The sequence below is a fragment of the Lissotriton vulgaris genome, chromosome 3_1 (genome assembly GCF_964263255.1).
Source record: "Lissotriton vulgaris chromosome 3_1, aLisVul1.2, whole genome shotgun sequence".
Lineage (NCBI taxonomy): Eukaryota > Metazoa > Chordata > Amphibia > Caudata > Salamandridae > Lissotriton > Lissotriton vulgaris.
The window spans coordinates 1,048,713,411-1,048,857,589 of record NC_141689.1 but is presented as its reverse complement, the minus strand read 5'-3'; positions in this window follow the sequence as shown (position 1 = coordinate 1,048,857,589).

Genomic DNA, 144,179 nt, shown 5'->3' with positions numbered 1-144,179 from the left:
AGTCTGACTGATTGCTTGAAATAATTCGTTAAAATTGACTACATTTTAGATTTAGTCCTGCTCGAGTTAAAAAACATTAAAGACTATACCCCAGATGCATCAAGCATCCGTTTTGCGATTCCTTATTAGCGAAAAATAAGGATTCGCTAATAAGGAATCGCAAAATGCTATGCATGAAGAAATCACAAAAAAATAGCGATTTCTTAAAATTCCTTAATTGCGACTCGCAAATTGCGGGTCGCAATCAAGGAATACCTCCCCATTCATTCCAATGGGCCTAAAGGGCCCATAGGAATGAATGGGAAGATAATCTCAATTTGCGATTCTCAATTAGAGAATCGCAAAGTGAGATTGCAATTTCTAGGGGGCCAGGGTATCAAAAAGGACACCTTGTTGCACCCCTGAAATCTGCATATGGGTACATCTTGCACACACACATGCCCTAAGGGCATGTTTGTGTGTAAAATGGAACTATGAAAAATGCACTTTAGTGCATTTTTCAAAGTTTTTGCAAATTACCATGAAGTTCAACTTCATGGTAATTTGCGACCCCCATTAGCGAAATCGCTAATTTTTTTAACTGTAATGCATTGCATTTAAGGAATCTCAATTTGAGATTCCTTAAATGCAAGAGCAATTTGAGTAATCGCAATTTTGCGATTTCTTAAATTGCAATTTTTGCATTTGGGATGATGCATCCCAAATGCAAAAATACTGGTCGCAAAGGGGCAGATTCTGAGAATCGGTCCCTTTGCGAGCATTTTTTAGCTTATGCATCTGGGCCTGTAAGTTAGGGCAACCGTCAATGTGAACTGATGTTAAAGTGGCTGACATGCCACCCAGGCAAGGGTTCCTGTTGGCAGAATCAGCTGAGGATTCGCTAGCAGGAGAACCTTCAGGTTGCCAGGACCTATATGTTGTGATCTACGAACTCATGCTTCTTTTTAAAAGTGGAATGAAAAAATATTCTTTTTTTTTGTCTACAACCCTCTTTGACCTCTTAATAATACTCTGCATTTTATACCGGAATTGACTACAGAATGAAATGAAGCTAGCTACAAAACATACAACACCATATTTTCTTGGGGGTACAATTCATTGTTTGGAAGGGCTGTGGTAGCTCAGGACGGTGTACTTGGGGGGCGGGGGGTGGGGCAAATTGCTTGAGGTCCATGTGCATGACTGTGACCGAGAGGAGGGGGGGTTTTGATATTGCAAAGTGACTGTTGATTAGGTGTTACTTGTGGAGCACGACCTTCTGAAGTGAAGGATGGAAGAAATCTGGCACATTTCCACTGAGGTAGCATTCCAAAAGCTTGGGGAACAGAACGACTGTCCCGACCTCTTGTTTTCTCTGTCTAGCATCCCCTGGTCTTTCAGGGCCAGATGTACGACCTCTGAAAATTGCGACTCGTAATTTACGTAAAATTGCAACTCGCAAAATGGAACCTACGAAAGGAAGACAACACATGATTTTAAGTCGCTAATGACTCGTAACGCAATTTTGGCTCCCGTCTATTTGCGAGTCGCAAAAAGAACGTAAATAGCGAACTCCACTTAAAATCACTTTTTGCATATGCAAATTGCTGAGTGCGGCTGAAATAGGCCAAAATCTCACTCGCAAAATGCGAGTTTGAAAAAATACATGGAATGCACTTCCTGGTTGAGCTGAAGGACACCAAAAACAGGAAGTGGTGTCCAAGTATACTCCTGAGCAAAATCCTAAACATTTGTCCAGGTGCAGCAGCTCAGTGCAACACTGCTGTGTGAGAATGACTGACACCATAAGCAGCAAGGCCAGCAAGAAGGGTGCCAAGGTGAGGCTGTGGAAGCTGAAGTTTTCAGAAAAGGAGCTGGACATCCTAACTGAGGAATGCTGCAACCACCATGAGGAGCTATTTGAGAGGGTCTCACACAAGTGCCAGACTCAGAAAACTGACAAATCTGGCGGCGTATACAGCACCGCATCAATGCTCTTGGAGTGGCACACAGGTCCATTGATGACATTAAGAAGAGCTGGTACGATCTGCGCTCCAGGGCCAAGGAGAGAGTGGCAGCACATCTGCTAGAGGCACAAGGGACTGGACGTCAGCCATCCACTGCATCCGACCGTTCAGCTGCTGAAGCCATGGTGGAAAGTACCCTGGTGAGGGCGGCTTTTGTAGACGTAGAGAGCCTTGACACATCACAGCCAGCAACAAATCCCTGGTAAATGAGAAATGTGTTTGTGATGTGTGAATACTCACTAAAGCCAGTTCTGCGTATGCATACGAATCATCCACAAACAAACATTCATTTCCACCAAACAAGCAACACTAATGTTGCATCATGGGAGATGTAGTATGTGACATATACAGTGTAGATAAGGAATGACTTGAGCTGATTAACACTGCAACACCACTGAAACAGTGACTCACATATTTTATTTTCTTCTTTCATCTTTTGGCACATGGACACACCACTGGGAGGAGAGCACAGTACTAATGACACTGTGGGTAGCCAAGAGCTGGCCTAGCTGGAGATAGGGCAGGATGTGGGAGAAACAAGCGGCCCAGTTGTTCAGAAGGCCCAGCAGCATATCCAGCAACATCAAAGGCCACAGCCAGTGTCTCACAGCGGACACCAACATCCCTATGCTCTCTGCCAACCATGAAGCAGGTGTCATGGCCAATCCAGCAGTCCCTATGGGTGCTGCAACATCTGTCCTCTGCTGGAGCAGCCAGTCAGCTCTTGTCTGGAGTCCTGGATCAGGCGATGTTGCAAATACAGCGACTGCAACAGAAGACAAAGAGGCAAGTGAATGTGAGGGTGACACAGGGCTTTCGCAGTATTACTGACAAACTGACAGAAAATCAGACCCGGCTGGACGCAAAACTGGATGCCCTCACAAACACAATTGCTGACCTAGCCAAAGAATGGGCAGAGGAAGGGCACAGCTCAGGCGTATGGAACGCAGCAGGGGCCACAAATTGGACACTCTGAGCAGTGCCATTTGTAGGCTTGCTCTGCAACACGCTAATATAGCAAGCGCACCCTGGGACTCCAGGTGCAGATGGGCCACTACAGTGGGGATGTTGCTCGTGGTCTAGAGAAGAACACTGCAGCAATGGAAATACTGGAGACAAACATGATTGTTGGTAGAGGTGACATGGGTGGCCCAGATAGTGAAGTGTCAAGCTGCAGTAGAGTCTCCGCTACAGAGACACCTGTAATGCGCCTTAGCAGCCTTGGATTGGGAAGTGGCAGCTCTGTCAAGGCTGGGCAGGCGGGCAAAAAAAATTCTGTGTAGGGTCACTGCACAATGTTTTGGCCACATATTCATTCTATGTTGTGGTGATGTAACCACAATTGAGTTACTTTGTAGTTCAGGCCTAAATTTTCTGATGGATAGGTTGTGCATAGTTTGTTTGTGGATGCTTGCATGAAGCACTAATTGATAGTCACAATTTGTTCTGTCTTGGGTATAGGAGAGTGGGTAAATAATGTGTACGTGCCTTTAAAAATAGTCATTGGCAATCTGGTCCCTGCGCCTTCTCCCCTCTACTGCAGCGCTACCATCCTTTGATGTAGGGCAGGTGGTCCTGGGTCCTCATCCTCCGAATCTGTGTCAGACACGTCCATGGGTAATCCACCCCTAAAGCCCAAGTTGTGCAGCATGGCACATGTTGCCACGATTTTACAGACTGTCTCTGGTGCATACTGAAGAGGTCCTCCACTCTTGTGTAGGCATCTGAAGCACGATTTCATGATTCCAGAAGTGCACTCAATCCCAGTCCTGCTGCACCTGTGTGCCCTGTTGTACTGTTTTTCATGTATATTGTTGGGAGACAGGTACGTGAGTATCCATGGCCGCAGGGCATACGCACTGTCACCTGTTGTGAGATATATGATGGTGAGATAACATGCTTACAGACATACAAGTGCCAAAACATGTCGCTGGGGACTGATAATATCATTACCTAGGAGGTATCCATCATCAAAGTCACCTCTTGCTAACGTTTGGTGTATGCCACTGTATCTGAAAATGCATGCATCATGGGTGCCTCCAGTAAATTTTGCTACCAGGTCTGTGATGATGTTTTTTGTGTCACAGACAATATGAATGCTGAGCGAAGGAGTGCTTTTACTATTACGGAAGATGTATTCTATGCGGGTTGGGGGACATATGGGCACATGTGTCCCATCTATGGACCCTAAACCTGTGGATCCTTGCTAATCTTTAAAAATCCAGTTTTCTTTGATCAATTTCCTCATCATCAACCACGTATCTATTTCCTCATCATCCCTGGGCATGTATATGTGTTGATGGATGTGGTATAACATGGTCTCTAGTAAATTATGGAAAAACGTGAAAGCGCACTCCTAGACACACCGGCAGCCCCTGTAATGACATCCTGGTAGCTACCAGTGGTCAAGAGGTGGAGGGAGCACAAGACCTGCACATGTGTGGGAATTGCATTGCTGCGCAGGGTTCTGCTCTGAAGATTTGGCTTCAAGGTGTCTATGAGGTCTAGAATGACAGTGCTACTCAGCCTGTACTGGTCATAAATCCCCTCCTCTATCTTAATCATCAATGTTAGTCTAACTCTGAATAGCCTCTCCTGTCTCCTTTCATCCTCTGCTGGGCAGCCAATATCCGCTCCCTCCTCGCTATCACGTACAGGACAGCCATTGTGGAAAGGTTTCTGATGCATTCTGGGGCTGTTTTTATAGGTTGGGCCTGGTTACCACCTCCTTATTTCCAGATTTTTGAACCAGGTCAAGATGGAGTAGACTCATTCACTGCCCTATAGATAATGCTGCAGGTTTTGAAGGGGATGCAGAGAGATATCAAAGTAAGGCATTGATGCTGTCTATTTAAGGAAGTTCAGAGGTACAGTTGAAGTCTTTATCGTTTTTTTTTTGTCTGATAAACACATTTTTCTTGGTTTGAGCAACCGAGACTGGCAACACTAAAACAATACAGGGAAGACCTGGCTTGGCAGTTTGGGCTGGACTGTTCCCATGAGGAACATGGTCACGACTGATTTGCATGTGGCTGGATCTGAACTGGGGTGGCGAAGTGAGCTAAAGGACCATGATGGATTCAAGCCAGATCTGAGACTGGGGGTGAGTGTCTGAAAAGTTTCAGCGATCCGTTCATCGTCTCCGTGAGTTTGCTTTGTTCGCCCTAAGTTGGCAGGGTATGCCCTGGCCTGGGTCCCATGCTCATGTTGCCACTAGATTCAAGTTAGCCTGGGTGAGGAAGGGTGTTACCCCGAAACCAGTTCCAGGATGCTTTTTTCTGATCTAGGGAAAACCTGGCTTGGCATTTCGGGCTGGACTTTTGCCATGAGAGACAGGGTCAAGACTGATTTGCATATGGTTGAGTCTGAACTGGGGTGGCGAAGTGAGCTAAAAGAACGATGATGGATTCAACCCAGATCTGTGACTGGAATGTGTGTCAGAAATCTCAGCGCTCCATCCATCGTCTTCTTGTGTTAACAATAAAACATTTGACAGACATCAATTACAATACAGGAGAAGAGTTGACATTTATACAAATCAGTGACTCTCAAATCATACATCGCATTTGAAGAAAGGTCAATGTAGATTACTCTCCATCAACAAAGTCAAACAGATTGACACAACCATTTCCCCCACACTCATCCATGTTTGTGGGAGCAACCCTGAACCTCATAGACCACAAGCTCCTGTAGCCCACATCAGTCCACTCCACGTCACCAGTCCGCCAAGGTGGTTGGAACGGGTGACATCCATCAGTATTTATCAGTATTAAAGTTAGGCATTTGATACAGCGCAAATCAAGCAGAGAACACATTTATCTCAGACGAAACTCAGTATGAGTTGCTGTACATATCATAGTGGTGTCTGGAGGGTGTGAATCTGAGACCAGATTCCTAAAACCCCCCGATATGATGTAGGGTGGTAATCTTTAACCCCTTTGACGCTGATGACGAGCTCAGCTCGTCATGAAGTACACCTCTCGTACGCTCATGACGAGCTGAGCTCGTCATGAACCGCAGGATTTTTAAATCTTCAGCGCACAGCGGGAAAATAGGCCGCACCGATAGTGTTAAAGTTGACAGTAAAATGTTTTTTACACACGACTTGATCACAATTCAAGACAAAGTTGGTTAAAAGATTCAACCAGAATGACAGTGTTTGTTTCCAGATCAGCCACCTTGCGACAAGACCTAGTGTGCATAGTGCTCTTGAATAAAGAGTTGAAACACATGTGGATTTCCTGTGGAAGCAGTCATCCAGAAGGCGCTCCCCAAAGTCCAGTGACCGCATAGAGATGGTCCACCAGCACCCACAGTGCGCCAGAATCAAATCCAGCATGTGGGTCTCCACAGCTAATAAATCTTCTAGCTCTGCGGAGCCAGGCTGCTTGCTCAATTGTAACAATTAGATTAATAAGGGCCAGTTAACAGGCCTCATGGTCCTTATAATATGAGAAAGAATAAATACCAAAAGCGGTCCAAAAAGGAAAGCTGAACTCCAATGGATTTCTTCTCAAGAGAATCTTAAATGAAATTGGAATATGACATTGCTCTGTTTCCTATAAATGAATGGTAAATTGTTGAAAAATATCTACATGTTATTTGCCTCGCAATGTTGTTTTAATAAAAAAACAATTGACCATTTGGCAAGTAAATGTTTTTGAAATCAGTCTATTTTCAATCCAGTTTCCAGGCTGTTTTTTTCCCCTGGGTTCTTGATCACGCACTGAGGTCAAAGATGGAAGGCAAGAAGAAAATCGTGAAAACTAGAATCACTGGTGGGGGGGGGGGGGGGGGGGGGGGGGGGGGGGGGGGGGGGGGGGGGGGGTCGCTAACTGTTCACTTCCTGTTTTTCTGGCAGCAATTTTACAAGTTTTGAATTAGCTCTTATAGGCACATGGCAAAGAAAACGTGAATTCTAACCCAGCGCCAAACTTATAACCTCTACCTCCATTTTTAACCATACATCATAAGGCAGCCAATTGAAATGATTTCATGTGTACTTAAAACCACCCACAGGTCCACACACATTCCTCACAAGCAGCTGACAAAGCCAGCCTACTAAAATGCTAATAAGGGGTCTTTAAAGATGTGAAAGATATTTTTTCAACTTTCGCAAAGTCTATGGCAAAATTTGCAACAGTTTCAAAGTGTTTTCGCTTTGCTACATTTGCCTATATGTAAGTACTTTTTACCACAATTTATTTTACTGAAATCCTTTATTAACACTAAATAATTTGTTCTCTATAAGGTAAAATATAAAGGTTGAATTTAGAGTTTGGCAGAGTGGAAACGTTGTTGTAGATATGTGGTGTTCTCGCTCTGCAAAAGACAGGGTTCCCCCGATCGATTTAAAGTAGGGGAAGCACAGGGGTTACACAGGTAGAATCAGAGCTGGCTCTACAGGCATGAACCTCTGACCAAATGGCCCATCTGTCACAGGGTCTCCATCATTTAATTTGCTTGTCTGGTACCATCATCTCAGGCATGGTAATGGCCCATAAACATAGGGAGAAAAACTCCCTGTGCAAAAGATATTGATTTTTTCTGATTGGGTGAATCAAGCCTGACGCCTGCCCTGCAAAGTTTAGTTCCTATATTGGAGCCCCTACACTGGCAGCTCCACTGAAGGCACATAGATCTGCATGAGCATGCTGGGTATCTTTTTTTTAGGTTTCGCCTATTATCATTCGCTTGCGAATGTAATAGGCGAAAATTCAAGGGCTTGATCGACTAGTGAAACCACTGCGGTTTCTTCACAGTGCATGTGAGGTCATGTGACCACAAAAGCGGGTCACATGACCACACAAGCATGCGCATCTCCCTAATCCGCCTGCCTCCCCTCGCTCGCATTCACGCCTCCCCACCAGGCTCTCCCGCCCCCATCAGGCTTCCCTCCTAATCCGCCTGCCTCCCCTCGCGCATTCACGCCCCCCCACCAGGCTCTCCCGCCCCCATCCGGCTTCCCTCCTAATCCGCCTGCCTCCCCTCGCTCGCATTCCTGCCCCAGGCTCTCCCGCCCCCATCCGGCTTCCCTCCGCGCACATAAAACATCTTGCGCGATGGCTGTAAAATGCTGAAGTCAGCATTAGTACAGAGCTGCGGTCACAGGGCATTGTGCGCCTTGTTCACTTTCTTTCTCTTTCTGTATCCCACCCTCTCCTGACACATTTCTTCCTTTGCCTTTCTTCCTTAACTATTTCACGCTTTATCTTTCCTTTTCTTTATTTCTGGCTCACTGCATTTCTCTCTCTCCGGATACCAGTCTCTACCAATTTTTTCACATCAGCCCCACATTTCGTCGGATCTTTCTTTGTTTCTTTTACCCAATTTTCACCCTCCCATCCATTCCGCCTTTTCTTCTGTTCCTTTTTCCACCCACGTTTCCATCCCTCCGTGGGCCCATGGTCCTCCACCCTCCCCCGTCCACATGTGCCTCAGTGAGCCCACACCCTTCCACGGTACCTAACGAGGTAGAAATAACTCCGGTTTTAAACAAACAACCGCCCCCAAACAGGCAGAACCGCAGAGGATGACAAATCCATGGCCCGGGGGCCCAACAGCCACAGTCGGGCAGGTAGAGGCGCCGGCATGTGAGGCTCGTTGTGCCAAACCCGTGGCGAGGAACGCGAGGCCTGCCGCAACACGACCCGTGGCAGAGTGCGTGCATTCCTCCGCGCGCCATCTCCACCCCCGTTCCCGCTGTTATCACCTACAATGCAAACACGTTGACCCAGGCAGGGCTATAGACAAAAGATCTAGCGTTCCAACACCTACTGGGCTGGAGCAGAGTCACTCGCGCATCAGATCAGAGCCTCGCTTTCGATTGACCCCAGCCCAGACAGGCAGGGCAGAGCAGACCCGACCCGTGCTTCTGCTGCCCTGCAAGTTCAGAGATCGGACAAGAACTAGCTGAGAGGGGATTTATGGGAGCAGGTAAAAGAGTTCTACATGACCATCTCTTCCGATCAGCAAATCAATCATTAACAGTGGAGTTAAAGGGACTCATTACAAGTTTGTTGTATTTTGACCTGTGTGTAAATCCCTGTTTACACAGAGGTTCGAATTACCAGTTGACGATAATTTGTCGATAATTCGTCTAACTGGCCGAACTTTGAAGGGGGACAGGCACACAGTATTCAATCTATCCTGCAGATTTGAGTGTGTAAAACACTAAATCCACATGTTATTCGCTACCAACTGTAAATATTGTAAATCCGTGTTTGTAAAGCACAAACTACTCACCCTTATGAGTCTCAAGGCGTTGGGGGCCGTCGTGGAAATTAAGTGAGCTATTGCCCAGAGCCCCATGGTGCTGAGCTGCCGCCGGAGCCAGGGATCGAACTGTGAACCCTGTGCTCCGAAGTTAGCTGCTCTGGCTGCTGCAACCACACCTCTACATAGGTGTTCTTTATTACACCCAAAACGTACCCTGGGTATTGTTATTTATAAGGTGCAATAAATTGGACCTAAACTCAGGGCACAAGTCCTAAAAAAAACAAGCACTGGCGTTGCCAATAGGTTTTGCATTTGAAAAGTTGGAGCTATTGGTTTTGTAAATGACATTTTATATTTATATATTGTTATTGACAATGCCAATAACGATATATAAATATAAAATGTCATTTACAAAACCAATAGCTCCAACTTTCAAATGCGAAACCTATTGGCAACGCCTGTGCTTCTTTTATATAGGGCAAACTCAACTCAAAGGTATCAGCTTTACATGTGCAGCAGTCGTGTTACAGATGGACAGATTTATTTTGTCAGGCAAGGGGAGATTAAGGGCCACATGTAGGAAGCCAAATACCGGTTGGTAACGGCTGAAAATCAGTAAATTTGCTGTTACCGACCGGTATTTAGCTTTTTCCAATGTAGGTGGGTATAAATAAGGATTCGGTAATTTACTGATTCGGTAATTTAAGGAATCAGTAAATTACCGAATCCTTAAGATACCTAATCAGTAAATTACCGAATCCTAATGTAGGGAGCACTCAAGTGAGTGCATTTGTGATTTGAGGATTCGTTATTTACACCCAACTACAAGTTGGTGGTAAATATCGAAAACCATTCAAAAAGCAAATTTGTGCTTTTTGAAAAGTGTGATGTGGCAGACATACATGCCCTTAGGGCATGTATATGTGCCACATGTGCACACATGCACGATTCAGGGGTGCAACAGGGTGTCAATGTGACACCATACCACCCTTGAATATGCTCCCCTTATTACCGATTCGGTATTTACCAAATCGGTAATAGCGAATGGCTTCCCATTCAATCCTATGAGCTTCCAGGCCCATAGGAATGAATGGGAATTACCGAATCGGTAAATACCGAATCGGTAATACCGAATATTACCGATTCAGTAAAATTTACCGAATTTTTATCTACATACTATTTACCGATTCTAAAATACTGAATCGGTAAAATTTGGTATTTTAGAATCGGTAAATAGGGATTGCCTACATATGGCCCTAAGTGATTTTCCCAGAATCACAAGATGTTGAGTGTCCCTGATGAAACTCGAACTGGTTACCCAGCTTCGAGAATGACCGATCTAGCCGTTAGGCAACATCCACTCTTCCTTTAGTGTGCAGTCCTCCACCAGGGGACTGGCAACGTTACTCTCCTCTGACCTGGCAGGCCTGTGCGTTAGCCACTGGGCCCTAAATGACCTTGTTACTGTTCGCGTGTGCCACATCTTAGTGCATAGCAAGGTTCTGCAAAAAGTCAAGTTTCAGCAACAGTTTCACATTTTCCAGCAAGGCTGGGTTTGATTAGAGTCTATAAGGTGCTGAGACCGCCGCAAAAGTAGCCTCTCCTTTGTACACCTCCTCTCTCTTCTCTCTGTCCTTTCCATCTCTTTCATATGTCCTCCATCTCCTAGCAAGACATCACAATGGCGCACAGGGGAACAAGTATATAACCTAAAATGTAACCAAAACTTTAACGAAGAATGACTTGTATCCTGTAGCAGAAATGCGATTGTACCTGTAAAAATTCAATAAAATACTTTGAAATTAAAAAATAATGTTGTGCAAATTGGCATGCAATGTGCAGAAAAATAGTCTTGGGCAAAGGTGAATTTTAAGTGTGAAACTGTACATCTTTCGTGAAGGGTGAAAAATGGAAGCTTTACAAAACTGTGGTGATGCGAAAACAACATTGGAGTGTGGGTGCTTGACTTGTGCAAGTGGCAAGAGCTGCAGATGGTCGTCACTGGTACTCGTATCTAGGGACCAGAACTTATTGCTCTGTCTAACTTAAGGCTTTGTCTAAGAGAAAACAAAGAAAGGTAAGCAAGGGGGATATAAAGAGGAAGATAAAATTAGGAGATTAGTACCAAGTGCACTTATTGTTTTTATAAATTCAGCACTGCGTCTAGGTAGCTAACTGGGAAGGTATAGCAAATGTTACAGACGTTCATTGGCAGGAAGGGTAGGGTGGTGGAAGAAAGAGGCAGGAGGTGGAATCAAGGCCATACAGCCTTACCCATCAGCAACCCAGGCATTTGGCATTGCCGGAGGGGGGCAACTCAGGAGAACTCTGTGCACCTATAATTATTATTATTTTGCCAATTCAGCAATGAGAAGGCCACTACATTTGACTGGAAAGGTTTCCCTCACCAGGTGTCATTTGGGGACGTTACACTCCAAACTATGTCACTCCTATATTTTAAGCTTTATCGGGCTTTAAGGGCCCCCAAACTTTCAGGTGGCGCCCATTCAGCAAAAAGTCAATATGGAGAATCAGGGACCCTCAGTGCTTTAACCCCTCCCATGCTCATGACGAGCCCAGCTCGTCATGAGCCACGGTGGCCATGTGCTCAAGACGAGCTGAGCTCGTCATAACGGTCACAACGCTCGCACGCGGGGCTAATTCCCCCGCTGTGCTGAACGTTCCACAGAAACAGGTGTGGTCGTGACGAGCTCAGCTCGTCATGAGCATACGGCCACCGTGGCTCATGATACTGGGGCGCTGTGCGCCTCCCGCCCCCCTGCTCTCCAGCACAGCGCGGTAATTAGCAGGTACTGTCTGGCACTGGGTTCATGGACTTCTTTAATTTGAAAGGTGAGTGCCTGCCCTTCTCAGCGCAAGTAATGAGAGAGAACCATACTTCTCAGGAGCAAATTGGTTCTCTAAATAGTGAATATCTGCCCTTCTATTTTTCCATTCAAAGCAGGGGGTCTTTTCATTCTGCAAGTAAGTTCCCATCATTTTTTTTACACTACGCCACTAATAATAGGAAGGTTATTCCGAGTTTCAGCAAAACGGCTTTTCTGCGTGCACCATTTCCCACACGTTATGCTGTGCAGCTTCTGGAATCTTCGGTGCCGCCCTCACGTTCTAGACTGCGCAGACGCTCACGCTTCAATCCACACCTTCAAATGAGCACGGACGGTTGGGCCTGCTTTGCAGATAAGCCGGATTTGGCTTTCTGCGTCGTCTCTGCGTTTTCATCACAATATCCCCAGTGCGCTTTTTACCAGAGCGAAGGGCGCTCCTACGAGTTTCCAGACAATAGCGGCCTGCCATTACTCAAGAAAAATACGACCTGTTTCTTTCAGCCCTGATTAAACCTCGAGTAAAGCCGCTTTTGTTGGACACTTCCAAGGGAGCGATTACGCTAAATTCCATTTTCTCAACAAACCGGCGGAAATCTGCAGTAAAAGTTCTTTTTTGTTTCAAATTCCCTCAGATGGTTTATTTGCTGGAAGATGTATTCAACAGAATCAAACGTTTCAGACTCTTGCGCAGGAAAAAAGCAGGCCGCCATGGCCCATATCTTCCGAGGCAGGCATCGGCCATATTTGAAGAGCAATTGTGAGTGTAAACTTGTGCAAGCGTTGGTATTGTTGGGAAGCAAGGATTCTCCTCACTCACTGATCCCCGCTTAGTTGAGCTCTGTCTTGGAACACGCGAGCAGTGCCGGGTTAAATAAACCCTGTGGAGGTCCCAGGGCAGTCGAAATTTCGAGGGCCCCCCTCGAGAAATTATCTCCTAATACCCAATGCACCAGATTTTATTTTACAAACTTACAGCTGGCATAAAATAAGCTTTTAAGAGACAAACAGTTATATGAATCTGATGTCTCTGGTTTATGTGCTTTAAGTTGTTAATAGGTATATTACATTCATACAGTACTTTCTCTATAGAGTCTTTAATGTAAAGTTTTGGTTTCTTTGATTTGATTAATTTTTTTCTATCTTTCGGAAACAATATTTAAGAAAGCTTGATTGTAATTTTCTTTCAAGATCAAATCAGTATTATTTTGATCCGTTGTCACGGGGCCACTAAAAGGAATAGGGCCCATAGGCCTGTGCCTACTTTGCCATTTGGGTAAACCGGCACTGCACGCAAGGATCAAACAGTAGCCCACCCCTGGCTATTTAATGCCATCCTTGCCCATACTTAAATACAGAATTCTATTTTAAATCATTATCATTGATACTGCAGAGACGTTTTGGCATCGACAAAGTGGGCAACTGCCCAGAGCCCCGACATTCCAAGGGGCCCCATGATAAAGCCAAAAGCCATTCCATGTACAGTGCAATCTTGCACGCTGTGTTACCCTGTGCAGAGCTGTAAGCGTAAAGCATTTTCTTATCTGTAAATTTGTACCAAAAACGCCAACTTTCACATTGTGTCGTAATTCTTATCTGAAAGAGTTCCTTGTTCAGAAAATTGCAACAGTTCCATATAAGACTATCATATTCCGTTTGGATGATTGGTACAGTTTGTATGCCTGAGCTTGTTTACCACTGGCCTCTAGACCTGTATGTATAAGATCATAGCAACTCACTGAGCGAGACTCCTTATGAAGAGTTATCCTACTCAAAACGGATTGAGGGAAACAATCTTTTATAGAAGATATTTCCATCATTTGGCTTCTTTATTTTACTATTTTTGAAATGTTAACATAATCAGTGGGCAGGAATGAGCTGAAAGTAGTTGAGAAGAGTGCCGCCCAAATTATGTTTGCCTATGGCCCCCAAAATCCTTACGATGCCCCTATGAAAATGTGCAGAGCTTCTGGAATAATGCTCCCTCTGCCCTTAGTCTGATGGCCCTACGCAAAGATGCTTAGTTAGAAAGGTGACCTTCTCACTCAAGAGAGCCAGGCAGCAGGACCAGACTTTGCGTTTCTGCAGACCAGGCAAAAAGCCCTCTTTGTAATGAGGCAGCACTAAAATGATGTCTTCTGGGTCTGCATGGTTAGTAAAAAAAAATAACTTTCCTCGCTGCCAAAGGAATAGAAACGAATGTGCAGCAGAGGTTGAGTGACTTGGTTGCGGTGAAATCAGGCGAAATCAGGCCAGGAATATGATATATTACTCGATCTACCATTTCGGCACATGCTAGCTGTATATAAATCTCGCCTGGGAATGGTTACAAATGTATTGTGCGCCATGTAAGGCCCTACACTTCTCATCCTTGTGGAACTCCTTTCAACTACTTTGCCAAGTTCAGATCGTTCTTAGAAGCTCACCTGCTCACCCTGGTATTTGGTTCTTCCATTCCCCCTCGTTTCATGACCCTCAAATGGCCGTGTAGATTTGGATGGTCAGACATCAGCGACCATAATGCATTCGCCACCTCTGCCTGGCAGAACTTTGTTATTCTAAGGCTCTCTGCCACCCTTTTCGAATATAATGGATGGTTCTTGAACCCCTGCTTCTCATCACTTGGTTCTACCTACCTTCATATGAACCCACCCACCCCATAGTGCTATGAGGCAACCTTTTGTGGTGAGGAGCACGTTAAATACATAGATAATACACTATGGAGTCTCACATTTTGCTGATGTGTGTACATAGTATGTGAAACGTTTGAGTCATTGAAACAATATTACTCCCACGCACACTAGTGATGTCCGCCATGATACCCGGAGATAAAAAGAGCACAGGCTTCATTTTACTCGTGGCACCAAGACAAATCGACGCATTACGAGCTGCTAGCTTCACATTGGAGAGCAATTTGTAGCACTAGAACGCGAATCAGATCATGAGATAAGATCTTAAGTCAGAAAAGAGCCAGTAAAAGGGAAATTTAAGGAATTGGGAACGCGAATGTTGCTCTTGGCCTGTGTGGAGATTTTCCGTGCAGTTGTGGTTTAAAATTGGCATGATGCAAAATGAACTTGAAACCTACTCGACTGAGGGTTTTAGTAAATATTTTACTGTACATTTTGGCAGCATAAACAAGAAAGCATTGTGAATTTGGACACAACATATATATATTTCATTTTTACTGACATTATAAAGCAGTTTTCTTCTCCCTACGTTTAGGTACTCTATACTCGGGCAGAATTCCTGCTGTGTTTTTTTTTGGTTTGAGCCACTAACATTTGCACCGGAACACCAGACTTTGTTTGTGCTTGTTAGTTTAGCTTAAATAGCATTTTTTTCAAATGCAAAAGACTTCTGAAAGTCACTTGCAAAAAGATTTACTCACAAGACGATTTTGTGTGATTAAATCTCCATGGGAGGGAGTAGGGAGCCGAGAACTGGAATGCCAAGTGAATTTGTGCACAGCCACACATGCAAAGATTTGTAATTTATTCACAAATTCCTGCCTAACCTCGTGCCATCCTGAAAACTTTTAGGAACCTGCGTCTGACAATGGCAGAAGTCAATCCATTTCAAGGGTTGCAAAGAGAATAGAACACCCCTAAACCTGGCCGGGTGTAGAGGAAGGAGAGTTTTTCCACTGGGAAACATATTTTCCAAAAGTGAAAAAACACGTTAGCAAGCTCCGTGAAGTTTTGCATGAACATGTATACAGGCATATTTTCGTGTGAAAATGGAAGTCACACACGTTCAAGGAGTGCACCTTGTAACCTGTCCCTGCTGCATATTTCTTGGAGTAGTCTGGCAAACATCTGTGAAGTACACATATGAGTAAATTGGCATTCCTGTGCGGTTGCGTAATCCTAAATGTAGATGTAAGGGCCTATTAACAAGCTGCATTTTGTAGGACGTTTAGTAGTACTATAGTAGCTTGATTGAAAATCTTTATTTGATTGTTGATTAATAATCAAACAAGTACAAATAAAAGCACAGTGATTAAAACTCATATAATAATACCATAAACCATAAATACTGTGTAGTCACAAATAATACTTAAGCTATAAAACGTCAAGCCTTTAGTGCATGAAGCTAAAATATTACATATTTATAGCAGCAGCACTCACCCAGTACCATCTGCCAAACCTTAAATCATCCTCATAATTTATAGTGAGGTAGCATTTAAAGTAAATATATAAAATGGATTGACTTCAACATAAAAACCTTTTCTTCTGAACTTTTATAATTTTCCTTATGGTTTCCTATAGAGGGATCGCTGTCCTTAATGTGGAGGTTTCTACCAAGTTTACAGAACGTAAAATACCCTTATAAATTTACTACCAATGAGACTTTACAGTCATATTTGATGTTTTTTCTTACTCCATAGGGGGTGGGGACATGCAAGTCTACACTTTTCAGTAACTTTACATTTTAATGTCACAGTGCCAGTGTCGAGACTTGGTGCATCTTGTCTGAAACCGCGCCAGCTGCCGCAGCTCCTACCACTGAATAAGCCCCTAAGAAGAATGGTGAATAATCAAAAGTAGCAAAGTTGCTATAAAGTGTAAGAGTAAATGTACACATTTAGATTCAGTGTTGTGTAAATTTACCTTTGTGAATAGGCCCCTTACTATTTTTTTAGAATCTGGCCCCTTGCGTGGTGCTTTAAACATCTCCGGTTTGGCCACACATTTTTCACCTCTGTATTATGATTAGCCATGCAACAAATCTGGTGATGTCTAGAGCAGTATAAGTTTGTAATGTCTTTACAGATCCTGCTCACAGTATCATAGAGATGGTACAGACATATTATGTGTAATCTGGTACAAACAGCAATAAATAACCTGGTGTGGTCAAATGCAGAGATACTTTGGCCATATAGTAAGATGCTTATGAGAACATCCCAGTGAATGCAGGATGCCAGATTTTCTGCACATGGTTTATCACCAGCCCACTTTGATGGTCCAGAAAGAGAAGTGAACAGTTAGCAAAGGGTAGCAAAGGAGCATGTGTGCTATACAAATGATTTCCTAATTCGCTCCCATAAACCAACACTATCTCCACTGTGTTACACACTCAATCACTCTATCATGCCCACTTTTTAGCAATAGCTCTTACACCATGCACTGCATTCAAAAGAACATACCACTGTGGTTTTGAACCATCACCACCCTGAATATCACATTCTTATGGCATCCTTGGGTTCAGTTGGTGAATTCCCACCAAGTACTCCCACATCCAAACCCAGAAGTTTGAACTTGCAGTCATGTACTCCCCTCATATTCTCTCACTCACTGAAAACTGCTCTGTTGTCTCCCCAGTAATTATTACCCCCTCCTCTGATCACAGTCTTATACATATAACCATCACTGTTTTTATTATCCCATTCTACTGATAGAGCGGGCCCATAATCAATAACTCATAATTTAATCAGGTAACCTTCGCTCTGCTACCAGTTATTTCACTTACTAGGTTCTATACCATTGACTTACCAATACTTGTCGCTGGTACCTGTAAACCGATTGGATCAGGGTGTTAGATTGAAGATAGATAGAGAAAAATAACATTTGCACTCATATAATAACCACAGACTCCGGATGTTTTAAAATCTATATTTAAGTTTCTTAAATGGTCATGATCCAAAGATTAAACATCAAAAGACTTTCAATTATGGAGATCAAAATTAATGTGTAACTATGCAAAAGATATATTATACTGAACATTTATTAATAAGGGAAGGGAAGAAAAGGAACATGCTATGTAATCAAAACGATTTGGCATTTACCAATGGGGAAGGGTAAGGAAAGAGGAATATGTAATCAAGACTCTCTTAGGATTTCAACAATAGGGATGGTATGAAAAAGGGAACATATGTAATCAAAACTTTTAACAGTAGGAAAGATAAAGAGAAAGAAATATTACCATGACAAACCCACACAAATGTATATTTACCTAGAATGGTGTGAAGACCAACCCTGGCCATGGGCTGGACATAGGACAGGAATCCCAAAAGTTGCAGTCGCCAGTAGGCTAGCAGGTGCAGATCAGAATCAGGACAGGTAAAGCCAAATTGGATCAGGACAGGACCACCAAAGGTTAGGACCGGCACCCGCAGTTCAGTTGCAATGTTTGCGCTACTCCCTCTCTGCAGCTAACAGCCAGAACCCCGATTGGGTTATCGATTTCACCGACTAAGTGCTTCGCCAGCACTTCAGCTTCCCGGAACCCCGATTGGGTTATCGAATCTTCTGACAAGAGTGCTCTGCAACCCTCTGCTCTTGGTCACCTATTGAGTGCGTTGGGTCAGTGACAGGTCAGCTATTCGGACAAGTCGGACAAATTAACTAACTATGCCTACCCTAGTTATACTATTTTCCAGGTCAGTGTTCCACCCCCCCAATGTTGCAAGTGTACGGATGCCCAATTTTGATTGGACAAGGAATGAGGAGAGGTCATCACACCATACCAAAATGAAACTTTTCTTGATGATATTAAAATTAACGTTCCCGCCCATCAATTTATTTTTCTCATGACATCTTTATTCCACCCGTCAGCGAATGTATCAATAATGATTACAATGTAGTCCATCTTTTTGTTTAGCGTCCTTCACAGGGGTCAGAAGTTGACTTTCCCAGGAACATCTTCTAGCAAGTCATGACTTGGCCAGGTTTCAATGCCAGTGCTTCAGGGTTTGTGTTTCTTCTGCGCAGATGCAGTTTCTTTCAATATGGAGTTCAGCGATAAGCGTCAGGCCCAAAACTATTTACATGTAAGAATAGAAAAGAAACAGTTTGGGAACACAGAATAAATGAATGCACTGTATACCACTTATCTCTACTCAATTCCCATTACTTTACATTTAACTTTTGCATTAATGTTAAGCAGTACGAACAGCTTAGCAAAAGCAGCTGAGCAAGCTTCATGTATGCGGTTACACAGAGTAGCCATTTTAATTCTAGTGCGCAGAAGCGAAAGTTTTCCCCCAAGAGAAAGATACGTCATGTCACGTGAGTATGACAGACGCATGCGCAGTAAGAAATCCCGTGTAGCAGCAGCCATTTTATTTGCAAGCAGATTAACATTAGTAAAAGCACATATGCAAGCTTCCCCCAGATGTCGTGTAATGCGATATTAATAAAACAAACATGTTGATTAGTATATTAACGTTATGTCAAGAGGTCTGAGTACAAGCAAGTCGCGTTACGTGCGAATCCTTGCTCCATCAATCCCCTCTTTGATGATATTTTATTTCATCACAAATTAATGAAACAGATGCCTACTTTTCAAAATTCACCCAACTCAATATCTTCAAACTTTCTATTTTGTTTCTTTTCATGGTTTGGGTAAAAGTTTTTGATTTTCTTGAATCTATTTCCATTCAACTCTTCTAATTCAAGCTCATCAATATTTCTCTTTTTTCCACTCTTATTTACTGTATATGCTTTTTTGTGCTTCCGACATTTGCAACAAATTATTATCCCTAAAATCAGTAAACCTATTCCTACCATTGGCATCAGTATTCTACCTACAAAACTTTTTCCTACATTAGAAATCCAACTACCTATAGAGGAGGGACCATCAGTAAGTCTCTTCCATGCACTATCAACCTCCAGTGGTTTGAGCTCCTACTCCAGATGCGTAATATTTCTCACATACCCCGTAATTTCAATACTTTTGTCAGGTATGTAAGTGCAACAATGTTGCGCTTTCAACATTCTACAGACTCTGCCCTCTTTTGCTAATAATGTATCAAGAGCAAGTCGATTTTGTAAGACCATTGATCTGATCGCAACCAATTCGGTATTGACCATCAAAAACCCTCCAGCAGTGTTAGTTGATAACCGATCCACTACTGTTGACAATTTGCAAATTCTGTGTGTATTCAGAGCCACTCCCACTGTAGGTATCAATGCACTAAATATAGCACCTACTATTTCACCAAAACTAGCTCTTTTATTACATATTAATCCATTAGTCTCTTCATTGTTTCCAGTGATTTTACTTACATGATATATCTTTGGGAAAACTATTCCAAGATAACAGCTCCCACACCAGTGATCTGGCAATTTGTAATAAGCCTTGTTTCCGCATATAAAATAGATTCCAGGAAACACAGGTTCAGTTCCATCTTTGAAACCCCAACCAACAATTACCTTATAATTGTGTTCACATTCACTGGAACCAATGAATATATTGTTATAATAGCTTGTTCTTTCTCTATGGAGACAGAGTTTCCCTTTCTTTTCGAAACCCAGCAACATAGCAGCATGAGTTTTGCCATTTGGGGTAAACCCTATATTTTCAGCCTATTTAGGAATTTTATAATTTTTATCATTAGCCTTTCTTTGGAAATTCTCTCTCCTTTTCTCAACCATATTCAAAAATATTTTCTCTTTTTCTTGTAATAAGCATGTCAAATTATGTTTATGTGCTTCAGCTATATCTATTGTACCTATTTTTAGAAAATATTCACCCATATAACGTGTTACATCACTCTTAGTATGTACAAGATTCAGGTTACTATGGATAGGAAGTTCAGAAAATATCACATCTGAATTAGAATAGTAATACTGCAAAGGTCCTTTCTTATAGAATAAGCTAGCTAAAACACTACATTACCATATGTTAGTGGTAAATGGGGGTAAGTCACACTTTCAGCTACCGAAGTAGGTAACTTCGTACAGACATAGCAATCTTCTATTTCCATAGCTTCTACATAGTGTACTAATAGGTTTGCAAATACATTTAAATGAGTTTTATTTTTAATTCCAGTATAATGTAGTCCTTCCTCATCTGATGCTTCTAAATCTACTTTTTGTTGTTTAATGATAAGTGCTTTTTCTTGTGTATCCTTTCTTCTAGGTTTATCTGTCGTTTGCAGCTCATTAGTATCATTCTTCATGTCTCTACTCATTATGTAAGAAATAGCTATTTTCAGTCCTAACCATACTATGAGTACTATTGCTATACTACATGTGCATATCCTACAGCATGTTTTTAAACAATTTGTTTTCGGTTTTCCATTAACAGTACGATCAGCCATTTCTGACCCAGGAGACTTAACCCCTCTTTGTAGCTTTTACACGGTCTTTTACCCTGTGAAATTTTCAAGTGGGTCTCACTTCTCCGTCAATCTGATCAGAAATCAATTCGTCTTCACTTTCGTCACTTATTTCTAGGTTTTCGAAATCTTCAAGAACGATGTAAGTCCATTCAGGGCCTCTGAATTAATTATTCAGCCTTTTCAGTCATTGACTTCTCTTTCTTGGTTGTATTACAGACTGCTCAGCTTGACTAGTTATTTCATTAACCTGTTCTGGTTCCTCATTTATTGTTTTTAGACAAAGTCTCAATCTTTTGACAAACCTAGGCCACTTGTCTCCTTTTCTGAGTCTTTTAGCTGGTACTGTACTTTGGTCTTCTTCCAATGCTCTTTTATTTTCATTCAGTTTTGGCACATCTATTTCAATTCTGTCTTCTGTAGCCCTCTCTATCTGACTAGGTCCAGGTCTTATTTCCGTTTCTTCTGCCTGGTTACTAATCTGGCCTTGTTCAGGTATCCGCTGAATTTGACTTTGTTTTGATTCACTTTCTTTTTCCTGAACACACTTTTCTACTCCTATCTGGTCCTGCTCAAGCTCTTCGAACCCTTGATTTTCTTCTGCTCGAGCTTCTGCCCTTTTATCTATTTGTCCCTCCTCAGACTCTGAAGCTGTGACAGGTATTTGGAATGTCTGAGTATATCGATTTTCCCTTATCTGATCCTCCTGAAGATCACCTTTGGCTTGAATTTCTGTAATCTGAGTCTGTTCTTCTAGACCTATCTCATCCTCACTAGTGTGGCTCAATGATTAGAGCAATCACAAAGGGTGTCGTGCACACCGTTTTTATCCATTCATTTGTCTTTCCAAATTTAATCAAATTGTCCCATGTGCGTGCCAGCCAGGGTAGTGCAATGCCCGGATGCACTGAATTAACGTACAAGTCTGTGGGGAGGGTATGGCTAACCCTCCACTCCCCAGCTGCACTGCGTGTTTATGGATACTAGTTCCATTCATTTGTCTTTCGTTATTCCAATTATTTGAACGTTTACTTCAGTTTTAACCATGTCACTTCATCATTATTTTCCTCTCATTTGACAAATCCACATTCCAACAATTTGTAGCAGAAAAACTTCTTGCACAAGCGGGTGCCCATCCAGGCCTCTTCTTTTCGCAAATACGATTCCAGTACAACAGGTGGTTCAAAGCAGCAGTTGTTTATTTAAAACCCAATGCATTTCGGGAATTTCATTTCCCTTCGTCAGGGGAGTCTAAAAAACAATAATATGGAACAATGCTTTGAGTCTACTCATATTACCCATATGCTAATAAAGATTAAACATTTTTATCCGAAATTCACGCATATCAATCTGTGAACTTGCAAACTGTTTTTATGAGTATCCTTCGCTATCCAGCCCCAATGCATCCAAAGCTCAGATCACTCGCTTCTGTGATAGTGGTCAAACATCAAAAAGACACATTAAACTAAGTCATTTTACTACGAGATTAAGCAGACCCTGTTTACACTTTTACACGTTAGCCGAAAAACACATGCATTTCCTCAATGTATTGCCATCCTGTAGTACGCCTGCTATTTCTTTTATTGCCTGTATTGGACCGTTCCTAAAACTGCCCCACTTTGAACGCGTATATGGCATCTTCTGCTTTCTCACATTTACATGTTAAACAATTTATTCTCATGCGTAACGCGTACCTGCTGCCTTTAATTTTCATTCTCCGATCAGCTCTTGCCTCAGCCTCCTCTCTTGCCGTGTGATCTACTCTCCCTCAGTGTTGACCTCTTGTGTGCTCGACCTCCCTCACGTGATATGAGCTTAATTATTGACACCTGCAGCATTCTCGCTTGCCTACAATACCCATGTTGCAACTTGTTCGCCTAAATAAACAGCGCTAGGTAACTTGCATGAAATTAACAATCTTAAGCATCCTTAAATATAAGCTGCAAAATCATGCATAAAAACATTCCATATTATCTCACATGTCCTTGGTTACTGCGAACCTGCTGTTAAGTTTTATGTGGTTTTGTCCGTGATTATCATTAGTCTTTTTAATTTATCAGTTTTTAATCCTGGGTGCTACTCCAACAAAGGGCATATTAATGTATACAACAATCACAAAGGGTGTCGTGCACACCGTTTTTATCCATTCATTTGTCTTTCCAAATTTAATCAAATTGTCCCATGTGCGTGCCAGCCAGGGTAGTGCAATGCCCGGATGCACTGAATTAACGTACAAGTCTGTGGGGAGGGTATGGCTAACCCTCCACTCCCCAGCTGCACTGCGTGTTTATGGATACTAGTTCCATTCATTTGTCTTTCGTTATTCCAATTATTTGAACGTTTACTTCAGTTTTAACCATGTCACTTCATCATTATTTTCCTCTCATTTGACAAATCCACATTCCAACAATTGGTAGCAGAAAAACTTCTTGCACAAGCGGGTGCCCATCCAGGCCTCTTCTTTTCGCAAATACGATTCCAGTACAACAGGTGGTTCAAAGCAGCAGTTGTTTATTTAAAACCCAATGCATTTCGGGAATTTCATTTCCCTTCGTCAGGGGAGTCTAAAAAACAATAATATGGAACAATGCTTTGAGTCTACTCATATTACCCATATGCTAATAAAGATTAAACATTTTTATCCGAAATTCACGCATATCAATCTGTGAACTTGCAAACTGTTTTTATGAGTATCCTTCGCTATCCAGCCCCAATGCATCCAAAGCTCAGATCACTCGCTTCTGTGATAGTGGTCAAACATCAAAAAGACACATTAAACTAAGTCATTTTACTACGAGATTAAGCAGACCCTGTTTACACTTTTACACGTTAGCCGAAAAACACATGCATTTCCTCAATGTATTGCCATCCTGTAGTACGCCTGCTATTTCTTTTATTGCCTGTATTGGACCGTTCCTAAAACTGCCCCACTTTGAACGCGTATATGGCATCTTCTGCTTTCTCACATTTACATGTTAAACAATTTATTCTCATGCGTAACGCGTACCTGCTGCCTTTAATTTTCATTCTCCGATCAGCTCTTGCCTCAGCCTCCTCTCTTGCCGTGTGATCTACTCTCCCTCAGTGTTGACCTCTTGTGTGCTCGACCTCCCTCACGTGATATGAGCTTAATTATTGACACCTGCAGCATTCTCGCTTGCCTACAATACCCATGTTGCAACTTGTTCGCCTAAATAAACAGCGCTAGGTAACTTGCATGAAATTAACAATCTTAAGCATCCTTAAATATAAGCGGCAAAATCATGCATAAAAACATTCCATATTATCTCACATGTCCTTGGTTACTGCGAACCTGCTGTTAAGTTTTATGTGGTTTTGTCCGTGATTATCATTAGTCTTTTTAATTTATCAGTTTTTAATCCTGGGTGCTACTCCAACAAAGGGCATATTAATGTATACAACAATCACAAAGGGTGTCGTGCACACCGTTTTTATCCATTCATTTGTCTTTCCAAATTTAATCAAATTGTCCCATGTGCGTGCCAGCCAGGGTAGTGCAATGCCCGGATGCACTGAATTAACGTACAAGTCTGTGGGGAGGGTATGGCTAACCCTCCACTCCCCAGCTGCACTGCGTGTTTATGGATACTAGTTCCATTCATTTGTCTTTCGTTATTCCAATTATTTGAACGTTTACTTCAGTTTTAACCATGCCACTTCATCATTATTTTCCTCTCATTTGACAAATCCACATTCCAACAATTTGTAGCAGAAAAACTTCTTGCACAAGCGGGTGCCCATCCAGGCCTCTTCTTTTCGCAAATACGATTCCAGTACAACAGGTGGTTCAAAGCAGCAGTTGTTTATTTAAAACCCAATGCATTTCGGGAATTTCATTTCCCTTCGTCAGGGGAGTCTAAAAAACAATAATATGGAACAATGCTTTGAGTCTACTCATATTACCCATATGCTAATAAAGATTAAACATTTTTATCCGAAATTCACGCATATCAATCTGTGAACTTGCAAACTGTTTTTATGAGTATCCTTCGCTATCCAGCCCCAATGCATCCAAAGCTCAGATCACTCGCTTCTGTGATAGTGGTCAAACATCAAAAAGACACATTAAACTAAGTCATTTTACTACGAGATTAAGCAGACCCTGTTTACACTTTTACACGTTAGCCGAAAAACACATGCATTTCCTCAATGTATTGCCATCCTGTAGTACGCCTGCTATTTCTTTTATTGCCTGTATTGGACCGTTCCTAAAACTGCCCCACTTTGAACGCGTATATGGCATCTTCTGCTTTCTCACATTTACATGTTAAACAATTTATTCTCATGCGTAACGCGTACCTGCTGCCTTTAATTTTCATTCTCCGATCAGATCTTGCCTCAGCCTCCTCTCTTGCCGTGTGATCTACTCTCCCTCAGTGTTGACCTCTTGTGTGCTCGACCTCCCTCACGTGATATGAGCTTAATTATTGACACCTGCAGCATTCTCGCTTGCCTACAATACCCATGTTGCAACTTGTTCGCCTAAATAAACAGCGCTAGGTAACTTGCATGAAATTAACAATCTTAAGCATCCTTAAATATAAGCGGCAAAATCATGCATAAAAACATTCCATATTATCTCACATGTCCTTGGTTACTGCGAACCTGCTGTTAAGTTTTATGTGGTTTTGTCCGTGATTATCATTAGTCTTTTTAATTTATCAGTTTTTAATCCTGGGTGCTACTCCAACAAAGGGCATATTAATGTATACAACAATCACAAAGGGTGTCGTGCACACCGTTTTTATCCATTCATTTGTCTTTCCAAATTTAATCAAATTGTCCCATGTGCGTGCCAGCCAGGGTAGTGCAATGCCCGGATGCACTGAATTAACGTACAAGTCTGTGGGGAGGGTATGGCTAACCCTCCACTCCCCAGCTGCACTGCGTGTTTATGGATACTAGTTCCATTCATTTGTCTTTCGTTATTCCAATTATTTGAACGTTTACTTCAGTTTTAACCATGTCACTTCATCATTATTTTCCTCTCATTTGACAAATCCACATTCCAACAATTTGTAGCAGAAAAACTTCTTGCACAAGCGGGTGCCCATCCAGGCCTCTTCTTTTCGCAAATACGATTCCAGTACAACAGGTGGTTCAAAGCAGCAGTTGTTTATTTAAAACCCAATGCATTTCGGGAATTTCATTTCCCTTCGTCAGGGGAGTCTAAAAAACAATAATATGGAACAATGCTTTGAGTCTACTCATATTACCCATATGCTAATAAAGATTAAACATTTTTATCCGAAATTCACGCATATCAATCTGTGAACTTGCAAACTGTTTTTATGAGTATCCTTCGCTATCCAGCCCCAATGCATCCAAAGCTCAGATCACTCGCTTCTGTGATAGTGGTCAAACATCAAAAAGACACATTAAACTAAGTCATTTTACTACGAGATTAAGCAGACCCTGTTTACACTTTTACACGTTAGCCGAAAAACACATGCATTTCCTCAATGTATTGCCATCCTGTAGTACGCCTGCTATTTCTTTTATTGCCTGTATTGGTTTGATTGATTAGAGCGGCAGACCCTGATGCAGATGTCTAGCCCGGGACCAGGGTTCAATTCCCCGCCTCGGCGGGTCTTGGGCTAAAAAATTCCACGGACCTGATAACTCGCGCCTCGGTGCCTATTCCAATCATGGAGTCCCACTCTGCAACTCTGGGCAATAGCTTGCTTAATCCCCACAACGCTAAGGATGCCTGGCCTCCACCTTGGGGGTGCCCAGGAGTGGACGCCTCACAGGGAAAGCCAGGATGGGTTCCACAGCGGTATTCATACTAGCGCCTTGAGACCCTTGTGGGTGAGTAGTGCACTATACAAGTATAATTTACATTTTACATTTACATCACTCTGACTATCTAGATAGGTTTGACTTCTGGTTCTCACATATTCTGCAGGTATCTCAACTACTGGAATCCAATCATCTTGGTTTGGTTGTTCCTCTTCAGCTACTTCAGGATCAATATCTTAAGACCCCTCAGCTGCACAACCTTCAGCTTCAGTTTCATCAGGTTCAGTCACTCCTTTTGTATGACTGGCATGGATCCCGTGTGGAACTCTTTCGCACTTTACAGCTGTGGTGGTAACCAAAATCACTTGGTGTGGTTTTCCCCACCTCGGTGCAAGGCAAGATTTTCGAGTATGTTTCTTTAGCACTACCCAATCACCTGGGTTCAGGTCATGTGCTGGTGTTGCTTGTCTGGCGACAGCGTCATCCCCAACCGGGTGAGAGATAGAACGCACTTGGCCAGCCAGTTCTTTGCAGTACTCCAGTACTAAATCATCAGATATATTTTTCAGTTTGTGTCCTGGCACCCATGCTTGCCTCATTGCTCTTCCCAGCAGTAGCTCATGAGGACTCAAGCCTGTGTTCCGATCTGGAATATTTCTGAGTCCCATCAGTCCCATCAGAACAAGAGGTAAAGCATCCGGCCACTCCAATCGGGTAGACTCATACATCTCGACTTGATTGTGCCATTCAGTTGTTCTACCACTCCAGAAGCCTCTGGGCGGTATGCACAGTGCAGCTTTTGTTTAACATTGAATGCTTCACAGATTAGACTAATTATTTCACTATTAAAATGTTTCCCTCGATCTGATTCAATTGTTACTGGAAAACCGAACCTCGGGATAAGTTCTCTGAGTAGGAGTTTAGCTACAGTGATGCTATCATTCCTACGTGTGGGGTAAGCTTCCACCCATTTTGAAAACAGGCAGTCAATGACAAGAATGTATTTGAGTCCTCTACAAGGGGGTAACTGAATTAAATCAATCTGTAATCATATGAAAGGACCCTCTGCCTTCCTAATCTTTCCTGGTAACACTACAGTTTTCTTTACAGGATTCATCTGTTGACAAATTAAACATCTTTGGCAAAGTGCTTCTGCTATGTTCCTGAATCTCGAATTGAACCAACTCTGTCTGAACAACCTAATCATGGCATCTCTACCCAAGTCGGTATCACCAAGGAACATCATACCCATAGGAGCAAACAAACAGTCTGGTAACACAGGCCTACCATCAAGGTAAACAATGACACCATCCTCAACCCTTCTCTGACAACCTATCTTTCTCCACTCTTCCTTCTCTTTTGGTTCAGCTTCATTTTGCAAATCTCTCACTTCTTCGCACGTTCTCACACCTTTAAGCAACATAAGTTGGCAGCTGTTTTCACCTACTTCAATTTTCTTGTTTTCAGCCATTCTGATTTGGCACAATGTTGGGCTAACTGGTCAGCATATTGGTTACCAGCTGTCACTTTGTCATTTCCAGATTTGTGAGCAGCGCACTTGACCACAGCCACTTCTTTTGGCAATTGAATTGCTTCAAGCAAATCCTTTACATAATGACCATTTTTGATTGGAGTACCTGAAGAAGTCAGAAACTCTCTCTGCATCCATAATTGGCCATAGTCATGGCCAACCCCGTAACCATACTGGCTATCGGTGTATATGGTTACTTTCCAATGTTTCCCAAATTTACAGGCTTTTGTCAGTGCAACCAATTCAGCTACTTGTGCAGACGTGACTCCAGGTAAATAGGATGCTTCAATTGGACCCCCCAACGTGCACACCGCATAGGCAGCACTCAAACCTCCTTCCGCATGTCTCTTACATGAGCCATCTACAAATAGCTCATATTCAGAATCAATTAACCGCTCTTCTCTTATGTCTGGACGTGGGTTTGTACTGTATTGAGTTAAGTCAATACAATCATGTTCGACTTCTCCCTTCACTTCTGCAAAGTGTGAGTTAGATTGCAGTGTTGCTGGGTTAAAAATATTACACCTAGCAATGGTTACATTCCCTGCACCTACAAGGATTCTCTCATACTTAGTCATCCAACTAGGAGTGAGATACTGGGTCTTGGTCCTTGTTAACAAAATCACAACTGCATGTGGAACATACACTGTTACAGGATGTCCCATAATAATGGACTCACTTTGTGCAAGGCTCATGCAAGTTGAAGCTACTGCTTTCAGACATCCAGGCAATGCAGATGCCACTGGATCTAGTGTGGATGAAAACTATGCCACAGGACGTCTCATCAGACCATGTGTCTGAGTCAAAACTGAAAGTGCACAGTTATCTCGTGTATCACAGAAAAGTGCAAAATCTTTTGAATAGTCAGGCATCCCTAACGCTGGAGCTGTACACAGACATTCTCGTAATTTCAAAAAAGCAGTCATGCTTTTGTCATCCCATTCTACTGGGTCTTTTGCTCTTTTCTTTGACATTTGTATCAATGGTTTTGCTAGAACTGCAAATCCCACAATCCATTGCCTGCAGTAACCTACTACTCCAAGGAACATTCTGATCTCTTTCTGAGTTTGTGGTAAATTCATGTTTTTGATTATTCTAATTCTTTCTGAGATAACCCTTCTGACACCTCTTTCTATCTGGTGCCCTAGATATTTCACTGATGTGGTGCAGAATTGCAATTTCTCAGGTGACACTTTATGCCCCCCTTCACCCAAATGATTCAGCAAAGCAATGGTATCAACAGCACAGGCATTTCTAGTTTTAGACGCCACCAATAGGTCGTCTATATACTGGACCAGTATTGACTGTCCGGGCAGTACCAAAGACTCAAGGCACTTTTTCAAAATCTGATTAAAAATTGATGGACTCTCTGTATACCCCTGTCGAACGAGGTTCCAGCCGTACACATGACTGTCAAATTCAAAAGAGAAAATACATTTGCTATCTGGGTGTAATGGGATCGAGAAAAATGTGTGACACAAGTCTATCACGGTAAACCATCCAGCCTCCCACGGTATCTGATACAGAATTACTGCAGAATTTGGCACAACTGGACAGCATGGAACAACAATTTTATTAATTTTGCGGAGGTCCTGTACGACCCTATACTTGCCACTCGGTTTCTTTATTCCAATTATAGGTGAATTGCATGGCCTGCTCATTGTTTCATGTAAAATACCTGCTTTAACCAAACGCTTTATTTCTGCTGCAACACCTGCTTTTATTTCTGGGCTCATTTTGTACTGTCGAGTATTTGGGTAAACTGCACCTTCCTTCACTGTCACTTTTATTGGATCTAAATGAAAAAAAGGGAAGGGAGGCCTCCTCTATAATTAAATAGGGGACAAGGAGTCTAATTAGGAGGAACAAAAGAAGGTCCCACAACAAATCAACTCAAAAAGAACCCAAGTGTAGTTCACATATTCCTCTAAATACCAGGTCTAGCTTGAAGTTTGTACCATGTAAACATAAACAAATGTTAAGAAAAATATAAACCATTGAAAATGTGTCTTATAAAAATATACAGTTTATTACAATTCAAAGATAAAAACAAATAGTTTGTACAATAAATGTGCCCAAATACACAATAGGTTATTTATAAAAACAGTTAAAAATCAATTTTTTTTTAAAAAAAACATTTCATCATGAATGTCACAGTTGTTCTTGTAGTCGACGCAGCGTTTCGGTGAATCGGTGATAACACCTTCTTCAGGACAAACAATTCTATAAAAGAACATTGCAATTAGAAACATGCCATGATATGAAAAACCGGCATATTGTACCTTTATATTTTTAACATTCTCATTAATATTTGGGCGTACATTGAGACACACATTGAGGGGGGTTTATATTATATTAAAAAACTATCACAGATACATTCTATTTGGTACATCACTGAAGGCATTCGGTCTATATGACTCTACACTTGGGTCTTGTGGAATGAGAACATATAGTCCTCATGAGGGTAGTTATAAGGGTTCAAGAAACCTGTAGCATACCTGTGTGTTCTTTTCACACTATCCTCACTCTTTCAATTTGGAGGAGTTTTTGTGGTCAGCTTCAGTCTGACATCTGGAATATTTAATTTCCAGTTTGCAGTCCCTTAGTAAAAAGATGATTATAATTACTTTTCATATAATCTTAAGTCCTAAATTGTAGACATATTCTGCTTTTATCCACTTCCCTGAAAATGTATGTTGATTTTACTTTCTTATATCAGGAGCTCTGCATTGGTGAGGGTACCGGAGGGGGGCCACCGAGTTGTAAATAAGAGCACTGTTGGAATAAGGAAGTAATCTTATATTTCCGGAGTCTGCTCAAACATAGTTTCCGTTATTTAGCTGATAAGCTAGAGTGATCTTAGCATATTTTCTTGAGGGAAAGACTCACATTTATGTACTAAAGTTTATAGAAGTGGAGTACACATGTAGATACATGAGGCATTCAGCTGCTAGATTCTAGGGCTAAGCCTGGTGTATCGAAATAAACTGTACATGGTAGAGTACATCTGGTATTTATTATCTCCCCAGTTCCACTCACCTAAGAATAAGCAAGTTTCTTATTCATATGATCGCCACTGGATGCTTTCAATTTTGTCCTCGGCGACACTCTATTAGCGATTGTGGTTGTTAATAAATGCAACCTGTAAGGAATCATATGATGGCCTCAGTTTGTATTCTTTTTCGAGTTCATTAATACAAACAAATAAAAAAATTTGAACTTACTCGGTGGTTCTGAATAAAAGCATAATTTAAAATCAATATTGGGTTTTGTCATCTCACTCTACCAATTTTTACCCATGTTGTACAATTGTAGGGGTTTTGGTGAATAGATTATTTTTTAATTGCAAATTACCATTATTCGCTATCTTGCTAGTACTTAATTTGCGATAGCGGAGTGATTCAACAGAGAGTAATTGGGTAGCATGGGCACTGACGAAAATCTGTTAGCTGACAGGTATTATCAGCGTGCTGCTCTGGTTAGGTTACTCGAGGGTGATGATAATTCGAACAGGGGGCCGTCGCACAAGAACGGGTGCTCTTGACACAGTCCCGGTGTTGTTCTTACCTTCGTATTGTGGATCGGCCTCCCTGCTCCCCTCGCGGTCCTTTCGGCGTCTGCTTGTCAGGACGGTCTGCCAAGTATGTGTCTTGGCGTTCGTCCGCTTGTCTTTTAAATGTCAATTTCAGCGGGAAAAGCAGTCAATTACGTGACGTTTTTTTCTCCGCGTCACTTTTTCTTTTGGATGGATTGGAGAGAAGAACTACAATTGTAGTTCTATATATTAATCGCGCACAATGTTGCCAAATGAGCGTTTGTAAACAACACGGCGTGTTTTATTATTGTTCACAGTCACAGGCAATGTTGGATTATTTACGGGGATTTTTTAGTATGTGTAGTGCCGCCTTATTAATTCAGAAGCAGCTATATAAGACCTTCCGTTTCATGGAGTTACTTATTTTGCAGGTCTTGTGTAGTTTTCTGTTTAAATATATGGTGGGAGTTCCGCTTTATGCAGAAAGTATTCACTTAGGGATTCATTGGGCTCCCACTTATGAAGTTTATTTTCGGGATGGTGTGTTTAGATTTGGGAGGGGGTCAGGGGAGTCGGGTCCTATATTCCCGGTGATCTAATAGATACATGTTATCTTTCTAGCATGCTAGTGGGAATTACTGTTATTCTCTTGTTGAAATCTTGACTGGACTCATGAGTAGTGCTACCCGTTTCTGCGCAGAGGTCTGTAAGAGATATGCAGATACAGGGCTATTGCAGGATTCTTTCCCAATCTTCCCTTGTGTTGAGACCCTCATTCACTGAGTTAAAACGGGACTTGTAAAATTGCTCCCGTTTTTTCCGTTTCATATTAATATTGCCTCCTCTCATATTTTGAGTGATTATCTCCAGCCCACACCATGTTAATTGTTCTATTTTATGACCAGCTGATTTCCAGTGGTCTACGAGTGGGGCTCCAGATTTGTTGCATCGTATTGCAGATTTGTGTTCATTTAGTCTGATTCTAACTTCGCGGGATGTTTCACCGATATAGACACAGTTTCAGGGGCACTTGATTAAATATATTAAATTTTTAGATCTGCAGTTTATGAAAGATTTAGTGTAATGTTTTATTTTATTATGCTCTATCTGGTTGCCCTTGATTACATTGTTACAGTTTGAGCATTTGCTACACGGGAATGTCCCGACTGGGAGTGGGTTGTTATCTATAGTTCTCTGTACTTGGGTTGTTTCTCTATAGGTGTGTACTAGGCTGTTCTTGATTGTTTTATTTCTTCTAAAGGCAAAGATTGGTTTAGGGATCTGTTTTTTGCTACTATTAGTATTGACTAGGTTCCAGTTACGGTTTATTATATTCTTAATTTTATTGCTCACTCCGCTATAGTTTGTCACGAAAACTAGCCTGTTGTCCGTTTCTATATCTTTTGTTTTTCCTACAAAAAGATTGTCCCTATTGAAGTATTTAGCTCTTTTTAGTGCTTGATTGACCATTTTTTTGGGGTTCTTGCGTTCTTGTGCGACGGCCCCCTGTTCGAATTATCATCACCCTCGAGTAACCTAACCAGAGCAGCACGCTGATAATACCTGTCAGCTAACAGATTTTCGTCAGTGCCCATGCTACCCAATTACTCTTTGTTGAATCACTCCGCTATCGCAAATTAAGTACTAGCAAGATAGCGAATAATGGTAATTTGCAATTAAAAAATAATCTATTCACCAAAACCCCTACAATTGTACAACATGGGTAAAAATTGGTAGAGTGAGATGACAAAACCCAATATTGATTTTAAATTATGCTTTTATTCAGAACCACCGAGTAAGTTCAAAATTTTTTATTTGTTTGTATTAATGAACTCGAAAAAGAATACAAACTGAGGCCATCATATGATTCCTTACAGATTGCATTTATTAACAACCACAATCGCTAATAGAGTGTCGCCGCGGACAAAATTGAAAGCATCCAGTGGCGATCATATGAATAAGAAACTTGCTTATTCTTAGGTGAGTGGAACTGGGGAGATAATAAATACCAGATGTACTCTACCATGTACAGTTTATTTCGATACACCAGGCTTAGCCCTAGAATCTAGCAGCTTAATGCCTCATGTATCTACATGTGTACTCCACTTCTATAAACTTTAGTACATAAATGTGAGTCTTTCCCTCAAGAAAATATGCTAAGATCACTCTAGCTTATCAGCTAAATAATGGAAACTATGTTTGAGCAGACTCCGGAAATATAAGATTACTTCCTTATTCCAACAGTGCTCTTATTTACAACTCGGTGGCCCCCCTCCGGTACCCTCACCAATGCAGAGCTCCTGATATAAGAAGGTAAAATCAACATACATTTTCAGGGAAGTGGATAAAAGCAGAATATGTCTACAATTTAGGACTTAAGATTATATGAAAAGTAATTATAATCATCTTTTTACTAAGGGACTGCAAACTGGAAATTAAATATTCCAGATGTCAGACTGAAGCTGACCACAAAAACTCCTCCAAATTGAAAGAGTGAGGATAGTGTCAAAAGAACACACAGGTATGCTACAGGTTTCCTGAACCCTTATAGCTACCCTCATGAGGACTATATGTTCTCATTCCACAAGACCCAAGTGTAGAGTCATATAGACCGAATGCCTTCAGTAATGTACCAAATAGAATGTATCTGTGATAGTTTTTTAATATAATATAAACCCCCCTCAATGTGTGTCTCAATGTACGCCCAAATATTAATGAGAATGTTAAAAATAAAAAGGTACAATATGCCGGATTTTCATATCATGGCATGTTTCTAATTGCAATGTTCTTTTATGGAATTGTTTGTCCTGAAGAAGGTGTTATCACCGATTCACCGAAACGCTGCGTCGACTACAAGAACAACTGTGACATTCATGATGAAATGTTTTTTTTTAAAAATTGTGATTTTTAACTGTTTTTATAAATAACCTATTGTGTATTTGGGCACATTTATTGTACAAACTATTTGTTTTTATCTTTGAATTGTAATAAACTGTATATTTTTATAAGACACATTTTCTATGGTTTATATTTTTCTTAACATTTGTTTATGTTTACATGGTACAACCTTCAAGCTAGACCTGGTATTTAGAGGAATATGTGAACTACACTTGGGTTCTTTTTGAGTTACTTTTATTGGATCAACATTTGCCACTAATCCTACATATTTTCCGGTAAAATCCCATACATTAGGATTTACAGTCTGTCGTAATTCTTCTAGTAAGTCTTCTATAGTTAACTTGTTATTTTCAGTTTCTTGTTTTGCCGACATTAATTTATAAACTCCGTCTTCATCTGGGGTTTGAATTTCAACACCACTTGGGGTACAAAAGATAGTGCAATTTATCTTGCACAAGTCTCTGCCTAACAGGTTCACTGGACTTGAATCACACACAACAAATCTGTGCATTTCTTTCAAATTGCCTATTCTAACTTCCATTGGTTTTGTAACTGGGGTACTAATTTGTTTATTAAAAGCGCCCACTACTTGGATCGCTTCTCCCGAGATGGGTAGGTTTGGAACATCTGCTGTTCTCACAGTAGAACGGGTAGCACGAGTGTCCAATAAAAAGGTGACATCATTTCCTTCAACCTTTCCTTCAATGTATGGACCTGACTGATCTACTGGCAAGGAGGCACCAAGTACGCACTTCTCATCCTCCCCTCTCAGGCACCGTCAGTAGGCGTCTTCACTGAAAAATGTGTCACTCAAAAGATATTGTTATGTCACTGTGTCTCTCCTTTCACTTCCCTCCCAATTTGTGGTATCCACACTCTGGTGTGCTTTGCTCCTAAAATTTGCCATAGGTGCAAGGGGTAACTGGTTTTGTATTACCAGTTGCTGTGGCTTCTGTGGCACCTCATTCTGCGTCTGTGGGTTCAAATCATTAGTTTGGACAGTGTTATTTTGCACAGCCTTATACTCGTTCTTCCAGTGCCCCAACTTGCCACACCCATGACAGGGGAACTTCTTTTTTGCTTCCTCTCTATTGAATTTTCCCCTTGGCTTAACCCCATTACCATCACCTTGATTCTGGTTATTGTTTATCTGACTCAATTGAAGCTCCTGTTGCTCTGCTAATTTCACTTGTGGCCACATTATTTTCTCCTTTAATTCTTATTGTTTATTGTCGAGCTCATCTTCACCTTATTTTGTATATTTAAGGATTTAATCAATCGGCTTGGCCTGCCAGCAAATCTTATGGTCCTTAATCCATTGCGAAATTTCTGGCCTTAATCCTGACACAAACCCTGTAGATGGAATGTGTCAAGTCCTTCATATCAATGTTGTCCAGACCATTATACTGTTTGAACACCTGTAACAGGCGTTCATAGTATGCATGCACAGATTCATCTTTATTCTGGGTAGTTCTAATTATTCTAGTCCAATCTGTCGCTGTTGCAGGCACCTTTTCTTTAAGGTAAAGTATTACCTGATTGTATTTCTTCATAACCTCATCAGAAGGTGCCCCTTCTCTTTGGGTCTCTAGGGTACTCATCACTAGGCCAATCAATAGCAATTTTACATTCTGTCCACAGATCTACAGGAACAACAATGTCAAACAATCCATCTAAATCTTTCAAAAGACATTTTGAAACCTTCACAAATCTCTCGACCTGTCTGTACCATTCTACAGGTTTTTCTCAAAGTTTTGGGAAATCATTTGTAAATGACAAAATATCCTGTCGGGACCATGGGACATGTACATAACCTCCACCTGGTACCTCTCTCATGGGGCATACTTTTTCTACCTTTTCTGTCTCTTTTAATACATATTCAGAAACAGTTTGTTTTGATCGAGCCTCTTCCTTTTTCTTTGCCCATCTAATTTTCCATTTTTCTAAATCCCCCCATTTCTGTAATAATGACATCAACTCCTTGATTTGGACTTCTTTTCCTGACGCATTCATGTTTTCCAAATCTTTGTCAGAAAATTCAACTCAATATGGTTTTTGTAACACTTTTGATTTGCCAATGTCAATTCCCATATTAGCTGCCGCATCCATTAGTTTTTCATGAAACACTTTTGTATTTCTAGTGATGCTTTTACATATAAACAGTAACTCATCTTCACTGAATGTATTTATTCTGTCCAATCCCACATTTCCAGCCATCATTTCCTCTAATTCGACTCTTAATTTAAATATTTCCAATACCTTTGACTGTGACTTTGGTTTCTCTATTTCTCGTGTTCATCTCTCTATTTCTTCTAGGGTTACTACTGTGGCACTTCTCGTACCTGAGGATGTCTCCATCTGTACTTTTCTAGAATTCATAGGAGGGTTTTTCCTGATTGAGTCACCCACTGGTTCTCTTATGGGCAAATCCATCAGAGAAATCACTGACTCACATTCACTTGTCTGATCATCAACTATTTTTTTTTTAGTTTTTTTTTTTTATTTAATGCATTTTTATAAAGCGCGGACTTTACCCGAAGGTGTCAGAGCACTGTACATTAGAACCAGTTACGTTACATGAGAGAATTGTTGTAGGAATAGAACAAACAAAAATAGCATGAACAGACTGTACAAGCAAAAGTAAGAATAAATATGACAAATTTCACAATGACTAAAGAACTTCCTGGCGAACAATAGCAGGCCATAGAATCAAAATAACGCAGGCAAAAGGAAAACAATTTCAAACACAGCAAGCACAGGATGTACAGCAAAAATATAAACATATTTGACAAATTTACAAAGACTAAAGAACTTCCTGGCAGGGTCTAAGAAGGAGGGAATTAGTTCTGAAAGTGTATTTGGAATAAAAGGGATTTGAGGTCTGCTTTGAAGATCTGGGTGAAGGTGATGGCATGGAGCGAAGGAGGAAGCGAGTTCCAGGTTCTCACCGCATTACCAGAGAACGATTGTGCATACAGTTTTTCTCTTTTGAAGGAGGGGGGGGGGGTTCAAGAAGGAACTTTTCCGCATTCCGAGAAGGTCGTGAGCCTCCAGACAGTTTGAGTTTATTCGCCAGATAGCGAGGGGAGGAAGAGTGCAAAGCTTTGTGGGTGATGCACGCTGTTTTGTAGGTAGCTCTAGCCTCGATGGGTAGCCATCGAAGAGAAGACAGGATAGGAGTGATGTGGTCACTTCGTTTGGACCCTGAAACGAAGCGAGCTGCTGAATGGAGGACGGACTTGAGGGGGGAGAGGTGAGATTTGGGAAGGCCAGTCAGAAGAGAATTACAATAGTCAATTCTAGAGAGAACTAGCGATTGGACCAAGGTTTTTAGGTCATTCTCTGGGAAGAACCGACGAATCCCCCATAAGAGTCGCAGTTGATAACGTGCGCTCTTGGCCATGGAGTGGATGTGTGAGATTAGGTTGAGTCTTTTGTCAAGTATGACACCTAAGGATTTAGCGGAGTCCACAATGATGGGTTTAATGTTGAGTAGATTTGATTGATCCATCCAGGCTTGAACAGGAGGCGGAGAGAGAGAGCTAGATATGAGGAGGAATTCCGTTTTGGAGGGATTGAGAATGAGTTGGTGAACTAGCATACAGTTGTGAATAGTGTTGAGAGTAGACCTGAGTAATGAGAGATCATGAGGGGAAGACACCTTGAGGTAGATTCGGGTGTCATCCGCGTAGAGATGGTAGAAGATTCCAGATTTGCTTAGAAGGTTCTCTAATGGTTCAAGATAGAGATTGAACAGAGTGGGAGCAAGGATAGAACCTTGAGTGACGCCTTGACCAACCACCAGTGGAGACGAGAGACTATTACCAAACTTGATCATTTGGGATCTGTCTGTGAGGAAAGAGGCAAACCATTTGAGTACTGTGCCTTCCACGCCCATTCTCTGTTGAAGAATGTTAAGGAGGGTTAAATGATTAAGTGTCAAAAGCTGCAGAGAGGTCAAGAAGAATCTGCAGTGCATCATCGATCACTTTAACACTGCTCTACAAACCCAGCATCTCGTCACTAATTTCTCTCTGCAGACACACTGTATCTCTTCACGGACTCACTCTGTACAGTCTTGTTAACTTTTCAGTGCCCCATCTCTTCACTGCCCATATATGTCTTAATTGTCATACAAACCTTGTTCTGTGGATTATCGGAGCACTGTGTGGAGGCTCTTACCTTTTCTGCCTGTCGCCGTTGGATCACCGCGAGGGAAAACTCTACGCCTTGCAGGACCCGCTGCGCGGGTCCCGCTGAGCTTGCTGACACCGAGGGGCTTCGTGAGGAGACCTGAATACTTCCTGGACCTCTTTGCACACCGGCAGGGCTGCGAGCAGCCTAGCAGGGACTCAATTGCCCAGGAGTCCCTGCGTGTCACACCTGTGGCCGCTCTCCCTGCCAGCCACGCCCCCTGACCTGCCCTAGCCCTATTTCACAGTCTGAAGTTACCGCTGCGCTGTAGCGAGCGGGAGCGACCGGGGCAAAGACCGAGCAAAGAGCGGGCCGTTTGAGGCCATTCGAGGTCTGAAGAGTCTGGGCTGGGCCCCACCCCCTTTGTCCTCCCTTGGATTTTTTCCCTGCTGTTTTCACCTTTTTTATATTTGTCTCCCTAGTTAGTTGGAGATGAGTACACGGGTAAGCCGCAGCAGGGCTGCTAAGGGGAATGTGAAGCAAAATGGGACCCTAGATGACTTTATTAAGAGGACAAATTTTGCTATAGATAAGGAAATCTCTAAAATGCAACAAAGGGTTTCCTTAGATTTGGAGGCTGCTAGAAGATTGTCCCAGGATATTGCTAAGTCCAAAAAATCTTCCTTGGGCCACATAGCGTCAGCACTAACCCCTGAGCGGTTGGCTAATCCGCAATGTATTATAACGCATGCTGACGTCCATCACACATCACCTCCGCCCCTTGCGATATTACTAAACCCGAGTCCCTCACAACAGCGGGCTAGCCAAACTCCTACCGCGGTTACCCATGATCCAGCCCCCGGTCAATCGAATGTTGGTGCACCGCAGATCATTATGTTACATGATGATCCTCCATGCACTAACATCAAGGGTACAACACACAAGAGGAAACGCAACACAAGGTCTGCTTATACACGCACGAAGGCTAAAGTTGCTAGGGCCCATTAAATTACTGTTGGCAATCTCCCTATACTTAGTGCTGAAGGTGGAACTACTTTTGCTGTACAGACGCCTCCAGGAGTTGTTGAGGATGGGGCTACTTTGGATCACCCCAAGGGTAATGTTACAGTAGAGGTCATTGGGGCACAACTAACTGAGCAGGAGGGAAAGGATGAGGACTTTATCAAAACAGTCTGGGAAACCCTAAAAAAGCTGCTATCTCCCCTCGACTTAAGACTGTCACGCATTGAGAACCATCTCTTAGAGGTGGAAAAGAGTATCCTAGCCCTAGCAACTCTTGCTTTGCGAGGTCAGGAACACATTAGCACTCCAGATGGCAACTTAGCTCCACCGATACCTAACACTACCCCCCTTGTACCACCCTTAAGTAGGCCAATACCCAAACCTCGAACTAAGGGTTATGATCTCAAAGCCCCCAAACCCCCCCCAAAGTTATCGAGGCATTCTACTAGTCAACCTGCTACTCATGATGCTGCAGGAATTGAACACAGGTCGAATGTCAACAAGGCTGATTGTCCAACCCCCCAGGTCCCAAAAAATAAAAGTAATTTTCGTGGGGGCTACATAGATCTTCCCCCTGATGCAAAGCCATATGTGGTGGTCCTGACAGGCGTCCCGGAAATTGAGAATGACTGCCAAGAAAACCACTGGTCCCTAAAGAACAAGGTTACCCACTGGCTAAATGTGAATAGACCAATCCCAAATGGAATGAGAAGTAGAATCTTAATGGTACGTAGGGTTCCTTGGGTAGGTCCTTCCCGGAAATCTAGCCCAGGCGATTGTATAGTTGTGTCCTTTGAGGACCCACATACGGCTCACCATATATGCTCATGGACTACCTATGGGGAAGACTCAGCCATTGTACCTAGGCCTTTAACATTCTTTTACCCCCCACATCCTTACCAAAACTTTGGGGGGGAATGGTCCTTGGCACGCCACCAGGCCCGTGGAGGGGCAAGAGACAAATGGCAAGCCCCACATAGTAGGTGGCATGGGGCACCAACAGCCAATAGGTTTGGGTGCCTTGAAGAGGTAGATTGACTTCCCATGCCTGTTGGTTCTTCATCTCCTGCCCATGTCCCACCTTCTCGTGTGGTTCCTGACCCTCTACCTTTGGCCATCAAACCTGTTGGAATCAGCACCTATCTTCCTAGCCACCAACCGGAGTATGCTACGAAAGAATGGGGGTTGTTGGAAATTCCTAACAACATCACAGCCCCAGATACAGCTCAGGAGACAGGCCATCTTTCAATGTCCCCCTTAACATCGCACCTACTGGCCCCACTATCAAATAAAAGTAGCAATGTTGTTTGTACCCACGACGCCTCGGTATCTATCCTTGATAAAGAGGAGGTCAACGTAACCCCACATGGGGTTACTATTGAAGATATAGGGTTACCACAGAGTCCAAGAGGGCCTTGCCTCGCCTCTGTCCCCCCTGCATTCAACCCCGCCTTGGGGCTGAGTGCTACTGGAATTCCACTGATAAAGGTCCTTAGTTGGAATGTCGCAGGTCTTGCACGTAACATCGACACTCCCGATTGGATCTCGTTTGTGGAACCATTCGGGATTTGTCTATTGCAAGAAACCTGGTCCCTGGAACCTCGCCACAGGGTGGGTTACACAACTTTCTTTGTGCCTGCATCACAGGTATCTGGAACCAAATGTCGCCCCTCCGGCGGCCTTTTGATCTGGGTTAGCATTACACTAGGATTAACTATAAGGCATATCCCCACCAAATCTCCTGATCTGCAGAGATTATCCATCCAATGTCAGGGGGGGCAAAAGCTAGAAGTGTTTAACCTCTACTTAAGGGGGGCTAGGGGTGGTGGCTCTAGGCTTTCCTCAACAGGAATTGAGGAGGAGCTTGGATCCTGTAACACAGACTCCCTCATCATACTGGCTGGGGACCTTAATTGTTGTTTCGAGCCTCTAGCCTGTGAGGACATATTAGATATCTGGGAGGATGATGTTAGGAGAGGTTTTCCCTTGCTCTCTCTAAATCCAATTAAAAAATGGACCCAGAGTGCCATTGATATCAATGGCCTTTGTATGGAACATGACCTCAGAGCAACTAATGGTAGATCTAAGTCCGACACCAAGGGAGCACATACTTATAATAGGGTGGGGCACACTTCACGAATTGACTACATTTTGTTGAATCATAAACTGTGGGCTTACCTTCAAGACATGGAGGTCCTACCGACCTCTGATAGTGACCACAACCCACTAGCCCTGACCCTCACTCCCCCGTGGCAAGCCTTGCCCTCTACGCAGCCACCGCATACATGGAAATCATCTCACGATCTAGTCCCTTCGAACTGCGGTAGGCGGCTGAAATGGAACAAGGTTGCCGCGGATGAGGGAAGGATAGCTCAAGCAAACTCCATAATGTCGACTGTGGAGTTGAGGGTTGATTCCTCTGAACTTAGCAATTCTGAAGTGTCCAATGTCTTTACAGAAACAACCCTAGCAGTAAGTAAGTTGTTTGTTGTCCCGCAGGGAAGAGCTAGGGACAAGAATAGAGCTATGTCCAAGGGCAGAGCTAAATGGTATACTTCTACCTGTGCCACAGCCAAACGTGAACTTATAATGGCTGTGAAATCTAAAGTTCCTGGTCAAATCAGCCTCGCTAGGAAAAAGTACAAAAAAGTCCTGTCTATCGCTAGGGGTGCCTACGAAACCAATTTCTGGAACGACTTAATGATGGCTAGTTCCCAGAAAGATTTGAAGGCCTTTTGGGAATTGCTGAGAGCCAGGGATAAACCCGCTGACTCTCTTCAGACATGTAACATCACAGGGGAGGCATGGTATGCACACTTTTTTAAGCTTTACTCTCTTTCTTTTCTTGGCCGAACTACAGGTGTAGTCAGAACGGGAGTTTTTGAACTAGCTTGTTTGTCTCCGTACAAAGGAATAACTGGGCCAATAGTTACCAGAATTGTCAGGGCTTCAGGACTTGTATTTAATTGGGAAATTTTCTGAATCAACTCACTTCTTTGTTTATTTAATGCTTCTCTTTCCCTATCTTGCAGTACTTCTTCTAATGAAATCTCATGTACCACTTGCGGAATCAAAGGGGGGTTCAGAAACGGAGCATTTGGATTAACTGTACTTGGTTCCTCATTATAAGGTGGTGGGTTTGTCAATAATAAATCCTCCAAATAATAATCATCCGATTCACCACTAATCATTAAATGTTTCGTTTTTTCAGTCCTTTTACGTCCAGTGGGTTCTTCTAAAGTTAATACAGGATATAATCCTTCCACTAACATAGATTGTCTCCATTGTTTCATTTGTTTGTCTCTTGTCTCTTTTAGAAATCTGGGATAAAACTTACTCCAATTCCTGTTACTTCTGGGTCTATCTCGCTCAAAAGCCTCAGTTTCCCATTCCTCCGATGCCTCATACTGCGTTAATATAGGTCTGGGATCTAATTTATTCATGCGAGTTCTCAAATTGTTCAAAACTCTGCCATTAAACGTACCACTTTCTGGAAATGCTAGAACACCATCATCTTTTGTATACTCCATCCAATTTTCTATCCACACACAAGTGTGATAGCCCCTTTCGACCATCATGTATGATGCGGGCGAATTTGGTGGTGGAATAATAATCCCTTCTCTTGTTTTAATTGCTTTATTTTTGTTAAAATAATTCTTAATTCTTTTAATGAATGACATTTTTCTTTTTTCTCAGTACATGATATAAGGTCTTCCTCTTATAAACTGTTCTTGCGCAAACCCTAGATATTTCCTATCGGGTCTACCTCCTACAATCGGACCTATATGCCACATATAATTTAAACGTAAATCTTTAGGAAACTCTCAAACTGTTTACAAAATTACTTCCAATACCAGCGCGTCTGTTATTTTTCAGTGACCAAACAGATTTTAGAATTCAAATAAATCCAGCCAATAGTTGCGGAGCTTCTCTCGTGACACCTGTTCTCACCCTCCTGTACTCACCCCTCCTTTACAATTATTACCTCAGCTACACACCCGCTGTCTCAACCAATACCAGCGCGGCTCTGAGTGACGTCAGCGCAGCTCCGCGACTGACTCCCTCCTTTGCAAGGTAATACGAAAACGTAATTTCTTTCACTTTCAATGTAAATTTTTTTATTCAACAATGTAAAAACATTCGCCACTGTACCTGAGTGACTAATTCAAAGGAAAGGTAAATTTCATTCACTACGAGTAAATCCCTTCTGCTTACTCTTCATATACTACGAGTAGATCCCTTCCGTCTACCCTTCACGCAAGCATTAGAGAACCTGCTACTCCTTCAGACTTATCCACTCCGGGATATACTAAAGCCAAAGTTTCACCAGCGAACCCCTTTGCTTTCAATCAAGCTCAGACGAACCTGCTACTCCTTCCGTGTGACCCTTTCTAGATGATATCACACAAAGAGTTTTGCTAGCGAACTCTTTGCTATCATTTATTCACACATTCATACAGAAAAAAATCCCTAAATAATGCTTCCGGTTTTTCCTAACCATGCACTTATTTCCTCTAGGTAAGTGACCTCACTTTAGTGTGGCTTCCATTTACCACCCGCTATTCTGCCCCCAGGGATTCCAGACAAAACATATACCAGGTACGAACAATTCTGGTTAATACATATTCTCAATACAACATTCAATATAATCAATGTAAAATCAGATTTTATCGATCAATAATCAATACATAACTACTAACTACCTATCTTAACTAAACCCTAACCTTACCCCTGCTACCAAAAGAATATACTGATAGAGCGCGCAGGTCACCTGACTATAAATTTACCATACTCACCTGGGCCCATATCAATAACTCATATTTTAGTCAGGTAACCTTTGCTCTGCTACCAGTTATTTCACTTATTAGGTTCTATACCATTGACTTACCAATACTTGTCGCTGGTACCTGTAAACCTATTCTGTACTGGGCTGGCTATGCTATAGTCCGGTATCTGGCGGTGTGTTCTGCTGCGATCTCTATTGCAGCCTATGCAGTTAATCACAAACAAGCATTCATTCCTGGCCACCAGTACGTCTCCTTTAATTCTATGATAGATTTAGAGATCACCCTTATGTATCAGACCCTCTCCCAAGTGTGCTTCGTGTATCAAAGCTACTCTTCGTTTCCTGTTTGGAATTACTCTATCCCCCACTCCAGGAATTCGAGCAAAAGGAACGGAGTTTGCATCAATTATGTTTGAGTTTGAGTGGATAGTTTTGAGGCAACGCTGCACCGCTGCCTTTCCTTGTTACATTGACAGCTAGCATTATTTCACCGTCTATTTTCATTTTTGAACGAGTGATTGCAGCTACAGAAGTCGTTTGCACAGCTGCCTTCTCGGCTTCATCAGCCAATGAATTCCCTGCTACGTGAACGCCATCACGTTGATGATTCAGTGTATGTATCACATGAGCCTTTTGTAGCTCTTGTCGTAACTGAACTACTTGTTCCCAAAGCAACTTATGCTTGATTGTGCCACCTTTTGCATCTTTGAAACCATTTTGAATCCAGTTCTGCAAGTATTCATTGTAAGATTGGACGTAATAATATGAATTGCACACTATGAGTGTGGAGAATTCGCGATCAGTATTTTCAAGCGCCATCTTGAATGCTTGTAGTTCAGCTCGCTGAGCTGTACAATCCCCTAGAGAATGTGTTTTAGTGACCATAGGTCAGAATTTGCCATCTCACCAGCGACCTTTAACGATTGCGCACGCAGCACTATAAGCGTGTTAACCCGCCGTAGCTGGTTGAGCTGATCCGTCAGTATAAATTATACATTCATACTGTTCTAGAGGCAGAATTTCAGTAGGCAGAGGAAATTCTTGTTCGTATTGTAGAAATTCTTGTGTTTTCAAATAGGGGTCAAAAACGTATTCAACGTCTGTTGCAGCAAGAGAATTAACCCATTGTATCCATCTTGGATGTAAAGTTTTTGCATTCGGACTGCTCGCTTTCGTCACTGCCTCTAGGGCAGGTACAGGAGTAAAGACTATTAGGCACTTACCCTGTGCGAGGGCTCTCTCTTTTGCTACTGCAGTTTGAACCGATGTCATAATTTTTTCTGTAGAAGTGAATTTCATTTCTGCTTGTGTGTACAAGTGTGATTTGTAAGCTATTGGTACTTTTTCTCCTTCATTAAAGGTTAAGTATGTGAATCCACATCTTCCTGGAATACTGCCGATCACTAAGTTGCGTACGTTTACGCGTGTTTGTAAATGTGCTGTTGCTAACATGTCTGTTTGCAATGAACGCAAAATTTCAGGTTTTTTTTTAGTCCAATTTACTGTTTTGAAATCAGGTTTGATTAATTCGTAAAGAGGTTTAACCCTTTCTGCATAATTTAGAATGCATGTTCTTCCAAAATCTAGGAAACCTAGAATCAACTGTAAGTTTTTCAGCGTTTTTTTAGGTTGGAGCAGCGCACACTTTCTAAAAAGTTGGCTGCAAGGCTTTTGCCCTAACTTGATAACTCGTATCTTAGAAAAAAGACGTTGGGGTGGGAAAATCTCGATTTCTTGAAATTGAATTTGTACCCTTCAGAGGCATATCCAAGTAGAATGATATTCACTCTGTTCAAGTGCCTGTCCAAATCATCGTCTGTTAGATAGATGTCATCGACACATGATAATGCCTCATCATCATATGTTTGTAGTAACTCTATTACTCTAGCTGAAAATAACCCTGGACTATTCTTGAATCCCTGGGGGAGACGACAGAATTGACTCTGTGTCCCCATAATTGAGAAAGCGTTCAAATACCTACTTTCAGGTGCAATGTTTTGACAGAAGAAACCGTTAGAAATATCTAAAGTAGTTTTATATTTTTTACGCACAATGTTATTCATTAGTGCTGCACTGTGTGCATTTTGTACTGCAAAAGTTTTGGAACAAGAGTTTAAATGTCTGTAAACCAATGCTAGACGATATGTATTGTCTGGAGTGGAGACAGGAAACAAAGGATTGTTCATTGACGAGGTGCATGTTTCAATCACCCCTTGGTATTCAAGTTGATCTAATATCTCCCTGACCTGTTTTTTAGCGTGTTGCTTTTAACTGGGTACTGCTTTTGTGCAGTTGGTTGACTTTTCAATTGGATTTTATGGTGAGGAGAATCCTCATCCCATCCTACATGATTTTTGTATAATGCAGGAGCCTGGGCCACTACCCATTTCCTGGCATAAGTATATTTTAAATGAATTGGAATATGATTGGAGAAGGGTGGCATAATGATGTCTTCGCCATGTGGGCACTCTCTGACAAATTCAGGTGGCCAGCCTTGTTCGGCTAGAATAATGTCAAAACTCTGAGAGAGCCGCTCCCCAAAGAGTGCTCTTATTTTTCTAGTTATGTCCCCCTCCATCCGGAGTGTTACTTCATATAACTTGGGTGGGACACTAACCCTGGTATCTGCAATTTCAACTTGGATGTACTGGATGTGGCCCCCCGCCCACAACGGTTTCCCGGGGGGATCGGGGCACCCATCCATACGTTCGGGGGGACCGAGTGGTCTTCCCTTTCCATATGGGCCGGGATGCCCGCCACCCCCTCCCAACACCAATTCCCCATGGGAGGAGAGAGACACAGGTTTGAACTTTTGGAAGGCGGGGGGGAGTTACCCCCCCGGCCGTATTTATTAAAATATTAAACAAAATTTAAAACTTTAAATTAAAAACGTTTCATGAATCATGTACAATTTTACTTCCATTACATTTTGATGAAGACAAGTTCTTTGGCTAACCTTAACAAATCTCTAATACAAAGGTTTCCTAGCCGAGTCTAGCATCCTGAAAATGCATAACATTCTAAAATAAAACTGTACATCCTAGCATTAAGGGCCAACGGCAAGGTCTTAACCTGTGTCAGATCCCTACTACCAAATTCCCGCCCTCACGGTGTGAGTGGCGCATGCACAGAGGACTTTACCCTCGCTGCCAACTGTAACTTCCCTTGTCGTGGGGGCCCCCTTTCACTCGACGCCATCTTAAAGGTCGTCCGAGTTCTCGTGCGAGGTATCCGTAAGAAGGACAGCGTGGACTCCCCCCTTCCCCACACTCTCTTCCGCCGGAGCGGATATCCGGCCCCCAGGAAATTCGTAGGAGGGGCATATCACTGTCTCCCCCTGGGAGGGGCCAATGGCCGCCTCCCCCGGGCGCTCTCATCCATACTGGGTGGCGCCCCCCCTAGGGACCTTGAAATCACTGCTCACCGATCATGACCTTACCACCACAGGCCGGATAGTTGACCGACTATCCGGCCCCCCCACACCTCCTAAAGGTCATGTCTCCTCAATGCCACTAGCCATGCTATGAAGTCTCCTATGAGTAAATCATTCCCAGCCCTGGACAGCTGAACCCCATCATTCAAGGAACAGTGATCACCCCGAATACACCCATGGAGATTTGCTTTGCAAATGCGTGGAGCGAAACAATTTCTCAATTTTGTTGTTGACCCTCTTTACCGAGTGGTTCAACGCCGTCACAGAGATACCCCCCCGCCAGATTCTTCTGGGGATCATGTGGGACCATGCAATCGTACACGCCGGGAGCCTCCTAGCCAACCAGCTGACCGCCGACAATATGTGTTCAACTAACACCCATCTTCCCAGTCTTACCAAGTCATTGCCCCTCAGGTGCACTATGATTACAGGTGGCGGTGACCTTTGCCGCCCTAAGAGTTCCTCCACAAAGGTTTGAAATTGGTCAAAACAGAGGCCTCCCTTCCCATGGAAGGTCACTCTGAACCCGTATTCCCCAGATGCGTGAATCGCGTCACCTGCCTTGAATACGTCCCCGGCACGCCTCACGTCTGAGTGGCCCACGACCCATACCACTTGATCTCCAGTCGGTGATCCTTGACCGCTGGTCCTCTGATGTTGGGTCGATCCCAATTTCCGCCCCGCGTCACAGGCTCGCGAAACTGTAATCCAACCAAAAGACAACAAGCGTGAGTGCATTTCATCAGTCTTTTACAACATGTGCAGTCGCACATACCTCTTGAAACAGTTCGAGGACCAACGGCCTAACTGCTTCACTTCCTCAGCACCCAGACCCCGAGCCGTAGCCTCAGTAGCGGCCCCTATTCTGAATGAGTGGGTCCCAAAATCGCACGGGTTCAAGCCCGCCGCAGCAATCGTAATTGCCAGCACCCTCCGGAACTGAAATCTCGTCAGCGGGGTGCCATCCTTGTGTCTAAGCAGGGTCCCCCCCCCAAGTTGTCGACCTCTGAGCCAGGTAGTCCTCTAAGTACCTTATGGGACAACAGGAGCTCCTTTGGGCGCGCTGCAAAACCACACTATTCCCCAAAGCCTCCTGGTCTGTTTTGGACCTGGCTATCGAGATCAGCAGAGAATCACCTCGTACTTGAACATGATCCCTGCATAGACCTCCCTCAACATCCTTCTTGTTCCTTGCTACGAGTTCACTTACCCGCATGGCCCCGTGGAATGCCAATGCGAAAGCCGCTCGGAACAGAATTACCTCGCAGGGCGAGGAGCATGTCTCATCCAGCTTTGCTAGTAGCAGGGACAACCTGTCTAGCCCAATCGGGTGCCTTGTATCTTGCCTGCGACCCTCCAGGCGCTGCCAACCGCGGAGCGCTTTCCTGACTAAGAAGGAACCCGTTGGGTCCCGTACCCCATGGAGTTGCGCCATGAATGATATGGCAGCCCTATATCTGTTGGCAGTTGCCGCCGATCGGCCTTCCTTATGAAGTGCCACCAAAAACCCGAGGAAGGATTCTTCCCGCCCCCAGCTATGGCTCCCCACCGGCCCTAAAGAGGCGCAGTATGAACGAAACGCTCCCTCATAAGCTTTCCTCGTCCTGGGCGCTAAGCTGGCTGCCACGAGGTCTTGTAATCCGGGGCCCCGATCTGCCATAGTGCTTCGGGGAATGGTGCCGCTACTAGTTCCGCTGTGGGTAGATAACCCCTGAAAGCCTGCATGTGTGAACGAGAGAGTGAATCAGCTGCATTATTCAGTACACCCGGCACATGTTTTGCCCTGAACTGTACATTCAATCTCATGCATCGCAATACAATTTACTTCAACAATCTCAATATCCACTTGCAGCGTGCTGCCTGGTGATTAATGCACTCGACCACCGTCATGTTGTCCGACCAGAACACCACTGAGCGGTTCCTAAAGTCTTCCGGCCATGCCAGCAGAGCCACCCAGATGGGGAATAGCTCCAAGAACCCAATGTTACCTGTTAGGCCACTTGAGTGCCACCACGACGGCCATGTTTGCGCCGACCACTCCCCTGCCAATGGCAATGGTCTCTTACCGGGTTCGGCCGACGTGTCCGTTGTCTTCGTTCGACCATCTTCCGTCGTGACCTCCGTTGCCACCTGTGGGAAATACAAGGTACATTCGCTGTCCCGGCATCCCTTGAGTGCCGCAACTGCTCAATTATTAGTCTGGCTCCCTCCGTCGGATCACCCGCAGCCACTGTTCCCCCTGCTCCCTTCTTTAGCCAAGGAAGTACTGCCGCTAACTGAAGGGCCAATTCTGGGGGCATTTGGTCATCCCCGACTGGCGTTATTACTACGGGGATTGGTAAACCCACATCCGGACCTGGTACCGGGCTATCCACCGGCGCGACTGGGCTCGGTGGAGGCATTTCTGGGACTGGGGCCTCCCTAGAACCTGCCCTCCCCCTACTTTTCTTACCCTTACCCTTCGGGGCGACATCCGGCAAGGCCGGCCCTATTACCTTTTTTGGCCGTCCCGAGGGGGTGTTCTGGGCCGCCAACTGCTTCTTGACGTCTGCTAAGCCTCGACCGATTACGTCCACTTTACCCATTTTCCGGTCGATCACCTCTACCCGGTTTACCAAGGTGCGTAGCATCTTCTCCATCTCGGAGCTCTTTCCCGCTTTCTTGCCAGACATGCTCTCGTCTAGATCTTCCACACGCCTGACACTGAAAAAGAAACAAGAAAGGTTACAAGTTCTCAAAATTGCCGCTTGTTCCTTCGAGGGCTTACGAGCGACGAGTTGTGCAGCCTTCAGAGCACTGGAACAAGAGGAAGCTTCGTTGAATTCCCGCTCCATTTATCCATCTGCGGGAGGGCGGGGGCCCGCCTCAGGTACGCCCATTCGTGCGCGGACCTCCGGGCAGGTGTCTAGGACAACCCCTTCTGGGCGGGAAGGGCGTGCTCTGGCTACGCCGCTTTGGGCATACCAGCCGAGACACGCAGGGCAGGACTGGCTACCGTGCGTTGTGGAATTCTGCCGTGCTGGGGGCTGCTTGCACTGCGGTGGGGGCTGATTTCGTTCATGGAGACCTGCGTGTACTTCGAAATAATTAAAGCAAAACTAATTTCGTTCAGTACACGCAGGTACCCATCAACGAAATCAGCCCCCAGCTCAGCAACATTCAATAACGCCCGGTAGCCAGTCCGTCCCTGTTCATGCGTTCTTCCTTGTGTTCTGACCGTCCTCTTCTTTCGGATTTCTGTGATGAAGTCTGAAAGGTAAGAGAGGAACGTATATCAGTATCTTGATATCTATCAGGTTTTCTCACATTATCCCTATTCCTGAGGTTATACCTCCTTTCAGAGGGCTCCTTTTGAGGACACCTACCTCTGGATTGAGAACGCTTCTCTTTAGAAGTTTGTTTAGTGTTCTCCCACTTCTTTTTAGGAGGAGTAGGAGTGTTTTTATTAAAAACCTTTTCAGGACTTTCCGTCAGTTGGGGTTTCACTGGTTTACCACCCAAACTGTCTCTACCTAGTTCTTCATAGGATTTTTCAATTATTCTGGCCAGTTCTGGTGGTTGCTCAGTTACATCAAATTCTCTTAGCTTTTTGGCGGATCGCCACGGATGCTGCTTCTCCTTTAATATTAGCTAATATTATTGTTGAGACCTGTTTGAAATTTTTCAGTAATTTTATAGCTAAATTTAAAGCAGGCTCTGCCCCATATTCATTTTGAATCTGTTTCAGGACGTCTGGTATTACCGCCATAGACAGAACACCATGTGTTTTAGTGCAGATTGCAGCAAAGACTGTACCCCAAGTGTAGCAGTCCTCCAGGTGTGGTGCGATCCCCATCGGTAAACAGATTGTTAGAATTCTGTTTCTTATGAGGGGTAGTATCAGGAAATACTGCCTCGATTTGAGTAATTTTTGTGAGGTATCCAGAATGGAATTTGTTCCAGTTTTGCAGGTAATTTAATATGACTGATTGTATAGTCTGTTGTGTAATTTTATTTGTGTTCCTCTGGTAAGGGGTGTGTTGTGGAATCCTTATAGGAGGTTGGACTGTTAGAGTCCGCATGACATATTGAACCAATTGTCTATGGGTTTTGATTAGTTGTTTTAGTTGAACTAATAATTCCTCATCTTTCATTTCTTCAATGGCAGGATGTGGTGTATAGCTGGCTAATAGCAGCCATGTTGCTCCTGGTCTACCTAGTTGACCGAGCATTGTTATGTGATTTATATGTTGTAAGGCGCCTTTAAACCAGAGCGCATGCTCTTGGTATGTTAATGGAATTTCAGGATCCTCGAAAGGAGTGCATTCCCTTGGAGGTTGCTCCTCTTTATAGAAGTGAAACACTTTAGTTACTGGATTTGCTTCAGGGAAGACAATCCATGAATAGAATACCTCTGTCTGATGATATTCATGTGCCTCTATCACAAAGATTACCCTACTACCTCTTCATGATAGGCCATTTCTTATAAGTTTCATAGTGATGGCTTTCCTTAAATTTTCTGGGATGATTATAGCATCATCGTCGGCTTCATTAAAGCCTGTTCCATCAAAAGCTGCAATGACTGGATCGGCTGTAGCTCCACCATTCTTGGTGGTGTTGCCATTATTCGACATTTTGTTGACTGAAAGTTTGCAGAGCAAGTTTCAAGGAAACAAAGATAAGGTACACAATATTTTGGAACACTGTATCCTTCAACGTTGAACAAACCAAAAACTAATACATAGGATTTTTGTCCTACTCAGCTATGGCGGATATTTTATCCTTTTACCCACTCCAGACATCCATTGGAGTATTTTACGGGAAAAAGGGGTCTCTGAGAAAAGCACGACTGAGTTACTTTAGTATCTAGCATTAAATTAGTGGCTTACCAAACGTTGGGCGCCATGTAGTGTAGTTCCTATATTCCCAATAGGCTCTGCGCATTGGAATAATATATCCTATAGATTTGACGTAGGACTGAGGTTAACTAGGTCTCTATGGAATATACTAAACTTAATTGTGTGTGTGCCAGCTAACTCAGAGCTCACTTGAAACTTTCTCGAATACACAAGAAGGTATTCGTTTCTGACAACCGCATAAACATGACAACTTTGTTTCCCAAGAATAAGAAATATATCTCTAGAGTCGCGGAAACAATAGATAAGTATTTCACCTAGTCAATTGTGCATGCTTCGGTTCTACAGAGTTGCAGAGAAATAGAGAGAAAGGCGTTTTCAATAAAAAGGTTTATTGAACAGTCTTCTTTCTCATGCAAGAGAAGAGAACTGCTACAATTGTTAGGCAGACTGCAAAGTATAATGCGTACAGCGTAAACAGTAATATGAAATAATACTGTAAGAGCATGGTATAGTTTCTAATCCATATAAAAATACATACATAAATGCACAGACTAATATACTCAACTGGTGCTTCTAAAATACGCCTACCCAAATGTACCTAACCTAAGTCTAGTATGAGGGACGAAGTAAGTATTGTGTAGCATAGGTTTTAGTTTTCTTTGCCAAGAATCTATCCAAGATTTCTTCAGGTTCTAATCAGCTCCATACCTTAGTTAGAATGAAGGAGGTCTGGTATCTCTGTCGCGGGACTCGATTTCCCAACACCCCGCAAGAGGAGCTTGGAAACACTAGAGCTGGATTCGCGGCAGGAGAAGAGCAGTTCCCTGATCAGTGCGTCAGCTGGAGAGTCGGCTTCCTTCGGCACTTGCTGTTGTGAGCTGTATCGGGCAAGTAGATAGTCGAACTGCTCCGAACCACCATAGTTTGCTAAAGCAAGTGGAGGTATATTTATACTTTGAAGGTGTTTAGGAATACCATAGTTTGACGTAAAGTCAGGCATAAGAACGTCAGGAAAGAACCCCTAGGGAATAGTTGTTCTTTGCAAAGTACATGAGTTCTTGAACAAATCAATATTCAAGCAAGGGGAAGTTCCCTAACTGCTTAAGCTGATTTTCCAAGAAATCGTTGTGACGTTTGGTACAGGTGGAAGTAGCCATGCCTGTATTTGGGTAGCATGGGCTATGCCTAAATAACTGTATGATTTCTATGCCTATATAAGGGCAATGTGAATTGTACCTATATAAGGGCATAAATCTGGAAAATTCACTCGGAGCTTAAAATGCCACACAACAGTCTTCTCCCTCTAGAAGGGTGGAATGCTACCCTCCCCGCCAGAACTGGTGGGGGGTAGTATTCCAAAGTGTTTCACACCAAGCACAACATGTTTTGATAAATCCAAACCAAAGTTAGCAGTAACCGCAAGGATTATAATGCACTTAAGAGTATATGGTATGGCTAGATCATAGAACGGCCATAAGGTGATGGTTCCGAAAGCTGCAGAGGGGCTTAGCTCATGCTAGGGCACCCTCTCACACAAAACCAAGCACTCTGCCTTCAGGATTGTCAAGGCCTGCCATAGGAGTGACTTATAGGTTACTATGTGTCTATATGTAAAGGTAGATATAGGTATACTATATCTAAATAAGGGGTGCTTACACCACCTTACCCAGGCTGCAAGTGCAGACCTGTGGTGCCATTTTGGAAGGCTAACCAGGGGTGGCATAATACATGCTTCAGCCCCTGGTAGGCTTTTGGGGTACCTATGCCCTGGGTACCTAAGGTACCATATACAGGGACTCACAAGGATAACCCAGTAACCAATCTGGGATGTACCTAAAGTACATGGTATCAATTTAGAGAGAGAACAACTAGGCTGAGGTCCTGATTAGCAGGGCCACAGCCAGACTAAAGTCGAAAACCAGTGAAACACAGCACAAAGTGGGGGTAACCGTAAGAAGCAGACCCTACTCTCCTACACTCCGATCGACGAGGGCCACCAAGTAACAATGATCTCTCTGACAGCTTTTTTGCCTCTCAAACCTCTGGTGATCTGCCCCATATCACCCTACAGACGTCCAACGAGATTGTTTGAACTTCAGATGCCTTTTTGCCTTTAATATGTAGCCCCCACCGCCCAGGCAAGCACTGTTGTCCACTGTCACACAATTATCAGGGTTCCTATGTTTGTCTTCTGCATTGTACTCCCTGACCTGAGATGTTAGACTTCCATTGTTGCGCTGCTGTTGCAGCAACGGGTGGGATGCCGGAGTTCGACAACTTGACTAGCTCCGGGACACCTATGCGGGTTGCCACTGTGGCACCTGCTCCTAAGGGAACATCAATTATGATATGGAGGCAGTGCCCCAGAAAAGAAAGGCTTGGCCGGGGCAACGAGGTAGCCAGAGGAAAAGTATCCCCAGCTACTGACACTTAGTATATTGATGTGCATATAGGTTCCCCCCAGACATTGAATGTATGCTACTTTTGTTATTTGTTTGGGCGGTTGCCTGTTGCACACTCGTCCTGCTGGTATTTTTCATTGTATATGGTTTAAATGTCTGCTTTGCCATCCATCACACCGCACGACATGTTGCCCACTCATCTTGCCCGCACAGTAGTGAACACTCTACACGTACTTGTACGGGCCTATTGCTGGCTCTCCCTACCCCTCGGCCTGATGGGAAATTGTGCACTCCTCTCTCTCACTCACTATGGCCTGATACGGATAGCAACTTGGAACGTGTGGTGTTTACATGACCTGTTGGGACAATACCACATCTACTCATATCTGAAACACCACCATATACATATAGCACTACTCCAGGAGACCACATACATAAGCCTGAGGTGATCCATTTGCATAGGCACTGGAGGGGGCAATTATATGCCACGGGATACTCGACGTATGAACTAGGGGTTCTGGTGCGGGTCAGACCGGGGACCCCCTTTCGAGTGGGAGGCTCATGTATCGATCACAGAGGGTAGGTATGTCATTGTTAAAGCACCCTAGATGGCAGACCTGTGATCATTGCCTCACTGTATGCTCCCAATAGTGACCAAGCAGCTTATTTTGAACTCATTTCCCACAAACTGGCCACAGAGCATGATACTCCTATGATATTAGACGACGATTACAATAGTGTATTAGATGTCTCATTGGACTGATCCTTTCTCTCCCTTGCCTGGCACAGCCACACACACGGCAATGAAAGCCCTAAACAACTGGCCTACACACTGGCACTTAACAAATGCCTGGCGACATCGTAACCCACTAGACAGGTTAAATTCCTATTATTCGGGTGCGCATGACCTTCATGTATGGCTAGATCGATTTATGGTAACCACTGATCTCTTACCTGGGTCACATTATATGGGGCGTACGCACTCAGACCACAATCCACACGTGATGGAGCTGGAGTGGGAGGGCGGGATCCCGTTTGGCGACCTCAGTCGGATGTATTATTAGATGCACCCTTCCGAGACTTACTGGCCACCACTGTGGCGCAATATTTTGATGAGAACTCTTACTCCACCTCATCGCCGCTGCTGGAGTGGGACGCTCTAAAAGTGGTCGTACGGGGGCATTGTCTAGGAGCACAGGCGGGTATCCGAGCACAGTTAGAAAACAACTTCACCAAATTAGAGGTACAATTAGCATCCTGCGAACAGGAAGCCGCAAGGGGATCCCCGAGGTGATTTGATTGCCACAGGGAGGAACATGTGCGGCTGTAAGAGCAGATGAGATGCCTTAACTATGCAGCGCATTCGGCGCGGAAGCTCCATATTGGGGACAAGGCGGGGAAGCTACTCACGTGGCTTGTCCGTAGGAACGAATCGTCAGCCCCGGTAGCATTGATACATACAGCGCAAGGGGGCATAGCATATACGCAACGAGACATACATGATGTGTTTGTGTTGCACTATGGGGACCTGTACGAATCTCGCATGCCACATCCCACACATGCACAGAAAGTGGAACTGAACGACCCTCTCCTCCCGGAGGAAATTCGAGACAACATATTCTCACTCTCTAACGGGAAGGCGCCGGGCCGGGATGGGCGTTAGATGGAATTTTACAAAGCATACACACATATTCTGGTACCACAACTGCTGAAGGTATTTGAAACTGGGGTTGATAAATCCACTCTTGCAGACACACAAAACGAGCCCTTACTGGTATCTCTATTCAAACCTGATAAGAATCCTGAGTTCTTATGCTCTTATCGCCCTTTAGCACTCCTGAGTACTGACTACAAAATCTTTGTGTCCATACTTGCAAAGCGTCTCTCGCCAATCGGGAAAACTTAGGCACATCCACACCCACTAGGAGCACATCGCTCAATATTCGCAGGCTTTTTAGTCTCCAACACTATGCAACACATACATGGCCCGCTCCGGCTGTGCTGGACCTGGAGAAAGCTTTTGACTCTTTGGAGTGGCCCTACCTGGCAGCGGTTCTCCATAAATATGATCTTGGAGATCATTACATGAGAATGGTTCAGCTATTATATCAACGGCCTATTGTTCTGGTCAGGACCGGCAAGCTCATCTCAGAGCCTATTCCCGTAAGATGAGGAACACACCAAGGTTGCCCCCTGTTCCTGCTACTCTTCTCCTTAGCCATGGAACCACTAGTGGAGGTACTCTGTAATGATAGTGAGGCATGTGGTATTGAATTGGTAGATGGGATGCTTGCTGTTTCACAAATCTACCACCTCTTTCATCCCATCGACAGACCCTGGCGACCATCCCTGTTCCATTTAGTACTGGCGTACAAATGCTACAGGCGAGACCTACATATCACCCTTGCAACGCTTCCATATGCCCCAGTACTTCCACTCTTTGGATCACCCGGAGGGAGGACAGGCACTTCCGAAGAAGCACTTGCTCATTGGCATGCAGCGGATACCCTGGGCAACTTATATTCAGATCGCACGCAACTCACATTCGCTGCTCTAGCGGGGGACAGTGGGTTACCGGCTGGACAGTTTCTATTGCACACCTCTTAGGGCGATATGACGAGTGAGCTGCCTACGCACCTGTTAATTCAATACCTACATGTCATGGGGGCGGGCTCCCACATAGTGCACTGGCTAGTGGCTGCTCTTCTTACACACACACTAAAACCAATGCTGAGTCTCTGCACTCGCTGGGAAGAAAACAGGGGCACACCCTGGACGGAAAAGGAATGGAGTGCTATCCTGGCCAGCTCCACATGCACCCGAGAAGCTCAAAATTTAAGCTTATTCAAACATACATAGTACAGTGAGTGTATCTCTCACTTGACAACATAAATAGATACTACAACATCACAACATCTACATGTCCTCAGTGCCAGCAACTAAATGCAGATTTACTTCACATGGTGTGGTCTTGCGCCTCTTTACACAACTATTGGCAGACAGTGGCCCCAACACTTACACGCTGCACCGAACCTCCCTTGCCACACACGCTAGATCTAAAAAAAAAACCAAAGTCACGTCACGATTCTGGGATCTGAGGCTGAAATGCTTAATTACGAAGAGGTGGAAACACAATGCTCCCCCGCAAATGATCCGCTGGGGGAGGTCGCTCACGATCTGGATGCAGGTGGAAAGCACTACACTACATAGGGAGGAAACAGCAGGACTCCGCAAGTACCCATAGCACAATATTGGGATAACATCTTCGCAATCTTTAAAATTGGGATAGATGGGAGTAACGCAATTGCCCGTCCCGCCAATATCTAACCCAATTTCGATTGATCCCATACCCGGAGACATTACTGTAATCGCAGATACTGCCACGTCTTGCGTGGCAGAACGCCTGTGTCCTAGGTTCATGGGCGTGCACCCCCCCAACCCCGGCCCGCTAGACAAGGGCTTTGATGATAGAGGTTTCTAATGCTTTCTGAATTCAAGTTTCATCTTGGTGAGCTACTGCAAAGCCCAGATCGAAATGAGCATGTGTGGGCCTAGAGATGCTGTGTATATTATCTCAGCTATAATGTGATGGCAGTTCTTTCTTTCTTTTTTTATTTATTGTTAGTTTTGAAGTTTGAATAATATATATATCTTGTTGGGCCATCCTTCTTTTTCCTCCGCACATACTCCCGAAATATGGTTAGTTGCAATACAAGCCCCTGTTTTTCCAAGTAGATTTTCGATTCAAACCACCTGTAGTGGATGTCTGGCGGAATAAGATGTATTCACTATATAAAGGGCGCAACTGTTTGTCAATTCAATATTGCAAAGGACCACAGATGTTAAAGGGTAGTAGCATACAGTATTTTACGATCACGAGCCATCCACAGATACGTCATAAAAGCTGTTGTGTACTGTCATTGAATCTCCGTAATTTGACACTAATAAGACAACTGCTTTCATGATGTGGTTTTGTATATGTAGATGTGCTATCTCTGCAAATGCTAATTTGTTAATAATTTTAAAAAGAAAAAAAACAATGAAGATATATAAACACAAAAAAATGGAGATCAACTGAAGTCATACAAAATGGAACGTTTTTTGAAGTTGTATAACATTAGACATCACACCACTGCCCTCTACGAACCACAAGGGAACAGTCAGGTTGAAAGATTCAACCATGTACTTAAGGATGGTTTAGAATTGGCTAGAAAATCAGGTAAAGAACGGAAGGTCGTTTTAAGAGAAAAACTCTGGGGGTATCGTATCACTCCTCATTCTACAACTAACCTTAGCCCGTTCCGCCTTCTCAGAGGAAGAGAACCAGCCTCTAAGCTTTGTCCATGGTGGATCAGAAATAGAATGTCAGAGGATTTGGTAAGTGATGATTTGCAGCAAGATTTGAAAAAAAATGTCTTTCAAAATCCAACAGAAACAGGAAAAAATGAAGGCATCTTATGACACTAAGATGAATGTGAAAGAACCTTCTTTTGTGGTGGGTGATTGGGTAAGAATACTCAAACCACAACTCCACGTTAAAGGTACTTCCAAATATGGACCCCCAATTACATTTGTTAAAGTTAACTTTAATAGTGTTGTAACACAAGATGGAAGGGTTTGGAATGTGAGTAGAGTTTCCAAATGTTGTTTCCCTTCTGGTCTCAATGGTGGTAAGATTGCCAAGCCTTGTAACCTCAAGATCTCTAATGGGTCTGATTCTGTTGTCTCCAGAACCAAAACTGGTAGTAGATGTGCTGGACCTCCTGTTAGGATGAAAGACTATGTTTAAGTTGTTAACCCCTTGCATGCGGGGCTCATTCCCCCGCTGTGCTGGGGGGAGGGGGGACACGCACAGCGCCCCGGTGCTCATGACGAGCTCAGCTCGTCCTGAGCCACGGTGGTCGTGTGCTCATGACGAACAGAGCTCGTCTTGACCACACTTGTTTGTGTAGAATGTTCGCACAGTAGGGGAATTAGCCCAGCGTGCGAGCGTTCCAACGGTCATGACAAGCTCAGCTCGTCATGAGCACACGAGCACGTGGCTCATGACGAGATGAGCTTGTCATGAGCGTTCAAGGGGTTAAGGGAAGGTATGTGTTACATTCTCCTTCTAAAGTTGTACAGTGTGTCTTTAAATTCATTTTGTCCCTCATGCATTCTGTCACGAACACTCTGTATTACATCATCTTGTTTGGTTATGAAAACATTCTGGGGCCCATTAGAATGTTGGGCGGATCGCCACCGCCCACATGGCGGTGGCGATCTGCCCGACATTCTTTCCCGCCACATGCCATTTCCCCCCCTCTATACTACTATGGCGGGGAACCTCGGCAGGCGGAAAGACCGTCGGCCGGTTTTCCGCCCAGTCGATGAGTCGACTGGGCGGAAAAAGTTTTAATATGATGGCAGTGTCTGTTAGATGCCGCCACCCATATCATGATGCATGCGGGGATTTGCCTTTCCGTGGCGGCAACGGCATGCAGTGTTTGCTATTGGGGGCCCGAAGCTGGCCCCCAGGAAGTTGTGGGGTGGGTGGTGCACAGGGGGGTACCTAGGGTACCCCCCTGCAGTTTCATGCACAACATGGCAGGCACCGCGCGGTGCCTGCCACATTGTGCATGAAAATGCACGACATGCCTTTTTGCAATTGCGGCGGGCGGTTCTGAAAGCACTGCCCGCAACAATGTCAAGAATGCAGGATGAGCCTGCCAGTGTGTCCGGCGCTTCCTAATCACCCCACCGGACCGCCGCACTTATGGTGAGTGATCCCTTTCTACGTCTGTGTTCTAGACCACTTCTGTGGAGTGACATGCCATAGTGGTTGTGCTGTGCTGTTCTACTACAATAAATCTACATCTTTTATATAATTTAATCGCTTCCTGATGGTATGTGCAAGCCAGATACCTCGCCTGCTTTAACTGAGAGGAACTGTTAATAACCGTCCAGGTGTGTGCTCGCATTACGAGCTCATCTTTATCCAGTAAAGATAGCTCAGCCATTGCAGAGTTGCCTTTTTTTCCAAAAACAGCATATGTAATTGGCAGCACCCACAGTTTTTCAAGTTGCAGGTCTGCTAGAGATTGCTCTATAAATATTCTTTGAAATTGCTTCTGTTGGCCCTGCCCATGTTGTAGGTTGCTGACAATAGAGTAATATTTAGTGCATTAGGTTCTGCATGTTTTAATTTAAAACAGCACTTGACTGTTGCACCCTGCCTGCCAATTGATTGTCTCATAAGACCAAATTCCAAATGTATTTGGCTTGGGAAGGAGCTCTGTGCTAAGTTAGAAGTTAAGACATCTCGATAAACTTTTAATTGAGGTTTGTCCAATAGCGCTGAGTCTTGGCCTTACTGTCATAGGTCAGAGATGACAGAACCTTTGCCACTATTAGCCTTAAAAGATGGTTATGTGTTGGACCTTGCAGCCTCTTGTGCAATGTATTCAATGCAACAATTAAGGCGCTGCTCTTGTTTGTGATAGCCCGAAGCTGTTGTTTGAGCGTTCCCATATCTAGCTGTACTCCTGAGTACTTATATTCTTTTACTGTTCCAGAGTATATGTGCCAAGGTGCTGGGTTGCCTGACTCTTAACTGCCTTGCTGATCATCTACGCCTTTGCTTTGTTCTGGTTAGTAACAAGATCATTTTGCGCCGCATGCAGTAGCAGTGTGTTGATCAGCCTCTGCAGGCCAACTTTAGTTCGACTGCACAGAACCACATAAGTAAATGCACAGTAAATGTTTCCATGCTAACGTACGGAGGCAAGGGTGTGGCTATTCATTTTATCAAGAACGGGGGAAAGGTCAGCCATAAAGAGTTTAAAAAGACATAGTGCCAGCACACACCCATGTTTTAAGTCTTGATGTGTGTAGATCTTTCTTGACAAAAGGGAGCAGTTTCCGCAATCAAAAGCCATCTTATAATCGACAAATCAGAGGTAGATTGTACAAATCTGCTTTTCCATTTGATCAAATAGGATGGACAAGGCCAGGATGTTTGTGATTGTAGCAGAACCTCTCTTGAAGTCAGTTCGGGTTATTGGAATTATTTGTTTTCCTTCCGTCCAAGCAATCAGATCCTGTAAAATGAGTGATGCAAAATATTTTTCTTCAATATGAAGAAGAGTAGTGAGGCAATAATTCTCTGGTAGGGTCTCATCTCCCTCCTAATGGATTGGGAAGATGACTACGCCTCGCCATGAGTCGTATATGCCTCCTGTGGAAATTGGTTTGGAATAGAGAGGAGCCAACTTACCTGCCCACTACTGTGGCTCTAATTTATAAATGGCGTGAGGTATTTTGTTGGGCCCAGGGTAAAAGTCTTTCCTAACTTTTGTGATGACCTTTGCAATTTCTCCTGTAGTTGTACATCTTCTGATTTAGAGGCAATGTAACAAACTGTGCATGGAGAGGATTGGTCTTGCTGTTGGTAGACTCCATGCTGGAACTGAGGACACTGTGCACCCATCTTGACAATGCGATCTCCCTCTCAAGGCCTCTGCGACTCTCTAGCCTCATTCTTCCACAGAAAAATTGCTGACATACATAACAGCTTCGGCGACCAGTCCACTCCCCTTACCACCGAACTGAAGCACCCCACCACCACCCTTTGCGCCTGGAACCCGATCAGCACCGAAGACACCATCCGCTTGATGAACTCCATTCACTCCGGATCACCAACCGACCCATGCCCCCACCACATCTTCAACAAGGCCGACTCCATCATCGCACTCCAACTCCGGGATATCATCAACTGCTCCCTCAACACCGCTACCTTCCCGGAAAGCTGGAAACATGCCGAACTCGGTGCCCTCCTGAAGAAACCTACAGCAGTCACCACTGAACTTAAGAACTACCGCCCCATCTCGCTCCTCCCTTTCCCTGCCAAAGTCATAGAGAAGGCCGTCAACAGTCAGCTCGCCGCCTTCCTCGAGTCCAACGACTCCCTCGACCCCTCACAGTCCGGCTTCCGAGCCAAACACAGCACCGAGACCGCCCTCATCGCAGCCACAGACGACATCCGAACACTACTCGACAACGGGGAAACAGCTGCCCTTATCCTCCTGGACCTCTCCGCAGCGTTTGACACGGTCTGTCATAACACCCTTGTACAACGCCTCAGCAACGTCGGGTTACAAGGAAAAGCATTGGATTGGATCATATCGTTCCTCGCAGGAAGAACCCAGAGAGTCCGCCTCCCCCCTTTCAGATCAGAGGCCACCGAAGTCATCTGTGGCGTACCACAAGGATCATCGCTCAGCCCCACCCTCTTCAACATCTACATGAGCACCCTTGCATCCATCGCACGCCAACACAACCTCAACATCATCTCTTACACTGACGACACACAGCTGATCCTCTCCCTCACCAAAGACCCAAACACCGCCGAATCCAACCTACACGAAGGGATGAAAGACGTAGCTGAATGGATGAAGAACAGCCGTTTAAAACTGAACTCAGACAAGACGGAAGTCCTCATCCTAGGATCATCCCCCTCTGCATGGGACGACTCATGGTGGCCACCGGCCCTAGGCAGCGCGCCCAAACCAACGAACCATGCTCGCAGCCTGGGATTCATTCTAGACTCCTCCCTCTCCATGACCAGACAAGTCAACGCCATCTCATCATCATGCTTTAACATCTTACTTATGCTCAAAAAGATCTTCCGATGGATCCCCACCGAAACAAGAAAGACAGTCACCCAAGCACTTGTCACAAGCCGACTGGACTATGGAAACACCCTCCACGCCGGAACCACAGCCAAATTACAAAAAAAACTCCAGCGCATTCAGAACGCCTCCGCCAGACTCATCCTAGACTTACCCCGCCACAATCACATATCCGATCACCTGAGAGACCTTTATTGGCTCCCCGTAAACAAGAGAATAACGTTTCGACTCCTCACCCACGCGCACAAAGCCCTCTACAACCTAGAACCCAAATACCTCAACACGCGCGTAACCTTTTACACCCCCACCCGCCAACTACGATCGTCCAATCAAGCCCTCGCTGCGATTCCACACATCCGAAGAACCACCATGGGAGGAAGATCTTTCTCCTACTAAGCGGCCAAAACCTGGAACTCTCTCCCCACCCACCTCCGCCTTACACAGAACCACCTCTCCTTCAGAAAACAACTAAAAACTTGGCTATTTGATAAGTAACAAACCCCCCTCAAGCGCCTTGAGACCCTCCGGGTGAGTAGTGCGCTATACAAATAATGACTTTGACTTGACTTGACTTGTCTTAGTTAATACAGTCCCTTCCCAGGGATGGGCTAGGCACTCTGTTGGTGGCAGTTTAGAATATACCTCATGGGGCGATATATTTGGAGAACTGTTAGGTGCTGAGAAGTGTTTTTAGATGAAGGCCACCAAGCACTCTTCATAATTGGGATGTTACTTAAAGCCTGCTGTTGTCTATTTGGATTGTTCACAGTTAACCAAAAAATTCTAGAACTGGGTTGCTTGCTATCATAGTACAACTTTGCCCAGAACCTGTCCATTTCATTTTTGTTGTCAACCCAGATAGAACTTGTAAAAATGATTGATGTAATTTTCTTGGTAACTTTGTGTTAAAAGCTTAAGGTTAGTTGAATATAGACATTGAATATAACCTGGGACAACTTGTGTGTTGGACTTGTGGTGGATGTGATCAGAATGTCAGGATCTGGTTTATGTATCATCTCAATCTGATGTCCTGTCCGCAAATTTGACCTACAAGGACCGCTACATCCACTTTCCAAGGAGACATGAATTGGCAGATGTGAAGGGTGATTTTTATGATCTTGGACACATACCTAATGTAGTTGGAGCCATTGACTGAACACATGTTGGCCTAGTTCCACCACAGGCACGTGAGCACATCTACTGTAATAGGAAGCCTTTCCATTCCATTAAAGTTCAAGTGGTATGCCAAGTGGATATGATTATCTCCCATGTCTGTGCCGAATTTCCTGGTTCAGCACATGACTCCTACATACTGCGTAACAGCATCATCCCACAATTGATGGCAAAGCTGCATCTGGAGCGTGCATGGCATGTTGGTGAGTATGCAGAGTTAAGTAGTGTGCTATATGTGTGACATGCTTTTCTCAGCTACTGTTTATATTACAAAATTGGTCTGTGTATCTCACACCTAGGTGACTCTGCGTATCCCAACCGGCCTTGGTTGCTGAGCCCACTGAGGAATCCAAGGACCCTGGGTGAAGTCTGCTACAATGATGCGCATGGGAGGACATGCTGTGTAGTGGAGTATGCTTTTGGACTTCTGAAGTCGAGATTTGAGTGTCTGGACAAGAGCGGACACTACTCTACTCTCCCCAAACGATGTGCTAGCTCATAGTTGCATGCTGCATGCTGCATGGTCCACAACCTGGCCATGCATAAAGAGATCTCCCTGCTCCTGGATGATGATGAGCAGCAGATGCCCCCCTCTGCAAATCCACACATGCCCAGTGAAAATGATAGTGGAGAAGAGGAAGGTGTTGACCTGCGTCAACAGCTCACCGACAACTATTTCCATTGAGTGTAAGTGACATTGTAGAACAGTGACATTGTCTGTTGTCTTTGATGGCAGTGGCAAGGCTTAGATGTTCTTTTTGACTGCTGGCTATTGTTGGCTTTGTGCTAATGGCTGATGTGTGTGGCACTGGGTATTGTTTTCCATGTACCTCATGTCTATGTTGATGTTGTTGCTCCTTGTTATGTGTGCTGTTTTTTTTACGTTGATGACTAGTGGTGTATTTTAGCTGTAATGGCATCACCTGACAAGTAAATGTCATTCTCTTGTGTCTTTCTAGGTTCCTTCACCCTATCAATGCCTCGTCACAATCAGAGCTTGTGGAACTGACACAAAGACATAGGTGTGTAAAGACTGTTTATTTTCCATAAGTTTTTGTGAAAGAGAAGTGTTTGTTTATAAAATTGTGCAAAGAGAATTTATGAGTTGTCAGTGATGGTAAATAAGACAAATAGAGTAGTCACCACATTGATTTAGTCACACAGTCACACAGACTCCTGCCATCAACATGGCAATGTGGGTAAGGATAGTTAACAAAGTCAATGTCAAGGGCAACACATGTGCCATCATGGCTGGCTCAGTGACTTTCCTTTGGTTGGGGCTTTGCCACGTGATCCTCCTGTGGTGTTTCTCGTACGTCCCCTCCTGCGTTTGGCTGGGGGGCCTCTGCTGCGGCTCAGCGGTGTCTGAGGAGTCATTTTCTTGCAGCTCACTCCTATCTGTGGCCGCAGCTGAAGTGGTGGGAGTATTAGCAGGCTGGCCTCTGTGGGGGGGGTTGAGCCGTCATTTGAGCCGCATGTCTGTCCCTCAGAACACCCACAAGCTGGCCAATGAGGTCCACAAGTTGGCCCATACATGTGTCCATGGTCCTCAGCAGCAGCCAGAGCTCACGCACTTCTTCCACAACCTGGCCCATCTGTCCCTGGTTCTGTTCATATGCCCCAAGGACTCTTACGACAGCGGCCAGGGCTTCTGTCTCAGTGTCCTCCTGTGATTGTCTGCCAGTTGCACTCCCACCTGTCCTGCTGACATGGACCTGTGGCGTTTGGGACTCGACGCATCCGCACACTCTCCCTGGCATCCTCGGATTGGTGGTGGTGTTGATAACCACGGAGGCAGGGAGAATATTGCAGGCAGCAGTGGTGATAGTGGAGATGGCTGCCGCACAGGTCGTTGTAGCAGGGATCAGTGCTGTTGTTGTTGCTGTGGTGGTGTTGGAGGTGGGGGCAATGAGGCCCTGTGACGTAGTGCGCCCTGGCAGTCCTGAGGGGCCAGGTTGTTGCTCCTCATCCAAGAAACGTAGGGAGTCTGCATCAGAGAGTTCACGTTCCGCGGGGGGAACGGATCTGCAGGTTGGTGGGGTTTTCTGCTGCAGTTGCTTGTGGATCTCCTGTTGAACAGAGGTTAAATTGTCATTTAAGTGCACTCCACAACCTTGGTGTGAGGCTTTTGGATTAAATTTGATACAACAAACACTTTACATTGCAATCACTTAGTATGGTTGAAAGATAATGAGCATCATGACATGATGTTGAGTTACATACATTACTGTCCATAGTGTGACATGTAATTTGAAACCATGTGCCATGTACAGATTATGTGATTACAAGGACATGTCATCACCTACCAACTTGCGGCACATCAACTTTTGATAATGCGTCTTTTTTGTTTACTCTTTATGGAATCAATTTCAGATAAGTAAGAACTGGCCATTGAAATATTATACATACCTTTTTCATATCATGTACTTTACTTTGTTTGTCAGATTGACCATGCGTGTTTTGAGTTCATATGGGCCATTATGTGAGGGCTGATGTTGTCATGTGGTTCCATGCATTTTGAGAAGGATGGCAGGGTGCATGCATTGACTACCTACGTGTTCGGTGACACAGTGGAGGGAAATGGCTGACACATGGTTCTGGATGTGGGGAGTGTTCCATCCTGCTCAGCTGTGGGACAAGGGTGCCTGGTGGGAGTTGTAATGCTGCCTTCCTACCCACAAACCCCCCTCCCTGTTAAGATGGCTACCTACCTGTAAGTTTGAGGAGTGCAATGAAATGACTGTCATGTGGTTGTGGGTGGAGGGAGTGCTCCATCCTGCGCAGCTGTGGGACAAGGGTACTTGGTGGGAGTTGTAGTGCTGGCTGCCTGTCCACATGCCTCCACAGAAATATTACTAGCTACCTTTGAGGTGATTCAGAGGAAGGAAATGTTAGATATATGAGACATGTGTTGGGAAGAGTGTCTTGTACATAAGTGCATTTGTGTCTAGGAAGTGAAACTTTCTAAGTTCTGCAAGACAGTGCAAAGCAGTGTAATGGGAGACATTTGTTTGTTCTTACCAGCCTCCACTCCCCCGGGTATTCCTGTGAGACACTCTGGATGCATTTGGTGTTAAAGGTGGAATGGGAGGGCCACTGCCAGTCCTCTGAGCCAGCTCATGGTGCTTGTTGGCATGCTCTCTTACCCTGCTCTTGAGATCATGCCACCTCCTCTTGATGTCAAGCATGGTGCGCAGGGTGGTCCCTACTGCATTGACTTTGTTGACTATCCTTTCCCACATTTGATTTTTTCTGGCTACTGGTGTCTGTTGGACCATGCTTCCAGACAAATGTGGTTCTACTCTGATTATCTCATCTACCATGACTGACAACTCATTGTCATTTGGCATTTGTTTCTGTGCCATGGTGTGTGATGTGCAAATTGGTGAAAAGAGCAGGTTTGAAGGTGGTGGCGGAGATGTGTGTGGTGTGTGGGTGGTTGTGATGGTGTGATGTGTGCTGATTTGCCTCTCCTTTGTACTGTGTGTGTTGGGCCCGTCAGTTCTGGAGTTGTGCAAAGGATTCTGGGCAGGGAAGGGGTTGGTTTTATACTCAGCTATGTGGGTGGGTCAAAACAGAAGATTCATGTCAGGTGTGTTATCTGGGTTGACCTGGAATTTGTATTGTTTTCTTGCCTTGTGGATGTGTCATTGGGGTGTGTCAGTTGTTTTTGGAGGCTGCGCCAGAAAAACAGCCACACTTGGTAGCCTTGTTGTGTGGTTGCTCTCGACCGTCATTCCTCTTTCCGCGAAACCACAGCAGTCTGAATGCAATGGTCCTTCCGCCGGCTCTTCCATTCATCATTTCGAGCGATTGCGAAATGATCGCCAGCACCTGATCGTTCCGCTGGCTCCGCCATTGTATCATAATTTTACTTGCGGTCATTTCACTGGTCCATCAGTGCTTTGGGGTCTTTCCGCAGCAATTTCGTCCCCCGTTGAATGGATTTTCAGCTCCTCCGGACGTTCCCGGTGGAGTTCTGTGGAATCCGATTGTAGCAGTACATCCCAATCTGACCACCGGTTTTACCGTGGTACATGCAGATGGTTATTTTCCGCTACCACGACGGTGGGAGGGCTTTTCTGTCCGCCATCGTAATCGGCCCCTTAGTTGGGATCCTTTTTGAGTGGTGTTTACACTTTATTACCGCTTGAAGTATTGCACACATTCTTTACACATTGCCTCTAAGTTAAGCCTGACTGTTGTGTGTCAATTAATTAATTAATTATTAATTAATTAATTAGCGTTTGAGCTTGTAAAGCGCACTGCTACCCGTAGGTTTCCTGGCGCTGTATAACGCTGGGGAACCTGTCCTGGCTTTCCCTGTGGGATGGTCCCTGCTGGGAGTCCCCAAGGTGGAGCCAGGCATCCCCGGCGTTGATGGGGCCGTTGTGGAGATTAGGCAAGCTAATGCCCAGAGTTGCCGAGTGGGACCCCTGATTAGAGTAGGCACCAAAGCGAGAATTATCGAGTCCGCTGACACAAGTCGACGACCTTGCCACGTCGGGAATTGAACCCTGGTCCCGGCCGACTTCTGCTCCCGGGTCTGCCGCTTCTAATCAGTGAGCCACACCACTCCACGCCAAGCTGCAACAGATTAATTTAGGCTTGACTTGTGCCTGGTCTGACAACAATGTGGTCGCTGCCTGACTAGGGCTCACACTCCAGTCAAACAACAATCCAATTTTTCACAGGAGTCTTTTAATAACTTAGCACACATATATGAGTAAAAAAATACAACTATGCTGTTAGGCAAGTGATCAGTGGTGTAAAAAGAACTTGAGGAGGCCCTCCTGTAAAATACAAGCCCTTGGAGCTCGGGTCCCCCCTCACTGTGGGGGCTACGGGGTATATGTTACGCCACTGCAACTAATGGTAATGTAGATAATGATTAGACCAGTTGCTTAGGGAAGTGTGATGAAAGTAAATTGGGGTGCATAACCTTTGTACTAATATGTATACTATGTGGGTCATTTTGGACACTAGCCTATCCTTTGGACAGCACATTGGCAGGCTGTCAGGCAAATGCTATGCCATTCTGAAAACCATACGCAAAGTGCTTGACCTTCTTCCCATTAATACTAGGAAAACGTTGATACATGCCCTAGTTACCCCCCATCTGGACTATGGGAATTCCTTGTTCATTGGTCTGAACAAGAATGGGATACAACAGCTGCAATGTGTACATAATGTGGCGGCCCGACTGGTCCTGAACTTGCCCAGAGGAACATCAGGGAAGCAGGCCTTAGCGACTCTTCATTGGCTCCCCATACGGGAACGCATCTTGTTCAAGGCGTTGTGTATTGCACACCGCATTGCTCAAGGTAAAGGCCCTATTTATCTTCAAAAGCTGTTGACTATTCACTGCCCCAAACGTAATCTGAGATCTATGGGAAGCATGCTATTTCTGCTGCCCGCATCTATAAAGCGCGAATGGGAGGTCGCTCATTTAGGTACCTTGCTTGTAAACAATGGAATGAACTCCCCATTGAACTCCGTATGGAACCGTCGGAAGCAAGGTTCCGGCTCAAACTTAAAACACACATCTTCCCCCGAGCCTAATCCCTGTCGTAGAGTCTCTCTATCCTTTTACTGCGATGATTGTTGGTAGGCATGCTCACTTAGTGGACTGTATCCATAGCGCGGGGACACACTGATATAGTGTAACCAGGCGCTTTATAAATGATTTTATTATTATTATTATTATTATTATTATTATTATTATTATTATTATTATTATTATTATTATTATTATTATTATACTATCTGAGCTGTTTATGATATTTATAATCATCCTTATTCACAGTATGTCTAAAAAATTGTGTCTACTGCCCATATAGCACAAAATATGACCACTTGTGTGTGTTTTGTCTGGCTCCCAACACTGTTGCCTATATGAGCATAACTGTTATCTTGATTTGTATGGCGCATGTATTTTCTGAGAGGGTATCCAGGACCTTGGGCAGGTGTGTAGGAGTGGGGTCCCCAAGGTGCTTATGCAAAGAGCCAATTCGTCATCTTCTTCAAGAAGTAAGGAGGAGACGCTGATGTATTGAGGAAGGTCAGTCCATGTCTTGAATGTGATGTAGGAGAATGTGAGACCTCCCGTATTGTTTTTGCGGAAGTGGGGAATGTGTGTGAATGAGAGTGAGGCAGACGGAAGGTGTCTGGTGGGTTGGTGAAAGTGTATGCAGCCGCTCATGTATTCTGATCCTGTGTTGTGTATTACTTTGTATGTGTGTGTGAGATGTTTGAACTGGCTGTGCTTTGGAATGGGGAGTATTGCAGGGGTTCTGGATGGTTTGGAGTATGTGCAGGAGTTTCTTAGGGATTCTGGTGTAGAGAGTGTTGCTGTATCCCAGCCTACTGGTGATGAGTGCATGTATGATATTCCGTCTGGTGTTTTGAGCACCCTTTGAAGATCTTTTTCAGCATGTGTAGGATGTGAAAGCAGGAGGTGCACACCACATTGACTTGAGCCATCATGTTGAGCTTGTCATTTTGGATGATATCTAGATATCTTGCGTTGTCTCTGGGTCAGGGTGTTCGTCCTGGCTCAGACGGCTACCAGGTGGAATACCATGGGGAGGTCTTGTTGCCAAAGACCAGTACTTCTGTTTTGTTGGAGCTGACCTTCAGGCATTTGGTTTGCATCCAGTCTGCTATCATGGGGATGCAGTTGGTGAAGTTGGTTCTGGTGGTGGTTGTCTTATCCATCAGGGAGAGAATGAGTTGGGTGTCATCAGCATAGGAGATAATGGTGATGTCTTGTGATCGGTTGATGTTGGTGAGCGGTGTCATGTATATGTTGAAAAACCTGGGGTTGATGGACGATCCCTGTGGGACTCCGCATATCAGTTTCTTAGTTTGTAATGTTAGGGATGGCAACCAGACCCGTTGGATTCTTCTCATGAGCAAGGAATAGATTAATTTGAGAACGGATCCTTGTATGCCAATCTCTTGGAATCTTCCGATGAGTGTGTTGTGGTAGACAGTATCGAAAGCCACTGAGACCTTGCATAGTATGAATGGCTGCTGTTTCCCCTCGGTCCAGGATGATTTGAATGCTGTTGGTGGCTGTGATGATTGTTTTTTTGGTGCTGTGTTTTTTTCTGAATCCTGAATGAGTGTTGTCTGATGGTGAAATTGTAGGTGGGTTGTGAGTTGATTGTTGATGGCCTTCTTAATCACTTTGGTTGGAAAGGGGAGCAGGGAGATGTGCTTAGTTGATTAGGTAGGCTGTGAGTTTCTTGAGGAGGGTGTTGATTCCTGCAAATTTCCATTCATCCTGGAAAGAGGCAGATGTACTGGAGGTATTGATGATGTGAGTCAGGGTTATGCTGATTGGTGATGTTTCCAGGTTGTAGATGTGGTGGGGGCATAAGTCCCTTGGGGTCCCTGAGTGATGGTATGCATGATTGCTTTTATGTTTCTGGTGAGGGTTGGTCATTCGGACAGGTGGTTGTCTTGATGGGTGCTGAGTAGATTAGCAATGAGTTATTTGGGGTTGGGTTAGTGTGCGAAGTTACTGTAAATGTTTGGGATTTTTCTGTGGAAGAAGTTGTATAAGTTGTTAAAGAGTTTTTGGGAGGCAGTGATATTGTTCACAGTGGTTTAGGGTGAGGTGTAATCCTTGACGATCAAGAGATCTCCTTGCAGCTGTTGGAGCTTCCTTCGATACAGTCCACTAGTGCTTTTTTCTCCATGTCTGTTATTTGCCGGTGATAGCGTCAGAGTGCAGCCTTGTAGGTAGTTCTGTCTGTGGTGTTGTGGCTGGCTCTCCAATTCCTTTCTAGTTGTTTAACCTGTTATTTTGTGTGTCAATGGTCTTCTGTGCAACGGTTGGCATGCTTGTTTGATCTACAATGCTGGTTGAGTTTGATGGGTGCGATCAAGTCCGCACCACTCTTGATCCAGTTGCTGAAGTTGTTGATGTCTTTGTCCTGGTTGTCCGTGGGGCTAAGTTGCTCAGCTCTGAGGGTGCTCAGTCTGTCTGCTTCTGTGATTTTGCCCCAGCTGTGGCTAGGAATGCTGAACCTGGTAGGGGTGTTGCCTTAAGGTGTGTTGATTTAGAAGTGGATAATGAGTGTTTGGTCCATGTGAGTAGTGTAGTGCAGTTAATTTTGATCCTGTCACTTGTGGTTAAGATGGGGTCCAGTGTATCTCTTGCGGTGAGTGTTGGTTCTGAGATGAGCTGGGGGAGTCTGATGTTGCTCAAGCGTTCGAGGAGTGCTGTGAAGCAGTGGCCGTTTCAGCTTTCCAGGTCAAAGTTGAGGTCAGCGAGGAGAATGTAGGCTCTTAAGTCGATCCTGAGTGGAGTGGCAAAGTTGGTAAGGGTGGTGTTGTGATGTTACATAGGCCCTGGGCACAAACACTTCTATTTTATATTCTCACATTTAAAATGTACATCTTTTTAGATGATGACTTTTAACACACATTTGCTTGTATGGACTCATGAGATAATGTACTCAGAAATGGTTTGCTTCCAATTACATCTCTTCATAGGCATATTATCTAGCCATAGAACATTCTGTACAAGGATTAAGTACACTGCCCAAAATGTCATTGTTTGTTGTCTGTTTGGTGACAGCTCTTGGTGGATAGAATCAACAATGACAACAGCATCAGGACTCTGTTTATACAGAGGAGCATCTCAATGGATTGTCAAAGTTTGCCCTATGCCTGAATTCTAGTCCAGCTGAATTCCGGCACCATTCTGAAGAGGACAGTGGCCTGTTCTACACCAAGGCTGGCTGCCAGATAAATGGGGAGATAGACCACTCTAAGGTATTCTGTTAGACCTGCACACTTTATGCTTTATATGATGGGCAGTGCTAGGTAGGAGTGCAATTATATGTATACAAATAATCCAGTGCAAAGGCGTTATGATAGATTTATTCATTCTGTTCACCGTTCTTGTCATGCCGGTAACATTGTTTTTCTGCATTCTATTAAGCATTGCTGTGTAAACATTTTACACAAGAGTACAATTGCTTCAATAAATGTTTGAAATGCCAATTTGTGTACTTCTTGTGTCTCCCTTAGAGCATGTCCCAGTGACCAACAAAAGGGTAGAATCTGTTTCCATGATTTCCTTGCGGGAATTAGAGTTGTCATGTTCTGAGGTTGCATACACCATCCAGTGCCCTGTCAGTTTAGGGGCCCAGATGGCGCACTGTGAGCAAGCCAGGAATTAAGGTGACATATTCTGATGGTATGAGTGGACTCAGTCCTAAAAAGTTTAGAAACTTATGTTGCCTAAATGCACAGTCTTACTGAGAAAGTAGGAACCGTACAGCAGTGGCTCACGGTCTGGGTGGTAGGTTGGCTAGTGTTCTGTTCAGGGTGAAGTTTTCAGAGATTTGCAGCTTGAAGTGCAGGTGCATGAAGGGGGTGGCGTTCTCTGTGGATGTTGTGTATTTGATGGATTCCTTGTAGATAATAGTGACGCCTCCTGCTGGCTTGTGAAGGCTGTTCTGTTGAGAGATCTTGTAGCTCTCTGGGAATGCCATTGCGATGTTGGAAGCTGATGCGGGGTTGAGCCAGGTCTCTGTGATGAAGAAGATGTCAGTTGCATGGCTGCTCATCAGGTCTCATATTTTGGTTGTGTGTTTGCTTAGTGTTCGTGTTTTGAGAAGCATGCATGCAAGTGGGTGTGGACATGAAGGTTTGCTATGTTGTGTGGTGTAGGGTGGGGATGTCGGCAGGGCTGGCTCTAGGGCAATGCAATTGGTGCCACCGCACCAGGTGCTGACTTCTGGGGGGCGCCTTGTTTGCAAGTTTATTATTTTAAAGCTCCTGCTGCCACATTCGTTTCCTCCAGCAATTTCCAGGCAATCCAAAAAAATGCCAGAAGAACTCCTGTGATTAATGCTCTTCCTGAAGAGAGATGGGAGCAGTGCAGGCAGTCCTCTACACTGCAGCCATCCCACACTGGATACTCAGACCTACAAGACTCTCCGCAAGATCCCCAAAGCTTTAGATTGACACTTCTATTAGGGGTAATATCAAGAAAAGCTGAAATATATCACAATATCCATTCCCATCATTGCCGAATAATACTCACACTGGAAGCCCATTCTTATCTTAGGATGCACTCTAGTTTTACCTGTAATATTGAGGCCTGGAAAGAGACATTCACACTGGAGCTCACATATGAGCTATAAGAATCTATAAGAATCTATAAATCTACGGTGGACGTAAACTCATCCTTTCCTCTGGTGGGTGGAAAAGGTCACCTCAAGCGACAAACTGAAACCTAAACAGCTTTCCTAAACCCCTGTTCTGCAGAGTTGATCCAGCTAGACTAACCACATGTGAAGCTGTGACCTGGAATCTGTGCAGTTGTTCATTGAAACTGGAGCTGATAGGCTGTGTATTCACCGCTGCTCAGCTTCCTTGCGACATCCTCCAACCCACCCTTTCCTAACTCGTAACAGAGTGAGGTGGGTTTAGTGAGGCGACCTGACCCCACCCCACTCTGTGATGAGTTAGTGAAGGGTGGAGCGGCATGGGTTCATTCCTTGAATGACGTGAAGCCCCTGGGGCTGAAAGGCTTTAACTTGAAGCTCCCAGGGGCAAACTTTAACAGACGTCATGAAGGGGTGGAACTCAGCCCAAGATGATAGTGCTTTCCTTGGCTGATGACATCACAGTCCTCAGGGCTGTGAGATAGTCAGCACAGCAATTTGATAGAATGCAGTGTAAAGACAGACTGTGCAAAGTGCGCCGGCGTGCTATGCATAGATTTTAGAGACTTGGAGAGATGGTGTGTGCAAGTGTGTGTGAGAGAAGTCATATGGTTCAGTGACTTAGGCCACAACTGAGGAATATTGTAATCATGTGTGTTAGGGTTTTTTTAAAACCCAAATAAAGAGGGGGTGTGCCATAACCCCCACTAGGAGGAGCCGCCCCGATGACTCTTGCTGAAACACTGATGTCCTCACTACGAGTCACCTCTTAGATTACATGATATGCTGAATAAACTGGTAATTCCTCATTTATAAAGGGACCCAGCGGGCCTCACTCATAATACCAAGAGTGTTGGACGTGGCCTTGCTGCTGGGTCATCCCAGAACTTTTGGTTTTCCGTCTGTATTTTTTCTGACCTGTTGTTGGTGGTTTTATGACTCTGGGCACTTTATCACTACTGATCAGTGCTCAAGTGCATGTGCTCTTTGGTGTAAACTTTGTAAGATTGGTCTACACCTTTTTGGCATATTTAATTTACCTGTAAGTCCCATGTACAGTTTTATCCCATGTACCCAGGGTCAGTAAGTTAATTGCTACTGTGGTGGGATTGCACCGCTGCTTGCATCACCCACCACAGTAGCCTTTCAGTACTTTTTCAGCCTCTGCCACTGCAGGGCCTGCTCACCCAGTTCACTGCTGCTGTGACATAGCATAGAAAGTGGTTGCAACGTCTACAACTCACCTTTTATTGCATGTAAGTCACCCCTAAGGTAGGCTCTAGCTAGCCCTATGGGCAGGGTGCTGTGTAGATTAAAGGTAGGACGTGCATAAACTGTGTGGCATGTCCTGGTAGTGACAAGCAGCCAATTTGGGTTCTCACTGCTGTGAGGCTCCCCTCTGATATGTTTTCATTGGGAATTCCATGATATGTGCTTCAGTGGTAATTCCTGACATGAGAGGGGTAGCGTTATCAAGTTTGGTATGTTTGGAATAGTAGTGATAAATCCTGCTAATTGGTGAAAGCAGATTTAATATTACTATTTTAGAAATGCGAACTAGCTTGTATTCTAGAAGCTAGACGTCCATGTCTAGGTAAAACAAAATTGTTTTTTTTAAGACCCTCACCCACCAACCTAGTTGGTGGCATGCTTCATCATCAGATCCCATCCAAGATGCTGAGTGCACCCCAGGTGTGCAACGACGTCTGATTACAGCGGAGCTGGTTTTTTGTGTGATGAATGTGAAGTGGTGCGAATAAGAGAGAGTTAAAATTAAAAACTGTCCAATAGGTCCCTTGAGACTAAAGAAATGTAATGGTGGGCCCTTGGCAGTGCTAAAAACAATGCGGCAGATATCTAAGGAGGTGCAGTTATGTCACCAATATCCTATCTATAAAAGGTCGGGTCTACATGTTTCAGCTATGCTGCTATGCTTGCTGGCTTTCTTCAGGACCTATGTGTTGAGAGAAAAAGTGTTGGTCAGGTGTAATTAGTTTGACCAGTGGTGATATCGCACTCACTAAGGTGCGAAATGAGGGAGGGTATGTCCTCGGTTATTTGCTGTGGAAAAAACTAAGAAAATGACAGACAGGACACACAAACATGAACATTTAGTAGGATAAGCTTCTTGTATTAACACATCATGTATGTGACTTGGTAAGCGCGGTGTCCGATCACTATGCGGAAAAGTAACAGTAGTGAAACGGCAAATGGTGCTGGTGAAAGTGGCTTGTATTGAATGCCGGTTTTTATGCGTTACTGTGGTACTATGTGTTGGTAGACGCGAGTAGCACGAGGGCTTCCCCTCCGTGCTGTTCGGCAAGGGCACCTCCCGGGGCTTTGAAGAGTGCAGGACAGCCTGTGCATGTGTGCTGGCCCAGCTAAGGGCCGAGAATGTGCCACCCTACTGGTCCGGTGCAGTAGCTGCCCTTTGTGGTAGTGGGCAGCTGCCTCGACCAAACCGGGCAAACAGACCATATTGGGGGTCATTGTTGTGGTTTCAGACACCCGGGGTAAGCCTCGACAGAGGCCCGCGAGTCCAGGAGGAGGAGTGAACCTCCTTGACAATACCGCACTCCGAAGTAGAGGCACCAGAGTGTGGTGCCCTCCCAACGATGAGGAGGCGGTAGTAGCGGATATGCCTTCTGGGCAAAAAGGGTGAATACTGCATTGTTTTTGCCTATCGCGAATCATGCCTAGTGATGGTGATTGTGACTAATGCCTGATACTTACATGTATTTAAGACGAAGTACATGGCCCAAGTTTGCACTGTATGTACCGTGATGGTGATTTTATTGATGTGTGAACTCTGATAAGTATTTACTATGGTGCCCTGCTGATTGCGCTGATGTATAATGGTTCTATGTTGTTTTGACAACATGTGCACCCTATGAGCATTGTGTCCAGGGCCTTTAAGGTGATGATTATGATGATGGCCCGATTGGCCAAGTGATTTATGTGAATCCCTGTGACGTCATGGCAAGTATCTAGTGGCACAGTGTTATATATGTGATTGTGTTCTAACGTATTTTTATGGATAATACAAAGGCTATTTTTATATAACCTTGTGTGGAGTTTCTTTTATGGTGTACCTAGTGTGTCACTACTGTGAGAATGTGTTGCGCAAATGCTTTACACATTGCCTCTGGAATAAGCCTGACTGCTCTGCCAAGCTACCAAGGGGGTGAGCAGGGGTTATCATCAGTGTGTAACTCCCTTGCCCTGACTAGAGTGGTGGGTTCTGCCTGGCTTAGGTGCATACCCTAGCCAACCAGACACCCCATTTCGAACAGAGGGGCATATTATCAAGCCTGGGCGATAAAATTATCACCGCTTTATCGGCAGGAAACTGCCGATAATGGACTTGATAATATGCTCTATGGAATTCCAAGCGAAGCTCATGTTAGATGTCCTTCACATTTAACATGAGCTTCGATTGGAATTCCATAGAGCATATTATCAAGCCCATTATCGCCACTTTATCAGCAGTTTCCTGCCGATAAAGCGGCGATAATTTTACCGCCCAGGCTTGATAATATGCCCCAGAGTTTTTACCTCCAGGGAGGCCTGTGCTCCTGCTATTGGTAATTCAAAGGGGCAGTTTTACTTGGCCCAGTACTGGGGCACTCAGAATAAGGCCTTGTGTAGCCCATCTTGACTGTTGTCATGGGAATAATCTCACTAGGGGTACTTTCAAAGTGCAATTTAGGCCTCAGTGTTACGAAAATATTAAATGAAGAGCACTTTTAAGGTCTTCCTCAACAGTAACAGGAAAGGCAACTGAGCATTCAAACCTTGAGCGTTGATGTAGACTATGAAATCAAGGAACTGAATTCACGAACAACGAAATTCACGAGAAAAGCAAGACGTGGGGTCCCCTTTCTTAAAACACACATCTTACCTGAGATCTGCAAATGGAGATTCTGCCCCATGAAAGGCAGCTCTATGGCTATTTTCAATAATTAGCAACAATACATTGAAAATCAAGCACGACATAAGCGTGGAGTACTATGTCTTGTCCTATTCGGTTATGCACTACTTTTTGAGTAGTGTCTTTTATTTCTGGAGACTTGGCGTGAGGACAGAGAGAATCATAAAAAGTCAGGTAATAGCTAAGTGCGTACTATCCCTCTGAAGACCAGGTGGCCAGATATTACATAGTGCAATTTTAGGTACTTTCAAATCTTACGAACCACTGCAGAGAAGGCCTGGCCACCGACCCTTACAGCCTGAACCATTTGCCCTGACATCTGCCTGCACAGGGCACTTTCGTGTAAAACCGTTCTTTCAGGACATATAGCTCCTCCTTTAACCCGTTGCATGCTTGTGACGGAACCGCTTCGTCACAAGCCTCGGGTGAGCTGTGCTTGTGACGGAACGGTTCCGTCACGGCCCGCTCGCCGCGCCTGCGCGGCGCGAATTCCGCGCTTGCGCTGACGAAATAATGGGCGGGTGGGTTCGTGACGGAACCGTTCCATCACAAGCACAGCTCACCCGCGAGCCGTGACGGAGCGGTTCCATCACAAGCACGGAACCGCCGCGCGGCCGCCCCGCCCTCTTAGCGCTGCGGCGGAATAGCCGCCGCAGCGAAGGGGTTAAACCCTGTTTGGTGAGTTATGCGCAATGTTTGGGCCAACATAGCTACCGAGTGGTGGATTCTGAAGTCTCACTATATTTAGCCTGTGTATCGAACATTGGCAATGTGTGACAGTCCCTAGAATCACAGTGTGCGTAAGCGGCCTGCTCACATTTAATGCTGTTGTAAGAGGATGGTACGGGAAGAATAAGTGATGTGCCCAGAATCACAGGATGCTTGAACCTCCCACCAGACTCGAACCTGTTCCCCAGCTGTAAAGTTGGCCGCTCTAGCCGTTATGCCACACCCTCTCCCTCAGCTTTGTGCTGAGTCACTTTTACAGAACTGAAATAAGCTGACGGTCCATTTTTGCACGCAAGAGTATTGCTGTGAGGGTCGGCCCCATACTTCATTACAATAAAACAATATTCTCAGTATCGGGTCTCTGAGGCCTGGCCGGCGCGGAGATGTCTCGCAGTGCGGTTTGATTGTGCAGTTTATTTGCTGCTACAGGACGGGAGCGCGTTGCAAAGTCGACTTGTAGCGGTCGGGCCTGTAATTACGTTTGTCCTTGATAAGGGCCTGGCACGGGGCCCATCCAAATATTGATGGGAAAGCCGATCCGTAGGGGCCGTTGAATTCCTTCTGAACTCGGATTGGGGCGGAGAGGCTTTGGAGTGTCTGGCAGCTGTAGTAAATTCAGGAGCCTGCAGGCAGGCAACAAGTCCTTCAGAGCGAAGCCAACGCCGGTGATATATTAGACAGCCATGTTTGCGGTCGGTGCGTTCGGTGCAAGCTGTAGGTTTTCAGGCTCCCTGCCTCCACAGACGCCTCTCATACCCCTGCTGGAAAGGAGGTTCGCCTGTGACACCCCTGGGTCTCCTGTGGGTCCTGCCATCTCAGCACTTCTTGAAAAGCGGATTACTGTACTTTGGGGTGATGTTGGGGAACTCGGGCCTAGTTGAAATGTCTTTAGTGTGGTGTGAGCATCTTTCATATCAAACAGACCTTGACAGCAGCGAATGAAGTTGCTGTCCTATGTTGCCTGAATAGGAAAGCGCAGAATATTCAAAGATATAGCACAGTCCTCTCTGGCTAGCTCCGATTCACTTTATGCTGCCATGCGCTAGCGCAGACATCCTTGCACCATAGTGCAAAGGTGTCTGCATTGTGGTCAGCGTAGCTTTTTGTGTAGGAAGGAAGGTCTTCCTGCTCAAGAACTATGCTGGGAGCCAATTTCCCCGTTCAAAGTGGAAAAAACGAGGCAAAATAAAAAAATATTTCTCTTCGTTACGCCAGCCTCAGAGAGGCTCCGGATTTTGGCATCAATCCATGTCTAGATAGAGATTTGCATCTAAAGTCATGGGTGGATAGGTGGGAGGTGTTGCATGCCTCACCCATGGAACACCTCCTTGACGCAATGTGAAATTTTGCAGCGCATTGCGCTTTGTTACTTTGGGGTACAATCCAATGTACATTGTGATTTGCATTGGATTGTAAATACCAACCCAACACTTTGCACCAGGGCTGCATTAAAAACGAATGCATGTATTTGTAAATCTGGGCCTAGGGGTGCAAATGCCTATACTAGGTCATGTTACTAAGTCTAATAGGTCATGGCGTGCACTGTCTTGCTGAATGATGGAACCTATTTAGGCCTACATTCCATGGGTTGAGGTAATCTCGATTTTGGAATTTACACCCAAGTTGGGGTTATAACTGGCGAAAACATTCTGCACCAGGCATTGTTTCCCTGTACAAATTTGCACAATTTATGCGAGATAAAACCTGCAGATGTTCAGACTTTTGTAGGTCTCAATCACTCAATACACCGAACATTCTGGAAGAGCGTCAGATCCTGACTCTTGTAATTAACAACCTGTCCTGTACTACCTCGCTGACACCTGCAATGCACTCAAACCAAATTGTTCACGCTCCTTCTCACAAAATCGCAAACACCCAAATAACTGAACGTCCACTTTTCAAAAATATCCATGCACAAAACAGGCACATCTACTATAGGTGTGCAAACATATAATTTTGACTGGAAAGTTTTGTAGAGGTGTCACATTTTGTAACTTCACAAATTTGCAAAGTTTTTCAAATTCGTAAAACTTTGCATATAACATTTTTCTGCAAAAAATGGTTTGAAAGCCAAAGGAAATAATTTCTGTAAGATGTTTACTCATTGTCTTTGAAAAAGGAAAGCATTACTTTAGACGAATTGGCAAAGTTTCTAAACAATTTGAAAAAAAATGTGCTCACCCCTGTACATATTGGCGGCTTAATGTGCAGCTACTCTCCCACACCATACGACTTGCTAGACCACACCTTCCATTTCTACCCTCCCTCTTACTTTCAGTGGATATTGTCTATATTTTAGTGCAATATAGAAACTGTGCCCTATTCAATCATACCCCCTTCTTTTATTCTCAGATACCTCACTGTTAAAGACAGCTCATAGAAATCTGACCGCCTTCATTTTCCCTTTTTTAGTCCTTATGCATCTACCTTTCCAAAGAGCACCCACTTCCACTCTACTTTCGGTCATACAACTGTTTACATTATGCCCCTCCAGTCCTGCACTCAAACACACCTCATCCTCAGCACCATCAACGGCCAGAGCAGCCGACCTTGGAGCTGGGAAACCAGGTTTGAGTCTCGGCGTTGGCTCAACATCCTGTGGTTCTGGGCACATCACTTAGTCTGCCTGTGCCCACCAAAAATGAATGTGTCCTTGAGTAAAGTAACTGGTGCTCTTGTAAAGCGCTCCAAACTGTGTCAAATTTGCACTATATAAAACTGCAACATAAACAATCGAACAGCAACAAAACGGATGGGCATCTGTGTAAACTACCACTTTATTGCAAAGGAAAGCATATACACGTAAGTAAAGACTTACTGTTCTTAACTCTATCTCTACTTACCGTGATAATATAGTAGTAGTAGTCAATATTGTGGACTCAATTTTATTGGAGGTCAATATTTTGACCGCCATATTGTGACCTCCTTCCATCCGTTCTGGCCCTCTCATCCTGTTTTTCTGCGATTAACATACAGTATCCTAAGTATTACTTCTCACCCTTCACCATCGCTGCCAGCCAACTTCAGACCTACCCCTTCTATATCCTGACAAAAGTGCATTCCAACACTTCCCACACAAGCTACCCCAAGCTTTTCTGCCAGACACCACCACCTGCTATCTTCTTCCTTCACATGAACATCATTGCTCCTGCTGAATGGTACCACAACGACACTTCAAGCAACCAACTCCTTCCAGTTTATTCCAGGATATAACTGTAATCCCACTTTCTCATCCCGCCTCTTTCATTCACTAAACTCAGTCTTGGCAGAAACTGCAAACACCGCTCTCTCTTGCCATCTCCTCTCTGGTGTCCCTGCAACGTCTTTACCACTACCACTGCTACCTTTATTCTGTAGTCCACCACTTATGACCTCTGCTACCCCCATGGTCCACAAGCCACTCAGTCTTCGTCCCAAATTTTGATATCATGCCCCACTCACCAACCCTTAATTTCTTTTCAACCCTATATTAGCCAGATAGAGCAGCCAGTCAGTGGCTCTGATTTTGGTAGTTGTAACATACAAATACAAAAATACATTCACTCTAAAATCAGAAAAAAACAACCATATTAAAGCCTTGAAAGAAATAAAACACAATACAAATATGTAAAAAAAACAAAAAAGTGCATACTGCCTACCATTGGCATGCTTAATTGGGTAATCAGACTACTAGTGAGGACAGAGCGCACTAGTCTGTCAATGGAGCATGCCATGTGCTAATATGCTAGACTTGGGCAGTAAGAAATTTATATTCTGTACCTGAAAAAAGGTCAATGGCGTCATTGACTGACCTTACCTTCCCTCAGTCAAGCGCTTTGAAGAAGGTGCAAGATTACAAAACGTATACCCACTGCCACTGGAATTATGCGGCAGGGGTGTGCCAAATTATGCAGCAGATTTGACTAAATTATGCAGCAAGAAAAGACAAATTATGCTGAATAATGCATAACTTGGTTTATAGTATTAATTCATTCTTCCGTTTTTTTTAGACATGGTAATACTGTCTGGTCAAACATTTCACCACACACAGAAATACATGCACAATCAAGCACGGATAGATAGGCAAATTCTGTGACCCTTAGTTAGAGTTCCCCGATAACTCCACTAGGGCTGGAATTAATGATTCTGGATGGTATTTCCCTGTGAGATGATGGGAATTATGAGTTTTGTTATCCTAGATTGGGGACGACACACAGACCTGATTCATTGCGGTATGTTTCAGGCTCAGATCCACACACATTCATCATCTACTTTTAGCAGGTGGTAAATGTTGCAGTCGCTTATTTTTATTCCCATGGGATTGCGGGGTTCATGCAAAGGTAGTTTCTTTATAGTTCATATAAGAAAAGATTTTTCTGCTCACCCCTTCCTGAAGGATGAGGTTGGGCAGGGTTGAGGCACAGCCCCGCAGCTCCTCCAATGTCTCAGGGTCTGGTGTCTCTGGGCTGGTCCAGAATTTGAGGACCGAATAATTCTATTTATGAACACACTGGAAAACTTGTAGTCACCCAAAGTTGAATTTCCCCGGGTCGCCCCAGTGTGGATACAGTTGTAGGTACCTCATAATGAGGGAGCGTAGATCCACCAGACACATGGACTTGAAAACTCTATTTGGAGGAAGGTTGCAAGGGCTATATTCTCTCAACAACCTTACGGAACATACCATACAGGCATACTTCAAGAATCTCATGTGCATGAGTTAGATGACAAAAGACTTACATTCTCACCACCATTGTTCTGCACTTTCTGTTCCTTCCATTTTGAGCACCCTCTACTAGGCCTACCTTCAACCCTCAATGGAAATGGACATACAGGCTAAACCATAGTGAACACTGCAAGATGTAAAATTCCCAGGGGCTCGCCAAGTACAGAAAGACACAATTTGTGGAAAGTCTACCACAACAGTGGCAGGGTGAAAAGTAATTCGTGAATGCAGGACTATACAAAACGCATAACATATGACACAGATACCTCAATTAAATTGAACAGCACAGGCATTTTTGAATCAAACAAATATAACACCTTTTACAGACAGATCCATCTTATCAATGAACACGTGACACGTTTTACTATTAGGTAGTGTTCGATTTTGTGGTGGTTTCCTAGCAAAAACCTGGTTGAATCATTTTAAGCAGGATGTTTGTTGGGTAGTTATTGAAGACAAACGCATGTTTGTTTGGTAGATCTTTACCTGAAACCTTCATATACGTGTGTTCAATCATACATTCTTGTAGAAAGTTCGTCAAACTATAATATACTTCAGTTTACCTTTATTTTTGTTCTGGCTCTAATTAATATTCTATGCTTCTTCCTGAGTTTTGCTAACTAAAAGTCGAGTGAACTTATATTTTGAGTAATCTCATACTATGTTATGTGTCTCTTGGTTTCTACTTGAACCATTGTACAGTGCTGTAATGCTTTACGGGCACTATTTCACAATTTATGGAATCTAAAAAATCAAAAAATAAATATATTTTAAGAAAAGATATTACCTGGCATGCATAACAATTTCAAAAAGTAAAAGTATTTATGCACGATTTCTAACACCCAGAGAATGCACACTACAATGACGAGACCAGACAGTAAGTAAAAGTGTAAATGAAATATGAAAAACAGTTTGCTGTCCTTGCTCAATTTACTGCTGAACTGCAATGGAGGAGCTAGTACCGTGTATTGTCGGTCATTATTGTAAATTTATTTTATTCCTCCTTGGTTCTTTTCTAGTGGATTTAATAATTATTCTGTAGCTGCGGTTTTGGCAAGAGAAGTTCCCTCCATCTTTGGGAATTGGGTGTCCCATGTTATATGACACCTACTCAATGGTTAGGAGGCGCAATTATCTATATCACCGTGGTCAGTGAATTCCAGATTGTCAGTTAAGGAGTAGCGATGGTTAAAAATATTTGCTTAAAAGGAACAGTAACAGAAAATGTAACTGTTTCATGGAGTCATTTAGGGGTCACCAGTGGTCACAGCTGCGACCCCTGGCTTGCCCCTTGCAACCCCTGCCACTGCCTTTGCAAACCCGTGCCTCAGAGGTGGCAAAATCAGTGTCATGAATGTGGAGTGGCTCAGGATTCGGTATTTTCTGCCCATTTTTAGGTCGAGCCTAGCTCTGCGCACATGCGCTGCTATAGGAAAACCACTTCTTGGAATCACTCTGGACTTTCCACACGCTTGCGCATGTGTTTTGTTTGTGCATTATTTTAATTGGTTTTTGCGCATGTCTTTCTAAAAAAGAAAGCACGCAAATGGGCAAAGGCGGCTGCATGTCCCGTCATGTATCCGCTCTTGGCCATCAACTTGGGGTTACGAGCAGAGGTGCACTGTGTGCCATCTGTTAGGTTTCGTATTTCAAAGGCTTCACGTTCACTTTGTGGCCGCGCCGCCAGGCACTGTTTTCTGTAATCGCTTTTGCCCTGCCTGCTGCCTGACATGCTCTTCGGCAAATCGCTTCTCTCTTGCGCCATTCTTTTTATTTGCTCTATGCGCCTGCTACAGAACTTTTACAGTGCAATACAGTTACACTGACTCTGCCTCCCCCCCCTTGCAAGTGATGTCTTGGGGATAACTAGTATTGCCTAGAGGTAAGGTCCCCTAGTCCTGTAGCTCTCAGCCATTTGCTGCTAATTAAACATGCTGATAAGGAGATTACAAGAACGCGCCGTTTCCTCAAAAACGTTTGTTTTCGCAATGACAACGTTCCTTTGACACGAGAAGCCATGGAAAAGGCAGAAAGGTTCACCAATGATCGGGACCGCCACCCGGTCACCCCCAGCCCCTGACCCCCCTAGCCCCCGCGACGAATAACCCCCACCGCTGTCTTGAAAACCAGGAGGATTCGCCTGCTTAAACCTTGACCATGAAGCACGCAGACTATGGGGCGAGCCAGTGGAGGCGCGAGCCTGGCCGGGTCTGAGGGCTGCTCTGACTCAGCCCGTGCTCCCATGGGACTGACTGCTGAGCCAAATCCAGCGGTTCCGGCATCCCTGTCCTCGGTAGCTCTCCCTTCCTCATACTCCCCCCTTAGTCTTCAAGTTCGATAATGAAGTCAGCTCTGCAACCGCAACCAAATCATAAAAATGTGTGACACTGAGGAAATATCTCCTAATGAGAAGTAAGTTGAGAGAAGAGTGCATCTTTCTACAGTCTGTACCATGAGAACATTAATTACTCTGTGGCCTCCGTGTCTTCGCTGCACATACTTTGCACAACAGGGAAAGTGCCTGTACTTTTAATACATGCTGTTTTCAAACTCATCTATACCAACATGAATTATCTTTCCTGCTAGTTTTCCTGTTGAGGTTTAATCCTACTAGTTGTGCCTAACTTTATTAGAGAAAGATCTGCACCTGACTAGTCATGTGATTTGTATATGATGCTGGAATCAACCCCACCGTGCCCAGACTGATACTTTAGTATGCTCAACCTGGTGCCAAGCCTGTGGTAAGCACCACAGCTCCCATCTGTGGTAAACACCACAACTGCGGTCCTGCAACCCCTAACCCCAGGATGCGCACCTCCCCACACAGATCCCCCGCAATCCTGATGCCCTTGGAGCCCCACATAATACCCACGAATTGCAAACTTCAAACCACCACCAAGCCAGCCCCAGGACCAACACCACAGCCCTACTAGCCTCACACATCATCCACCTACTCTCCCGCAAGTCTTATATTTCAGTTTTTTTACTTATAAGGTCCCAAAGGCGAGACCTATTGGCTATCCCAATGCTTGTTTCAATATACCCACCACTGTGTAGCTAGGAAAGAGTTTCATAGGAAAATCTTTTTCTGCCATTTAATGAATCTCAACAAAACTTGCCCAAAATGTTCATCCACGTCTGCTCCTTCCTGGAAAGTTTTCAGGTAATCTGTTGAGCAGGAGCCGAGAAAAAGTGGGTGGGGTCTCAAAACGCTTATTTCCATGTTAATTCTCATAGGAAATATCTGTCATAGATACAGAAATAATGATTCAATGGAATGACACCAAATTGAAAAATAAGGTGGAACCTTATTTTCAAAGAGTGCTTTTTGTAATTTGGTGTAAATCCGTTCAGCCATTTTAGAAATTTGCATTTAAAGAAGCATTCAGGGCAGTCATGAAGAGGATACAAAAAAAAAGTATATCTGGACGGTTGGTGTTGCTGGAGTTCTGAAGTAGTGTACATCAAAACAAAAGGGCCCTCTTTTTGGTGGCGGGAGCTTTTTTCTCCTGTCAGCGATTTGGTATAGTCCAGAGATACTGAGAGATCTGGTTGGCTGGCTGCCATAACACAACTCAGGGAATCGGTTGGCCACTTGTTGAAGCATTGTGCTTAACCATTGATCCCAGCAGGGGGTTGGCCCTCCTCTGCAGGGTTGGGTGCAAGGCCTCGCCTCTGGAACCAACCCTCTGATGCACGCAACCAAAGGCTGTTTGCAGTGGGAGTTGGCAACTCTTGGCGGATTGGGCCCAGGACGTGATCGGAGCAATATTTACTCCTATATGGGGGGAATGCAAATGGGAAACATTCAATTGAGCAGAGCAGGATTTCCATGTGAAATTCTCATCCACACAATAATAAGTGGGCTGATGTTCCCAAGCCCAGATATCCTGGGTGCTGAAACACCTGATTGTACCAGGTACAAAATCCAGCTGTCTGTAAAAATTCCATCGGGAATGGGCTGCAGTGCAGCTCATCACCAGTCCTGCCTACCTTCCAACTACAAGGGCAGAGGTTAGCAGCAGCTAATTCTTACCCCTTGCCAGGCATCTTCCTCCCCTTACCTCAAGCACCTTCCCCACCCTCATCCAACCCAATGCACTGCACCAGCCCCTTCACAGGTGGTAAATATTTTGCATTAGACCTATTAGAAATAGAAATTTGATGCAGAATTTTACCCAGTTTATCCAGGTCTGCACAATTATTTCCAATAGACAGAAAGACGTGCAGAGATATCAGAAATTAACAGAATATTTGGCCATCCAGAATCTCCACACATATATCCACCTAAGTTGTAAACGGGCTCTTGTATGAATGAGACAATGACTGAATATGACCTAGTCACCAAAATGAACGAATGCTGCAACAGGACTGGGGTTAGATGAGGAATATGCTGAAAGCAAAACATAAGCAAGGGCACGCCTGAAGAAATCATTTCACAGTGAAATCTGTAATTTAACGGATTGGTTACACAGAATGTGATCCACACAAAATGAAGTTATAAAAAGACGTTTTTGTCATATAATACATGCAATGTATTCGAAAGCTTTTGGGTGTATATAGTATATCAAGCAATTTATTTTTCACAAACTTGAATTTTTCCACCACTAAATCATACAAGGATAGATGATTTTTCGATACATGGAGGGCACAATTTTTGTAATACTATTTCTAAAAAAACGAAACATATTCTCTGTCTGTATAGGATCAAACAAATAACACACACAAACAAGACCAGGTCAATTGTTACCATATGCATTCATATCTACTCAAAACTCTGTCTGAAAAAAAGGTGAGAACCATTTGCCAGGTTATTCGTGGTGGGACTGCGGTGTGCCCAAACCACAGTATGCACGTGGGACACTGGCTTCTAATTTATGTGCCTGACTAAGTGATTTGCGCCATGTGCTTTGAATTTAAAAAAGGATGCCGTACGCAGAAGTGTGGTTATAACATTTCCCCCAAACAATATATTTATATGTTATGTATTTATGGCCTCGATTTGAAATGGCAGAGGTTCGCAGCAGGGTTGCTGGCAAGGTGAACAGTGCTGGAGTGAGTAACTCCACAGAATCAGTTTTATGGAATAAACATTAGGCAAGGCCTATAAGTCGGCACAGGGGGTAGTCGTGCAAAAGCATATAACATAGTGACATGTACACAAAAACGAAGGCACGCTTTATTGAAATATGTCAAAACTGATAATGTTGGAATACATTGCATATATAAATGGCAACCTATTGCTTGTTTGTTACTCTAAGCTGTTCAAATTTAGGGGTTCAGTCGTGCAGTTATGAAAACTCGAATAATTAAACTTAAAGATGAAACATAAATAGATTTCCAGCATTTTAATTTCAGGGATGATTGATTAAGTAACATTGAATCGCTTATACCTTCCATGCACGTTATTATTAAGCTGTTCGAGTTACAAAGAAATAATGAATGATTCGCTCTTTCCTTTCACCCTTTCACCCTCTTGGTCTCTATCTTCTTCTCTCTGTTTTGGTCTCTCACTCTCTTTGTGTCTCTCGCTCTGTCTCTCCTCTCTTTTTCTCTTGCTTTCTCTCTCTCTCACTTTGTGTCTCGCTCTTTCTAACCTCATTCTCGGTCTTTGCTATCTCTCACTCCCTGTGACTTGCACTCGCTCTCTCCCTCTTGCCCATTTGCAGTTTTGCTTTCTCTCTCTCTTTTTGTCCCTCTCTCTTTCTTGCCCCTCTCTTTTATTTCCTCTTTCTTTCTCTTTTCCTCACTATCTTGCTCTCGCTCCCACACAAAAGAAAAAGTAGTGCTACAAAAGCAAGCAGTGGAAACAGCGATGCCAGCCAATCGAAGAGAATGTATAGAGGCAATGCTTCGTGACACCAATGAGAAGCAGGCAAATGAGTGTGACAAGGAAAGCAAACCAATGGTAGGTAATGGATGGGTTTCAAGCCCCTCAATGTTCTTGGTAAGCCAAAATATGCCTTGTTCAACCTAAGAAAGGGGGAATTAGCAAAACTCAATATTTTTAACATCTGGAGTCAACCCTAAAAAAGCAACTAGAAGAAAAATCACTGCAAAATAATGTTAATAGCATAAACAATTCTTAACTTAAAAACACAAAACCGGCATAATTGTCACATCAAAAAGAATACAGAGGATTTTACATACATTTTTATTTCAAAGCATGCTCCTTGCTCTTTAAAACATGAAGACATGGGTTTAAAAAATAAATGAAACACAAGAAGTACCAGGCTGTTCCTAATGGGGGCGGGGGTTTTGTGTTGGTGGCACCCGTGCGTCGTGGAAGAACGCGTGGGTATCCAATATGTTGGATATAATGGCCTCACACACCCTTGCAGGTGTCATGCTTCATCCATCGGCAATGCTCCTCGTTTTCGGTCCCCCTGAGACCTTTGACCCCTTGAGCCAACACAGTAACAACACTACACTCTAATCGCTACTGACGGCATCTTAGCGGGGGACCCTGTGAGGAGCGATTCACATGAACGCCTCAACGTATGAGCTTCTCTCGGTTGTTGTTAACCTGACACCCCGCCACCCTGCATGCGATAAATATACTATTTCAACACCAAAAGGGGCATTCCTTTGATTTAAAGAACCTACATTTTGGGCTAACTTTCTGATGAAGCGTGTGATATACTCTCTGTGTAAACGTTTTATCCAATACATGACTTCTATCTACCATCAATAGCCTGAAAACTAAGAGGTCGAATCCGTAGCTCTAACTGCCGGGTGCTGTTGTTGTAGCTCACCTTCACAAAGATAGGTGAGTGTCCGACCACTACACTTGTAATGAGAATACTGCTGCTGATAATTGTTTTTAACTTTGGGGGTCTTCCTCCCTCGAGCATGCCACTCACTTTGCTCATCATGGATGAGACCACCTGTTTTTAGCGCATGTCAAGTAAACACTTACATTGGCATGCCACACAGTGTTTGTTTGGTGTCACATGTAATTTTTAGTGGAAACATGACCTGTTATGAATTGCTCTTTTTTTGTCTCCCACTATAGGCAAATACAGCACAACACAGGTACTTTTGACCCTTTACACTTATTGGAATAAGGTTTCTATAGTAAGGTAAAGGCACTCTGTAGATAGTTTTATGAACCACAAACTTTTTGTTCAGATTCGGTCCTGAAGAATCGCTTGTCAGTGGACAAGCAGCGAGAAACATGTCGACCTATTGATACATTTATTATTCTAGTCTCGTACCAGGGGACATTAATTCCCTCCGAGCCTATTCTATATTTCATTTTAATTTGGACTAAGGGACCACTAGAATAAACCTGATCCTGGTACCCTTTACCCCAATTTTAACTTTCATAACGTCTACACTGCACTGGCCCCATACCCACACTTCACCCACACGGCAGTTGGATAAAAGATCTCCGCCAAAGAGCCCCTCTTTGAGGTGTTGCCCGTTGGGTATTGCACCGCCGACCCAACGAGGAGCATTGCCGATGATGAAGCATGACACCTGCAAGGGTGTGTGAGGCCATTATATCCAACATATTGGATACCCACACGTTCTTCCACGACGCACAGGTGCCACCAACACAAAACCCCCGCCCCCATTAGGAACAGCCTGGTACTTCTCGTGTTTCATGTTACTTTGGGCGAACACCTGGATAGACCTACCACCCTTTCTTATGAGTGGGAAACTCGCCTCTTTCACTGCCTCCCTTCTTTGAAAACACACATTTGAAAAATAAATCTCATGATGTTGCAAAGCATGTCACATCTGAGCAACACTACCTATAGGCAACATTGCTGGCAAAATAATTGTCTTGCAGCAGATGATTCCCTCAAATGATTTTTGAGGATGAGTTATTTACCCAGAAACAGATTTTGCAGGTTGCAAAACTCACCTTCTGAAGAATTGTTTTGCCCACTATTTCTTTTAAAAAGCCATCAGCCATGGGAAGTTGTGGAAGATTAAAAGAAACTTCGCGAAGGGTGCCAAAGCCAACTATATCAAATTCACAAACTCCTAATCTTGCCATTTGACAGTCTTCAAAACTGTTAATTTCACTAACCTTTCCTGACTGAACGTGGCCCTTCCCTAGGTTGTCCCATGCATAATAGTTAAAGTTTGGGAATCATTTTAATGTTGGATTGGTGAACAAATTAAGGTGTACAGCTCCCGCTTGATAGGGTCGTAGGGCCTTAGTTTTGAATTATTACTCAGGTTGGATACAATAGTCAGTGAATTGCAGCTCCTTCAGTGTGTAAGGCGTCAATACCGAGAGTTTTATTAATATGACTTGGATCAATCTATTCCTGCTCAGGAGAGTTACATAGTGAGTCAAAATTGTTGAATACCTAGGTGGGTGACATTGTTATATTAGTTGTGGTACGAGAGGTCCATGTAAACCCTGCAACCTGCTTTCTTGCCAACTTACCCTAGTAGGTTCCTGCCACAATTCTACCTCACATTTTAAAGTACGGTGTACAGAGTGTTAGAGAACACATTCCAATTCATTTGTTCGGAATACAGTGATACAAATATGATCTTTGAGCATAAGTCCTAGCTACAAAAATCAAGGATTGACAAAGCCCATTGTTTTGACTTTTGGGGGACTGACATATTTACGAACCCACTCTGACGAAAGCCCGGGTCCTTCCTAGGGCGTGAGTATAGGGTTGAAACATGTTGGTGAGGTAAGATCATAGGACCCTCACATCCTAATACCCCTACATAGTCCTTGATTTTAACCTTCCCATCCACCCCATTAATAATGGGATACCATGGGAGTGGATGAGGAAATGTTATCCTTAAAAGTATGCCTCCTATCGAACAATCTTTCTAAGAGCGCCCTGGAATATTGTCAAGCATACCCTGACCTTTAGGAATCAAGGTGAACCCGATGATGAGCATGCCGCTGTTAGAGTGGGTGAAGATTGTATATAAACAAAGGGTTTCTTTCTCCTTCCTATTCCAGTAGGAGTAGTACATAGGGGTGGCATATAACACATTACCCCCTCTTTTTTTCTCTGTGGAGGTATCTGAACTCCTTTGGGGAAACTTTCAGGTTAGTAGTAATTACATAGGAAGGGCACATCCTTTCATCCTTTTTTAAGAGGATCTCTCTCCCCTTTAGGGGCTGTGAAGTTCCAGAACCACCAGTCCTCAACGTTTTGAGTATATGTCTGCACACTCAATTAGGATGGGCAGACATATTGCCATTTTGTTTTACTGTCTGTCACCGTCAGGCAAACCCTTGCAATAAGGGACAGTAAAAAAGGAATAATGTCCTCTTTGTCATGGGAGATGACTCCGATGGCGAGGGGAGCGTTTTCTTTTTATTTAAAGAAAACTGTTTGGTGCAGGGTTGTCATGTAGCCACAGCCCTGCACCAAACAGCAAGGATCATTGAGGGTGCAGTTGGTGGAATGAACAGATGTGAAAGGAGTCTGTCAAATGTTCCTACCTATGTCTCTTTCTATTGGCTAGTGTTTAGGTCTGGCCTAGAGACAGCTTTAGCTATTTTGCCAGACTCATGTAATCAAAATAATTGTAAGTGAAAAATACATACCTACACACATATATAGAGGGATTTTGGTCATCCTTCGTGGTCCATTGGTGTGTTCAGCCATTTGGTGATTGATTGATTTATTTACTTATTTATTTTGCAGTTTTATGTAGCATGAACCAGAACCAGTGGGTGTCAGAGCACTTTACAAAAGGATAGTTTCATGTGACAGAACCTTTACATTTCGATGCTAAGGATATTTTCATTAGGTTTGACTTTACTCGCATTGAATACAAGTTATAAATACGAATGTCTTGGTTGGGCTCAAAGAAGACAAAAGTAGTGAACCGCCGGTGTTGGGCAGTGAGGATGACTCGGAGTGAGTGAGGGTGACTGGAATTAGTGTCCTTTTATTGAGGTGTTGGAGGCTCCGGTCCCTTTACATTGTTGATATGCTTGTCAATTGCATTCTTGATTTCCATGTCTTACTCGCTATTTGATACAGCTATAGTGTATGATTTTGGTATGCCCTATGTTTTTTCCTTTTTTTAATGTAAAAATAATAAAAATATTTTTTTTAAAAAAGAAGACAAAAGTAGACCAGGTGAATGAATTAACTCCTTATCCAAACAATTCCGGCAGTGGTGTAACATAAAATGATGGGGTCCCCATGCAGAATGTGCTAAAGAGCCCCTGAGTTTCCCAAATATCATGAATATTCATTGTCCTTAGCCCAAATAAGTCCCCCTGAATGGTTGGGGGCCCCCTGAAATGTTGCCCCCCCCCCAAAGCACAGGGGCTTCAGGGTCCTGTATTCCGAAAGGCTGAGATTGTCTAGTCATATAGGGCCTGATTGCGAGTTTGGCAGACAGGGTTACTCTGTCACTAATGTGAGGCATATCCTATCCACCAGATTACAATTCCATTATATTCTATGGAACTTGCAAACGGAATATCCTGGCACGTCTGTGATTTTTTGCGAAACTCATAATCAGGCCCATAGTCTGCTCCTGCATAAGCTGATAGTCATGCCATTATGTCGTATGGAGAGTACAAGTGGTACGCCCTCCACCTGGGTAACACAGCACTGGGGGCTGCATATACCGCAGGGCCTAACACGGTCAACACTCGCATATGGTCCAAACATCTGGAGATGTTGAAGCACTTCGACATCTGACTGAGAGTTGAAAGGATTGTATATAAGTGTGAATCGACATGACAGACAAGTGTGTACTGAGCAGCAGGAGTGAACCATATCCTTGTCACGCGAGAAATTTGTGACGGCGATATGGAAGATATTCAAAGTCAGTGTGTGGACAAAATGAAAGAAGTGTCCCTCCCGACTGACAGGCAGGCGTGGAATTTTAATTAAGCTCTGTGTATACTTGATCAGGGCAGAACGCCAAAAACTCTCATATTACGTATTCAAATAGAAAAATGTATTTAACATGACAGGGTATACATTCCTTTGAACAACGTTTGATGCCAGGATGCCAAAGGCAATACGTGAGGTAATCTCCCAGAAAAAGCCCCTCTGATTCCATGTTCCTCTTTCTTTATAACAGGTTTGAGTTGAACTCTTTTTACGTGGAAGTTCAAATTTACTCATTTTCGGAATTCCTACAGTTTTGCAAAGTTATGGACTCTGTTAATAAGGATATCTTTAACCATAAACATGCATTTATGGCCAAAAATACCTCCATTTACAGTAGCCAGCAATTTACAAAGGGATTCCTGACAGGTGTAAATTGTTTTACTTCAGTGGTGTTGTTTTTGAGAGTAAGCAGAGTATCTAGCCACCAAATCCGTAGAGAAGGCACCCCTGGGATCAAGGGTGCAAACCACATCCATGGGGTGGACAGCCTTCCTCTTGGCGTGCTCGGTGTAGGTGACAGCGCCCCATGTTCTTTAACTCCAGATTTTCTGGTGGTGTAGACAGTGGCGACCGGCACAGGTAAGCGCAGTGAGGCATGGCAGGGAGCGGCAGGGGTGGACGTCGACAGATGACGGAATACGTATTATCTATTTATTTAATTATACCTGTTCCATCGTCTGTCGACTCCACCTCCTCCCACCCCACCCTGCTCCCGCCTGTACCACCACGTTTACCTGTGCCGGCCGCCACTGGGTGTAGGAAAATGACTTTCTCAATGGGGGAAAATATTTTGAGAAAAAAATGTGCTTTTGAACTGGAGGCTCCAATCCCGCTGTGTGGATTCTGCACAGGGAGCACAGGGCCAATGGGAGAGGTCCCAGGATATTCACAGTAGTGCACCTGGAAGCCTTCCCTTGGTGCAGCTTTCCAGGCGTACTGGAAATGTTGGTGGATAGCAAACAGTAGTAAATCTGCACCCTGCAGGTGCATTTTTACTACCTTACGCCAATACAGCCTTATGCTTGGCAGCTTGCATCAATTTAAGGTGTCCAGGCGTACTACTGAAAATACTTTTAAAATTCGATGTTTCTATCATGCAAAAATTTGATGAGCAATTGAAAATGTACTTGCTAACTGATCTTTTTTTCTACACTTCCCAAGGAAAACCACTTCCCCTTCACTTTTCACATCTGGAAATGGTAAAGACAGCTTGGCAGACAGTACAATGACCAGCACAAAACACCTACTCACAGGATGCAGAATCTATCAAAGGAAGAACACACACAGAGTACACAAACAGTACAACACACACAGCTTAGGCACCATACTGTGGAGCATACAGTGAACTGCACAGTGCGCAGGACACTCATACATATTGACGTTCACAGATATTGTAGTACATACACTGCAGAGGTGTAACTACAACACACCATGCAATACAAATAGCATAAGAAAGTGTAGTACACACACAGTGCTGTACTCAGCATGCACAGTATTAAACAGCAAAGCCCTGTACACACTAGACGGCTCAGTACATCATAGAGCATCTCTAAACAGCAACATATACAAATGCATGGGAAACCACCAACACCCACTCAAAATAGCAATCATGTTATGTTATGTTAATGGGCATTTGTTGAGCGCACTGTCACCATGAGTTTCCTGGCGCTGATAGGACACTGAAACTGAACAGGAGGGATTTTATTGGGGGTGTGAGAAGAGCAGAGTTTTTAGAGACTTCCTAAAAGATACAAGGGAGTATGAGGACTTAAGTGAGAGTGGGAAGGAGTTCCATAACTTAGGGACCAAATAAGAAAAACTGCGGCCACCTAATTTGGTAAGTTTGAACCGGGGAGTGACTAGAAGCTGAAGGTGAGTAGACCTCACAATTCGGGAGGGGCAGTAGGGGGTAACCAGGGACTTCAGAAAAGCAGGAGAGGAACCAGTCAAGGCTTTGAAGACCAGGCAGCCGACCTTAAAGGCTATTCTTTCGCTAACTGGTAGCCAATGTAGTTGATGTAGTAAAGGTTTGGCCGACTGCCATCTGGGGATTTTAAATGCCAGTCTGGCAGCCTGGTTTTGAATAATCTGTAACCTAGACAGCAGGGATTTGGAAAGGCTGAGATACAAAGAATTAGAAAATTCCAGACAAGACATCACCAATGCTATTAGGACTTGTAGCAGAGCTTCAGGGGTCAAGAGGTGGGCAGCTTTCCGTATCCTGTGTAGTTGGAACATGCAGGAAGATGTTACGGCGCTCACCTGGGCCTTAAGAGTGAGCTCAGAGTCAATAATGACACCGAGACTCTTTACGCAGCCAGCAGGGGAAGGAGATGGACCAAGCTCAGATGGCCAGTTTTGTGGCCCCCAGTGGGAAGCGCTTCTCCCAGGAAGGAGGAGCTCAGTTTTCCCAGGGTTGAGTTTTAGTTGATTTTGGTTCATCCAATGCTGGATGTGTATCATGACCGCCTTGAAGTTGGTGACGGCGTCAGGGGAGGAAAGGGGAAAAATAATTTGTAAATCGTCCGCATAATTAAATACGGTGACGTCCCAACTGCCCAGGGAGTGGATGAGAGGCTGAAGGTACAAATTAAAAAGGAGGTGGGAGAGAGAAGAACCCTGTGGAACCCCGCAAGATGAAGGTGCACTGGTGGCGCTGAAGGGACCCAAACAGACTGCTTGGAATCTACCCTCCAGGAAAGGCTTGACCCAGGACAAGGCAGGCCCGCGGACTCCGGCGGACTCGACACGGTGGAGTAGGATGTTATGGTCCACCGTGTCGAATGCCGCCGACAAATCCAGTAGGACCAATGCCTGGGGGTGACCTCTGTCGGCATTACATCTGAGCTTGTCCAGCACGGCAAGGAGCACAGCCTCGGTGGAATGGGCTGGTCTGAAGCCGGCCTGGTTCATTTCCAGGAATTTGGGCTCCTCCATGAATTGCGAGAGGCAAGTAGTCACGTGTGCCTCCAGGATTTTAGACAGGTAGGGCAGGAGAGAGATGGGCCGATAGTTGGCAAGGAACGCTGGGTCCGCGCCAGGTTTTTTTAGCAAGGGCACCAGTACAGCCTCCTTGAAAGATCTAGGGACTGTGCCGGAATTGAGGGAAGTGTTGAGTAGGGGTAGGATGCAGTGCGGAAAAGTGTGACAGATGTCGCGGAACACAGAAGGGGGACAGCAATCCTTGGGGGAGCCAGATTTCACCCGAGTGGCCAGCTTAGCTAGGGAATCGGGGTCGAGTGTGGGAAAACAAATCAGAGTGGAGGTGTTAATGGGAGGAGCTGCTGCTGTTACTGAAAGAGGGGAGTAAGGGATGGAGTTTTTAATTGCCAAGATCTTGTCAATGAAAAAGGTGTTCAAGGCATTGCATGACTCTGCGGAAGGGGGCAGGTTCGGGAGTGTCCTGGTGTCCGATGTTAATTCGCTAAGGACCTTGAATATCTCTTTGGATTTGTTGGGGGCTGTGGATATTCTGTCCGAAAAAAAAGCAGACTTAGTTGTGATAATGGCTTTTTTATATGCTTTGCGTGCGAGCACATACACCTCCCTGTCTGTACTGGAGTAATTACGCCTCCACCTGCGCTCCAATTGGCGCAGCTCAAGATGTTGTAATATCAGTATTGAGTTGAACCATTTGTGGGATTTACTATGGCGTGAGCGGGGGAAACGGGACAGGGGGGTGAATTTGTCACTAGCGGTAGTAAGCCAATGGGCAATATTAGCATCCAGTGTGTTGACGCCTGGATTGTTACTGGGTGGGGGCTGAGTCTCCGCAAGGAAGGAGAGGAAGGCAGGGGAATCAAGAGCGATCCATTTCCGAGCAATCCCGCCCTCCAGCGGGGGTGGCTTGACCAGGCCCTTTACAGAAATGGAGGAGTCAATCAACGAGTGATCAGACCAGACGCAGGGAGAGATATTCGGGCCAGTGAGCGATACCCCCTGCGTCCAAATGTGATCCAGGATGTGGCCCCCGGTGTGAGTGGGGGTGGTGACATGCTGGGTCAGGTTTAAACTGAGGAGTGCCTCGAACAATTCAGTCGCGTGGGGGCCTGCATCGGCATGGTTGAACCAGTAGTTGAAATCATCATCAAGCACACTTTACAACAACAACAACAGTACTTAATAAGGCCCCCGTTTACTGTACAACACTAAGTAGACATATATTACTGTGTTGCCTCTCAGTAACTTGCAAGTAATTCAATAATAGAGATAGAGAGAGAATTGCTAATGGTATTGGGCTGGAGGGGGTAGGTAGGGGCCACGAGAGTCGATATGAAGCTGTGGAGAAAAGGATATTGGACAGTTATTCAACCAGCTATTACTGCAATATCTCTCCTGTTCTACTGACGTAGTCTCGCCCCAACTTTATGCCACATCATCCATTATCCCAATCAATTTGTGAGGATATTTCTCCTTCCCTTTTATAATTACTATAGTCTTTCAATTACTATTATCAATTCATGCCTAATCTTTGAACAGTTTTGATACTTTGTCTGTTGTATGTGATAATTCTCTGGTAAGGTACACCTCCTTGCCCCCTACCATTTGTGGGGGGTATTCCCGATTTTATATGCCATCAGCAGCTATGCAAGGCCAGAAATGTTATCTTACAGCCACAAACAAATACAACATGTGTTGTAAGTTGCTGAGCGGAATAGTACTGAACTGCACTCCACCTCTCACTGTTCCTTTGCCTTGGGTTTTTGATACCGTTTTTAAGGTATACAATTCCATCAGCAGCTGCAAAATATGGTACCACTGGCCTATCAAGAGATAATATTCTCTCAGAAACTATTTAATCATGTTTTATATTTGTTTCAACTGCAGGGGCCGTGTCTCCCCTAAGTATGCAAACAGCCTATGTTCATGCCTTTGTATGTAAAAGCTAACTAAAGCCAAAACGATGGGTTTTTACCTGTACAAAGTGAGTTTCCTCTAGTGGTTTTTGATTGTGTTGAATCAGAATTGGAATAAAGCACAGAGAAATGAATGAATGAATGACAGGCCATGTGTTGAGCGCACAGCTGCTTCCAGGGAAGAGTCCCGGCGCTCAGCTAACCTGGCGTACTGATTTGATTTGAAATTAGTTTCCCTGAAAAGGAATGTTTTCAGTTTGGTCTTAAACACCACTGCTTCTGAGTCAGTCTTGTGTAGGCTTCCTGGTAAGACATTCCATAACTTTGCTTCCCTGACATAAAACATTCTTCATTCAGCTTTAGCTTTCTGAATCAGAGGGATCTGAACCAATCTTTTGCTGGCCGAGCAGAGGGCTTCTTGGGTCCATGGGCTCTCAGTCGTTTCTGCAGATACAAAGAGCCTTTTCCGTGCGGAACTCTATGAGTTCATGTTAAAGCTTTGAATTTGAATCTTTATTGAATCAGAAGCCAGTGCAATTTCTTCAGCCCGTCCCTGACAGATTGTCTTATAGGAATGTCCAGAATGAGATGGGTTACGGCATTCTGAAACAATTGCAACTTATTTAACTCGCTCCAAGATACACCGCATTGGCATGGTCCAGCCTGGCCGTAATCAGAGCATGGACAATAACTGGGAGAAATTTAAAGATCTTCCTCAAGGATTTCGGAAGCATAAAGCAGGTCACTGACACCGTCCGGACTGGAGGTAGAATGGATAGATCCTTATCAAATTTGATTGCTTGATTTATTCCTACATCCGCAACAACGGGAGGGTCCCACAGTCCCTAGACAATAATCTTCTATTGTCTAGGGACTCTGGGGGTCTCCGATTGTCAGAATTCAGTTTCAGGGAGCTTTAGCAGATCAAATTGACGAACGCCAAGAGACAACTACTGTTAGCTCATCGAGTTGTCGGAAGGCTACCATCAACTGCGTGCCATCTGCATATGGCACAATATTAAAGCCCCAGGGTTCTATGACTCCGGCCTGAGGTGACATAAAGTAAAACGTGGGTGGCACCTTACACTGAGATCATGTCCGCTAACAATGATAGTGAAAGTGAACCATAAGCACCTGCATGGACTGGGGCATAAGTCAAGAAGTCATTCTGCAAGCCTTGGGCTGAGAGAAAAGCCAAGAAGCCCTTCCACAAGTGCTTTGTCAACCTCCAGCCCTGACTTAACATGTTCACCAGGATTATCCTGCCACTAGGACCACATTTGTCACCAAAGCCACCATGCTTTACAGAGACACCAAAACTATCTTGCACCTGGTGGCAGCCCCTAGATTTCACAAAGGCCTAGTAGAAGTGCATCTGCCCTAAACCATAGAAGCGTGTGTAGTGGGGACAGCTCACAGAAGGAGCAGCACCCCAGATGTGTGATCTAAGTCCAGTTCATAAAATGTGCTTTAAAATGAACCATGGGGCTTGCTTTTGACTGGAAATGTCCAACATTTTTCTGATCAAATTGTAGTATCCTATGGGGATCCCCTACCTCTACTAGTTTCCAAGAGAATCTTATTTGTCTTTTTCAAGTCATCGCTTCATTTGTGCCAATCATTGGGGGTGGTGCGCGCCAGCACTCATTTTTTAGGACCTCCACTTATTTTTCATCGTCAGTTTTTGACACAGAGTCACAGGAAAAAGACCGCAAAGGTCAAAAGGCAAAGGAAGAGAAAGAAAGGAAAACAGTGATAAAGGGAGAATTTAGGGATGGAAAAGAACCCTCTTCAGACATGAAGTGCAGGACAGTGAAAGAAAGAAGCATGCAGAGGCATTAAGACTAGGCAGTCTTGGGGTTCGACAACATTGGAATTTGGCAGTGCTCATGAGAAAATAATGTGGGCCTCTGCACTTATGTTTATTTTTAATACCCACTGGGTAAAAAGGGAGTCTTTCTTTCCTTCAGCTGGCTTAATTTTTTATGTGCACAATGACTGTAGCTGAACACTTTTGGTTTTCGTGTGATAGGTATGCCTCTTCGTGGTTTTCTTTTTTGGTGGCCAGCAGGAGTTTTTCATGACAAGAGTTGGTGCAAAATTTAAATTTGCAAAGGACGGCAAAAATCCTTGTACATTCTCTGCACTCCTGCGATCAGACTAAACATCTAAGCCAGTTCTATTGAAGAATACAGTTATAGCACACCCTTAATTAGTCACAATGAATTTCATTCGATCTTATCCTGAATATGGGAATATATCACGACAATCAATGTATGTCAAAATTTTGTAGTTGAAACGCGAATATAGCAGGTCCAAATAACACACAGGTTCTCAAGGACACTCCACAACAGATGAAAACAGATCTCCTTTATTTGTCTAAGGCAAATTCCCAGCAATTATCGAAGCCAACACGTGTTTCGTCTGTACAATGTCAGTATTCAGACTTTTTCAAGGCAATTTAGACAATCCAGCCTGGGTTCGACGTCGCAACGCGTTTTATATGTAGGTAGTGTCCAAGTGAAAAAAAGCAAAATAATCTAAAGGATCATGAAGAAGTTGACATACCAACCAATTTATCCGATTCGTAGTAAATAACGATTTACTGATTAATGTAAAGCGAACACCATCTCAAGTCGTGGCCCCAATCGGGAAACTGTAATCCTACATGTAGTACCCAGGCACACTACCATATAGGCGGTGAAATGAAAATATATAATGCGAAGGGCTGCCAGACCTTGATAAGTCGGTCCCCTAAAACGCCAGAGTAATACAAACTTCACACCATCCGTGTGTCGATCCGAGTTGTAATGAAGAAGCCGGCTTGTCCCCTTTGGTATTTCTACTACAAATTCTGTATATCTTTATCTAAGTCAGTTCTGTTTGCCTGCATTGGAGCATGGTCAGTTAAAAGGTCTTGCTCGTTTACAAAAGAAAGCATCTGTTGTTCCTGTGTTACAATGTCGAGAGTGAGCTGTTTATCTATACAAGGGGCATATTATCAAGAACGGCGTTAATAATATCGCTGCTTTAGCAGCAGAAAACTGCCACTAAAGCGGCGATAATGGGCTTGATAATATGCCCTTGAGAATTCCAATAGAAGCCTATGTTCACACCAGAACATGGGTTTCTATGGGAATTCTCAAGTTTTCTGCAGCTAAAGCGGCGATAATTTTAACGCCGTTCTTGATAATATGCCCCCAGGTTTTTAAGTCACATTCTGCTGCTCTTTTTAGGTTTACATTTGCCTTTATAAGAAGCAGGACGACAATTGCAGGAAATAAACATGCATAGCTAGGTAAACTACTGCAACCTACCATGGAATAGCTTGACATCTCTGACCTTGAGAGGGACTGGACCAGGGATTACATTTGTAAAATATTAGGTGCCAGGGCTCTGATCAGGAGGCCACTGCAGCTTGCACACCCATCGCCCCTGTCATTGCTGCCAAAACATCTACTAACCATCTCTCTTGCATGTAAATGCGACAGTTCAGATTATTTCAGGTCCCCACAGCTAAAGGAATGGCTGTGGAGGCAGGTATTAGTTATTTTTTTACGTATATTGTTTTCCTAAACAACTGATAAACTGCTCATCTCTAAATTACATGAGCAGCGTCACCTTGTGGCAGACTGCCCTGTGTGTAGTGTTGACAATTAGGTGGCGGTGCCGAGCACCGGACACAAATTAAGTGCAGGTGCTCAGTACCTGAAAGCTCCGGCTCAAATTAAGCACTCGTCTGTCCTCAAGCTATCAATGACTACTATAGTCTGACGTAGCATGGCATTGTCCACCTCATAAAGAGCATTGTTAATGTAATATTGGCACTGCTGAAGCATCTTTTAAATTAATCCCATCAGAAAATCACCTCGAGGCCCGAAAGATTAGCACACACCGTGTGTGTCGCACACCATTAAAATGCGCAGCTCCAACAATAGGGCACAATGGCGGGAAACGGGAACCGTCTCATTCCTACAGCTGGCAGAGGTAAGTCAGATCAGGCATTATCTTGTTTTCGTTCTTTACCTGACATTCTTGTAATGTCGTATCTTCACTCCCCCCACAGAGGACATAGAGCTGGTGTAGGTTTAACAATGCCTTTATTTGTTCAGATGAATCGCTATACTAAGAGAGCGCTGAGCGTCTAACAATGACCTGCTCCGGTCGCTTCTGCCCGCTCTGTTCCTTCGCGCGCTTTCTCTCGGGTCGCTCGCGCATGCGTGAGTGTTCCGCTCTTGCTCCGGCGCACCACGTCATCACGCTGGTGCGTCGGAGGCTAGAGCGCGACACTACATATCTCCTCCTTTTCCAACAATATACACAACAACTTTAGTCCCACTTTCAACAGTCATTCATTTCATAGTCTTTGAACCGAGAGGGCCGGTTCACTGCCCTCCCAGCACGGGTGCGTCTTACCGGGGTGGACTCTTCTCTGGTACCCTCACGTGCAGGACTCCTCTCTCTCCTCGGTGTTCCAGTTTCCTTCTCGGCAGCTGAGGTTATGTTTCCTGATGCTCCTTCTTCCACACGTACTTCTTCATTCTCCTCGTTATCTACTTGAACTAGACCTTCTTCCTGACTCTCTCTTCTCACAGTCATCTCTTCTGCTCCACTGTCTTGCCTCTGATCCTCAGTCTCATCCTCCTTGCTGGCAGGCCACAGCATGATCCGGTTGACTTTCGCCATGCGGTCTTGGGACCACACTCTACCATCACTGAGTAAAGCCGCTCTTCTATATACTTCCTTCACCTGCAGGGGTTTGCTGTACTTGCTTTCACCTTTCCTTTGGAGCGTAGCAAGTTTGACTCTAACCCATTCCCCTCTTTCCAGATCAGTGTCTTTAGTATTGTGCCTCCTGTTGTAATGCTCAGCGTACACCTTTTGGGCCCTTTCCAGGTTGTGCTGTACCACCGCAGGTGACCACTTGCTCGTCACTGTCTTCTCTCTCCAGACAACATTGTCTCTCGTAAAGGGGAGTCTGCCTCTCAAAATTTGGAAGGGGCTGTAGCCTAGCGCTGTCGGGGTGATTCTGTAGGCCCATAGCATGCTCTGAACTTCTGTTTCCCAATCTTTTACTTGCATTATTGCGGCCTGTATGGACCCCATTAGAACACGGTTAAACCTTTCCACTTGTCCGTTGCATGCGGGTGGTACACTGCTGTGTGTTTGGACTTTATCCCGTTTCGTTCCATGTACTTGGTCCATTTCTCTGAGGTAAATTGAGGCCCATTATCACTTAAAATCGTCCTCGGTATTCCTTCACGTAAAAACACTGAGGTGAGAAATCTCAACACAGTGTCCGAGTCCATGACTTCTTGCACATCTACTTCCGGCCATTTGGAGTAATTGTCTATGACCACGCATAGGTATTGGGCCGTCCCTCTGGAGTCGAGCACGGGACCCAATATGTCCACTGCTATGTCTTCCCATGGGTTGTGGGGTTGCTCAAATGCACCCAGGGCGCGGAACCCTACCATCGGGATTGTGTTGCTGGTGTACGAAATCGGTCTTATGTCTGGTGAGTTTAACTGCGGACCCAGGGTGGGCACAAAGTCTTCCTCCCAAACAGATCTTTGTACAATGGAGTATGGTGATCCAGAGTCAATTGCTATGTGAATTTTCACTCCTCCTATCAGCATGTCTGTTCGCGGTTTGTCCGAGCGTTTGCCCGTTACCTCCAGCACCTGTTCCTCGACACATAAGACCATGTTGTCTTCTTCCTGGTCATCCTCAGTCTGGTCCTCTGACTGGGGCTGCTCAATGCATTTCACCATGGACTTCTTCCCTTTCTTGCGGGACACTTTCTCATAATGGCCAACCAGCCCGCAGAACGAGCATCTGGCGCGAAAGGCTGGGCACCGTTTGTCCTGTGCCGAGTGTGCTGTACTCCCACACCTGTAGCATGAGAACCTGCTGTCCGCGGACTGCTTCCCTGGTGTGGCCTGTTTCCCTGTCCACCTGGGCTCGTGTCTCCCCTCTCCCGTGGTTCTCCTTTGCCTGTTGGAAGATTGGGCCTCGTCTATTTTGTTGACCATTTGTCTTGGAGGATTCTCCTTTTTCGCCGCTTCTGCGCAGCGTTTTGAAAGTTCAGCCTTCTTTACTATTGCGATCACGTCGTTTAGCGTTGCTTCACCCTGCGCCAACAGCTTGTCATGGACTGACTTGTTCGTGGTGTGCATGACTATTTCGTCCTTGATGTACTCGTACTGCAGTTGACCGTATTTACATGTGATCGCTAGTCGTCTCAATGCTGCCACATAATCGTCTATGGATTCTCCTTCTTCTTGCTTCCTTTGTTGGAAGTTGTACCAGTCAATAGAGACACATACCGCCGGGCGATAGTGATTATCTAGATCTTCTAGGGCGTGTTTGAAGACGTCGTCGTCTGCAGCTTGTCTCGTTGCTGGCACGATGTTTGCAAATACTCGTACTCCTTCCGGGCCCAGGTTATGTAGCAATAACCGTTTCTTCCGAGCACTGGGAAATGGTTCACCATTTTCATCCTCCAAGGCCTCCACATAGTTCTTGAAATATTCCCTCCAGTCCTCCCACTTCATCAGGGGCTCTCCTGGTCTGGGTAGGAAGGGGATGGGTGCTGTGAGAGATGTCATTTGGTTACTCATTCTGGGTACTGCTTCAGGTTCTCCGCCTCGGCTCCCTGGACTGCCTGGTGTACTGAGGTTCCCTTCTCAGTCTGTTTCGTCTCCCTGACTTTTAGGGCTGCCGGGTGCACCGGTGTTTCCACCTCGTGACTTGCTGGGGAGGCGTTCTTTTTCGTCCCCCGTATCACTGTCCCTTTTCTCTGCCAGGGTCTCAGCTGCGTGCTCCCCTTCGCGTTTATGCTAGCCTTGAGCTGTGCTAATAGGTTTGGGGCCACGTGTCTGTAGACTGCTGAGGTCGTGCGCTGCTGCCACGCTCTCTCGTGAATAGCGTTGTTGCACTAGGCGTGCTCTCTGTATAGTGCCCCCTTCTACGATTTCTGACCTGCTTGTCTCCTGGTGTCGCTTTGCTGCAGGTCCGATCTTTGTGTTGCTAGGGTGGAGTTGGTGGGGTGATCCCAGTCCTCGTCGCCACTGTAATGTCGTATCTTCACTTCCCCCACAGAGGACATAGAGCTGGTGTAGGTTTAACAATGCCTTTATTTGTTCAGATGAATCGCTATACTAAGAGAGCGCCGAGCGTCTAACAATGACCTGCTCCGGTCGCTTCTGCCCGCTCTGTTCCTTCGCGCGCTTTCTCTCGGGTCGCTCGCGCATGCGTCAGTGTTCCGCTCTTGCTCCGGCGCACCACGTCATCACGCTGGTGCATCGGAGGCTAGAGCGCGACACTACAATTCTGTGCTGACGAGTAAAATAATGGTAAAATACAAGCGTAGTCATGACGCTGACCAGGGACCGCGTGCGGTCATTGACTGCTGCAGCTTTCTGTGTCCTGTCAATCACCCTTGCAGCTGGAAGAAGGGAAGTATTCCATTCACTCAAGAACAATATCAATGACAAATACATTTTTAAAGAAAACATAGATTTCACATTCCAAACGCATTAGACAGGTGATACTCTGTGCGGAGGATTGATTCTGGTGGTAGTTGTAATGATAGGAGTCTGGGCGATAGGGGCACGAGGCTGATAAGGAAATGTGCATCATTGTAAGGGCACTGAACGCAAGTAACTGAAGTCAGCAGTGGTGACAGAGGCGTGATAGGTGAGAGAATTCAAAAAGACCAGAGACAGGCCAAGGGAGCCCCTTGCTGCAAAAGTAAGAAGAAGGACCAGGGCTAAATCAAAAGGGCCAATTCACATTCAAAAGCGTAGTCCTTTACACCTTTTGCCACTCACACACTGGGTGTAATAATATGCCCGGAAATTCAGGTCAGGTGCAGGTTTCCAGCATTAATATTGCACTTGTCATGTGACTTTTTAAATGCTTTCACTTTCCCAGGGCTCAATTGTATGTAGTGTTCAGTTCCTCGCACTGGGGAGGGTAGCTGAATGTTGAAAAGAATATTTGTTTCAATTTTTTTCTCTCCTCATAAAAAACACATATTACCGTGGAGAAAGCACTCCCCTAACACCACTAGCAAATCTGGGGATGATTTATTTAATCTTCATATGCTGGATAGGAATTACTTCAGTCCTTGGATAAAGTATCTTTGTGGCAATATACTGGAGGAGAAGGGGTAGGATACATGTTTGTGGGGGCGGGCTTAAACTCACAAGGCAATCCATGCCCTGGAACACCACTTACAAACTCTTTCATGGGATTTACTATTTTGGATGTCTCTGCACTTGTGGGTGAGAAATATGCAGTAGTAAATCCATTTACGCTTGCCAGGAATTTATTTCTGAATTCCTGGGAGTAGTAACTTAGGTGTTTTTGGCTGAAAACTTATGTTTACAGCTTTGGAAATGTACCCAAAACTACTTTTGAAAGAGCAGACGGTAGCGATTTAGAAAAATGGAAAACAGGGTTAACACCCTGCGTAAAATGGAGGTAGAGGGGGAAATGTTTATTGTTTTGGAAAATGTGTTCCAGTAGAGGAAGCAAAACATTTTCAATTGGGCATTTACACATTCTTTACTCAAGTGTTTTATTAAATTATTTCACAAGATGGAAATTCTGAGAGTTCATTTGTACTTCGGTGTAGTTCTGGAAATCTATGACTGTCGTAGATTTCCAGGAGTAGTATGAAATCCACTCCAAGCTCTGGAGTAAACTTTTTGGAGTAGTTTTCTAACTTTGTGAAAAAGGGGTATTCATATTATCATGTTTCTGGGCCAAGTTTTCAGTGTAGTTTGCATTAAAAAAATTACATTGACCCATCCTTATAGTCAAAGGAGATTTTGCACCACCTCTCGAAGGGTTCAGGATCTTGTATGGTTCAAACTCTTGTAGGGTTCAGGGTCTCATAATTAGCTTTTTCCCAACTAGGTGAAACTTGGAAAAGATCACGTTATTGCGCAAAATGCGAAACGAACATTTAGCGCTATATTTTACAGCAAAATACACATCTATTTTGAGCACGAGGATACTTTTCGTGCGGAAATAAATACAATAAACACAAGCTCATCCAACAGTAGCTGCTCACGTTCTGGTCATTCGCATTGATCCAGTGCGCTTATGGTACGTTTTTGCTGCAAACGCTGTGTAATTGCATGATATTGCATGACGTAACGTAATAGCATAACTTTAGGAATTTCACATATCAAGCGTAATGCAAAATTATGCAAGATAACACTGGTGTAATGAGAATTTCTTCTGGTCCTGCATATGACTTCACCTTGTCCACCAAGGTGATTTTGGTGAAATGACAACACTGGCATTATCATTGTCAAGCGGACACAGAACCAGTTAGAAGGGGAAATCTGCCTTACCATGTTGCTCAGAAGCAAGTTTGCTCCTTTGAAAGATCTTTTTGAAAACTGATAACACTGTATACATGTTGACGCGGTACACTTGTCATCTTGGAGTGAGGTTGGGTCAACTAGTTTGAATAACTGATTTCTTAAAACCTTTTCTGAAACGCAAAACCCGCAGGTCAATAATCATGACTAAATACGGTGGAGACTCAGGTTGGGAGTTTAATTAATTAATAATTTACAAATATGTGTTGATTGGCAAATAACTATTTATTTGATTATTAATAATGTAAATTATTTAGTACTCAATAATTTTAGTTATATTTTAGGTGCTGGCTTCTAGGTGTACAAGCTGCGAAGTTATCTATAAACTTCAATGTGATATAATTTAATGTCTTTGTTTTTACATGTTTTGATTACCTACTATATAAATTAAGTTATTAATAATTGTGTAATTATTCTATTCCTTATTTATCTAAGTTTTTAGGTCTCGCTATTCCATTCCGCAAGGAATGAATAGCGAGTATTATAGGGTTGCACCAGGATAGCTAAACCAGTTGGCGGATTTCCACAAGTGCATGTGATCGTGAACGCGCATCCGCCTGCTGGTTTAGCTTTCCTGATGCAACTCTAACCATCACTTCAAAGGGATCCGCTCCGCCCCCTGCTGCACGCGCTTTCCATCCAGCGCGCGAAGCGCGTCCACACCAAAGTCATCTGTTGCTTTCCCCAGCAGGCTCGGCCTCACTTTCTTCTCCTCCCCCCTAATTAACATCCTCACGGCCTAGTAATTATCTCTTTTCATGCTCTACATTGGCCAATGCTTGTTTTCTTTCGTAGTGCCACTTAAAAAGTGCGGCATTTTTTAATCTGCACAGCCGAACTCGTGACCTACAAGTGACACATCTCGGCATCGGGTTCTTGGCTCAGTAAATCACGATAAAACTTCAGAGCTAGTTCCCACCGCAGAGCACATTTACCAATCCCGGCTCCGGCGCTTTGGTGCCGGTGATGGGTGCTATGGAATAATATTTTGGGTGTTGTACCTCTTTCGGTCTACAGAAAGAGGTCTACGCATCATGTGCTTTGATATGACGTGGAGTGCAGAAATCATTCAATCGAACATATACCCCAGAATGTAAAAGCCTCGGTACACTAAAAGCTAAACAAAAAAAACGAGTGGCCTTCAAAATCCATTGCACAGATTAGTTTTTATGAGGGCTCAAAAAGAAACGGCACGTGCAAGCTGAGAAGGAAGTCATCAGCGCCACTCCTTACAGCTCCGTATGTACCCTCAAGTGACCGCAATTTGTAGTGCTGTGCGTTATTTATCCAGTTCTAAACACCTTCCAACCTGAGCTGCTATAAAGAAAAAAATGCACACAATTAAAACATTAATAAATGTGAATAGTACGGGGGTGGCTTATAAGGAAGGCATGGCGGAATTGCCAAAACTGCAACAAGCTGACAATGTGTTGATAATTTTAATACCCATATTGGCCAACAAGCTAAAGTTAAACGCTGCTACTGACCAACATGCGTTCTTCAGTTACAATTCTGAATTCAAGTAATGTCAGCTGGGCCGTTCATCCTTCCGATGTAAATATAAAGTAATAGTAACTCCTGTTGTCTAGAACTCTTATAATTGGGAAGCCTCTCAGTTACATGCTACCACGTTCATGGCATTTTTTGAGCAACCAGCGCACCCTGGATTCCTGCCACCTCCAAATGTCAGTTTGGATGAAGTTGTGTTGGGGGCTGATTTCTCTTTTCCACCTCGGTATACTTATAGGGACAACAAGTGGGTGGTAAAGTTCATTGGCTCAACTCCTCATCTGAGGACTGGCTTCCCTTGGGTCTGTGATGCATCACAGAGAGAGCAGGGCCTATGGTGCAGCGCAGAGAGGCTGCACGCGCTTTCCATCCAGCGCGTGAAGCGCGTCCACACCAAAGCCACCTGTTGCGTCCCCTAGCGGGCTCGGCCTCACTTACTTCTCCTCCCCCGAAATTAACATCCCTCACGGCCGTGAACCAAAGGGATCACTTATAGAAGTGATCAGGCGAGTGCAGCATAGTTCGTTGGGGTCCAGTTTTGGGCACGGGTTTAAACTGTCTTTCGGTTCCACGTGTAATTTCTCCTGCTTTCACGTTGATAAGAGCTCTGGTAACAGCCCATAAACAACCTATGTTGTTGCTGGGGCCTTATTTCATATGCTTGTGTCAGTTCTCACAGAGCCTTTGAAAAATGTGCTTTGTCAAGATGAGCACAGCTTTTATAGGTTCCCTTTCTTCCGCTCTAAGAATTCCTTGTGTACTCTTCAGAAGTGTGGGGGGGGGGGGGATAGGGGGGGTGTTTATCACCCTTCCATCCGTTTGCCTCAACACCTTTTGCAGATGTCAGCCGCATCTGATTCTGGGTTAGAACTGTTTGCTTAAATATTTATCGTTTGCGATAAATTCAGTGGTTAGTTTTATTAATTGTATCTACTTGTTTAATTAGGATAATATTGCTGTCAATAGACGTGGGACTGTCGATTACAGACATTTTGCAGAGAATATGTTTGATTTATGCAACATCCATAAACAATGTTATTTTAGATGTAAAATAGTAACTTACATGTGAGAAATGGGGGAGGAGGGGTGCTACAGAGATTACATACAGTGATATTATTTTAAGATAACCCACTACCCGCCTTTCCCCGTGCAGCTGTGACTGTGTAATGCTTAGGGACACTTTAACCTAGTTTGTTTTTTCCTCTAACGTGACTGTGAGCCCGTGGCTAGGAAGGATGTGCTACCTGACCCGCGCTGTTCTTTTGTGTCCGTTAAATATGCATATAGCTCAGTAGGTTATAGTGCCTGCTGCAAATGTGTGTGTCTGTGATTTTCTGTGTAGCTAACCCATGTGTCCTCTGTACAAACGGGACACACATCGTCTTTTAATTAATATTTATAAAGCAGCCCTCCACTTCCTGTAGGAACAGGGGCCACACTTCCAAAAGAGCACAAAGTGCTGCTGCACTCTTTATAGCTACTGTTATAGCTACATAGGCCACCCCGCAAACTTTGTAGAGCCTCTGACTACCGGTGCCTATATGACCACATAAAAACCCTTTCCCACATATTTGAGAAGGCTTCCTTCCGCGTACTCTGGATGGCACACACTACAGTTTATAAAGACCCTGTGTGCTGTATTTAGATGTCCTCTGCCTCCAGGCACGGACATAAACAGGGCATTTCAAACACTGCTGAAGAAGGGAACACAACCACACACACAACCACACACACACGACCACACACAAAACCACACACACACAATCACACACACAACTACACATGCACACACAGAACCGCACCCACACAACCACACACACAACCACACACAAAACAACCACACACACAACCACACACACAACCACACACACAACCACACATGCACCCACACAACCACACACAACCACACACACAACCACAACCACACATACTACCGCAGACACACAACCACACACACAACCACAAACACAACCACACACAACCACACACATAACCACACACACACAACCACACACATAACCACAAACATAACCACACACACAACCACACCCACACAACCACACACACTCCCACACACACAACCACACACACAACCACACACACACACACAAAACCACACACAACCCCACATACAAACACGTAGCTTCAGCCTTCCTTTTAAGAAAGTAAGTGCTGGCGTTGTAAATAGACAGCAGCTGTACATTTTATATGTATTTTACTACAAACATGCAAGTAACTCTACAGTTTTATTTCTTAAATAAAAAGGTTTTTTGTGTGCTTCTTACTTTGAGGGAATAGCAGTACTTAGTAAAATACACACAATCAAAAATATCGCCTTTACTGGAGCTAAGATACCAACTCAATTTATCTGTACCTACAAACACTCGGCTACAGCCGCTGTCCTAGTACATAACTTGCAACAAATAAAGGGCCGGTGCTTTTATGAGGCAGCAACTCTACCCTGTGTATTTTCTTTAATTAGCAGAACAAAGAGTATACAAGCTAAAAATGTACACTGTATTAATTGCAGTGTTTTTTCTACTGCTTAACGTGTAAGGAAACGTGCTGGGGCACACACAACCCCACACACAACCACACACACAACCCCACACACAACCTCACCACACACACAACCACAACCATACACACATACAACCATGCACACATACAACCACTCGCACATACAACCACTCGCACATACAACCACTCGCACATACAACCACTTGCACATACAACCACTCACACATACAACCACTAACACATACAACCACTCACACAACCACACACACACACACACACACACAACCACACACACACACAACCACACACATCTATCTATTGCCCTCACTCTATCTATCGCACCACCACAGCATCACTCAGGGGCACTGCAGCATCACTTAGGGGCACCACAACATCTCTATGCGCTACCACAGCATCACTGAACGCCACAGCATCACTCGTCGCCACCACAACATCTCTCCGCGCCACCACAACATCAATCTGTGCAACCATTCAACAACTACTGGTTCAAATATGTTCTCTCAATGTTTCAAGCTTTATCACAAATGTCACAAAAAGATGTTAATATTTCACTTCTGTTCTTGGATTTTCGTCACAATAAAATACACTGAACATAATCTTCACAAAAGGTATTTACAAAAGTTTAAGCTATTGCCATTATAAATTACAATAACTTTTATTTAAGTATTAATTATTTAAAAAAATGAAAAGCCATTGTTATTTGTAATATCAATACATCTAAGTCACGTAAATACAAAACATGTTGCATTACAAATGCTATAAGTGTCACATTTGCAAAAGTTAAAAGCATTGGCATTGTAAATGACAAAGCTATTAATTTCGCTATTTTCAAAACCAACACATAAATATAAAATGTGCCATTTACAAGACCAATAGCTCAAACTTTCCTAATGCAAGACCTATTGCATTGCAAATGCTTGTTTAGTATTTATAGTTGTATTACACATGTATTTTTAAATGTTGTGCTTTACTTTTTTTGAGTGAGGTGGTTGAGAAGAAAAGGAATATATATTTTTATGAGCATTTATATTTATTTGTAATTCATTGATTGGTAACTAATTATGTATATTTGTTTTAAATCTTCAAATTTTTTAACATTCTTAATTTATTTTATGGTGTTTGTGAAAGTTTGATTATGCTATGATATTTGTTATATGAATTGCTTTTTATGTATTAATTGAAATCAAATGTATTACTGATTGTATCTTCTTTTTTGTAGTTAGGAAGTTGAATTATTATATGTAATCTGAATTTTTCCTTTCACCTTGTTTATTTATATATTAAATAAGAATTTATTTTTTAATAAGGGTAGAGGAGTTGGCCTAACGGCTAGGGCACTCGACCTCGAATCTGGGGAACTGGGTTCGAGTCTCGGCAACAACGCTAAACATCCTGTGAATCTGGGAAAATCACTTAATCTCCCTGTGCCTAACCAAACCAAAAACAAATCAATGTGCCCTCATGTAAAGCAACTGGTGCTATGTAAAGCGCTCTGAAACCCGATACCTTCGGGTAATGTTCCCGCTATATACAACTCTGTAAAAAAAAAAAAAACATATATATTAGATTTTTATCAATGATATTAATAGTTTCATATTTGTTCTATGTTAATACAGTTATTCATATATTTAATGTGTTTGAAGTGAAGTATTTTCCCTACTGTTGCACTGACTGGAGATGAAACAGTAAATCTAACCCCTCCGAAAACCAACACTTTTCTTACTGGTGTGCTGTTTGGAGTGGGAATAGTAAATGTAACCCTATGAAGTCTATCTCTTTCCTTACTGTTGCTTAACCCTTCCAAAGCCTAAAGCTTTCCCTACTGTTGTGCTAACTTGAGTAGGAATAGTAAATGTAACCTCTCCGAACTCCAAAACATTACCCCACTGTCGCATAAACTGGAGTGGTAATATTAATATACCTAATATTCCCAGACTTGGATACATTATCCAATATTGGTTAAATATATTTTAGTATTACTTGTATATATACTCATTATTATTTGTTTCCATTTTCTTTTAAATGTTAATAGTATTTGTAAATATCTTTTTGTGGTTTAAAATGTTTTTTTAAATTTATTGGCTAAATTGAATAATATATTTTGTAATTGAATTGTTTATAATATACATATTTTTTTATTTGAGTATGTTGTTAATTATATAAACTGAAAATAATTTAATGTAATATATATATATAGAATGTATTTTATTGCAAATGTACACACATCCATATGTTTATATATATATTCTCCCCCAGTTATGCCTGTTTATTTATGGGATGGTGGGAGGAGCTGGTCCCCATGCAACAACATGAGCAGATATACAAGACAAATGTAGTAACCTGGTTGCGCTACTTTGATGATTTATTCATAGTGTGGGATGGTGATGTTGAAAGTGCTACTGCTTTTATTGATCCACTGAATAATAATGCAGTCAATTTACATTTTACATCTGACATTAGCAAGAATATGGTTTCATTTTTAGATGTGAGGGTCCAAGTACTTAATAATAAATTGTCAACCACTCTTTCTAGGAAAACTACAGCAGGAAATACTCTTCTGCATGCGTCAAGCGCACATCCACCCCATCTCATTAAAAGTATTCCCTATGGGGAGATGTTGCGCATCAGACGAATATGCAGCGATGAAGACGACCGGGAAAGTTGAAGTAGGTTTCTAGCTAGGGGATATTGGACCAAGATAGTGGATAGCTTGTAGCTGTGATCTCAAATATATTGGCAGCACCAAATTAGTGCACAAGAGGATCCTTCAACACATACGTGCCATTAACAATAATGATGAAAACTGTCCAGTGGCGAGGCATTTCAAGATCTGCCATAACAGTGGTCCCAAACATTCAAAATATTTTGTCATAGAGGCCGTAGCTCTGCAGAAAAGAGGTGGGGATAGAGAATCGAAATTAAGGCGTTTGGAAATAACTTACATTTTACAATTCGATTCTAAACAACCTAGGGGCCTCAATGCTAGCAAAGACCTTTATACATTTTTTTGAGTATTTTTGACTGTGTAGATCATATGTAGGGAATTATGTAATAAATGAAACTATTATCTGGTTGCGCACCTATGAGCCCATAGGTGTATCTCCCATGGCACCAGTGTTTGTTGCTGTTAAATCCAGCTGAAGTTTTACTCACAAATAAAGTTCCAAGCAAAAGGTAGTTTTGTTCAAAATAAATTGTATTTCCAATTCGTTCAAATGCTATCACATTATTGATTCATAGCATGTAGCAACAATCCTGTTTTGTTCCTATGCATTTCGGTGAGTTAAACACCTTCGTCAGGGAACATCTACAAACAAACGAAATGTGTACATTGTAACCATTTGTGATAGAATCATGTTTAAATCACTAGCTTCACTCAAAATTTAAACTATCTGTGTAGCGCGTTGTGAGCATGCTTATGGGGATTATCAGCGGTGTTTAGGAGCTGGTGGGGAATGGTCGACATTGTTTTTTAATACGCGCTGTTTGTGAACTAAGCCGGTGGACTAGGCAGTTACGTTTAGCCGTGTCGGTTATTCTCTGCTCTAACGAGGGTTGGAGGTCGCGTTGCCGCTTACGCGTGGGTTATCTTAATCTATTCATTGCTCACCGTGTGTTGCTCGTAAATCTCTCTCCGTTAATGCCCGAATGGTCTGGTTCAATGGTGTGCTCGCTTTCGGGTTCAGAAAACGCCGCGATGTTAGCGCATGCGCTGTGAGTGGCTATAAAGGTGTGGTTTATTTAAAGGTGTAGGTTTTTTTTGTGTCGTTTTTTTTAAATTAACGTGTTGTTGACAAACCAAAAACTTTAGTTAACGAAATATCAAGTAATGCAATATATGCTACAGGTAGAGTTCAATCAAAGCGCCACTGTTAAAGTTTCCAAGCTGTTCTATTTGACAGTTCCACATAGTAAATGCGGCGTAATCACATGAAAATCATTACTTTACAAATAACACAAAAGTTCTGTCCGATCATTAAGTCCATGTGGCTTAAGGCAGTTCAAGTAGTATATCCAATGATTCTCTCTTTTGAGCAAATTTTTTTTGTTCAATGATCCTTCTTTTCTTGGTACAATCTCCAGGATGCATGCTCTCAGTTGATTTATGTTATGGCGTTTTTCAGTGAAATGGGTGGCTACTGTCGATTTGGTGGAGTGTGTTCTGATGTTGCTCTTATGTTCGGTTAATCTCACTTTTAGTTTTCTTTCAGTGTGTCCCACATATGCACTTCCACATGGGCATTTTAAGAGGTACACCACATTTGTGGTGTCACAGCTGGCATTCACTTTGAGTGGTATTTTGTTTCCTTTCATGGGGTGATTTATGGTTGACCCCTTCATGATGTTGTGGCAGTTTGCACAGTTCAAACAAGGTACCGTTCCTCTGAATACTTGGTGAGGTGTGGTTTGTTTCGGTTGTTTCAATAGCTCACCTAAGTTCTTACCTCTTGTATGAGCGAATAGAGGTTGTTGATCGAATATGCCATTAAAGTCACTTTCCATTTGCACAATTTGCCAATTCTTGTAAATGATTTTCTTGAACTGGGAGCTTACATTCGAGTATTTACTTACGCACGTTATTCTCTGTGGTTTTGTGATGGTTTTATAAGTCAATAGTTCTTGTCTGGTTTTAGTGAGTGCTCTTTTCTGGGATTTTTGGATCGTCTCTTCTGGGTATCCTCGGGAGGAGAATCTGTCTGCCATAATTTGGAGTTGTTCTTGGCACTCGTGGTCCTCGGATAAAACCTTCATAAAACCATCACAAAACCACAGAGAATAACGTGCGTAAGTAAATACTCGAATGTAAGCTCCCAGTTCAAGAAAATCATTTACAAGAATTGGCAAATTGTGCAAATGGAAAGTGACTTTAATGGCATATTCGATCAACAACCTCTATTCGCTCATACAAGAGGTAAGAACTTAGGTGAGCTATTGAAACAACCGAAACAAACCACACCTCACCAAGTATACAGAGGAACGGTACCTTGTTTGAACTGTGCAAACTGCCACAACATCATGAAGGGGTCAACCATAAATCACCCCATGAAAGGAAACAAAATACCACTCAAAGTGAATGCCAGCTGTGACACCACAAATGTGGTGTACCTCTTAAAATGCCCATGTGGAAGTGCATATGTGGGACACACTGAAAGAAAACTAAAAGTGAGATTAACCGAACATAAGAGCAACATCAGAACACACTCCACCAAATCGACAGTAGCCACCCATTTCACTGAAAAACGCCATAACATAAATCAACTGAGAGCATGCATCCTGGAGATTGTACCAAGAAAAGAAGGATCATTGAACAAAAAAAATTTGCTCAAAAGAGAGAATCATTGGATATACTACTTGAACTGCCTTAAGCCACATGGACTTAATGATCGGACAGAACTTTTGTGTTATTTGTAAAGTAATGATTTTCATGTGATTACGCCGCATTTACTATGTGGAACTGTCAAATAGAACAGCTTGGAAACTTTAACAGTGGCGCTTTGATTGAACTCTACCTGTAGCATATATTGCATTACTTGATATTTCGTTAACTAAAGTTTTTGGTTTGTCAACAACACGTTAATTTAAAAAAAACGACACAAAAAAAATCTACACCTTTAAATAAACCACACCTTTATAGCCACTCACAGCGCATGCGCTAACATCGCGGCGTTTTCTGAACCCGAAAGCGAGCACACCATTGAACCAGACCATTCGGGCATTAACGGAGAGAGATTTACGAGCAACACACGGTGAGCAATGAATAGATTAAGATAACCCACGCGTAAGCGGCAACGCGACCTCCAACCCTCGTTAGAGCAGAGAATAACCGACACGGCTAAACGTAACTGCCTAGTCCACCGGCTTAGTTCACAAACAGCGCGTATTAAAAAACAATGTCGACCATTCCCCACCAGCTCCTAAACACCGCTGATAATCCCCATAAGCATGCTCACAACGCGCTACACAGATAGTTTAAATTTTGAGTGAAGCTAGTGATTTAAACATGATTCTATCACAAATGGTTACAATGTACACATTTCGTTTGTTTGTAGATGTTCCCTGACGAAGGTGTTTAACTCACCGAAATGCATAGGAACAAAACAGGATTGTTGCTACATGCTATGAATCAATAATGTGATAGCATTTGAACGAATTGGAAATACAATTTATTTTGAACAAAACTACCTTTTGCTTGGAACTTTATTTGTGAGTAAAACTTCAGCTGGATTTAACAGCAACAAACACTGGTGCCATGGGAGATACACCTATGGGCTCATAGGTGCGCAACCAGATAGTACTTTGACATACACTCCAGGAGGGGAGTGATTCCCATGCCAGCACGGTAAAAGTATTTTACAAACAGGCGGTGCACACCCCTTTTCCACAAAGCTTGCAGCAATTCCCCCCAACAGGGAAGTAGCACGCCCAACCAAAAAGACAAAATGCAGTATGATGAAATAACGCATTCGACAGACCAGAGAGCTGATACTTTCGCCTATGCAGCGGAAGCCAGTGAAAAAATCTACTCTTTAATACAAGCGGAAACTTCAGAACCAAGAGTAACGAGAAACAAGGAACAACAAATCAAACAATTAATGTATCTAACACGTAGAGAAATCAATCAACGACTCCACGCAAATACAATGATCAAATACCACAAGGCACAACGAATCCCCAGAGGCCTCAGAATAGCCCTAAAACCATCTCTTTGCAAAAACTCTAAACCGTTCACCGAACGGTGGTTCGCTATACTCAATAAATGCAGCTTAGACTTGATTTTACTTATCATTGAAGAATTGGCAAAAATATTGGAAGAACTGAAAACTGAAATAGAGACCGTAACCGAAGAACTGAAAAAGGGAGTCACAGAAGAAGAGTTACAAAAAATCATTGACGACATCAACACACAGTTAGCTAACCATACACAGGAGGTGAACGAACGTAAACTGAGGAAGTATAGAAGGGATACTCTAGACTATAAATTACAAGAAGTCTACACATGGGCTGAAGTATATGCAAGGAGGAGACAAACTAAACAATATACATCCCAAACAGATACATCATCAACAGACAGCGACAGAACGCAGCAAAGAAAACCACCAACCAGAAACATACCATCGGATAAACCAACCACCTCGGAGCCTTTTTTAGATGTAGGCCCAACAGAAATAGAAGACCCAGGAGGGGACGCAACAAAAACAAAAGAAACAAACCCACCACAAACGAGGAATACCACGACCAGGAAAGAGAGAAAGAAACAACACTGATCAGCCCAGATAATCTAGTATTGAACATTTCAGATCAAAACCTCAGTGCTTTACAAATAAATACCCTGCAACGAGGGCTATCGTTCGTACCCACAACCCACACAAACAAACTAGAATTGGAAGTGAGCCTTTTTAAACTCACACGAAAAATGAGACTAAGACATTTCTTCGAGAACGTAATAACAGAAAAACCACCTCCGAAAGAAGACGAACTCAAAGGATTAAAAACTTCCAGTAATTACATGCCACCAACATCACACAAAATGATCGACCTCTTTGAAAACTTATGCAAACAAGAAATCAACAAAATCAACACCAACAAAAGGTCTAAGAATCTGAACATGTCGAAAAAGGAATTTGGAGCCATTGAAAGTATAGCAAACAATAAAGAATTAATCTGCCAAAAAGCAGATAAAGGAGGAGCAATGGTTGTAATGAACAAGAAGTTTTATGAGGAAGCCATGCAAACACACCTAAGTGACACTCACACATACATGGAAATAAACCATGACCCAACGATGGACATACGCAAAACATTACAAACCTTGTTGAAACAAGCTACCGACAAAGGAATCATCAATGAAAAAACCAAACAGTACCTTATGCAAGAGAACCCTAAGAGTCCCACCATATATCTAGTACCTAAGGTACATAAAGATCTAAACAAACCACCATGCCGGCCTATCGTATCCACCAAACTGAGTATACACGAACCAGTGGGTAAATTTATTGATAAGTACCTGCAACCTTTGGTCACAAAAAATCTTTCTTACATAAAGGATACCACAGACTTTTTGGTAAAGTTACAAGCAGTTAGAATGGAACCAGACTGCATCATGGCCACCGTAGATGTAAAAACGCTATATACATCCATACCACACAGAGAAGGCCTAGAGGCCATTGAAAAAGCCTTACTAAATAGTACTTACCCGCAGGACCTACAACTCTTTTTGTTACAACTGATGGAATTCACCTTGATGAACAGCTATTTTACCTATGACAAAAACTGGTATATTCAACTAAATGGTACTGCCATGGGAAATTGCGCCGCACCGGCGTACGCAAATCTGTTTATGGGAGCTTTTGAGGAGGAACACATCTATAATGACCAGGAGTGGGCGACACATCTGTTAGCCTACATGAGATTCATTGATGACATGTTCATCATATGGAAAGGAACACAGGAATCATTGGTACAGCAATTGAGGATATTGGATGAGAAAAACGAGAGAATAAAATTCACATGGAAGATCAACAACACAACTATCCAATACTTAGATGTGGAAATAACATTAAATAATGGCATTATCACCACAAATCTATACCGAAAACCCACAGACAAGAACAACTTATTACATTACACCAGCTACCATCCTACAACGCTGAAGCACCACCTCCCATTCACCCAATTTCTTAGGGTTATGAAAGTGGTATCCGAGGACCACGAGTGCCAAGAACAACTCCAAATTATGGCAGACAGATTCTCCTCCCGAGGATACCCAGAAGAGACGATCCAAAAATCCCAGAAAAGAGCACTCACTAAAACCAGACAAGAACTATTGACTTATAAAACCATCACAAAACCACAGAGAATAACGTGCGTAAGTAAATACTCGAATGTAAGCTCCCAGTTCAAGAAAATCATTTACAAGAATTGGCAAATTGTGCAAATGGAAAGTGACTTTAATGGCATATTCGATCAACAACCTCTATTCGCTCATACAAGAGGTAAGAACTTAGGTGAGCTATTGAAACAACCGAAACAAACCACACCTCACCAAGTATACAGAGGAACGGTACCTTGTTTGAACTGTGCAAACTGCCACAACATCATGAAGGGGTCAACCATAAATCACCCCATGAAAGGAAACAAAATACCACTCAAAGTGAATGCCAGCTGTGACACCACAAATGTGGTGTACCTCTTAAAATGCCCATGTGGAAGTGCATATGTGGGACACACTGAAAGAAAACTAAAAGTGAGATTAACCGAACATAAGAGCAACATCAGAACACACTCCACCAAATCGACAGTAGCCACCCATTTCACTGAAAAACGCCATAACATAAATCAACTGAGAGCATGCATCCTGGAGATTGTACCAAGAAAAGAAGGATCATTGAACAAAAAAAATTTGCTCAAAAGAGAGAATCATTGGATATACTACTTGAACTGCCTTAAGCCACATGGACTTAATGATCGGACAGAACTTTTGTGTTATTTGTAAAGTAATGATTTTCATGTGATTACGCCGCATTTACTATGTGGAACTGTCAAATAGAACAGCTTGGAAACTTTAACAGTGGCGCTTTGATTGAACTCTACCTGTAGCATATATTGCATTACTTGATATTTCGTTAACTAAAGTTTTTGGTTTGTCAACAACACGTTAATTTAAAAAAAACGACACAAAAAAAACCTACACCTTTAAATAAACCACACCTTTATAGCCACTCACAGCGCATGCGCTAACATCGCGGCGTTTTCTGAACCCGAAAGCGAGCACACCATTGAACCAGACCATTCGGGCATTAACGGAGAGAGATTTACGAGCAACACACGGTGAGCAATGAATAGATTAAGATAACCCACGCGTAAGCGGCAACGCGACCTCCAACCCTCGTTAGAGCAGAGAATAACCGACACGGCTAAACGTAACTGCCTAGTCCACCGGCTTAGTTCACAAACAGCGCGTATTAAAAAACAATGTCGACCATTCCCCACCAGCTCCTAAACACCGCTGATAATCCCCATAAGCATGCTCACAACGCGCTACACAGATAGTTTAAATTTTGAGTGAAGCTAGTGATTTAAACATGATTCTATCACAAATGGTTACAATGTACACATTTCGTTTGTTTGTAGATGTTCCCTGACGAAGGTGTTTAACTCACCGAAATGCATAGGAACAAAACAGGATTGTTGCTACATGCTATGAATCAATAATGTGATAGCATTTGAACGAATTGGAAATACAATTTATTTTGAACAAAACTACCTTTTGCTTGGAACTTTATTTGTGAGTAAAACTTCAGCTGGATTTAACAGCAGCAAACACTGGTGCCATGGGAGATACACCTATGGGCTCATAGGTGCGCAACCAGATAGTACTTTGACATACACTCCAGGAGGGGAGTGATTCCCATGCCAGCACGGTAAAAGTATTTTACAAACAGGCGGTGCACACCCCTTTTCCATAAATGAAACTATGGCATGGTGGATAAGAATTTACAACTTCTCCATTAACGATTTGAATTTACTCTTAACATGAAATTTTAAAGGGCATTTTAGGATATTTTTGTATATGTGATATTTATGGTTAGATTTTAGAGATCATATTTAGAAAGTGTATTTTATACTTCTATTCATTTAATGTGATTTTCCGGGGGATTAACTATTTATTATTCATGATATATGAAATTGTAGGAACATACTATCCTTAGCACGGATGAACTTTAGAATTGACGTTTTTTGCACTACATTATCTGCCCTCAACAGGGGACTATACGTATGTAACAAGAATATCTCAACCATGGCGGATATTGCAAGCATGTTTACATAGGGGTCTTTCAAATTTCTTTAGAGTTGCTTTTATGCTGGAACCGGAAACTGTTTAAGTGTATTTTTGAAACTTTTTCTATATTTTCTATATATTTTTTGTATTGCACTGGTTAGGTATGCACTTTATATAGTTTCACGAGTTGGACATGGTTTTACTGTTAGGGCGTTGTTCAGGCATTTAGAAGCTGATATCAATATGTATTTTATATATGTATTTATTATTAAACCTGTCTGAATATGGTATTTAAGGCCACTTTACAACATTTATGTTTTTATTATGTGGCCAAATCTATATTTAAGAAACCAGTATGTTTTCTATGTCCATTGGATTGTCAATTGCACTTGCACTTCAAAAAGTGGAGTAAAATGTCAATGAGTTGTCACGTGATTAAGGGCGGGATTGCCCGAAACGCGCTGTGACAGACTGGCAATAAACTAAACCAATATTGCACGATATACCTGAGTCCATGCTCGTTTTTCCTGGTTGGAGTGGGAGTTGAGAGAAAGTAGAGGAATATATATATATATATATATATATACACACATATATATTTATATATATATGTGTGTGTGGGTGTTTATATAAGCATATATTTATATATTGTATTAAATATTAGTGGAATTTATTTAATTTACCTTTTATTAATGTTATATAATAGTTGAGATTTACTGGTTTAAACTGTATATATATTAAAAATAGATATTTTTGTATGTTTTTGAACGATATTAGCATGAACGATATTTTTCCCCAAAATTTTTGTACTGACCATTATAAGTACCCGAATACGATATTGTAGTAAACTACGCTTTTGACATAATATTTTTATGTCAATTACATTTTTTACTTCAATATTGTGTCAGTGGTCTCATGAAACAAGCCTACCATCGGGATTTATGCTCTGTTGCACCATAGGTAATAGTTTAGCAATTACTACTAAAATCTGAACGCATCTGGGTCAAAAGCTGCAGATGCTTCCAAAAAACATTTAAATTACTCTATCCCCGACCACTTTACCAATCAATCAGAACTGCTTCTTCTTCTCGGCCCCTAGGTTACAACCCTACCTTTCTAGAGAAGTTCGCAGAACTCCCTCTCCCTCTACAGAGTAAAACCATAAAACTGTGAATATGACAGGCTGTAACCTGTGGGTCAGTAAACCAGATGCAAAAACAGCTGTAGTCCTCTGCAACATGGGAGCCCACAACTTCAAACAGGCAATGAGCAGATAGTCACCTCCTTCTTCTTCAGCAACCATAAAGAATTAGAGACTTTTTTTTTATACCAACCTTACCTTTGTTTCCCAATTCAGCAATGTGTCAAAGGATGTAATCAAGCAGCTCCCCCTTCCCCAGATAATTCTCCTACCCTTTCATACTGAGTATAGTATCAAGCTGAGGAGATCCCTCATCTTGACTTTCCTAAATTACTGTAACATCTTCTATTCTGGTCTTCTCAAGGAATTTGTTGACTGTCTCTAAGGAATTCAGAGCCTGACAACAAGATTGTGCCTAAATATGTAGAAGCCGGAGAACGTCAAAGCAGCCATTAAACATCTTCATTTGCTGCCAGTAGAGGTTATGATTAAATTCAAGGTCTTATGTGCAGCCTCGAAAGGGGACCCAGGCAAAGGTTCTGCATACATGTAGCAACTCACACAACACTACATTCCAACCAGGGACCTTCCTTCACAATCTGCTCACTGGATCAGTCAACAATCCTTCAAGAGGTTGATTTACAGTGGCCTTTCTCTGGTATGAAAGGACTGAGAATCTGGAAAACCCTTAACCCCAATCTAAGAGTGAAACTCAATCACAAAATGTCCAGGAAAGTACTAAAAACCATATATACTCCCTACCTCATGTCCCTCATTGTACATTTGTGCATTTGTCAGGTAGCCAGGGAGTTTTGACAATAAACGCTGAACAGAGCATGGCATAGGCTGCTTGAGATCATCAGCAGTTGTGTTGGTACATATGGAGGTGATGAGGAGGAGAACATTTAGATACATGAGACGGTGAAGTTACAGGTGTGAACTATGCCATATATTAAATATACTCATGCCCTGGCTGCTTCAGCTGCCAAGGCATCCCCCAGAGGGCTCCTGTTCATCTTTTGCTACTTGCAGCTAAAGTCCATTGAATGAACATGAAAGATTCTTTTTTTATTTAATAGATGAAGACCAACATTGCCATTCAATGCCTCCAGCTGTCTTTGGTGCGCCATCGGGGATTGACCAAGTATTAGTGGATAATTTGCATAGAGTGGAGTTTAGTGGTGCCTTTGTTGTACTAAAGGGAGAGATGGAGGTAGGCTGACCAGATGCAAATTGACCAGCACTTATACCTGAAAGCGTGCACTCTTTCGAACATTCTTCTTCTGATTATTTTTAGTTTAGATCTCATTTTGTCAGTCCTGCTCTTGCACCTAAGTTTCAGGGTCAGACATGGGGGTCATTTCACCAAAATGGCAGGGGTAGCAGAAGGGACATCATGGGCCCTTTGACTTACAGAGGTATCACAGAAAAATACATCAAATGGTCATTGCCTCTCAAACATCTTAGGAATTCCTCACAAGCAACAAAGGACCAGGATTACATTACAGTAACTGACATCATTGAAGAGATCAATAATCTACAATAACTACAAGACTAGTAAAAAGTTATTAAAGCAGATAATAATATAGTTTATCTATCTACCACAATCTAACTAGGGTAGTATGCCAGTCACGTTGCCATGATATGCCTTTAGCACAACCATCGCCAACCCTAGTACAGTCCTCATATGTCATGCACCATGATCATATGTCTGAGTAAAATGGTTCATGGCCAATTACACCGTCAGATGCCAAGGCAAAGTCACAGAGCTCATAAAGTCCTAAGCCCTGAGGGAGAATATCAAATATCCAATTACTGCCTTAAATGTCCAGACAGCGCTCCGGCTGCCCACTTAGAACTCTTAAGGCTCAGAGTGCCCATACAGAGCTTTGAATGCTGTGGGATGTGCTGCATGCTCATACAAAGCTTCAAAGTGCAGACAGAACCCATGACACACAGATAAAGTCCCTGAACACTCCAAAGTGCACAGGCTGAGCCCAAACCATACAGAAGTACATCTTTCAATGCCCAATGCAGTCTTAGCCAAAGGTTAGCATAAGAGATGATGCTAAGCTCTTTCTGAACACCTTTACTTCACACAGCTGGTCTAGTGCCCATGTGTGTAGGTTTTGGCTTAAATGCCAAGTCATCCTCAAATGCCTAGTAACAGTTTCTCCTGCACACGGCATCATCCTGAAATGCCTAGTAAAACCTTCTTCTGCACAGATATGTATTTAAATGTTTAGTAAAGCCTTCCAATGACTAGGGCTAGCATTGAACTTCCAGTGTGCAATCTCTTCATTCACTGCAGACCCTCAACTGTTCTGTGTGCCTTTCCATGAACAGGTATGTACTGAAAATGCCCATTATTGACTAGGAAAGCTTACTGCATCTTTCCCATGTACTGCCCTACCTAGACAACAACCACTGCAGCCTTGTCATGGGAAAGTGCTTCATTAAATGCTCAGCAAAGTCTGCCTTTCCACAGCTAGAGCCTAAACTTGTCAGTGGAGCCTTTCCATGCACAGGTTTATCCCCTAATGCCCAGTGCTGCTTCTTCATGTGTAGGCATGGCTTCAAACAGACGGTGCAGCCACCTCCACGTTTGCAGGTATAGCCTTCAAATGCCTGATGGATTCGTAAAATATATAAGCAGGCTCCCCTGGTTCAAGCAGAGCCACAATATGCCTGGTTCATATGGCCGCAAAGGCCAGCAGTTCATCTTCGTATGCAGATACAGCCTCAAATGCGGAGGCTGCATTGGGTGTTTGTGGCTCAACGTTGACATGTGGACGCCTAATGGCCAAGTCTGCTTCACCATGTGCGGAAGCTACAGAAGCTCCTTGCTGTGTCTCAAATCCCATGTTTGGCATTAAATGCCCACTGCAGCCATTTAACCCACATATATAGCCTCATATGATCTAGCAAATTGCCTATACGCTGTCTGCCCGCCTAACTTCCAGCATGTCCTCACACAATGTGCTTTCAGGGTAAGTAAGAAACAGCAATAAAATAAGGCCCAAGACTGGTGCTAGGGTGACTTGATTTTCAAAACCAAAAGTCAAGACAGGTTGTCTCCATAGAAGAAGGACTACACTATTTGCTGTCAATCACTAAAGAATAATAAAATGTGTTCAGCACCATCGTAGCGGAGGTCTGAACTGTTCTTGCTGCTAAGTGCCCAATGCCACATGAGCGCCTTGAGCTTCAGCCATTCATGGCTCTGTAGTGTCGTGCATGTAATAATGACAGACACTACTTGATATTCAAGGAGCTTTATTAACACACTCCTTCCTCGTCCCTGTCCCTACTCTAACTGCCCCTTTCCTGTTCGTGTCCCGCCTCTTCCTCCACCCCATGACTCCGCCCACGCCCAGCTACTAGACTGCTCAAAACATAACATCTCCCCCTTTGTTAACAAAAGAACGAACTAACTTTATTCAAGTTCTTCAATCAGTCTTTGAGGTCTGTGAATGTTTCTTCTCGGTCGCAGACTCATACCGCCAGCATCCGATTCAGTCTCAGCCCGCTGATCAAGTCTTTGGATTGTGCCCACTTGACTGGGTCCTTGTGTGTCCGGTATGTCTCCATCCTGTTCAAGAGCCTCTTTCAGGCCCGGCGTGCATTTTTGAAAGTGAGACACATTTCTGGTAATCTTTCTCCTTTCAGATGCCGCTGTAACCATGGTGCCCTTTTGTTGGGTGATAACCAACGGCTCGTCTTTGAACAGGCAGTCTGTCTTTCGGAATTGCTCTTGTTTGACCACCACACAGTCCCCCATCTGTAAGGAAGGAGACTTGGCTCGCCGTCGATCGTCTGCATATGATTTCATCTTGTTCTTATTGGTGCGATCAGCAAGAGCCACCTCTTGGTGGACATGTGTCTGAGACACTGGTCGCAGAGCACCTTCCCACGTCGGGATTCTGGTTCTGATGGGTCGCCCCAGCATGAGAGTGGCCGTGCACTTTACTGTGGTGGCATGTGGGGTAGTCCGATAGGCTCGCAAGACTGGCTTGTTTGAATGTTTTCTTCAGAGTTGCCATGAACCTCTCAATAGTGCCATTAGCCTGTGGCCACAGAGGCGTGACCTTTCGATGTCTTAAGGTGTCGTGCAAACTCACTAAACTCCTGGCCATTGAATGGAGGACCATTGTCCGTTTGCGTTCCTTTGGGACACCCCAGGCGGCAAACACCTCATCAAGTACTGCGATGGTGCAGGAGGTATTAGTGGAGGGCACGAATTGGGCTATCGGAAACCTTGAGTACTCAGCCATGATAGCCACCACATACTTGCCCGATTGAAGGGGTCCGTAAAAGTCCATGGCTAGTTCTTGCCAGATTCCATTTGGTAGTTTAGTCATTTGAAGCGGGGCCGGGGGTGTTCCATGGCTGACTAGGCGACACTGGGGGCAGTCTTTGAGGGTGGCCTCCACCATGGAATCAAGCAGCGGGAACCAGACTCGTTCACGGAGATTTCTTTTGGTTGCAACCACTCCCTGGTGACCTTCATGAGCTAGGTTGATGACTCCTTGTCGTAACTGCCTCGGGATGACAATCCGATGGTCTCTCAGGAGGAGCCCCTCCGAGGTGGCAGATAGCTCTTCACAGATGTGTCTGAACGCCTGCATTTCTTGGCGGACCTGAGGATCGGTCTTCCCTTCCTCACTGTCGTGTCTCCATCGATGGGTGCGCAGTCGATGCATGACTTTCTGAAGAATGCCATCTTGGGCAGTGGCTTCCTGGATTGCCTCTAAGGGAATGGGCGGAGGTCGGGCTGATCCTACTACAAAATGGATGTATTCTTCAGCAATTGACGGAGGCGAGGCCTGGGATTCCTGAGGGTGTCGGGACATGTAGTCCGCAGGATTCTCCCCTTTCCCCGGTTTGTGGATGATTGTGCATGTGTATTCCTGTAGGCGCAGGCCCCAACGTTCAATCCTAGGTGGCATTTTGGCATTGGGGTTGCCAAATATGGTGACCAACGCCTGATGATCTGTTATCATGGTGAAATGCTTACCATAGATGAAGACGTGAAAGTGCTCACAAGCCCAGACAACTGCGAGACTCTCCTTCTCTGGTTGAGAATAGGCCTTTTCTATTTCAGTCAAACTGCAACTGGCGTAAGCCACGATGTGCCGTTGATCATTGTCTTTGTCATACTGGGACAAGATGGCACCCAGACCTACTGGACTGGCATCCACTGTTATTTCAGTCTTTCTTTTGAGGCTAAAGTATGCCAGATTGTATGCAGCCTCAACAGCCTGTTTGATTTCCCGGAAGGCCCTCTCACATTGGGAACTCCACACAAAAGGTTGTCCTTGCTTGTTGAGAGCTCTCAGGGGATGACTGATGGTGGCATAGTCTTTGATATATCTGGCACAATTGCTCGCCATGCCCAGAAAGGAACGAATGTCTCTGACATCTTGGGGAAATTGAAATTGAAATTAAAATATTTATAAAGCGCACATACACCACGCGGTCTCTTGGCGCTAGGAAACATAAACCATGGGGGAGTGGGAAAGCCGGGCAGCTAGCGTGGGAAAGCTTGACCAAAAAGAAATGTTTTCAGGGTTTTTTGGAATTCAGAATAATGGGGAGAGGACCTAAGGGAAAAGGGAAGGGTGTTCCAAAAGGTGGGCGCAAGCGTAGAAATTTTGCGCCACCTGATCTCTTCTTCTTGAAACGCGGGACAGCCAAGAGAGATTGTGAGGAAGAACGCAGCTCTCTGCTGGGGCAGTATGCCTTAATCTCAGAAGAAATAAAGTGTGGGGCTGTCCCTGCCCTAGCCTGGAAGGTGATGCAACCCATCTTGAACAAGGCACGTTCCCGGATGGGCAACCAGTGCAGAGCTTTGAGTAGCGGGGTGACATGATGGGACTTGGACAGATTGTACACAAGTCGGGCTGCCTGGTTCTGCACCAGTTGAAGTCTCCGAAGATTGTAAGCGGGGACGCCGTTATACAAGACGTTGCCGTAGTCTAAACGGGAAATCACCATCGCAGACAGAATAAGTTTGAGGGCACAGAAAGAGAAAAAACGGGACACCTTACGAATAGTGCGAAGAGTGAGAAAACACGAGGAAACAACTGAACTAATCTGGGAGTGCAAGGTAAGGTGCGCATTAAGTTTAATCCCTAGGGTTTTAACCGAGAAAGAGGGAGTGGGAGAAGAACCCAGAGAAGAAGGCCCAAAAAAGGGGGTCCAGGGACTGGAGGAGCCACCTGTCAAAACCAACTCGGTTTTGTCGGGGTTAAGCTTCAGATGGTTGAAGCTCATCCAGTCCCTGATAAAAAGCATGATGGAATGAAAGTTGTGGATGGAATCAGGAGAGGAGGATAAATTAAAAACCAGTTGAAGATCATCAGCATAGTTGTAGATGGAAACATCCATCTGCTGAAGTGCAAAAATGAGAGAGGAGTTATACAAATTAAACAACAAAGGAGACAGAGAAGATCCTTGTGGCACTCCACAGTGTACCAGTTGAGAGGGAGCAGAAAAGTTGGCCTGGTGGACGGCCTGAGTGCGATCCCTCAGAAAGGATGTCAGCCAGACCAAGGCGGTCCCCCTGATGCCAGCCGCCTTGACACGGGAAAGAAGGATGGAATGGTCCACCTGATCACAGCCTCTGCTCAGCCAATTGTTTAAGGAGTCCATTTGGCAATGAATGGGACGGTCTTGAAGATTAGGGCAAGAGAGAGAGAGGGAGGAGCAGAGCGATGGCATGTTCACATGAGTCCAGTTACGGGCCCAAGTGTTCCTGGGAAGGGGAGATTTCTTAACAAAGCTGGTGTGCAAAGAAAAGGAAATTAAAGAATGATCAGACCAGGTACAAGGAGAGACCACCAGAGAAGAGACGGGACAGTTAAGTTACCAGACCTGGTCTAAAATATGGCCATGGATGTGAGTGGGGGTGTGGACATGGGACAAAAAATTGAAAGAGCAGAGAGAATTCTAGAATTCTTTAGATGAGAGATCCTCAGCTGGGTCAGAAGGCCAGTAGTTAAAATCACCGAGCACCAGGATAGAAGAGTTATTAACTGCTAGGGTGGCCAGCAGATCCTGGAAGGCGTGAAGGAAGTGCACCGTGGTTTGTGGGGGGCGATACACAAGTAGACAGGTAAGAGGTGGCGAGTAGGAGGCAGAGCGGATGACTAAATAGTCAATCATTGCAATGGGAGAGGCTGGTAATATCTGGAAGTGAAAATCCGCACGGGCTATGAGAGCCACGCCACCATCAGCCTTGCCGGTCTGTCGGTCTGCGCGAATGGCGTAATAGGGGGAAGGGAGGGCAGCCAGGAGGGTTGGAAGTGAGTCAAGACAGAACCAAGTCTCAATAAGAAACAATAGATCAGGTTGGTGTGTATCTAGCAAAACAAAAAGTTCATGGGAGTGCTTGACCGCCGATCTAGTATTGAAGAGGAGGACGGAGGTTACAGGAGTCACAGGGCTAGGTGGGGACAGCTCTGAAAGGCCGAACGAAGGAGGGGATGGGGCCAGAAAATGGGGGATAGGAAAAGTCGGCGTGAGGTCAAGGTTGGCGATTTTGGCAATGATAGAATCAGCCAATATCCACGGACCTTGCATAGTGTGAAGCTGGGCTGATGAGAAAGTTAAAAATTGGGCAGAGTGAAGTGCCCCTAGCCCTGGCCGGCCGCGGACGGGTGCAGACGGGCTTGCCTTTGGCGCGCCGCCGGCGCGCCCGCTGCGCACGTCTGCTGCGCGTGCGCATGGGGCGTCCCTTTTAACCAAATGGGACTCTTGTGGCGTTGAGTGCAGTCACTTTCTCCGGGTCAGGCCTGATGCCGGCTCCTGAAAACACATGGCCAAAGAACTTGAGAGTGGATTGGTGGAACTCACACTTATCTTTATTTAGATTCAAGTTGGCCTCCAGGAGAGCATGGCATACTCGATCCAGCGCCTTATCATGCTCCTGCGTGTTTGACCCATATACCAGGATGCCATCACTGTAATTCAGGGAGTTGGGTATGTGTCTGATGGTCTGTCGAATCATTTCTTGAAAGATTTCAGCTGCTGATGAAATGCCGAAACTTAGCTTCTTGTATCTAAACAGACCTAAATGTGTAGCGAAAGTCGTTATATATCTTGATTTTTCATAGAGTTCCAGCTGGTGATAGCCCTTGTTCAGATCAAGTTTGGAAAATACCCTGGCTCCATTCAAGGCGGTTATCATGTCACTCAGGTGGGGTCCTGGGTGACGCTCTCTCTCTATGGCAGTATTGGGAAGTCTCATGTCTACGCATAGGCGCACTTTGTCTGGAGTGCCTTTCTTTGGGACTATGACAACAGGAGACACCCATGGCGTAGGACCATCTGTCTTTTCAAAAATGTCAGTTTGTAGCAGCTCCTGAATTTCCTCCTCCACCGCTTGCTGAAGATGAAAAGGCACTCGTTGAGGGTGTTGAGCTACAGGGCGCACTTGATCATTGATGTGGAGGCGGATCTGGCATTTGTTCATTTTGCCTAGCCCAGTAAAAAATTTAGGGAACTTGCGGATTATGTCCGGGTCATCACTGACTCTGTAAAGGATCTCCACAAGGCGGAGACATTCCGCCATCGGCAGGCTGAGGAGGCACTCCGCCTCGGAACCTTCAATGACATGGATATGTGCTGTCACCGATTTATCTTCGTGTGTGAGAGTTGTTTCGAATTTGCCCAAGCATGGAAGTGGTTTCTTCGCCACCCAGGTGAACACTCTTATGTGTGCTGGGCTCAGGTGAGGTGGTGATTTCATCTTGTTATATTCTGTCACGGGCATGTAATTCAGGGATGACCCACTGTCAAGCATGAACTGTGTCGCATGAGTCCCCACTTTTATGTCCAGAGGAGGATACCTTTTTAGTTGATCAGGGTCTGATGCCATGCAAACATATTCATCAGTATAATTAGACTCTGCAGACGTCGATCTGGACTCTCTCGACGGTGATCGTTTCGGTGACCTTCTGGTCCACTGAGATTTACGAGAGTCTCGGCTGGAGCGGGACGATCCAGAGGATGAGATCGCCCGATCTTGCACCACTTTGGCTTGGTGTCTTCTGGGGTCAGACTGTCGCCTGTTCGTTTCACCTCTCCTTTCTTTGTTATATGTTCCACACATTGCTTCAAAGTGGTTCTTACGCCCACACATGTGACACTGTTGAACCATCGCTGGACAGCGGATAATCGTATCCACATCGATAGCACTTTCTAGACCTGTACGATTTCTTAGGAGGTTCGGCCTTCTTGGCTCTCCAGCAAGACTCATAGCATCTGCGTCCTTTGTGTTGATGACGAGAGGCTGGTCTGGACCTTCTTTGCTGTTCACCTGACCTCCTGCGAGTCTTGGTGCTGTGCGTCCAGAAGGTTTATTCCTTTCTCTCACTTCTTCCTGTCTCCATGCACTTGGAGTGTTCCTCCGCCTGATCATGTACCCTTGTCATTTCTTCTATATCGTCAAGGTTGTGGCTTTTTCTGAGCAACCTCCTTCGGAGTATTTCGGAGTGACAGCCTTCAATCACTCGCAGTCGAATAGTGTCTTCCGTTGAGAGCCATCGTAACCTGGAGATAAAGGTGCTCATCATTTCTTCTTTGTCTTGACGAGCTTGATGAAAGACATATCTTTCATAGTCCACATTCCTTTTATGTATACATTTCTTGTTCAGCGCTTCTTTTGCTTTGGCATAAGTCCCTTTGTCATCTTCTGGCAGCTCTTTAAACGCTTTGCTGACTTCTTTGCCAACAAAATTATGCAGTGCAATGAGTTTCTCTCTATCCACAGTGACCTTTGAACCTTCAAGATAGTCCTCGAAATCTTCTAACCACTCCTGCCATCGAGGGCCCATGCTTCCGCCAGCCACCAACATTAGTGGTTCAGGGGGACGCAAATGTGATATTCGAGGTTCAGTCGAGGTAGCCACTGCAGCATTGCCATTCTCTGGTGGTGGATTCGACATCCTTGAGCGTGATTGGCTACGTCACCTTTTATTTTACTGGTGCCAGTCGTTTTGTCAAGACTCATTGTAAGGTACCACTGCTTGTTTCGCATTCACCAATGCTTGTTTGTGTTTTCCAATGCTTGTTTTTGCATTTACCAGTGCTTGTTTTCTATCACCAGTGCTTATTTTAATTCGTTTGCCAATGCTTGCATTTGCATTTACCAGTGCTTGTTTTGCAGTTACCAAGGCTTATTTTGCATTTGCCAGTGCTTGTCTTTGCATTTACCAGTGCTTGTTTCGCAGTTACCAAGGCTTATTTGCATTCACCAGTGCTTATCTTTGCATTTACCAGTGCTTGTTTTGCATTCACCAATGCTTGTTTGCATCTGCCAGTGCTTGCTTTTGCATTTACCAGTGCGTGTTTCACATTCACCAATGCTTGTTTGCTGAAACCATGAGCCGCCTGACTTCAAAATGGCCGCTTCCCATTTACACATAGGGATTGTCCTGTGGGCTGCCTGACTTCAAGATGGCAGCCGCTAGTGAAATCTCAGCTCCCGCGAGATTTCAACTTCATTCATTCCCCTCGCTCCGATCCAGTTACTGAGACTCACCGGATCGCCGAGCTTGTCAGCAGCACTGTAGCAGCCGCACTCCACTCGCTTTCCCTGGAGCTTCTTCACGAAGGGGTCACGGTAGGCTCGCGATTCTGTCACTTCACTCGCTGCCACTTCCAACGCCTTGCCTAGTTGCACGCATCCGGGGTGAGCTCCCGTTTGGCGCGAAGTGACTTCTCGGCAGCAAACTTATTTCAGCACTCACTCGGCAGCGCTCCACACGATCGACCGATCGTGGAGCCGTCACAGCTGTCGCTGGCCTGGGTCCTCAGGCGGCGATCTTCTCTGGGGGCACACGTGGCGCGACAGCGACTACTTCTCGGTGCTGCCCAGGGACAGGGCGCTCGTTTCCTCACTGTGGGGATGGCAGGTTACTTCATCCCACCCTTGTCGCCAGCTGTAGAGTCGTGCATGCAATAATGACAGACACTACTTGATATTCAAGGAGCTTTATTAACACACTCCTTCTTCGTCCCTGTCCCTACTCTAACTGCCCCTTTCCTGTTCGTGCCCCGCCTCTTCCTCCACCCCATGACTCCGCCCACGCCCAGCTACTAGACTGCTCAAAACATAACAGGCTCTTCACAAAAGAGTGGCTTTTTCATACAACTAATCCAGATAAAAAGCTATTTTTTTGCATAGCTTGGCATTTTCATGAATCAAACACTAATAAACACTCCTTGATAGAAAAATATATAGTGCAAAAAATAAGGAAACACATTTGACCATTAGAAGGATTCCTAATAACTATGCTTTCAAGCCAGTACTTCTACTGTGTGTCTCAAACATGATCCTCAGTAAAAGTGCTCTGGAGGGCTATGTGTTCATTATTGCACCTAGAAAAGCTGATATCACAGAGTTTGCCATTTTCTCGGTGTGATATTTAGTGCCGGTATTTATGTGGCCTTTTTCCTAGTAAAGTTTCGGTAGGTTTGGAATGGTGTAATTTAAATGGTGAAAAATCCAGGAGCTTGGACTTTATTACACCCAATAATTACTGAATGTTGGAAACTCCGCACCACTTGTAACTGTAGTTAGGCCCGAGTGGAATCATAATACTGCTCTCGGAATTAGTTAAATGTGGGTAACTCTGCTTTATGCTTGTTACTCGAAGTTTCTGCCAAATTCTGCCAATCAGTGCTTGCTGGATTTATTCAGCCATTTGTGCCTCGCAGAAACAATACGAGGCTCCGCAATGTACGCTTCTGCAATTTGTCGACTCCTGGTGCAATTTCCAGTCAACATGGAGCTTTAAGGCATCATTTTATAATGCCAACTGTCAGAGAGGGCTACCGTTTGAGTAGATTTTCAGCCGCTTGACTATATTTTCTACACGAGTGGCAGCAAAATCAACTCGAATAGCCGCTCATTCATGCGCAATACATGGTGCCGTTTGCACTGATTTTCAATGCTCCTCGCGCTACCACCGCTAAATTGCAGTGGAACAGCCCAAACATCATATTTTCCTTACATTGGCAGAATTATACAGAATCTTGCCCAGTTTTTCTGGAATTCCATGGAGTGAAACACTGCAAGTTCCACCCACCTCTAGTCCCTCTTCATACAGGGCTTGCACAGATAACTTAAAAAAACACAAGGCACTTCAAATCATTTTATTGGCTTTACGCACCTTAGAAGTGACAGAAAAAGAAGTATGCCCAATATATTACTTTTCTGCAGACAGTTCTGGATATTTAAAAAACTGCAAATTTTTACATGTAGATGTATATAACTAAATGTTCCTTCGGAGCATATAAAGAGTTCATTTTGGAGTTCACTGCGTCTAGCCATTGCTTCCTCTGCTGCAACCTGAGTCACTCAAAGTAGCAGCTTGGATTATGGAAACCCATTCCCTCTGCTGCAACCTTGCCTGGGCTAGTGAGTCTGTGCATCTAATTTGTCTCTTTATGTTGCTTTCAACAATTTTTTTCTCTAACCCCCCTACTCATCTTTCACTCCTCCTTTTATTTCACTACCCTTTTTAGGTCTCGCTGAGCCAATGGCTTGCGCATTGCTTCGGCGAGAATTATGTAGGGGCTCCAGGAAAGGCTGCCAAGAAGGCTTTGGAATGCAGATTATGGCCAGTGCATGTGCGCCGGGCGCGCGCTCACCATTTTCTCCTCCGCACCCCCCATCATACTTGAAAGGAAGCTGCTCGCACACCACCATTTGTCTGTGCCTTGGCATCAGACTTCAAAGGAATGCACTCCCGCCCGCCCCGCCACAGCAATGCTGAGAGCTTGTTTTAGTGATTATGCTTATTAGCCCCTCCTTTTGGTGTTTGGAACCTCACATAGAGACGTCCCCTGTTACATGTCTCATTTTGCTAATGTTCATTTCAGTTCGTTCTGTGCACTGTTTTCTTTGCCTCTGCTTGTGTTCTTGGAATGCTGTTTGTTGGCTTTCTGAGGCAAACATACGCAGCTGATGTTTGCAACCAGTGTTACTGATTTCCCCTTCCACCTACCATTTCTCTGTGTGCTGTCCCCTTTGCACTGCCGTCCACATCCTTGTTCCCTCCCCACCACCCTCCTTGTTTCTCCCATTTGCCTCTTCACTTTTCTTCCACTACCAACACACTTTCCACATTCGCACCCTTTCCCCTCCTCTTTCTCCATCGACCACTGTCTCTGTACTCCTTTATTTATGCCACTGCTCTTCTCTCTGTGTCCAGTCTTTGACCCCACTCCATAGGGATGTAGTTAAGAATGTTGCAACATGTGCAGTGGCACCAGTGACCCAAGGGTCCCACTGCACTCCAATTATGTCTGTCTTTTAGTACCAAAAAGTAGGGCATGTGGTTCTGTTTTCCTTCCTTGCACTGGGACACATGATGGTCGCTACACCTTTGCTGCTATGAGATCCCCACAGGAAGCTCCCACACCAAGACATTTTATCACTGAGCCAAATCACACGGTGCCACCATGTGTCAAACGATTTCAGCTCCCATCACAGGTCACCTAGTGAGGATATGAAATCACACAGTGGCAGGGAAAACGAGCAGAGCACCACTGTAAACAGTGGATTTACAGTTCGTTTTCGCAGGCTGTATGCAGCCGATGTCCATTAAAAAGTGTAAAACCACCCCCAGGATTTCGGCGACAGCCTCGATATCCCTTTGTTTGTTTTTTTGTTTTTTTAGAGGGGGTGGGGGCTTGGTGAAAAGCAGAGTACCACTTAGATAGCATTCGGCACCAGGCCTAGCCCCCTCCAAGGACCCGCCCCCTCCTCACACGGTGAAGTTATTTTATAAATTGGCAGGTATGGTATGCACAGCCACCTGGCTGAGTCTGCATCAACTCCAGAGCAGCACAGACTTTTTTTCTTTTTGCCTCCATCTAAGGAAAAGTAGCTCTCTTTGCCTCCTGGTAACTCCGCAACATCATAAAAGAGCTTAATAAGTATTTAGGGGTTGGGAAAGAGGTTGCAAGTTTCCTCCTATTGGCCCAACATTAATTCCATGACTGCTACAGTTTGGTGTTGAGAGGCAATAGGGTGGGACAAAGAGTGGAAAATGCAAATTCAGAAAGAAAGCATGGCTTTGAGCACTCTGGATATGTTTTGTGTGTGGTGCTTCACTGTGAACTCTGCATCAGGGATCACAAAGAAGGGGCTAGGGTAGCAAGGGAGATGCCTGGGCTACTAGTTACTTCTTCTGACGACCCCTAAATGACATCCATGGTGTCAATCTGGGCCATGGTTCTCAATGTCACAAAGTGAAGCATATGTACATATATTGAATACCTTTTAAGGCAAATGTAAAGCTCATACGAGATCGAGGGGTATCATTAGATTTCCCAGTATCAGAACCTTAGGAGCAGGAAAGAGGGTTAATACTGCGGGTGGGAATAACTTGTGTAATTCCGTGTATGGTAATCATGTGGAATTATTGAGGAATTCCGTGAGATTACAGGGAACAACGTGAGAAGAGTAATTCTGCGTGTATCGCTAATTCTTAGCACACAAATGCACCATTGCGTCCAAAATGAATGTGAGGATGAATTTTTCCCTAAGAAATAGCGCTAAATGCAACAGAACACGAGCAGCCGCCCACACTTGCTGAATGTGCTCTTGGGTAGAATTTTCCCCATCTTACTTCCTACATTTAGTGATTTTTTTTTTACCTTCAAATGCACTCTTGCGTCTAAAGTGGATACGAGGATGCAGTTTGCACTAACAAACAGCTAAAAGCAGCAGAACACAAATAGAGAGCGTGAGCCACCACTTGTGCTTGCTAAATGTGTTCTTGGGGTAGGATTCCCCCCAAATTAAGCAGGGAAAAGTAATTGTGTAATTATACTTAATTCTGCATCAATGAGTAACACGAAATTACCGATAATTACTCTGATTACTCCAGCGTAATTAGCCTAGTTAATACTGGGCCCTTCTTGCAGATGTTTTTTGGAATTGGCAAACTTTGGTAGTTGTACGCCTGGAAGGCAGCACCAGTTGCAGGTTTCCAATGTGTACTACTGACCATGTTATGTGACACTTCTGTATACTGCTATTCTCCCAATGTGGCTGACGCATACAGTACAACTGCACATTAGGCAGCCCCTCTATAATTGCACTTTTCTCTTTTTGCTTTCTCCCTGCCGAAAGACACCCTGCCCTACGCTCTCCCACAAAGTTTCTGGGTGTTCTGCTCCAATTTGTCCCACTGGAAGAGGAATTAAACCAGACCCTTGCAAATAAATCTCTCACCATTTCCAGGGTGGCAAATGTGCAGAGAGGAGTTTGTGAATACTCACAAGCTCAAACGTTGGAGGTATTCACAAAATCCCAAAGCAAAACACAACTTACTCTGTCCACTTCCCACCCCTTGAGTAGTCTTTACTGCTCCATAATTGACCACTCTTGTACAGGTGTACAATTATACACTACTTAATGCATTTACACTTCCTAGGTATCCTTTTAGGGTACACACCAGGCATAATGAGGCCATTTTTAGCTGTAAATATATATTTATGACAGAAAATGGATTAGTGTTTTTAACCTCCATTATGGGATGAAGGCACCCCAAGAATTGCATAAAACACTTACTAGATCCTCACACAATGGGGGTATTACCCTGTCATAAATAAGAACATTCTATTGGGCTGCTCAAATGTTACATATTATTGACTGGGTTTATTCTCCGAGAGGTGATCCCACCCCTATACAGCTTGAGAGATCAACTATGGAGTCACCGACACACATGCAATATATATACGGTGGAGGGGGTGAAGGAATTTGCTAAAAGCCACTCAGACAATGTTCTTGGCCTGGGATGAGGTGGCCCACTGCTTGGCCTGGAAAGGTATGGTTACAAGGAAAACACCATTGTGCAATACCGGCTGCTACCAGTCCCAGGTGGTGGGGCAGGGGGACAAAAAAAGAAAACAAAAACCCACTTACCTGGAACGGCTGGCTGCCGCCTCTCCTCTGTTCTCCGTCATCTTCCTTTTTCTTGCAGTCCTGGCCGTGAGCAGGAAGCACCCGGGCTCCCAAGCTCCCAATGCCAATCACAATGCTGCAATGCAGCGTTGTGATTGGTTTGAGCGCTGTGGATCGGCCCTCAGCAGGAAACTGGGAGGCTTTGCATTTTCCTCACCAGACTGTATATTGCAGCCTGGTGGGGAAGATGCAAAGTGTGCATGAGTGTTTGGCCAGCCCAAGAGGGCCGGCCAAGCAGTCATGCGCACTTAGGGAGTGTAAACCACTCCTCCCCTTAGTCTGGCCAGCACCACCGACCGCGAGAGCCAGTGACTGCAATAGGAAAACTAAAATGATAATAACCATAGTTATTATCATTTTATTTTTCCTTTTGTTCAGTGTGGCGACGCTCCTACGCCTTATCAGAGGAGCCGCCACTGCCATTTTGGGAAGGAGTGATGATGAAAATGTTCAGCTGGTTTAAAACATGGGATTGTATCGGTTTCTTCAAACTGTGTGACCTAATGGAAAATGGTATTATGAAATTGTATAATACCCTCTGGACCAGACATATAAATACATGTTTTTGGTGACCACAAAGGTGACCCTAGAACAAGAACCAGGGGTAACACTAGCTATTATCCGAACAATGGTTCTTGAGCTATATTAACATACTAAGTAACTAAATAAAATTAAATAAAAAAACAATGTATAAAAGGGAAGGGAGGAAAAAACCTTATATAAACATAATTTCACAGATAACTATGTACATAAGTGATAAATGTAATGAAAAACAAAGGGCGCTCAAACAATTACACTCATACTATACACTAAAAAAACATTGATATGTGTGAATTCAAAAAACACTGTCAGAGAAAAGATACATACAACATTTAACAGTACATATAAATACATGCAGCAGGAAGAAGGGATTGAGTGGTCCGAATGTCAAGAGTATGACCCGCTGGAAAATAGAATATTTATGGGTGATTTGGGGGGAGGCAGTGCTTAATTTGAGCCGGTGGTTGCAGGTGGGGGCCACCGGCACTTCACTTATATTTTGGGATCAACACTTATTTACCAACTGCAAAAGAGGGAGCAATACACAGGGTCTGATTCACAAAGGTAAACTCACGCTTTAGTGTAAGTTTTGGATTGTTTGTTGCTAAGAAAGGGGTTTATGAGTGGAGTCTCTGCCAGTAGCGGCTCCTCAAGGGAGTGCTGTGGGATGGTAGGCGAGCGGGGGAGGGGCAGGATGGGGGGTAGTAAACCCCGCCAGAATGTGGCCAAACGGAGTTGTATATGTAAATAAATAAATAAAACTAATTACAATGCGTGCGCTGCAACACCAAATTAGCGTTGCAGCGGGGAATGTAATTTGTTTTATTTATTTATTTATATACACAATTCCGTTTGGCTACATTCCGGGGTTTACTGCACCTGACCCTGCACCTCCACTGCCCTGTCCTGCCTCACCACCACGCAAAACTCCCTCGAGGAGCCACTACTGGTCTCTGCACAGAAAAAGATAGGACAGTCCTACCTTTTTATGTGCGGAGACTCTTCACTCATAAGGATACTACACTTAAATCCCCAGAGAGGAGAAGAAAGATGTAAAAACGTCACAAATGGAGAAAGGGGAACCTGTAAGAGCAAGAAAATGGGTCAGGAAGTGTATGGTAGTGGATGAAGGACTACCAGCCTTGGTATTCGGAATGCCGAAGTTAAATTGCACTGGCTGCTTGGGTTCTGAGCAGAATTTCGGGCACAGCACTATCTTTCACACAAATTAAGCACTTGGGAGAGGAGCAGTGTCGGCCTCATACTAGACCCTCATTATTAATATTTTGCTGGATGACTTACAGTCTAAAAACAAAATAGGAAGAAGATTTAGGGTCATTGGCAGACATAGACTGGGAAGCAGTAAATGTATGTATCTCAGAGAACTTGCAATAAAAGCAAGGATGTATCTGATAAGCTGAAAATCCTGCAGAGGGTGTCCTACAACCATAGATGGCTATATAATATGGAATGCCCCCTCATCAAATTGTCTCAGATTCATTAAAGAAGAGGGCACCTTCCTACATAAGATACGTAAAATTCACTAATGTTAATGAAATATACTGAATAAACTTGGGGGCCGATTAGGATTGCGGTGATTCCGCATACTCCGGGCCGGCGGAAGCCACCGTCGGCCCAGAGGATGCGGAATCACCGCAGCAGTGCCTCCAAAGACCCCCCCCCCATATTAGGATGGCTG